This window comes from Coregonus lavaretus (genome assembly GCF_964263955.1).
Source record: "Coregonus lavaretus genome assembly, chromosome: 15".
In the NCBI taxonomy this organism is placed as follows: domain Eukaryota; kingdom Metazoa; phylum Chordata; class Actinopteri; order Salmoniformes; family Salmonidae; genus Coregonus; species Coregonus lavaretus.
Window position 1 is genome coordinate 32177622 of NC_140002.1, and position 144179 is coordinate 32321800.

At 44.0% G+C, this 144179-nt stretch overlaps 7 protein-coding genes and 1 long non-coding RNA gene across 8 annotated transcripts; 1 reads left to right on the plus strand and 7 right to left on the minus strand.

The window, feature by feature from the left end:
* Window positions 1-13929: 13929 nt before the first annotated feature.
* On the minus strand, window positions 13930-32622 carry LOC311142117 (ras-related protein Rab-4B-like). Its single transcript, XM_084177706.1, has 8 exons — window positions 32456-32622; window positions 32030-32110; window positions 31625-31739; window positions 18977-19039; window positions 18704-18858; window positions 18508-18603; window positions 18202-18368; window positions 13930-16559 (listed from the first exon to the last, which is right to left on the minus strand). The coding sequence occupies exons 1-7, from the start codon at window positions 32469-32471 to the stop codon at window positions 18250-18252; spliced, it is 645 nt and encodes a 214-aa protein (XP_084033832.1). The 5' UTR covers window positions 32472-32622; the 3' UTR covers window positions 13930-16559; window positions 18202-18249.
* A 959-nt stretch (window positions 32623-33581) lies between these two features.
* On the minus strand, window positions 33582-44602 carry rtn2b (reticulon 2b; the record flags this gene model as incomplete). The annotated part of the gene is made up of 7 exons (XM_084178913.1): window positions 33582-33690; window positions 33926-33984; window positions 34102-34148; window positions 34389-34458; window positions 34756-34894; window positions 35108-35318; window positions 44590-44602. 7 exons carry the CDS (start codon window positions 44600-44602, stop codon window positions 33582-33584), a joined length of 648 nt encoding a protein of 215 aa, XP_084035039.1.
* A 1467-nt stretch (window positions 44603-46069) lies between these two features.
* LOC311142093 (protein phosphatase 1A-like) lies at window positions 46070-59888 on the plus strand. The gene is made up of 6 exons (XM_084177676.1): window positions 46070-46858; window positions 47279-47850; window positions 53477-53594; window positions 57364-57478; window positions 57610-57673; window positions 59146-59888. Exons 1-6 carry the CDS (start codon window positions 46462-46464, stop codon window positions 59173-59175), a joined length of 1296 nt encoding a protein of 431 aa, XP_084033802.1. The 5' UTR covers window positions 46070-46461; the 3' UTR covers window positions 59176-59888.
* Window positions 59889-61261: 1373 nt separating this feature from the next.
* On the minus strand, window positions 61262-63227 carry LOC311142092 (potassium channel subfamily K member 13-like; the record flags this gene model as incomplete). Its single annotated transcript, XM_084177675.1, has 2 exons — window positions 61262-62277; window positions 62888-63227. 2 exons carry the CDS (start codon window positions 63225-63227, stop codon window positions 61262-61264), a joined length of 1356 nt encoding a protein of 451 aa, XP_084033801.1.
* A 7447-nt stretch (window positions 63228-70674) lies between these two features.
* On the minus strand, window positions 70675-72055 carry LOC311142130. The gene is made up of 2 exons (XR_014614269.1): window positions 71854-72055; window positions 70675-71420 (listed from the first exon to the last, which is right to left on the minus strand). It is a non-coding gene; the product is annotated as an uncharacterized lncRNA (long non-coding RNA).
* A 3729-nt stretch (window positions 72056-75784) lies between these two features.
* On the minus strand, window positions 75785-82202 carry LOC311142097 (glutaminyl-peptide cyclotransferase-like; the record flags this gene model as incomplete). The annotated part of the gene is made up of 7 exons (XM_084177682.1): window positions 75785-75930; window positions 78015-78131; window positions 78575-78674; window positions 78777-78938; window positions 81014-81316; window positions 81489-81635; window positions 81969-82202. The coding sequence occupies 7 exons, from the start codon at window positions 82200-82202 to the stop codon at window positions 75785-75787; spliced, it is 1209 nt and encodes a 402-aa protein (XP_084033808.1).
* A 26989-nt stretch (window positions 82203-109191) lies between these two features.
* On the minus strand, window positions 109192-125155 carry LOC311142094 (inositol-trisphosphate 3-kinase C-like). Its single transcript, XM_084177677.1, has 7 exons — window positions 123943-125155; window positions 121439-121538; window positions 121047-121260; window positions 117666-117870; window positions 110170-110271; window positions 109780-109851; window positions 109192-109695 (listed from the first exon to the last, which is right to left on the minus strand). Exons 1-7 carry the CDS (start codon window positions 124303-124305, stop codon window positions 109489-109491), a joined length of 1263 nt encoding a protein of 420 aa, XP_084033803.1. The 5' UTR covers window positions 124306-125155; the 3' UTR covers window positions 109192-109488.
* A 2038-nt stretch (window positions 125156-127193) lies between these two features.
* Window positions 127194-131429, minus strand: LOC311142089 (centrosomal protein CCDC61-like). Its single transcript, XM_084177671.1, has 13 exons — window positions 131279-131429; window positions 130666-130843; window positions 130492-130574; window positions 130255-130415; window positions 130004-130156; window positions 129699-129906; window positions 129361-129443; window positions 128995-129224; window positions 128665-128743; window positions 128229-128420; window positions 128062-128095; window positions 127905-127974; window positions 127194-127743 (listed from the first exon to the last, which is right to left on the minus strand). Exons 2-13 carry the CDS (start codon window positions 130811-130813, stop codon window positions 127652-127654), a joined length of 1533 nt encoding a protein of 510 aa, XP_084033797.1. The 5' UTR covers window positions 130814-130843; window positions 131279-131429; the 3' UTR covers window positions 127194-127651.
* Between the last annotated feature and the right edge of the window lie 12750 nt (window positions 131430-144179).

Sequence of the window (144179 nt, forward strand, 5' to 3'; positions counted from 1 at the left end):
GCCCCTCCCACCAGCCTCTGTCCTATCAGGAGTGGGTGTGTCACCAGAATGGGGCGGATCGCATCTACATCAACCACCGGGAACACTATGTGTGACGGACACGTCCTAAACCTTCTATGGTCCTGTCAATCAATCACTCACCCCGCCCCACCCATCGCCATGCAGGCTCACAGAGGCCAGCCTTTTCAATGTGAAGAACCCAGGCAACAAAATAGCTTATGACTTGACCAAGCCTTCATAGATGAGTGTACTCCACATTTAACCTCATTTGAGAGCAGCAGTTATTACCTGTAAGAAGCAAGACTGATGAGGCCGAAGCATAAACTGCTGAGTTTCTCTGAGGAACAACAACCCAAACACTCCCTCCACTCCCCTTCTCTGAACCACAGAGGATAACAGCATGGGGAAGAGGAGGAAGACAGATTTGTTACAGTACCACAAAATAACTATTTAAAACGAAACACTAAGCTCTGCTGTGTACTGTATAGGTGTGGAATAATAGGAGAACACCATACTAAGCTCTATTATGTACAGTATAGGAGTGGAATGTGTTACTATGTCATTGTGGCTATGTGATAATCATGTGTACAGTTATGCTCTTTGAATTAGTTAGAACTAATACTTTTTTTATGATTGTGGCAAACACCAGGCATATCTCTGTATGGTTCGCAGCCAATTTAGTAGGATTCTGACTTCATGGTATAAGAATAGAGATGGTAACATTGTCTGAAGGACCATGCACCAGGACATCAGGATCTAGCATTTCATTGAGTATATCAGATAGTAACATATAATGACATTCGCTGTACTCTATCATGTAATTTAAATGTTCAGAAAATATTAATGTAGTTTCATGCTTTGAGAAGTTAACTGAATCAGATAAAAAGGAAACTTTCGCACTTGAAATTGAAACATGAATAATTCATGTCAGTGAAAAAAATCATATTTGTGTTATTTCGCTGCAATTCTGTAGAGGTTTTTCTAGCGCCATTTTAATATTTGAAGGGGGATCCCCTCAACTGTTGATATTATTTTTTATTCTCATTCTTCCATTGTGAGTAGATAATATATGCAGTGTTTTCTAGTTTGTTTTTTTATATTAAACATTATGTTTATTACACATTGGTCAGGGTTCTTTTTAAAAAAACAACATCATATTTATACAGTATAGGTAGTCTGTTTATATGACAACATCGTTATATGGTCAAATGTTCGGAAGGGCAGTCGCAGCCATACAGGCCTCTGCTAAGGACGTTAGCCCCACATAGCAATGTGTTAATGAGTTAGGCCTCCATGCCGCTCCTCTCCTCTCCTCTCCTGGTAGGGACCAATGCTCTAGCTGAGCTCCAACCCACAATAAGGCCATTGTTTGTTTCCCTGTCACTGGTGAATAAGCTCTCAGGAATGCATTAACTATGGAAATATAAAAATGTGTCAGTTCCCGGGCAACCTCCCTCAGTTTTCATCAGCTAACAAACTGCCCTGCTGGAATTAGAGTGTGTAACGGGCTAATTTTACCAGACCATCCTGAGGGGCTGAATATTATGGACTGTATGGACACTGTTTTGGACTGTGGTGTCATATAGCATAATGGTTTGTTAGGGAGGGTGGTTTGGGATTGGACTGCAAAAAAAGGTTGAGGGATGAGAGGAGTACACTTTTCTAGCTCTCCTGTACAACTGAAGTATCGTTATGATAGTAACCTACCTCATCCTCAGCTCATTGATACTTAAATATAATGGTTCACGTCTTAAAGGACAAGACATTTTAGAAATGAAATATGAGTTTATGAATGGAGGCTAAAGAAGAAACCCTTTGTTTTTAAACATGCCTTGTGTACTGTGAGTTTGGGGATGTGAGTGATTGAGAGTTTGAGGATAAATGTGTACTTAGTTAATTCACATGTTCACAGAGAGATATATTTTTCTGGCCAGTAACCGTCCGCCGTCCTGGCCTCTTCCAGACGTCCTGTAAAATGTGGTGATTAGGTCATCCTCACTATGTGTTTTATGAGGAGGGCTCCTGTGTTAATGGTTTGATGTACAGACTGGATAGAGCACTTCTCGCATGCAGATACAGCCAGGAAATATATCTCTAATAACCGTATGTCTGCAGAGACTCCTGAGGGAGCCCTGTGTGGAGAATGCTCTCGTTCCAATGGAAAGAAAACAGCTCTGGTTCAGGTCAGTGAAGGCCCATCATCATCATTTACTTCCAGGACATTTTCTGGCCATGGAGGGACTTCAACTCTGTTAGAGATACAGCAGTAAAACGGTGACAGTGAGAGTGAAATATGTGACCCATAGCAGTGGGGGAAAACCTTTGAGGTGTTGTAAAACTAACACTATCAACATGTTTGTGTGCCAATGGCTGGACTGGAGGTGATGATGGCGTAATTTTGGACAGCCACAGTGACGGCTTCAGGTCATGACGATTCGGTCATACAGCAGTTTTTACAACCCGGTAAAATCTCTCTCTCTCTCTTTCTGCCTCTTGGCTGAGACATTGTCCTCAGAGGCTAGCCTGGCCACCTGCCATCCTTCTCTCCCGTCAGACTATTAGTCTGGGTGCAGGGCAGTGGGCGGAGGTTTAGGGGGAGGGGGGAGCAGAGGGGATGGGGGAGGATGGGGGGGGGGGGGGGAGTGCAGGGGGGTAGGTGGACAGGGGGCCAGACTCTGACAATTTACTGCCCTTAAGAGGAGGGGCTGAGCCTTTTCTTCTTCCCCTGAGCCTTTAGTCACATCATTTATTTTACGCCTGGAAAACGTGGATGAAGAAATACATTGCCATGGAGATGGGTATGGAATAATAGATGGCTGTGTGTCGAAGCAGTGGAGAAAGAAGGGATGAAGGAGGAGGCAGGGGAGATGAGTGTGGCAAGGCTTTACAGCCATTCAGGGGTGATCACGGGCACCGTACTTTGTGATGTGCCATCTGTTGAAATCGGCTGCATGACCGGGTGTCTGCGTGGATGTCTCAATCAGTGGAACTCAGAGCCAGCTCTGTTCTCTATAGCACTGTGAAACGCCTATAAATCAAACTGAGAAGAACACAAAAGTGATATAAATTATGAATGCATCTCAGTATTGATCTGTGTCCGCTTATAGAACAGTGGTTTATCACTTAACAACAGCCAGCAGATTGTTTACAGAGCAGTCCCCAGCAGGGAGACAAACACTATAAGACAAGTCCAGCTCATGACATCTCAATGGGAGAGCAGCCTATTGTTTCTGAAAGCTTATCTATAGAACCCAGACTAACACAGAGGCACAACAAAACCAGAGAAAGTCAATAGTATTTTCGACAAACCCATATATGTGTGTATGTATTTGACACTATGAGAGGAGGATAAATGTGTACCTCATTGTTCGGTAATACACTGTAGTGCTTTTGATGTAGATAAAATGGTATGTTTTGTGTATGATACTCCACCTGTAACCTTATGAAAGGTAATGCTGGTTGTTTAAGGACATACAGCCTTTCTCCCTCTAGAATACTTCCAGTAGGAGTGAAAATGCACAGAGACATGTTTCAGACCCTCCCTGTGTTGGAATGAAACATTTTGCCCAGCCTTTCCTCCATATCATTATTTATGAGTTTCAGCCCAGTCTCATTCTGTACAGTGAGAAAAAAGTGCCTTTTTGCAGGCGTACAAAAATGGCAGCCATTATTCTTTGTTAATGTACGTCTAGACATTTGCATGCTCTAAGTGCACCCTTTTAAGGCCCTGTGATGGTATGTATGTGTGTATGCATGTTTGCGTGTGCGTGTCAGGGTGCGTTATTGTGACAAAATGGCCTCTATGAGGACTGATTCTGTCCACTTCCCCTCCCATCGATCACCCTCATCTGATTACAATCTGTTTCCCTTTAACCCCTTTCTCTCCCAGTTCCCTCTTTTCTCCCCTTCTGTCTTTCTCATACTGCCCTATTCCCCAGTTATCCTTCCCCAGCTCTAACCCACACACCACTGATATTCCAAGTAAACTCACAAACATTGAAAATCTGCCTTAAACAAAGCCCCATTTATTGTTATTTTGTATCCACTATCATTATCAGTTCTTGTAGCCAATGCATTATGGCCATTTCTGTATTTGCCTTGTGCTGCACTGTTCCTATACTCCATGCACTCAGACTCAGTAACTCATCCACAGATTCCAGAGAATATAGAGGAGATATTCAATGTGGATCCTTAACTTCTCAACCCATTTGTTCTTTCTTGAGGGCTTATACACTACCGGTCAAAAGTTTTAGAACACCTACTCATTCAAGGGTTTTTCTTTATTTTTACTATTTTCTACATTGTAGAATAATAGTGAAGACATCAAAACTATGAAATAACACATATGGAATCATGTTGTAACCAAAAACGTGTTGAACAAATCAAAATATATTTCATATTTGAGATTCTTCAAATAGCCACCCTTTACCTTGATGACAGCTTTGCACACTCTTGGCATTCTCTCAACCAGCTTCATGGGGTAGTCACCTGGAATGCATTTAAATTAACTTAAAAGTTAATTTGTGGAATTTCTTTCCTTCTTAATGCAAAGAGAAACAACAGTTCATCATTACGTTAAGACATGAATGTCAGTCAATACGGAATATTTCAAGAACTTTGAAAGTTTCTTCAAGTGCAGTCGCAAAAACCATCAAGTGCTATGATGAAACTGGCTCTCATGAGGACCGCCACAGGAATGGAAGACCCAGAGTTACCTCTGCTGCAGAGGATAAGTTCATTAGCGTTACCAGTCTCAGAAATTGCAGCCCAATGTCACGAACCGGCTCAAAGTTCGTAACAAAAGGGAGACAAAGTGGAGACAAGGAATACCAAAATATATATTTATTAACTAAAGTAAACTAAGTACAATTAACAATGGTGTGTGTAATCAGTAGTGTAAGTGAGTGTTTGCATGCATAAATGTAATAATGCAAGGTGTTGAAAGGTGCCAAAGCAAACAACCAAAAAAACACAAAAATACCACAACAAAAATCAATAAAGGTGTCTGCATGGAGAGAGTCTCCCCAATGAATGTGGAAGAGGTCCATTTATCCTGGGACACACCCAAGCCCAGGTGTTTCCCATGTAGCTGACGACCCTCCCAACTCCACCGACCGGCATCCTAATAAGGATACAAGAGCAAAGAGAGAGAATACGGCAGACAGAGTGGGAGGGTCGTCATTTCACCAGAGGCCTACAAGCGTCTCCGAAAATCACACACATATGATAACAGGGACTGAGGAGGCTCGGAAGACTTCCAGTCATCCTGGAGAACAGATAAAAGCCCACGCACCCTATGTCCAAACACAAGGTCAATTGGACTAAAACCCGTGCTATCCTGTGAAACCTCCCTAGCGGCTAACAGTAACCAAGGCAACTCCTCCTCCAAATCCTTATCCATCTCAGTACAATAAGCTCTCAACAAAGACTTAAGTGTTTGATGGAAACGTTCCAGTGCTCCTTTACTTTGCGCGTGATAGGCGCTAGACAAATTGTGTTTAATATGGAGCTGTTGGAGAACCTGACCAAAGAGATTAGAGGTGAAATTAGATCCTTGATCACTTTGAATGACCTTAGGGATTCCAAACAGTGAGAGAATCTGAGTCAAAGCTTTAAACACAGACTTATTCGTGATAGAACGGAGAGGATAGGCAGCAGGAAACCTAGTGGTCTGACACATCACAGTCAACAAATAATTACTAACCTTTTTAGAACGAGGCAAAGGACCAACACAGTCAATAATCAGATACTCAAAAGGTTTACTGAGTACAGGAATAGGAAACAGTGGTACTGGCTTAATAGCTTGGTTAGGTTTACCAGTTAATTGACAGGTGTGACAAGTTTTGATGAAATCAGAAACATCCCTCTTTAATCTAGGCCAAAATATATGTCTTAATATGCGATTGTAGGTTTTCCTCACACCCATATGTCCAGCAACGTCGTTGTGAGAAGTTGTCAACACCAACTCACGAAGCTTAACTGGTACCACAACCTGACTAATCGCCTCCCCCAGAAAACAACTACCATGAGACATCCACTTTCTCATCAGGACCTCCTCTTGGAGAAAGTAGCCCTGTGCGACATCTCCCAACTGTTCCACAGGCACAATTTGGTCCCACAACTCTTCTAATGTGGGGTCAGTCCGTTGCGCCTTGATTAAATCGGAGCGGGATACAGATAACGGGATAACAGGGAAAACAGTGACAGACTTCTTTGTGGTATTCTCGTTAGCCAGTTCAGTGACCTGGTCGTCATGGATCATAGAACGCGTCACTGCACACACGGAGAACACCTCTGGGAAATTCTGCACACTCTCATCAGGAATCCCTACCATTAACGGCTTAGTGGAAACCACTAAAGATGGAGACACGATAGGCCACACACGCTCCCCAGCCAAGTTATTTCCAAGGATCACGTCGATACCCTCAATAGGCAATGAAGGACGCACCCCCACAACAACCTCACCTTTCACCAGTCCACAATACAACATCAGTTTATGCAATGGAACTGACAGAGTGTTCAAACCTATTCCCCTAATTAGAACACTATTCCCCGAATCAGTCTCCGCAGAGAAGGGTAACACAGATTCCAACACAAACGATTCAGAGGCACCTGTGTCTCTTAGGATCTTCACTGGCACTAGGTTCTTACTTCCTAAAATAGACACAAAACCCTCCGTAATGAAAGGTAAATAGTCTGGATCAATATGGACTTTCACATGCCCCTGGGCATGAGACAATGTGTCAGGAGTGAACTGATGTGGAACAGGCGCAGCTAACGCCATAGGCTTAGATTTAACATAAGCACCTGTACTGAATTTACCCCTAGACCTGAGAACCAGACATTCGTTTTTCCAATGACCTAAGTCTTGACAGTAGTGACACTCTTGACCAAAGTCAGTTTTCCCACGGGAATCGGGCTCAACCCTAGTTGAATGAAACTCTGCCCGTGAACCGAAGTATCTCGGTGAGCGAGGCCCAAATCTCTGCGAACGCCCCCACTCACTCCAAATACGGGGTTCTGCAAAAACGTTTTTGTGAGTCAAAACATATTCATCCGCCAAAACCGCAGCCTCAGCGACAGTCTTTATTTTTCGTTCATTAACTTACGTCGCTATACGATCAGGGATTGTGTCCTTAAATTGCTCTAACATAATCAGATCACACAGCCCTTGGAAAGTCATAACTGCAGAGGCGGAACACCAGCGATTAAACTGTGAAGATAATTATCGCGCAAACTCAACATGAGTCTGCTGATCATCCCTTTTTAAAGTTCTAAATCTTTGGCGGTAAGCCTCAGGGACCAATTCGTAAATCTGTAACACAGCCGTTTTAACCTTATCATAACTGACACTGTCGGCTACACTAAGAGCTGAATATGCTTCCTGCGCTTTACCAGTCAGCACACACTGCAACATCAAAGTGCAGTCAGAATCAGGCCAACTCCTAGCGTCAGCAACACGCTCAAACAACGAAAATAATGTCTCAGGGTCGGCAACAACCGTAAGTTCCCAACAATAGCAAATGTGTCTGGGTCACGACCAAAAGAGGAACGACCCCTAAGTAACTCTGGGTCACCTTCCCAGAGCAAACTCTCCCCTGAGAGCTTTCCTTCCCTAACCAACTCTAGTCGCTCTTGTTGCAGCTTGATTTTAGCACGCTCCATCTCCTGTTTAAATTCCAATTCCCTTTCATATTTTACACGATCATGCCCTAGCTGTAACAGAAGCAGTTCTTTCTGCTGTTCAAAAAGAAGACTACTATGACTAACCGATGGAGCGGTCATTGTAACATATCGGGGAGACAACGAGTCCTCAGCAGAGGCTGCCCCAGTGGTAACTTCAAGAATACCACTCCATCAAATTGGCCTTCAATATTAACCTAATATAATTGTTTTGACGTTTATCACTAATTTCAACCTTGTAGTGTTCAGCAACCTTCAACAGCTGTTCTTTAGTGCATAATTCTAACAGTTCCTCTGATGGAAAGCGAATGAACTCGTCTACATTAGACGCCATAATCAAGAGAGAGAAAAATGTGTTTTATTATAATCTCGCTCAATCCCTCTGCTGAGCACACCAGACACAACACGATAAATTACAATCACACCGAGCACCACAGAAGAGAGATGGGATATGGAGCTTCCCCAAAACCTACAATAACTCAACCCTAGTCTTCGTGCGGATTCGCGGTGGGTAATTACGCACTGTAGCCCGCTGGCAAGGAAATAAACCCCCCAGCACGCTGGTAGATTCCACCAAGCCACGGATGTGCCCCCGAGACAACTGCTCAGTCCACAGACACCACACAATAATAACAAACATTTAACCATGCCCAACGTATTCCAAAACATAACACGTCACTAAGCCTATCAGGGGAAAAGGCTATAGCTCCTGGTAGCAAATGTCACTACCCTATCCAAATCTCCCACTGAGGTACACAGCCGATTGTACTCACCTCCTCAGACCAATGTCCCAACAGCGAATAGAGCAAGAGTTACCAGGCTGGGCAGGCCTGGAAACTAACCAATGTACTCTCTCCAACGCAGTACAAGGCAACCAATACTGGGACTATCAAACTCAAACAAACTAACAAAATATACAACCAAAGCACCTACAGAATTTAACATTAACTCCACGTTTTCTCCCAAACACAACACTTTCAAGATCCCAGACGAGCCCCCACTTGTCACGAACCGGCTCAAAGTTCGTAACAAAAGGGAGACAACGTGGAGACAAGGAATACCAAAATATATATTTATTAACTAAAGTAAACTAAGTACAATTAACAATGGTGTGTGTAATCAGTAATCAGTAGTGTAAGTGAGTGTTTGCATGCATAAATGTAATAATGCAAGGTGTTGAAAGGTGCCAAAGCAAACAACCAAAAAGCCACAAAAATACCACAACAAAAATCAATAAAGGTGTCTGCATGGAGAGAGTCTCCCCAATGAATGTGGAAGAGGTCCATTTATCCTGGGACACACCCAAGCCTAGGTGTTTCCCATGTAGCTGACGACCCTCCCAACTCCGCCCACCGGCATCCTAATAAGGAAACAAGAGCAAAGAGAGAGAATACGGCAGACAGAGTGGGAGGGTCGTCACACCAAATAAATGCTTCACAGAGTTCAAGTAACAGACACATCTCAACATCAACTGTTCAAAGGAGACTGTGTGAATAAGGCCTTCATGGTCGAATTGCTGCAAGGAAACCACTACTAAAGGACACCAAAAAGAAGAAGAGACTTGCTTGGGCCAAGGAACACAAGCAATGGATATTAGACCAGTGGAAATGTGTCCTTTGTTCTGGAGTCCAAATTGGAGATTTTTTGGTTCCAACCGCCGTGTCTTTGTGAGACCCGGTGTGGGTGAACGGATGATCTCCGCATGTGTAGTTCCCACTGTAAAGCATGGAGGAGGAGGTGTTATGGTGTGGGGGTGCTTTGCTGGTGACACTGTCTGTGATTTATTTAGTATTCAAGGCACACTTAACAAGCATGGATACCACAGCATTCTGCAGCGATACGCCATCCCATCTGGTTTGGGCTTAGTGGGACTATCATTTGGTTTTCAACAGGACAATGACCCAACACACCTCCAGGCTGTGTAAGGGCTATTTTACCAAGGAGAGTGATGGTGTGCTGCGTCAGATGACCTGGCCTCCACAATCCCCCGATCTCAACCAAATTGAAATGGTTTGGGATGAGTCGGACCGCATATTGAAGGAAAAGCAGCCAACAAGTGCTCAGCATATGTGGGAACTCCTTCAAGACTGTTGGAAAAGCATTCCAGGTGAAGCTGGTTGAGAGAATGCCAAGAGTGTGCAAAGCTGTCAAGGCAAAGGGTGGCTATTTGAAGAATCTCAAATATAAAATATATTTTGATTTGTTTAACACTTTTTTGGTTACTACATGATTCCATATGTGTTATTTCATAGTGTTGATGTCTTCACTATTATTCTACAATGTAGAAAATAGTAAAAATAAAGAAAAACCTTTGAATGAGTAGGTGTTCCAAAACTTTTGACCGGTAGTGTATGTATTTATGACTGTTGAGCCGATCTCTTCGTCTGGGCCAGGGTGGCTAGCCATACTCCAAGGCCTGCACTGCGCCAGCAAGCATGCTGTAGTTTTTCATCTTCTTTGTTGTGGCTGTGGTGGCGTGGCAAATGAAACAGGATTGGTGGGGCTCTGTTCAGACATCTCCATACATCACAATGAAGGAGTGGAGCTTCCTGCCTTCTGTCTGTCTGTCTGCCAGACCTCCATCTGAGCAATGACACTGGAGTGTCGTGTGTGCGTGTGTGTGTGTGCGCATGTGCATGTGCCTGCGTGCATGTTTCAAGAGGGGTGTGGATGACTTTCTATTGGTTTGCAGGTTTTGTAGTGTGTGAATGTGTCAGTGGATGTAAATGTAGAGAGTGAAGCAGAGTATGGTTTTTTTGTGTATCACTCCATCCGGGATATGCATGTTTGTGGCCAAGACTGATGCACTTCAGACAGTATTTATTTTGTTCTGTGTTTCATAATGCAATCCAACTCATTCACGAAGGCACACTGTCAAAATAAACAGCTTCTTTGATCATTAGTGTTTCTCTATGGGACATTTCTGGGCCGCCAGAGCCTGAGCCAACATTCCTCCAACAGAGGAGACCCAAGGCCTGCATGATGAATGCTGGCTAGATCACCCGAGACAAAACCATGAAAATGAATCAACATTTCCAACACGCAAATCTTCTCAATTTCACTGAAACATTTCTAATGAAAACTGCACTTGAATATCAAGCAACATTTCCCCTGTGAAAAGCTTTGAACTATGAAACAAAAACCAAGGCTGGTTGTCTGTATCCGTATTGCCAGACCTTTAATCTACTGTACACCCAGAAACTAACTAACAGGTCTAGTGTCTCATCCTCTGTTTGTTTAGTAGGTATCCATCCAACCTTAGTACTAATGAGTCTTCATGGTGGCTTCCAGCTGTGTCTGTGTCTGACTGACTGGGGACAGCAGAGTAAAGCCAGGCTCACGGAGAGGAGAGTAGATATCAAGGTCTGAAAAGAGAGGGTGGATGAACCTACTAGTAAAATGATCTGGTCTTGGTTTTCCAATATAGTCAGACAACAACATTTGTTGTTCATGAAAGCTTGAATGCATTTCTGCCTGTGAAGTGTTAGAAATTCGGCCATGCCCTTGACTTTAACGCTGAAATAGTTGTGTTTTTTTTCTGCTTCTATCAAACGTTTTCCCAATTAAGGTTTGCATGTTTCTGATAAACACACTCAGCCTTATTCTGAGAAGCTGTCATTGGTCACGTAAGGAGACACATATACTGTACAAACACAGGGACTTAAGATCTGTGCATTTGCACACAGCTGGTGTATACATTTTCATTTCAACTAGAGAAAGACTTCATTTCAACCAGGAGTGAGCAAGTCATAAAGACAGAAGGCCATCCATGTCGTTTAATATGATGATAATATAAGGCCTTACAGGGGACACGTGTCTTAGTAAATGTTCCCTTTCCATTGGTGTGCTCGCGTGTGTGTCTGTGTAGCAGAGGCTGACTCAGCAGAACAGTGGCCCAGCTGTCGTCTGGTCACACGCCGGGCCCATTCATCTGTAACACCAGAGGTCAGAGGTCATAATATCAGCCCTGGGCTCTCCCATTGTGCCGTACCCTTCAGGGAGACACACTACACAGACACACATAGCAGCCTTTTGTTCATTGTTTGGCTTGACCCTGCATGGGGCCAAAAGCATTAGTAGGTATTATTACTGACTGTTTAATCTACTTATTATATACATTGCAATATGCATTGTTTTGTTTTTGCAATGATTTCTACATCCAATTACATCTGCTAGTGTTCTTTAAAAAATCATTTTAATCTGATAGAAAAAACTTGTTCTGATTTACATCAAAATGTAACCCCAATGTCATCTGAATACTGCTTTGTTTACCTGTTGCTTGCTGACTGAAGTGAGATGAACATTTGTGGTTCCACGACACCACCTTGTGGTGATAGAAGTGTAACAATATGACAAGTGGTTAATTTGGGAATTTGGAGGTGGGGGAGCCCTATTTATGGTGAGGGTTAGGGTTGTGGTTGAGGGTAGGGTATAGGTATAGGGTTGAACCAGGATGTGGACATGAAACTTAGGTTAGGGTTATGGTTGAGGCTAAGGTTGGAATTAAAGGTTCCGTGTAGCTCAGTTGGTAGAACATGGCGCTTGCAACGCCAGGGTTGTGGGTTTGATTCCCACGGGGGGCCAGTATGAAAAATGTTATGCACTCACTAACTGTTTGTCCGAGATGTGGACAATAAGCTTGGGTTAGGGCTACTGCTGTAATTACAATGTGTTACCGGGTTAGGGTAGTCCTAACCCTAGCTTCATGTCCACATCCTGGTTCAACCCTTGCTTCACATCCACATCCCCGTTCAACCCTAACTGTAGCATCAGGTTCAACTGAAGAGTTTAATTCCAAAACGCTATATATCCATTTTCAGAAATGTTGGTAAATTTGCTTTTATTGTTTAAAGACCTTGAAAGAAAGAGATTGGTGTGTTTTTTCACTATCTAATCATGGCATGGGGTTGTTCAATGACAGACATGTATTTGTTTGAAACATATCACTAGATGGTTTTACTTCGAGACAAATAATCACATTTTGTTGCAAAACAACATATACAGTACACGCCTCACTCTCAGTGAAGAAAGTAGCACTGCAAGGTTTTACACAGTCAAATGTGACAAATAATAAAATGTGTAATAAAGAACTGTACAAATTATACATTTGTGACATCAATATTAAAAAATATATATATTAAAATAAACAAACAGTAATATGAGATCTGGTCAAAAGTAGTGCCATTTGGGACAAGGCCTAACTCTAGCTTTTGGCAAACTCCAAGTGGGCTGCCATGTGCCTTTTACTGAGGAGTAGCTTCCGTCTGGGCACTCTACCATAAAGGCCTGATTGGTCGAGTGCTGCAGAGATGGTTGTTCTTCTGGAAGGTTCTCCCATCTCCACAGAGGAACTCTGGAGCTCTGTCAGAGTGACCATCGGGTTCTTGGTCACCTCCCTGACCAAGGCCCTTCTACCCCGATTGCTCAGTTTGGCCGGGCAGACAGCTCTAGGAAGAGTCTTAGTGGTTCCAAACCTCTTCCATTTAAGAATGATGGAGGCCACTGTGTTCATGGGGACCTTCAATGCTGCAGAAATGTTTTGGTACCCTTCCCCAGATCTGTGCCTCGACACAATCCTGTCTCTGAGATCTACGGACAACTCCTTTGACCTCATGGCTTGGTTTTTGCTCTGACATGCACTGTCAACTGTGGGACCTCATATTGACAGGTGTGTGCCTTTCCAAATCTTGTCCAATCAATTGAATTGCCCACAGGTGGACTCCAATCAAGTTGTAGAAACATCAAGGATGATCATTGGAAACAGGATGCACCTGAGCTCAATTTCGACTTGCATAGCAAAGAGTCTGAATACTTATGTAAATAAGGTATTTAAGTGTTTTATTTTTAATACATTTGCAAACATTTCTAAAAACCTGTTTTCGCTTTGTCATTATGGGGCATTGTGTGTAGATTGATGAAGAACTTCTTTAATCAATTTTAGAATAAGGCTGTAACGTAACAAAATGTGGAATTTGGGAAAACTCTTCAACCACAACCCTAACGTTGGTTTATGCTGCTTTTAATCCAACTTTTCTCTTTGAACCTGAAAGGTGCTGGAGCTTGGCTCCGCCTGGCTCTCCCTTTAACCCAAGGTGCAGGAGCAGGCTCCAGGTAGCTCTGGCTCAATTTTACCACAGAATATGACTCATCCTATCCTATGTGTAGGATCTGACTCCGGAACAGAGTTTTCATTCAATTTATGTTTCAGCCACACTCATACAAATAGAAAGTGATAGAAAGAGAAAGTGTAATGAAAATTTTGTTTAATAATTTATTCATTCAAGATCATACAGGAGGGGCAGTTCTTCCGAGTCTAGCACACACAATGATGCATTTTATAGATCAACAAGTCACATGTAAGATCATAGTCCAGATATATGCATCTAATAAAAACAATCACACAAACAACTTTACAAATGTAGATATTCACATTTGTGCTTTACTTCAATCCATCAATGACAATCTGGTTTTAGTGGATTTAGATATGGCCTCAACCCTTTCATAATCATTGCACAACACCTCACACATGTAAAATACATAATATTTGTTTGCCCCCTAACTTGAAGTTTATGATAGTCATCCAGATCCAATGCACACTTTGTCTTGCATACATACATACATACATTGACTGGAGGGCTTGCCTCCAACTCTTTATCATTCAGATACACTACATGACCAAAGGTATGTGGACACCTGCTCGTCGAACATCTCATTCCAAAATCATGGGCATTAATATGGAGTTGGTCCCCCCTTTGCTGCTATAACAGCCTCCACTCTTCTGGGAAGGCTTTTGTAGTGTCGAGATAACGATGCTGAGATGCTGTGATGACAAGAAATCCGCTGACACTGTCCTTGATTATAATAGTTTATTACATCAAAGATTTCAGCGTCAATTTACAGATTTCTGCAGAAAATCCGGAGAACAACTGACCCAATCTCTAATATGTTGTTCCTCTCCGTCCTTTGTTCCAACCATGGTATTTATAATCTGTAACATGATATGGGTGGTTTTCCCACAGACCAATCCCAGGCCTCCACATAACAGACTTCCTCTGTTTTAGGGAGCCCCTATAGTAATGCTTTCCAGATGCTTCCACAAGCTGAGTCAACTTCCTCTAACACACCATTTGCAAACGTCAGCAAAGTCATAAACTGTTTAGACACTACACTTTCCACTAGATGTTGGAACATTGCTGCAAGGACTTGCTTCCATTTAGCCACAAGAGCATTAGTGAGGTCGGGCACTGATGTTGGGCAATTAGGCCTGGCTCGCAGTTGGCGTTCCAATTCATCCCAAAGGTGTTCGATGGGCTTGAGGTCAGGGCTCTGTGCAGGCCAGTCAAGTTCTTCCACACCAATCTCGACAAAACATTTCTGTATGGACCTCGCTTTGTGCACGGGTACCTTGTCATGCTGAAACAGGAAAAGGCCTTTCCTAAACTGTTGCCACAAAGGTGGAAGCACAGAATCGTCTAGAATGTTATTGTATGCTGTAGCGTTAACATTTCCCTTCACTGGAACTAAGGGACCTAGCTCGAACCATGAAAAACAGCCCCAGACCATTATTCCTCCTCCACCAAACTTTACAGTTGGCACTATGCATTCGGGCAGGTAGCGTTCTCCTGGCATTCGCCAAAATCTAGATTTGTCCATCGGACTGCCAGATGGTGAAGCGTGATTCATCACTCCAGAGAACGCGTTTCCACTGCTCCAGACTTCAATGGCGGTGAGCTTTACACCACTCCAGCCGACGCTTGGCATTGCGCATGGTGATCTTAGGCTTGTGTGCAGCTGCTCGGCCATGGGAACCCATTTCATGAAGCTCCCGACTAACAGTTATTGTGCTGACGTTGCTTCCAGAGGCAGTTTGGAACTCGGTAGAGAGTGTTGCAACCGAGGACAAGCGATTTTTACGCGCTACACGCTTCAGTACTCGCCGGTCCCGTTCTGTGAGCTTGTGTGGCGTACCACTTTGCGGCTGAGCCATTGTTCACAATAACAGCACCTACTGTTGACCGGGCAGCTTTAGCAGGGCAGAAATTTGACGAACTGACTTGTTGGAAAGGTGGCATCCTTTGACGGTGCCACGTTGAAAGTCACAGAGCTCTTCAGTAAGGCCATTCTACTGCCAATGTTTGTCTATGGAGATTGTATGGCTGTGTGCTCAATTTACACACCTGTCAGCAACAGGTGTGGCTGAAATTGCTGAATCCACTAATTTGAAGGGGTGTCCACATACTTTTGTATATATAGTGTATTAACGTCAACTATTTTTACACACACATTCACACTGTACTGTATGTGCACACTGTGACTGCCATACACAAGTCCCCTGCTTTTTTACAGTCTCATAAAACATTGTACACCAATATCACAAATGGCTAAAATGTAAATGTTATATGTTATTTAGAATATCTTACAGTTTTCAACACAACCAATAAATAGGCTCAACTTTTATAGAGATTGCACACAAATAAAAGTCTGATGGTGTGTTCTCCTTACACCATGTCAGTCCCATCACTGTCTACTAGCTTTGACTGGACTTTCACCAGCTTTATATCAAGAGACATCAAGAGTTTGAACAGTGAGAGGTGTGTGAGCTGCTGTGGCTGCTGCTTCTGAGTAAAGACATTGTCCATGGGCCTGGCTCTGTGATTGGTCACGCCTCTCTGCTGATGTCACTTGTAGTCTCTGGCGATGCGCAACGGAGCAGTAGTCAGGGAGAGACAGGCTTGGAGGAGACTGGACCCAGATACACACAGCCCACATCACAGTTCCTGATCAAGACGATAAACCAGCCCAAAGTTCCACACAGGGTCTCTCCAGCAGTAGTCCAGGGGCAGGGGTCAAAAGTCACAGGGCAGTCCTCTAAAAGCCTGAGTGTGCAGAGACGGTTAAAGGAAAGATGTACACCGGGCAGAGAGAGATTTAACAAGTTAAGCCCAGTTCACTAAATACCAATAACTTAACTGATCTAGGGCCGTCTCCTATTTAAAAAAAATATTGGTCAAAATTGTCAAATCAACTATATATGCATTGAGCTTGTCTGATGCTTTATGCTCACTGTTTGATTAAATAAAACACGAATTACTCAAGAGGGAGCCAGAGATCAAGATACCCAGAAGAAAAAAAACTTAACCTGTCCCGACCATCCTGTCCTACTGGCTTTCACAGATTCTGCCATTACTCTCCTGAAGTTGCCGGTAATAGGCTAAACGAGGAGTCAGCAAACTTTATCATGTGGAATGCCAATATATCTTAACATTTCTACCAATCTGCATGCCAGTTATGGTTTTCATATGCACATTTTCATTTCATTTATAATAACTTCCTCATATCTCAAAATCATTGTCATATGATTAATCAAAATTCTATCCAAATCTAAATGAAACAAACCTAAAAAGTAACTTCTATTGCCAACTATGTAAAAATAGCCTATAAAGCCAACAAATAAAAACATTTCTGCCTGCAGGTAGAAAATATCCTGATACAAATAAATATCCTATAAATCACATTGGCTAAGCATGGCCTGTCTGCAACGAACTTGAAAAGATTTTTCAAATATATTGAGGAATTATTGTCATTCTCAATGGATGTAAAAACAGACTTTGTTTGCTTGCTGTTTGAGGTGAAGAAAACATTACTTTGAGAAGCTCCACAGGTCATTAGTGGTGGTGCGTTAAGCCAATCAGAAATACTATCAGATCCCCAAATGGGCACATTTATATGCCTACATTTGCGCGCAGGCCAGGTAGCCTATAGGCCTACTTCAATGCGTAATCAGGTGCGCATCCTTACTCAACATTGACAGGAGAGCTCCAAACAAAAGACAATGACTAAATTGACAAAACCCGTAAATGGAATGAAATAAACCAAAACTTGTTTCTCACAAGTGTAGCATAGGTTGTGCGCTCTGCAAACAACGTGTCCACTCAACAATGAGAACGGTAAAAGACTGGAATAATAATATATTGAATGCATTAACAGACATTACCGTAAACAAACAAACATTATAGATTAGAAATTATAGGAATTAACGGTAAATGTACTACTGGTGATATATGTAATGGGGAATTGAGACACTAACAATCAAATGCAAACAATTCACACAATGAAGTTATGAAACAATGAATATGCACAAATTGGCGGGAGAGAGCGCATTCTGGAGAGAGAAGTGCATTATGCAGCCACACTCCCCTTCTTCTTGGACTGTGCCATCCCCGCTGCCTCTGCAGTGGATTAGTCTCTGCCTCCGCAATGGATTAGTTCACTGAGATGGGAGCGAATAAGACGGGTGTCTCGTGTGCCAAAAAAATTAAAATGTGCTACTACTCGACAAAAAAAATCTTGGTCGACCAACAGCCTATCGACCAAACAATTGACCGGTTGACTAATTGTGGTCAGCCCTAAAATTATCACACTAATAGATTATCAATTGAAGGAATACTAAACACTTATAATACACTTGTAATTGCAAGGAGCCACACTGTCAGTATAGGTTTAATACAAACTACTCACCTGGAGATATGGGATCTGTGTGTCTTAGAGCTGGGTTAGCATTAGCCTTTAACAGTTGCACTGATCTCTGCCCTGTTCTGAGCCAGCCTGTGGCGACTGGCGAAGCTGCCTCACCGTCGTGTCACCATACTGGATCCCTGAGCCCATCCGCTCTGGGTCTAGCTCACCTACAGAGGAGACACATCCACATATTAAACACATTAGAAAACTCATCCAAAGATTTACAGTACAGTACACACAGTTAGCACTTCAGCTATTGTGAATGTCTACATATCGCTAGAGCACTACATTGCTCTGCGTTATTACCTGACTCTATCTTGTTGAGGATGGTGCGAGCACATTTGAGGAAGGCCTCCTCCACGTTCTCTCCGGTGAGGGCACTCATCTCCAGGAACATCAGTTCTATTTTTTGAACAACATGGACTAATTAAGTGATCAATCTCCTTTATCTATAGTCACAACCATCACTCTATCATTATGCAGGGTCATTAAGCTACATTACCGTTCTCCTGGGCAAAACGGGATGCCTCAAGGAAAGTGACCTCTCTGTCACCCTCCAGGTCCTTCTTGTTCCCACAGAGAATAATGACGATGTTTGGACTGGCCAGTGTCCGAGCGTCTGTCAACCAGTTGGTCAGTGCATTGTATGTTTCCCGACTTGGATACACAGAGACACACAGAGGTATATTCAAGTAAAATATTCTATGGATCCTCTGACATGGTGATGTAATCTAATATGGGGTTAATTTGGGATTAGTGTAAATCAGGGTCTTACCTGGTGATGTCATAAACCAGGAGAGCCCCTGCTGCCCCTCTGTAATAACTGCGAGTCACTGATCTGAGGTCAGGGGAAAACAAGTGTGTCAGACAGAGGAGCAATCTCTTTCCAACATCGTGATGTAGAAGATAATATAGCATCCACTAACATATTCTATCCACATACTGTCCATAATAGCTATACATACATATACACACACAAACACATTATATATACAGTGGGGGAAAAAAGTATTTAGTCAGCCACCAATTGTGCAAGTTCTCCCACTTAAAAAGATGAGAGAGGCCTGTAATTTTCATCATAGGTACACGTCAACTATGACAGACAAAATGAGAAAAGAAAATCCAGAAAATCACATTGTAGGATTTTTAATAAATGTATTTGCAAATTATGGTGGAAAATAAGTATTTGGTCAATAACAAAAGTTTCTCAATACTTTGTTATATACCCTTTGTTGGCAATGACACAGGTCAAACGTTTTCTGTAAGTCTTCACAAGGTTTTCACACACTGTTGCTGGTATTTTGGCCCATTCCTCCATGCAGATCTCCTCTAGAGCAGTGATGTTTTGGGGCTGTCGCTGGGCAACACAGACTTTCAACTCCCTCCAAAGATTTTCTATGGGGTTGAGATCTGGAGACTGGCTAGGCCACTCCAGGACCTTGAAATGCTTCTTACGAAGCCACTCCTTCGTTGCCCGGGCGGTGTGTTTGGGATCATTGTCATGCTGAAAGACCCAGCCACGTTTCATCTTCAATGCCCTTGCTGATGGAAGGAGGTTTTCACTCAAAATCTCACGATACATGGCCCCATTAATTCTTTCCTTTACACGGATCAGTCGTCCTCGTCCCTTTGCAGAAAAACAGCCCCAAAGCATGATGTTTCCACCCCCATGCTTCACAGTAGGTATGGTGTTCTTTGGATGCAACTCAGCATTCTTTGTCCTCCAAACACGACGAGTTGAGTTTTTACCAAAAAGTTCTATTTTGGATTCATCTGACCATATGACATTCTCCCAATCCTCTTCTGGATCATCCAAATGCACTCTAGCAAACTTCAGACGGGCCTGGACATGTACTGGCTTAAGCAGGGGGACACGTCTGACACTGCAGGATTTGAGTCCCTGGCGGCGTAGTGTGTTACTAATAGTAGGCTTTGTTACTTTGGTCCCAGCTCTCTGCAGGTCATTCACTAGGTCCCCCTGTGTGGTTCTGGGATTTTTGCTCACCGTTCTTGTGATCATTTTGACCCCACGGGGTGAGATCTTGCGTGGAGCTCCAGATCGAGGGAGATTATCAGTGGTCTTGTATGTCTTCCATTTCCTAATAATTGCTCCCACATTTTATTTCTTCAAACCAAGCTGCTTACCTATTGCAGATTCAGTCTTCCCAGCCTGGTGCAGGTCTACAATTTAGTTTCTGGTGTCCTTTGACAGCTCTTTGGTCTTGGCCATAGTGGAGTTTGGAGTGTGACTGTTTGAGGTTGTGGACATGTGTCTTTTATACTGATAACAAGTTCAAACAGGTGCCATTAATACAGGTAATGAGTGGAGGACAGAGGAGCCTCTTAAAGAAGAAGTTACAGGTCTGTGAGAGCCAGAAATCTTGCTTGTTTGTAGGTGGCCAAATACTTATTTTCCACCATAATTTGCAAATAAATTCATAAAAAATCCTACAATGTGATTTTGTGGATTTTTTCCCCTCATTTTGTTTGTCATAGTTGACGTGTACCTATGATGAAAATTACAGGCCTCTCTCATCTTTTTAAGTGGGAGAACTTGCACAATTGGTGGCTGACTAAATACTTTTTTCCCCCCACTGATATATATATATATATACACACATACACATACAGTGAGGGAAAAAAGTATTTGATCCCCTGCTGATTTTGTATGTTTGCCCACTGATAAAGACATGATCCGTCTATAATTTTAATGGTAGGTTTATTTGAACAGTGAGAGACAGAATAACAACAAAAGAATCCAGAAAAATGCATGTCAAAAATGTTATAAATTGATTTACATTTTAATGAGGGAAATAAGTATTTGACCCCTCTGCAAAACATGACTTAGTACTTGGTGGCAAAACCCTTGTTGGCAATCACAGAGGTCAGACGTTTCTTGTACTTGGCCACCAGGTTTGCACACATCTCAGGAGGAATTTTGTCCCAGTTCCTCTTTGCAGATCTTCTCCAAGTCATTAAGGTTTCGAGGCTGACGTTTGGCAACTCGAACCTTCAGCTCCCTCCACAGATTTTCTATGGGATTGAGGTCTGGAGACTGGCTAGGCCACTCCAGGACCTTAATGTGCTTCTTCTTGAGCCACTAATTGTTGCCTTGGCCATGTGTCTTGGGTCATTGTCATGCTGGAATAACCATCCAGGACCCATTTTCAATGCCCTGGCTGAGGGAAGGAGGTTCTCACCCAAGATTTGACGGTACATGGCCCCGTCCATCGTCCCTTTAATGCAGTGAAGTTGTCCTTTCCCCTTAGCAGAAAAACACCCCCAAAGTATAATGTTTCCACCTCCATGTTTGACGGTGGGGATGGTGTTCTTGGGGTCATAGGCAGCATTCCTCCTCCTCCAAACACGGCGAGTTGAGTTGATGCCAAAGAGCTTGATTTTGGTCTCATCTGACTACAACGCTTTCAACCAGTTCTCCTCTGAATCATTCAGATGTTCATTGGCAAACTTCAGATGGGCCTGTATATGTTTTTTCTTGAGCAGGGGGACCTTGCGGGCGCTGCAGGATTTCAGTCCTTCACGGCGTTGTGTGTTACCAATTGTTTTCTTGGTGACTATGGTCACAGCTGCCTTGAGATCATTGACAAAATCCTCCCGTGTAGTTCTGGGCTGATTCCTCAGCGTTCTCATGATCATTGCAACTCCACAAGATGAGATCTTGCATGGAGCCCCAGGCCGAGGGAGATTGACAGTGCTTTCGTGTTTCTTCCATTTGCGAATAATCGAACCAACTGTTGTCACATTCTCACCAAGCTGCTTGCCGATGGTCTTGTAGCCCATTCCAGCCTTGTGTAGGTCTACAATCTTGTCCCTGACATTCTTGGAGAGCTCTTTGGTCTTGGCCATGGTGGAGAGTTTGGAATCTGATTGATTGATTGCTTCTGTGGACAGGTGTCTTTTATATTGATAACAAGCTGAGATTAGGAGCACTCCTTTTAAGAGTGTGCTCCTAATCTCAGCTCGTTACCTGTATAAAAGACACCTGGGAGCCAGAAATCTTTCTGATTGAGAGGGGGTCAAATACTTATTTCCCTCATTAAAATGCAAATCAATTAATAACATTTTTGACATGCGTTTTTCTGGATTTTTTTGTTGTTATTCTGTCTCTCACTGTTCAAATAACTTACCATTAAAATTATAGACTGATCATTTCTTTGTCAGTGGGAAAACTTACAAAATCAGCAGGGAATCAAATACTTTTTTCCCTCACTGTATGTACAGACACACACATATACAGTGTGGAGAACAAGTATTTGAAACACTGCCGATTTTGCAGGTTTTCCTACGTACAAAGCAAGTAGAGGTCTGTAATTTTTATTATAGGTACACTTCAAATGTGAGAGACGGAATCTAAAACAAAAATCCAGAAAATCACATTGTATGATTTTTAAGTAATTTATTTGCATTTTATTGCATGACATAAGTATTTGATACATCAGAAAAGCAGAACTTAATATTTGGTACAGAAACCTTTGTTTGCAATTACAGAGATCATACGTTTCCTGTAGGTCTCGACCAGGTTTGCACACACTGCAGCAGGGATTTTGGCCCACTCCTCCATACAGACCTTCTCCAGATCCTTCAGGTTTCGGGGCTGTCGCTGGGCAATACAGACTTTCAGCTCCCTCCAAAGATTTTCTATTGGGTTCAGGTCTGGAGACTGGCTAGGCCACTCCAGGACCTTGAGATGCTTCTTACGGAGCCACTCCTTAGTTGCCCTGGCTGTGTGTTTCGGGTCGTTGTCATGCTGGAAGACCCAGCCACGACCCATCTTCAATGCTCTTACTGACGGAAGGAGGTTGTTGGCCAAGATCTCGCGATACATGGCCCCATCCATCCTCCCCTCAATACGGTGCAGTCGTCCTGTCCCCTTTGCAGAAAAGCATCCCCAAAGAATGATGTTTCCACCTCCATGCTTCACGGTTGGGATGGTGTTCTTGGGGTTGTACTCATCCTTCTTCTTCCTCCAAACACGGCGAGTGGAGTTTAGACCAAAAAGCTCTATTTTTGTCTCATCAGACCACATGACCTTCTCCCATTCCTCCTCTGGATCATCCAGATGGTCATTGGCAAACTTCAGACGGGCCTGGACATGCGCTGGCTTGAGCAGGGGGACCTTGCGTGCGCTGCAGGATCTTAATCCATGACGGCGTAGTGGTTTTCTTTGAGACTGTGGTCCCAGCTCTCTTCAGGTCATTGACCAGGTCCTGCCATGTAGTTCTGGGCTGATCCCTCACCTTCCTCATGATCATTGATGCCCCACAAGGTGAGATCTTGCATGGAGCCCCAGACCGAGGGTGATTGACCGTCATCTTGAACTTCTTCCATTTTCTAATAATTGCGCCAACAGTTGTTGCCTTCTCACCAAGCTGCTTGCCTATTGTCCTGTAGCCCATCCCAGACTTGTGCAGGTCTACAATTTTATCCCTGATGTCCTTACACAGCTCTCTGGTCTTGGCCATTGTGGAGAGGTTGGAGTCTGTTTGATTGAGTGTGTGGACAGGTGTCTTTTATACAGGTACGAGTTCAAACAGGTGCAGTTAATACAGGTAATGAGTGGAGAACAGAAGAGCTTCTTAAAGAAAAACTAACAGGTCTGTGAGAGCCGGAATTCTTACTGGTTGGTAGGTGATCAAATACTTATGTCATGCAATAAAATGCAAATTAATTACTTAAAAATCATACAATGTGATTTTCTGGATTTTTGTTTTAGATTCCGTCTCTTACAGTTGAAGTGTACCTATGATAAAAATTACAGACTTCTACATGCTTTGTAAGTAGGAAAACCTGCAAAATCGGCAGTGTATCAAATACTTGTTCTCCCCACTGTATACACACAGTGAGGGAAAAAAGTATTTGATCCCCTGCTGATTTTGTAAGTTTGCCCACTGACAAAGAAATGATCAGTCTATAACTTTAAATGGTAGGTTTATTTGAACAGTGAGAGACAGAATAACAACAAATTAATCCATAAAAACGCATGTCAAAAATGTTATAAATTGATTTGCATTTTAATGAGGGAAATAAGTATTTCACCCCCTCTTAATCAGAAAGATTTCTGGCTCCCAGGTGTCTTTTATACAGGTAACGAGCTGAGATTAGGAGCACACTCCTAATCTCAGTTTATTACCTGTATAAAAGACACCTGTCCACAGAAGCAATCAATTAGATTCCAAACTCTCCACCATGGCCAAGACCAAAGAGCTCTCCAAGGATGTCAGGGGCAAGATTCTAGACCTACACAAGGCTGGAATGGGCTACAAGACCATCGCCAAGCAGCTTGGTGAGAAGGTGACAACAGTTGGTGCGATTATTCGCAAATGGAAGAAACACAAAATAACTGTCAATCTCCCTCGGCCTGGGGCTCCATGCAAGATCTCACCTCGTGGAGTTGCAATGATCATGAGAACGGTGAGGAATCAGCCCAGAACTACACGGGAGGATCTTGTCAATGATCTCAAGGCAGCTGTGACCATAGTCACCAAGAAAACAATTGGTAACACACTACGCCGTGAAGGACTGAAATCCTGCAGCGCCCGCAAGGTCACCCTGCTCAAGAAAGCACATATACAGGCCCGTCTGAAGTTTGCCAATGAACATCTGAATGATTCAGAGGAGAACTGGGTGAAAGTGTTGTGGTCAGATGAGACCAAAATCGAGCTCTTTGCCATCAACTAAACTCGCCGTGTTTGGAGGAGGAGGAATGCTGCCTATGACCCCAAGAACACCATCCCCACCGTCAAACATGGAGGTGGAAACATTATGCTTTGGGGGTGTTTTTCTGCTAAGGGGACAGGACAACTTCACCGCATCAAAGGGACGATGGACGGGGCCATGTACAGTCAAATCTTGGGTGAGAACCTCCTTCCCTCAGCCAGGGCATTGAAAATGGGTCGTGGATGGGTATTCCAGCATGACAATGACCCAAAACACACGGCAACAAAGTAGTGGCTCAAGAAGAAGCACATTAAGGTCCTGGAGTGGCCTAGCCAGTCTCCAGACCTTAATCCCATAGAAAATCTGTGGAGGGAGCTGAAGGTTCGAGTTGCCAAACGTCAGCCTCGAAACCTTAATGACTTGGAGAAGATCTGAAAGAGGAGTGGGACAAAATCCCTCCTGAGATGTGTGCAAACCTGGTGGCCAACTACAAGAAACGTCTGACCTCTGTGATTGCCAACAAGGGTTTTGCCACCAAGCACGAAGTCATGTTTTGCAGAGGGGTCAAATACTTATTTCCCTCATTAAAATGCAAATCAATTTATAACATTTTTGACATGCATTTTTCTGGATTTTTTTGTTGTTATTCTGTCTCTCACTGTTCAAGTAAACCTACCATTAAAATTATAGACTGATCATGTCTTTGTCAGTGGGCAAATGTACAAAATCAGCAGGGGATCAAATACTTTTTCCCCTCACTGTATATATATATATATATATATATATATATATATATATATATATATATATATATATATATATATATACACATATACACACACACACACACACACACTACCGTTCAAAAGTTTGGGGTCACTAAGAAATGTCCTTGTTTTCGAAAGAAAAGCAATTTTTTTGGTCCATTAAAATAACATCAAATTGATTAGAAATACAGTGTAGACCAGGGGTGTCAAACGTACGGCCCGCGGGCCGGATCAGGCCCGCAAACGGGTTTAATCCGGCCCGCGAGATGATTTTGGAAAAAAACAAATATATATATACAGTGGGGAGAACAAGTATTTGATACACTGCCGATTTTGCAGGTTTTCCTTCTTACAAAGCATGTAGAGGTCTGTCGTTTTTATCATAGATACACTTCAACTGTGAGAGATGGAATCTAAAACAAAAATCCAGAAAATCACATTGTATGATTTTTAAGTAATTAATTTGCATTTTATTGAATGACATAAGTATTTGATCACCTACCAACCAGTAAGAATTCCGGCTCTCACAGACCTGTTAGTTTTTCTTTAAGAAGCCCTCCTGTTCTCCACTCATTACCTGTATTAACTGCACCTGTTTGAACTCGTTACCTGTATAAAAGACACCTGTCCACACACTCAATCAAACAGACTCCAACCTCTCCACAATGGCCAAGACCAGAGAGCTGTGTAAGGACATCAGGGATAAAATTGTAGACCTGCACAAGGCTGGGATGGGCTACAGGACAATAGGCAAGCAGCTTGGTGAGAAGGCAACAACTGTTGGCGCAATTATTAGAAAATGGAAGAAGTTCAAGATGACGGTCAATCACCCTCGGTCTGGGGCTCCATGCAAGATCTCACCTCATGGGGCATCAATGATCATGAGGAAGGTGAGGGATCAGCCCAGAACTACACGGCAGGACCTGGTCAATGACCTGAAGAGAGCTGGGACCACAGTCTCAAAGAAAACCATTAGTAACACACTACGCCGTCATGGATTAAAATCCTGCAGCGCACGCAAGGTCCCCCTGCTCAAGCCAGGGCATGTCCAGGCCCGTCTGAAGTTTTCCAATGACCATCTGGATGATCCAGAGGAGGAATGGGAGAAGGTCATGTGGTCTGATGAGACAAAAATAGAGCTTTTTGGTCTAAACTCCACTCGCTGTGTTTGGAGGAAGAAGAAGGATGAGTACAACCCCAAGAACACCATCCCAACCGTGAAGCATGGAGGTGGAAACATCATTCTTTGGGGATGCTTTTCTGCAAAGGGGACAGGACGACTGCACCGTATTGAGGGGAGGATGGATGGGGCCATGTATCGCGAGATCTTGGCCAACAACCTCCTTTCCTCAGTAAGAGCATTGAAGATGGGTCGTGGCTGGGTCTTCCAGCATGACAACGACCCGAAACACACAGCCAGGGCAACTAAGGAGTGGCTCCGTAAGAAGCATCTCAAGGTCCTGGAGTGGCCTAGCCAGTCTCCAGACCTGAACCCAATAGATAATCTTTGAAGGGAGCTGAAAGTCCGTATTGCCCAGCGACAGCCCCGAAACCTGAAGGATGTGGAGAAGGTCTGTATGGAGGAGTGGGCCAAAATCCCTGCTGCAGTGTGTGCCAACCTGGTCAAGACCTACAGGAAACTTATGATCTCTGTAATTGCAAACAAACGTTTCTGTACCAAATATTAAGTTCTGCTTTTCTGATGTATCAAATACTTATGTCATGCAATAAAATGCAAATTAATTACTTAAAAATCATACAATGTGATTTTCTGGATTTTTGTTTTAGATTCCGTCTCTCACAGTTGAAGTGTACCTATGATAAAAATTACAGACCTCTACATGCTTTGTAAGTAGGAAAACCTGCAAAATCGGCAGTGTATCAAATACTTGTTCTCCCCACTGTATATATATATATATATATATATATATATTTTTTTTTGTAAAGTATAAAAATGCGCTGCAATTTTTCAATAAAATAAACTGCTGTTCCAATTGCGTCCACTGGATGGCGCAATAGCAATTGTGTTAAGCAAGCAAACTGTTTATACCGGGGCAGAGCAAGTAGGTCAAGCACGTGCAGCCAATGAGCTACTTTGTTTTGCCCGCAATATTTATTACGGCTTCTACTTTTAACATTATGTGCTTTGGCACCCTCATTGCTCCAATATGTCTCTGTCAAAAAAGAGAAAAGTGGACGCAGAGTGCAGAGTGTTCCAAGAAAAATGGTCATCCTATTTATTCACGGAATTGAATGGGAAAGCTGTATGTTTGGTGTGTTCAGAGCATGTTGCAGTGCTGAAATAATATAACCTTCGTCACCACTATGTGAGTCTTCATGCCGACAAATATGACAACTTTCAAGGACAGCGGAGATGAGAGAAGGTGAATGAACTGTTGGCGGGTCTGAAGAAACAGCAGTCTGTGTTTACTCACAGCCGAGACATCAGTGACGCTGCAGTGAAAGCTAGCTACCTCATTGCTAATGAAATCGCAGTGGCTTCAAAACCATTTAGTGAGGGTGAATTTGTAAAAACATGCATGATGAAGGCAGCGGAGATTGTGTGCCCTGAAAAGCGGCAGGCTTTTGCAAATATCAGCCTGACAAGAAACACAGTTGCAGACAGGATTTCCGATCTTTCAGTGGATTTGGACAGCCAGTTGAAGCAAAAAGTAAAGTCATTTATTGCGTTTTCGGTTGCAATTGATGAAAGCACGGACATTACAGATGTTGCACAACTGGCCATTTTCATCCGCGGAGTTGATGACACATTGACCGTCACCGAGGAGTTCGTGGAGTTGGTGCCGATGACAGATACAACGACAGCAGCTGATATTTTTACCGCACTCGTCGGCGCGCTGGACAGGGTCGGAGTGGACTGGTCCCGCGCTGTCAGCCTGGCTACAGATGGTGCGCCCTCAATGATCGGGAAAAAAGCAGGCGTTGTGACAAAGTTCAGAGAGAAAGTGCAATCTGCAAATGGAGGACGTGATTTTTTGACTTTTCACTGTATTTTGCACCAGGAGGCTTTGTGTTGCAAGTCATTAAAGATGGATAACGTCATGAAGGTGGTCATCCAAACTGTTAATTTCATCCGATCCAGAAGCCTGAATCACCGTCAGTTTGACAGCCTTCTCAGAGAGAAAGACCACATCTATGGCCTGCCATACCACACTGAGGTAAGATGGTTAAGCCGAGGTGCTGTGCCGATGCGTTTCTTTGATTTACAAGAAGAAATTGAACAGTTCATGGAAGAAAAGGGCAAACCAGTGTTAGAATTTCATTCCGCAGAATGGATGCAGGACCTTGCATTTATGGTGGATGTTACAGAGCACCTGAATAACTTGAACAAACAGCTGCAAGGGCGCAACAAAGTTGTCACGCAGTATTATGACAGCATACGTTCTTTCAAGTTGAAGCTGTCATTGTGGGAGACGCAACTTGCCGGTGGTGATGCAGCTCACTTCCCCTGTCTGAAAAATGTGTGCGCGACCCAACATGTGGCAGACATGAAGCGGTTCAAAGATAAAATAACGGGACTGTTACGGGAGTTTGAGCAACGCTTTCAGATTTATGTTTATATGTTTTTATGTTGATGTGCTATTGTTTTTAATTGATTTTCTTTTATTTGTATATTTAACCTATTCTTGACTCTGTGGTTCTTGCACTTGTTTGGGGAACAGGATTTCATTATTTTTATCTACATTTCTGCCTGAGAAATGACACCCTGATATAGTTCTGTGAAACAGTTCTGTTAATCACTGAGGCATTGTGTGTTTGTGTGTTCTTTGTCCTCAGAACTTTCAAATAACTTGAGGTGTTTTATGATTAATAGTGATGTTGTGCTTTTGGACACTGTCCTCAGGCTCCAGCTTTATGTTTATATGTTTTTATGTTGATGTGCTATTGTTTTTAATTGATTTTATTTTATTTGTATATTTAACCTATTCTTGACTCTGTGGTTCTTGCACTTGTTTGGGGAACAGGATTTCATTATTTTTATCTAAATTTCTGCCTGAGAAATGACCCCCTGATATAGTTCTGTGATCTGTGAAACAGTTCTGTTAATCACTGAGGCATTGTGTGTATGTGTGTTCTTTTTCTTTAGAATTTTCAAATAAACTTGACGTGTTTTATGATTAATAGTGATGTTGTGCTTGTACTATTTTGGACACACTGTCCTCAGGCTCCAGCTTTATGTTGTATGTTGATCGTATTAAAACAAAGAAAACAATCTGAAGTTGTTGTTTTTAAGTTATATATACCATGATTTTTCCTGTCCGGCCCACTTGGGAATAGATTTTCCTCCATGTGGCCCCTGAGCTAAAATGAGTTTGACACCCCTGGTGTAGACATTGTTAATGTTGTATATGGCTATTGTAGCTGGAAACGGCTGATTTTTAATGAAATATCTACATAGGCGTACAGAGGCCCATTATCAGCAACCATCACTCATGTGTTCCACTGGCACGTTGTGTTTGCTAATCCAAGTTTATCATTTTAAAAGGCTAATTGATCATTAGAAAACCCTTTTGCAATTATGTTAGCACAGCTGAAAACTGTTGTGCTGATTAAAGAAGCAATACAACTGGCCTTCTTGAGACTAGTTGAGTATCTGGCGCATCAGCAATTGTGGGTTCGATTACAGGCTCAAAATGGCCAGAAACAAATAACTTTCTTCTGAAACTCATCAGTCTATTCTTGTTCTGAGAAATGAAGGCTATTCCATGCGAGAAATTGCCAAGAAACTGAAGATCACCAGTCTCAACTTCAACAGTGAAGAGGCGACTCCGGGATGCTGATCTTCTAAGCAGAGTTGCAAAGAAAAAGCCATATCGCAGACTGGCCAATAAAAAGAAAAGATTAAGATGGGCAAAAGAACACAGACACTGGACAGAGGAAGATTGGGAAAAAGTGTTATGGACAGACTAATCGAAGTTTGAGGTGTTCGGATCACAAAGAAGAACATTTGTGAGACGCAGGCCAAATGAAAAGATGCTGGAAGAGTGCTTGATGCCATCTGTCAAGCATGGTGGAGGCAATGTGATGGTCTGGGGGTGCTTTGGTGGTGGTAAAGTGGGAGATTTGTACAGGGTAAAAGGGATCTTGAAGAAGGAAGGCTATCACTCCATTTTGCAACGCCATGCCATACCCTGTGGACGGCGCTTGATTGGAGCCAATTTCCTCCTACAACAGGACAATGACCCAAAGCACAGCTCCAAACTATGCAGGAACTATTTAGGGAAGAAACAGTCAGCTGGTATTCTGTCTATAATGGAGTGGCCAGCACAGTCACCGGATCTCAACCCTATTGAGCTGTTGTGGGAGCAACTTGACCGTAAGAAGTGCCCATCAAGCCAATCCAACTTCTGGGATGAAATCTCTTCAGATTACCTCAACAAATTGACAACTAGAATGCCAAAGGTCTGAAAGGCTGTAATTGCTGCAAATGGAGGATTCTTTGACGAAAGCAAAGTTTGAAGGACACAATTATTATTTCAATTAAAAATCATTATTTCTAACCTTGTCAATGACTACATTTCCTATTAATTTTGCTATATTTCCTATTCAAACTCATTTCATGTATGTTTTCATGGAAAACAAGGAATTTCTACGTGACCCCAAATTTTTGAACGGTAGTATATATTATACTCCGGACTCTGACATTGCTCATCCTAATATTTATATATTTCTTAATTCCATTCTTTACTTTTAGATCTGTGTGTATTGTTGTGAATTGTTAGATATTCCTGCACTGCTGGAGCTAGGAACACAAGCATTTCTCCACACCCGCAATAACATCTGCTAAATATGTGTATGCGACTAATAAAATTTGATTTGATATCTATCTCATTATCTAAGTCCAGTCATTTGAATGTCTCTCAAATGTCCCGCTGCAACTACCTCTCTCCCATCAAATGAACATCCTGCTGAGATAACATCTGATAACAAGCTTCCTGTTAATTAGAGCTACCTACCGGAATCGCTCCTGTCCAGCTGTGTCCCAGATCTGCAGCTTGACCGTCTTGCCAGCGACCATTACCACCCGGGAGCCAAACTCCACCCCAATGGTGTGGCTGGAGTCCTGCTTGACTACATGGGACAGAACATACAACACAAAACATACACCATGGTGGTTATTACACTCTCTGTTATGTGGTGGTAAAGAAGCTTTGCTGGCATCTTTAATGTTGTCTGATACAGCCTAATGTAAATGTAGCGTAAACTTATCCAAAAACTTGGTAGTGATACTAGTGAATATACCAATCAGTACCCTACTATAACATTACCATAATATAACATTACAGTGCCATCTCCATGAGGGCAGTGATCTTTAAGGCGTGCATATGCTTTTTCTGGAAGTTAATAACAATTTCACTTACACTTGTTTTCTATAAATTGATGGAGAAGACAGGATTTCCCTGATCCCGCACTTCCAATCACCAAGAATTTAAAAAGGAAATCTGGAAAAGAATGAAGGAGAATAAATAATGATAACACATTTACTACGTCACACGACTACAAACAGACTGACCACATGGAAGCAGCCAAGAGCAGAGACGTTGAAAGCCGCGATGTCCTTTTCTCAGAAATCAAACAGAAGCAGTGGTTAAGGTTCCTGACAACGAGTGATACAGACCTAGAGCACTAGCTAGCTATCTTATAGACTGACAAGTTGTAAGCAATGTTTGCTAAGTTGCTAGCTATATGCGGCAGTCTAGCCTACAAGCTTCATCTTGTTTCTTGTCCCACTCCCAGACGAAAGAACAACCGTAGCATATAGTGACGCCAGATATTGCTTTGCTTACCATATGTTTCTGTCATTTCCTTTGATGGATTCAAGCTCTTCAAGTGCTGAAATGTCAATAATTAACTATTGGCTTTCATATATGAAAACTGTATTTGGCCAAATTGCCACAAATCCCGTTTAATGAGAAGGATTCATCCACATGTATTGTTTTTACCATACAAGACAGACGCATAGATACGGTAGACAGGACGTGATGACGACATTTGCAACGCTCTAGTTACGTAAGATTATTTGTTAAAGAAGGGTGTTTCATGCACGCGTCATGGACTGTAGGCTCTGTTGCTTGTAGCATGTTGGATCAACCTGTCAGTTGCAATACTTTTGATGATAACATTAATTCAGTTATTATGTGTGTTGGGGATCATTCAGTAATATTTCTGATAATTATTTAAGCATATATAATTGTAGAATTATTTAATTTGATGAATAATTCGTGTAATGGGCCTAAGTATGTAATACGTGTGTTTGTGTGTGTGTTTGTTGTCTTCCTTTGAAAGTGACATACTGAGATGTGAAAAAATATTAATTGATAGGTGCAGTTTAGAAATGTTCAAACATTTATCAACAATTTAAGAAAACATCAAGAAAAAGGTAACAGTGCAGTTTAATGACACTTTTAAGTAAGCACCAATCATTGAATATGCACTCATTCACCCATTCTTACACTTTGAGTGTACTTCCAAAGTCAATTATAAGGCATGTGGTCAGATGGCCAGTGTTCACCCTGTGTGGTCTTAAGATGGCAAGTGTTCTGTGGTATAACCCCCCCCCCCCCCTCAAAGGTGAACTAGTTGTCTTTTAGATTTGACTCAAAATTACCTCCCATATAAACATTGCATTTGTCTGTAAACATCTTTAGTGTACCAACACCAAACACTGGATTTGAAATCTTCTTCCCATTCACAGACACCACAATGGGAAAATGGAAATACAAAACACCAGTAGCCTTCCAAAGAACACTCACACCCCCATGAGGTCCTTCTACCCCCTCCCCTCACACCCCCATGAGGTCCTTGTACCCCCTCCTCCCTTGTCAGAGTTTTCCAGCCCCTAATCCCAGGTGGTTTGATAAGACATATGAATGACCCCCCTCTTTTCCTATAGATCCCCCTTTCTCTTTCTTATCATTTTGACTTTTGTTTGTGCTTTGGGGCCAGCACTGGGGCCAGGGTGGTGGTTGGAGCAGGTTTAGCCGCAGTAGAGGGTCTCAGCTTACTGTACAACCTCTTAAACCTGCAAAGACAAAAGTGAGAGTGTCAAAAGGGGGAAATCAGTTATTTTATATTGTGTAAACAATGATGAAATATTTATAATGTGGTTACCATAGTTGTTGGTTTATTGTGCCCTGAATTTTTTTAAAGAGCAGAATATTAAATGTCCCTGTATGGTTCAATGAGGAAATTAGCCATATGAAAAATTAGAACAGTCAGTCATATCAGTCATTTCAACAGGCTTGTGCAGCACTTACAAGCTTTTGATTTTCCTCAGGAGGCCGTTGACTGCTTTGCCAATCCTCTTCATTCGCCCCTGTCACCCAAACACAAGTGCATATTAGACACAGTCCTTTGGTTGCTGCTGTAATGTGGATTACATTATAATTATCTACAAGTAGAGTATGTGAACAGCAGGAGCTCTCTGCCTCACCTGCATTTGTTTGTAGAATAGTGGAAGAGAGAAAACACAGATGACACCTGCGAAAGAGACGGAGAAGGAAATCCGATCAACAAACTATGTTCACATACATTATTATTTACATATAGCTTTATGACAGATCAGAGGTGATGGGGGAAAGTGAAGTATGAATGAAACAGAGAGAGCAATGTAACATGTTATGGAATTAGAGCATAATCGTGTATGAGGGTAGTGCTGTAGGACAGTGTGGTGTAAGACACTAAGATAGACAGGTATTGCATGGATCAGCATGGTCTCACCAGCTATCACCAGGGTCAGTCCGTTGGTCGTGATGCCCACATAGGCCAAGACGTACAGCAGCACCACAAACTGACAACAGAAGAACATTTGTTTAGATTGTCATCGTTTGGAATCAGTAGAGATAGCATGTGAGTTTATGAAGCAATTAATATGTTTTGTTGATGTATTGTATATATTGCATCTGTCGAATTGCTGATGTAAACCGTCAGGAGGACCAGTTATGTTGTCTGACTCAAGTGCTGGTGATAATGTGACTTCAACCTTTAGCTTCTTCCCCAATCCCCACACATATTTACAGTACATAATTACAGTAATACACTGAGTTTTCTTTGCGTTTTCAGAGGGACATTGACAGTGACCCCTGACCTTGATGGAGTCCATGATGCTGCCGATGAAGAGCAGGTGTTTGATCTCTGTGACGGCGAAGGCAATCATCAGCACCACTTCCTCCACCACCAACACCGTCTCCTCATCTGTCAGAGAGCTGTCATCTACTATATAAGACCTGATACCACACACACACACACACACACACACAAATCCCTAGTTTCAAGAATAATTTTCTACCAACAGATGCACAGAGCCATACACAGATGGCTGTTTGTTGGTGTGTGTGTGTGTGTGCGTGCGTGCGAATACACAGATGGCTGTTAGAGTGATATGATATGTCTCTCTATATATAAACTACAGCATGGTAACTGCTGTAAACTGTACTCACTGGAAGGGGTGCACTCCTTCAGGGTTCTTACGAATCAGCTCTAGGAGTTTGTAGTAGAGGCGTAGGGGGAAGGTGAGACACATGATGGCCATACACAGGTAGGACAGCACGGTGACGGCACTGAGCTGGAACAGGCTGGCCAGGCCTATCACCAGCCCTGTGAACACCAGCCCTGTCTTCCCCACGTCCCGCCAGTAGATCAGATCCACTACTGCAGAGAGACAGAGAGAGGATGGAGTGGGTATAGATCATTCATCCATTCATTTATTCATTCATTCATTCATTCATTCATTCATTCATTCATTCATTCATCCATTAATTAATTAATTAATTAGTAAATGGTGGAGGACAACAAGTGAATGGAAGGGAGAGATAGATGAGTCGTACAGATGAATAAGTGTGGATGTCGGGGCTGGTACTCAGACTGATCTGGATGAGCGATTTACAGATGTAGGAGCTTAATTTGAGCCAGTTTGCAACAGCATGAAAATAATCTTGCAGCAACAGGAAATGTGAATTATTATGTGGATTATAATTAATTTAAAAAATGTGTAGAGGTTGAGACATTTTTTGTTAGGGCAAATCAAGTCTGACATTTTAAAGTGGAAATTACAAACTTTAGAAGCCTTTTTAAACCTTGAATACACTACACGTTTGCATTTCCTGCTGTGTAGGAATATTCTCAGCAACAAAAGAGTGCTCAAATCAAGATCATACATTTGTAGGGAGAGCAGTTGAGCTCATCTGATGTCTGGAAGGAAAAGAGCCAGAGAAGTTCAAACCACGCTTAATATGGAGTTGTGTACAAAGATAGATGGAAAGAGAAGTAGTCTATCTTAGATATTTAATGTGTTTGTTTTTAGCTGGGCTGTTGTAATTTGTTAGATATCTATTCCATATTGGTGGTGATCTACAAATGTAGGATCTTAATTTGACCACCCTATTGCAGGATAACTTTTCTGCAATGCAGGAAATTTAAAACTTGTAGTATATTTGAGGTTTAAAAAGGCTTCTGAAGTTTGTAACTTCCACTTTGAAATTTCAGACTTGATTTTCCCTCACAGAAAATGTATCAACCCCTGCAAAAATGTCCATAATTCACATTTCCTATTACTGCAGGATTATTTTCCTGCTGTAGCAAACTGGTTCAAATTCTACATTTGTAATATTGGAACTGTGGTAAATGCTGTGGTCAAACAGGTGATACATGCAACATGTCTTTGATAATTAAGTAACAAGTTACATCATTTAGCAGTGAAACCATTGCCTCAGCCCTGACTGTTGGCAATAAAAGTTAGAAATATGTCAATTACTTTAGCTGAACACTGACAGTGTGGATTAAAAGAGGACAACAAGGGAGTTACAAGAGAGATATCTTAATTCATTGAGTGCCTTCTTGTATTATATTCTGTATTATAAACCGGATATACAGTGGGGGAAAAAAGTATTTAGTCAGCCACCAATTGTGCAAGTTCTCCCACTTAAAAAGATGAGAGAGGCCTGTAATTTTCATCATAGGTACACGTCAACTATGACAGACAAAATGAGGGAAAAAAATCCAGAAAATCACATTGTAGGATTTTTAATGAATTTATTTGCAAATTATGGTGGAAAATAAGTATTTGGTCAATAACAAAAGTTTCTCAATACTTTGTTATATACCCTTTGTTGGCAATGACACAGGTCAAACGTTTTCTGTAAGTCTTCACAAGGTTTTCACACACTGTTGCTGGTATTTTGGCCCATTCCTCCATGCAGATCTCCTCTAGAGCAGTGATGTTTTGGGGCTGTCGCTGGGCAACACAGACTTTCAACTCCCTCTAAAGATTTTCTATGGGGTTGAGATCTGGAGACTGGCTAGGCCACTCCAGGACCTTGAAATGCTTCTTACGAAGCCACTCCTTTGTTGCCCGGGCGGTGTGTTTGGGATCATTGTCATGCTGAAAGACCCAGCCACGTTTCATCTTCAATGCCCTTGCTGATGGAAGGAGGTTTTCACTCAAAATCTCACGATACATGGCCCCATTAATTCTTTCCTTTACACGGATCAGTCGTCCTGGTCCCTTTGCAGAAAAACAGCCCCAAAGCATGATGTTTCCACCCCCATGCTTCACAGTAGGTATGGTGTTCTTTGGATGCAACTCAGCATTCTTTGTCCTCCAAACACGACGAGTTGAGTTTTTACCAAAAAGTTCTATTTTGGTTTCATCTGACCATATGATATTCTCCCAATCCTCTTCTGGATCATCCAAATGCACTCTAGCAAACTTCAGACGGGCCTGGACATGTACTGGCTTAAGCAGGGGGACACGTCTGGCACTGCAGTATTTGAGTCCCTGGCGGCGTAGTGTGTTACTGATGGTAGGCTTTGTTACTTTGGTCCCAGCTCTCTGCAGGTCATTCACTAGGTCCCCCCGTGTGGTTCTGGGATTTTTGCTCACCGTTCTTGTGATCATTTTGACCCCACGGGGTGAGATCTTGCGTGGAGCCCCAGATCGAGGGAGATTATCAGTGGTCTTGTATGTCTTCCATTTCCTAATAATTGCTCCCACAGTTGATTTCTTCAAACCAAGCTGCTTACCTATTGCAGATTCAGTCTTCCCAGCCTGGTGCAGGTCTACTATTTTGTTTCTGGTGTCCTTTGACAGCTCCTTGGTCTTGGCCATAGTGGAGTTTGGAGTGTGACTGTTTGAGGTTGTGGACAGGTGTCTTTTATACTGATAACAAGTTCAAACAGGTGCCATTAATACAGGTAACGAGTGGAGGACAGAGGAGCCTCTTAAAGAAGAAGTTACAGGTCTGTGAGAGCCAGAAATCTTGCTTGTTTGTAGGTGACCAAATACTTATTTTCCACCATCATTTGCAAATAAATTCATAAAAAATCGTACAATGTGATTTTCTGGATTTTTTCTCCTCAATTTGTCTGTCATAGTTGACGTGTACCTATGATGAAAATTACAGGCCTCTCTCATCTTTTTAAGTGGGAGAACTTGCACAATTGGTGGCTGACTAAATACTTTTTTCCCCCACTGTATTTGGCTCCTGGATGCTGATTGGCTGAAAGCTGTGGAATATCAGACATTATAAACTGGGTGGTTCGAGCCCTGAATGCTGATTGGCTGAACGCCGTGGTATATTGGCCATATACCACATCTCCTCCGGCCTTATTGCTTAAATATACCACGGGTATGACGCAAAACGCTTGTTTACTGTTCTAATTATGTTGGTAACCTGTTTATATGATAAAATAAAAACTCAATGAGATCAAATAGAATAGTAATTTAGCAAGAATATAATTAAGCAATAAGGCACCTCAGGGGTTTGTGGTATACAGTATGGCCAATATAGCATGGCTAAGGGCTGTATCCAAGCATTCCGCGTTGCGTCGTGCATAAGAACAGCCCTTAGCCGTAGTATATAGGCCATATACAGTGAGGGAAAAAAGTATTTGATCCCCTGCTGATTTTGTACGTTTGCCCACTGACAAAGAAATGTTCAGTCTATAATTTTAATGGTAGGTTTATTTGAACAGTGAGAGACAGAATAACAACAACAAAATCCAGAAAAACACATGTCAAAAATGTTATAAATTGATTTGCATTTTAATGAGGGAAATAAGTATTTGACCCCTCTGCAAAACATGACTTAGTACTTGGTGGCAAAACCCTTGCTGGCAATCACAGAGGTCAGACGTTTCTTGTCCACCAGGTTTGCACACATCTCAGGAGGGATTTTGTCCCACTCCTCTTTGCAGATCTTCTCCAAGTCATTAAGGTTTCGAGGCTGACGTTTGGCAACTCAAACCTTAAGCTCCCTCCACAGATTTTCTATGGGATTAAGGTCTGGAGACTGGCTAGGCCACTCCAGGACCTTAATGTACTTCTTCTTGAGCAACTCCTTTGTTGCCTTGGCCGTGTGTTTTGGGTCATTGTCATGCTGGAATACCCATCCACGACCCATTTCCAATGCTCTGGCTGAGGGAAGGAGGTTCTCACCCAAGATTTGACGATACATGGCCCCGTCCATCATCCCTTTGATGCGGTGAAGTTGTCCTGTCCCCTTAGCAGAAAAACACCCCCAAAGCATAATGTTTCCACCTCCATGTTTGACGGTGGGGATGGTGTTCTTGGGGTCATAGGCAGCATTCCTCCTCCTCCGAGTTGAGTTGATGCCAAAGAGCTCCATTTTGGTCTCATCTGACGACAACACTTTCACCCAGTTCTCCTCTGAATCATTCAGATGTTCATTGGCAAACTTCAGACGGGCCTGTATATGTGCTTTCTTGAGCAGGGGGACCTTGCGGGCACTGCAGGATTTCAGTCCTTCACGGCGTAGTGTGTTACCAATTGTTTTCTTGGTGACTATGGTCACAGCTGCCTTGAGATCATTGACAAGATCCTCCCGTGTAGTTCTGGGCTGATTCCTCACCGTTCTCTTGATCATTGCAACTCCACGAGGTGAGATCTTGCATGGAGCCCCAGGCCGAGGGAGATTGACAGTTCTTTTGTGTTTCTTCCATTTGCGAATAATCGCACCAACTGTTGTCACCTTCTCACCAAGCTGCTTGGCAATGGTCTTGTAGCCCATTCCAGCCTTGTGTAGGTCTACAATCTCGTCCCTGACATCCTTGGAGAGCTCTTTGGTCTTGGCCATGGTGGAGAGTTTGGAATCTGATTGATTGATTGTTTCTGTGGAAAGGTGTCTTTTATACAGGTAACAAGCTGAGATTAGGAGCACTCCCTTTAAGAGTGTGCTCCTAATCTCAGCTCGTTACCTGTATAAAAGACACCTGGGAGCCAGAAATCTTTCTGATTGAGAGGGGGTGAAATACTTATTTCCCTCATTAAAATGCAAATCAATTTATAACATTTTTGACATGCGTTTTTATCGATTAATTTGTTGTTATTCTGTCTCTCACTGTTCAAATAAACCTACCATTTAAAGTTATAGACTGATCATTTCTTTGTCAGTGGGCAAACGTACAAAATCAGCAGGGGATCAAAAACCTTTTTCCCCTCACTGTATCCAACCAGAACCCATGGATTACAGGCAACATCAGCACTGAGCTAAAGGCTAGAGTTTCCGCTTTCAAGAACCGGGACACTAATCTGGACGCTTATAAGAAATCCCGCTATGCCCTCCGATGAACCATCAAACAGGCAAAGCGTCAATACAGGACTAAGATCAAATCTTACTACACCGGTTGACGCTCGTCGGACGTGGCAGGGCTTGCAAACTATCACGGATTACAAATGGAAACACAGCCGCGAGCAGCCTAGTGACGCTAGCCTACCAGACAAGCTAAATGCCTTTTATGCTTGCTTCAAGGTAAGCAACATTGAACCATGCATGAGATCCCCAGCTGTTCCGGACGACTGTGTGATCACGCTCTCTGTAGCCGACGTGAGTAAGACTTTTAAACAGGTTAACATTCACAAGGCTGCAGGGCCAGATATATTACCAGGACACATACTCAGAGCATGCGCTGACCAGCTGGGAAGTGTCTTCACTAACATTTTCAACCTCTCCCTGACCCAGTCTGTAATACCTACATGTTTCAAGCAGACCACCATAGTCTCTGTGCCCAAGAACGCCAAGCGTAGCACTCACAGCTGTAGCCATGAAATGCTTTGAAAGGCTGGTCATGGCTCACATCAACACCATCATCCCAGACACCCTGGAGCCACTTCAATTCGCATACCACCCCAACACATCCACACATAACGCAATCTCTATTGCACTCCACACTTCCCTTTCCCACCTGGACAAATGGAACGCCTATGTGAGAATGCTGTTCATTGACTACAGCTCAGCGTTCAACACCATAATGCCCTCCAAACTCATCACTAAGCTAAGGACCCTGGGACTAAACACCTCCCTCTGCAACTGGATCCTGGAGTTCCTGACGGGCCGCCCCCAGGTGGTGAGGGTAGGCAACAACACATCTGCCACACTGACATCCGCCATCTGACATGGGGGCCCCTCAGGGGTGCGTGCTTAGTCCCATCCTGTACTCCCTGTTCACCCACGACTCCAACACCATCATTAAGTTTGCCAACAACACAATGGTGGTAGGCCTGATCGCCGATGACGATAAGACAGCCTCTCCCTCAACGTCAGTAAGAAAAAGGAGCTGAATGTGGACAACAGGAAATGGAGGGCTGAGCATGCCCCCATTCACATCAACGGGGCTGTAGTGGAACGGGTTGAGAGCTTCAAGTTCCTCTGTGTCCACATCACCGCTGCATCCGCTTGATATGGTAATTGCTTGACATCTGACCGCAAGGCGCTACATGCCAGCGCCAGAAAGTAGTGCATACAGCCCAGTACATGGCCTAGCTCCCTGCCATCCAGGACCTTTATACTGGAGTCAAAGACTCCAGCCACACAAGTCATAGACTGTTCTCTCTGCTACAGCACGGCAAGCGGTACCGATGCACCAAGTCTAGAACCAACAGGACCCTGAACAGCTTCTACCCCTGAGTCACAAGACTGCTAAATAGTGAGTTAAATAGTTAACGAAATAGCTATCTGGGCTATCTGCATTGATCCTTTTTGCTCTCACTTTTTTGATTCATCACATACATTTACATTTTAGTCATTTAGCAGACGCTCTTATCCAGAGCGACTTACAGTTAGTGAGTTCATACATTATTTAAATTTTTTCATACTGGCCCCCCGTGGGAATGCTCTACCAACTGAGCTACACCCCTGCCGGCCATTCCCTCCCCTACCCTGGACGACGCTGGGCCAATTGTGCGCCACTCCATGGGTCTCCCGGTCGCGGCCGGCTACGACAGAGCCTGGATTCGAACCACTGCGCCACTCGGGAGCTAACATACACTGCTGCTACTGTTTATTATCTGTCACTTTATTCCTAGTTATACAGTGCCTTCGGAAAGTATTCAGACCCCTTGACTTTTTCCACATTTTGGTACGTTACAGCCTTATTATAAAATAGATTATTTTTTTTTACTACCCTCAGCAATCTACACACAATACCCCATAACGACAAAGCGAAAACAGGTTTTTAGAAATCTTAGCAAATGTATAAAAAAAATAGAAAAATGAAATACCTTATTTACATAAGTATTCAGACCCTTTGCTATAAAACTCGAAATTGAGCTCAGGTGCATCCTGTTTCCATTGATCATGCTTGAAATGTTTCTACAACTTCATTGGAGTCCACCTGTGGTTAATGTAATTGATTGGACATGATTTGGAAAGGCACACACCTGTCATATAAGGTCCCACAGTTAACAGTGCATGTCAGAGCAAAAACCAAGCCATGAGGTCGAAGGAATTGTCCATAGGGCTCCGAGACAGGATTGTGTCGAAGCACAGATCTGGGGAAGGGTACCAAAACGTTTCTGCAGCATTGAAGGTCCCCAAGAACACAGTGGCCTCCATCATTCTTAAATGGAAGTTTGGAACCACCAAGACACTTCCTAGAGCTGGCCGCCCGGCCAAACTGAGCAATCCAAACTGAGCAATCGGGGGAGAAGGGCCTTGGTCAGGGAAGTGACCAAGAACACGATGGTCACTCTGACAGAGCTCTATAGTTCCTCTGTGGCGATGGGAGAAACTTCCAGAAGGACAACAATCTCTGCAGCACTCCACCAATCAGGCCTTTATGGTAGAGTGGCCAGACGGAAGCCACTCCTCAGTAAAAGGCACATTGGAGTTTGCCAAAAGGCACCTAAAGACTCTCAGACCATGAGAAACAAGATTCTCTAGTCTGATGAAACCAAGATTGAACTATTTGGCCTGAATGCCAAGCGTCACGTCTGGAGGAAACCTGGCACCATCCCTATGGTGAAGCATGGTGGTCACAGCATCATGCTGTGGGGATGTTTTCCAGTGGCAGGGACTGAGAGACTAGTCAGGATCGAGGGAAAGATGAACGGAGCAAAGTACAGAGAGATCCTTGATGAAAACCTGCTCCAGAGCTGGGGCGAAGGTTCATCTTCCAACAGGACAATGAACCTAAGCACACAGCCAAGACAATGCAGGAGTGGCTTCAGGACAAGTCTCTGAATGTCCTTGAGTGGCCCAGCCAGATTCCGGACTTGAACCCGATTGAACATCTGTGGAGAGGCCTGAAAATTGCTGTGCAGCGACTCTCCCCATCCAACCTGACAGAGCTTGAGAGGATTTGCAGAGAAGAATGGGAGAAACTCCCCAAATACAGGTGTGCCACGCTTCATACGCAAGAAGACTCGAGGCTGTGATCGCTGCCAAAGGTGCTTCAACAAAGTACTGATTAAAGGGTCTGAATACTTACAGTATGTAAATGTGATATTTCTATATTTTATTTTATTTTTTATAAATTAGCAAAAAAATCTAAAAACCTGTTTTTGCTTTGTCATTATGGGGTATTGTGTGTAGATCGATGAGGGGAAAAAACGATTTAATCAATTTTAGAATAAGGCTGTAATCAAACAAAATGTGGAAAAAGTCAAGGGGTCTGAATACTTTCTGAAGGCACTGTATGTACATATCTACCTCAACTACCTCGTACCCCTGCACATCGACTCGGTACAGGTACCCTGTGTATATAGCCAAGTTATCGTTACTCATTGTGTAAATCATTGCACTGTGTACTCCATGTATATCATGTGTATATGACGAATAAACAAACCTGAACTTATGACTTGTTTATAGTGTGCCTAATGCCTACAGTACCAGTGATGCACTGAGGATCCCATGTGTCTCATTTTCCAGTAACCTATATGCTTCTTGAGTAAAGAAACGTAGACAGGCGAGTTGAAGATATATGGTCTCCACTACGTAAACCGCACATACACAACACATAGCTTACAGAGACATGTCCAGTATTTATGATTTTGTTCACAACACATGACCTCTTAGGGTGGTTAGGAGACACACGCACACACACACACACACACACACACATACACACACATACACACACAATGCATTAAGTAGACTGTGCAAATGCACAGCAGACCTGCAGTGAAGCTGAAGAGTCCTTTCGGCAACAGCTGAAACTTCCAATGAGCTCACTAACACTAACAAGTGTAAATCTAGAGGGGAAATTATCTGATTCAAACTAACATCCAGGAATCTTTCACAGATAGAGCCGAGTTCCCTCCTACACCCCAACCCTTAACCCTAAATACCCAGCAGCTGTGCCCATAATGATTCACCAACATGGCCAAGACAGATCAGGAGAAAGAGGCTTGCTAAGCACCATTCTGTCAGCAACTTATTTTGATTTTGTTGTCTATCTCTCTCTCCACTAACTGTAGCTCTCTATGTCTCTATCAGTGACCTGATTAGAACTAATCTTCCTGCCCCGTCATTCTCCACCTGCCCGTTTGTAGAGCCCCTGAGGTGGGCATGGGCTCACAGAGGAGTCCTTCTCCCCTCTCACTGGTCCCACAGCCAGCTGGTCACATCAGCCCACACACGGAGGCCAAGTCTACCTAAGGCCAAGTCACACATTTACACCGTCTTACCTTTGGTGGCCATTTTGGCAGCTGATCCCTGTGCAAACCACCCAACTAGCTTACTCTTGCTGCTAACTACTCTCCTAGACCCCCTGCACTCCTATGGCCCTCGCTAGGATCTTTTTTTGTCCCTATCAGCCCCGTCAGCAGTATAGGGTCTGGCTGGCCTAATTTTATCCTGCCAATTGGACACCCACTCTTTGAGGGCACACACGCACAGACACACATACACACACAAACACTCACACACACTAACACACAAACACACATTCACGTAACTTGTGGAACCTGAGACATCAGTATGTGTTTTCGTGTAGACAGTTCCTTGGTCTCCAGAGAGACCCTTGGTTCTTTGGCCTGTCTGTTATCCAAAACAAAACCCCTCAGTCAATCAAAGGAACAGGTTTTCAAAGTAGGCCTACCACTCTATTAGATCACACCAGAGGTGAGTATTTATGTATAGGCATTTAATCCTTATAGGACTTACGGGTTGATAAGGATTTAAAGAATACATAGCCCAAATAATACAAATCCCTCGTTACATTCATATAGAAAAGCACTCGCATGAAGACACAAAATAAGGTTCCCCATCATTACTGTGTTCTATTGCAAAATTACAAATGAAATCATAAATGCTATATCATTATGTGTTCTCATATAAATCTCACAAATCACAAAATGTTGTTGTGCTGTAGATTTAGGTCAGTTTAAAACTCCTCTAATTACTGCTTAGTACAGTCTAATCACTTAAAATCACTGTAACTAGTAATTCAAATCTGTTCTGTTTTTATTTGCATATGAATTATGAGTATGAATAGTGTCAGGAAGGTTGTTCTGAATAAAGACTGGCCACGGCCATAGCTAAGTGCGTCATGCACAGATTCAGCTCAAGGCAAAGTGAAACACTACAAATGCACCACTACATGACTCATAGTGGGTTTCAAAGAGAGCATCAGTGTGCATAATATAGATGAGCTGTCTCTCACTCGCTTCCTGTCTCTCTTTCTCTCTCCCTCCCCCCCTGCCTCCCTCCCTTCCTTCCTTCCTTCCTTCCTTCCTTCCTTCCTTCCTTCCTTCCTTCCTTCCTTCCTTCCTTCCTTCCTTCCTTCCTCCTTTACTCCATTACTCCCAGCCCCTCCCTCCCTCTCAGTCCCTCCCTCCCTCTCTGACAGTCCGTCCCTCTCACATGCAGTAGTTTGTGCTGCTGTTATAAAAGGCTGATGCTTCTGGGTCCTCTAATCTGCAGGCGTAGAAACCTGATAATCCAGACTCATCAAAGGTCGAGATTAGCAGAGGGCTGGATGGGGAGGGATGGAAAACCTTGGCACAGATAGGAAGACAGGGAGGGAGGCAGGGAGGGAGGGAGGAAGAAGTGACAGTGCATGCATGACAGGGATAAGCTATGCTGCCCAGGGATTGGTGCACATAAATAGCCAACCAATCACAGATGAGGCAGGGAAAATAACAAGACTAGGGGAGAGCTGGAGAAAGAGGGAAGTGCTATGAAAAAGAGAGGGAGAAGGTGAAATCACAGGACTACAGAGGAGAGGCAAAGCTAACAAACACAGAGCAGGGATGAATACAGGAGATAGTGCAGATCAGTGAGATCTCCAGAGAGAACAGGAAGAGAGGACTGAAAGGAAGGAGATGGGCAGAGAGAGGGGGGTAAACAGCCAGCAGCAGCAGCACAGAGAAAATCAATCAGCCAAACTAACAGCATCAGCCTGGGAAGCCATGCTCTGAGAGGCCTGGCGCAGCGGGGCTACGCAGGCAATATACGGCACGTCACAGGCCTAGCCAACGGCCCACTGGCCCATAGGCCCACAGCAGGGAGGAGAGGCAAAGAGGACACCCAGAACCACACTGTCAGCTGCTGTAGCCATGAGGACAACACGGAAAGGGAGTGTGGAGATGCCTGCATTTGTCCGGCAGCTGGTGAAGGAGACAGAGAAGAGGGTCAGCTCCTTCTTCAAGGGAGGGGGGCGTGGAGGGGCAGAACACGTGCAGGGGGAGGGGGAGGAGGTGATCCCCAGCCCCTACTTGGACCGTCCCATCCTGGACAAGCTGACTGAGGAGGGCTGCTCCCGCTGGGGCCTGACCTATGCCCTGGGCAGCATGCAGGGCTGGAGGGCCAACATGGAGGACTACCACAACTGTGTTCCTCAGCTGGGCGCAGGGCTGGCAGACTGGAGCTTCTTTGCTGTGTTTGATGGGCACGCGGGCAATCAAGTGGCACAGTACGCCTCACAACACCTGCTGGATCAGGTCCTAGCTACAGGTGAAACAAACTTACACAAAATGTTATCTGTATTTGACAGACTTCTCATGTTACTTAACAGCCTGTTTCATCTCGTAGTTTAAATAGATGCATGAACAGATCTTCATATATTGAGTTGATGACTCATTCCAGAGCAGATATTTATATGTAACATTAAGCTCATCGGAGTAAAGCATGTGACTCCTCAGTGATGTGTTGAATGGCGTATGTTAGAGAGGTTTATACCTGGTAATAACTATAAATGATCACTACATTTTAGGAGGTTACTGGAGATTGCTACTTTATCTTGCTAGTGCTAGTGGTAAAATCAATTATGTAGCTGACAGATAACACAAATCATTTTAGCCACTGCTTTTACTGCCTGTGTGCACTGACTTCCTTATGGCCTGTGTGTACTAACCGTATGGGTGTGTCCTGTAGGAGGGATCGGGCCAGAGGACCACCCTGATCGGGTGAGAGGGAGCTTCACAGATGGCTTCCTACACACAGACAAACACCTGCTGACTGCAGCCCGCCGTGAGGGCTGGGAGCGGGGTGGCACCACCGTGACCTCCACTCTCATCTCACCACGATATTTCTACTTCGCCAACTGTGGAGACTCGCGTGCCATGCTGTGCCGGGCAGGACAGGTGTGCTTCTCCACTGAGGACCACAAGCCCTACAGCCCTCTGGAGAGGGAGCGAATCGAGAGCGCCGGCGGCTCAGTGTCCCTACAACGCATCAACGGCTCCCTGGCTGTGTCCCGCGCCCTGGGGGACTTCAGCTACAAGGGGGCAGAGAACCGGCCGCCCACCCAGCAGATGGTGTCTCCGGAGCCAGAGGTGTGTGTGGTGGAGCGGTCACCCGGGGATGAGTTCCTGGTGCTGGCCTGTGACGGGGTGTGGGACACGGTCTCCAATGAGGAGCTGTGTGCCTTCATCCACAGCCGTCTGCGAGTCTGCACTGACCTCAGGGACGTCTGCTCCCAGGTCATTGACCTCTGCCTCTATAAGGTCAGTACCCAAAGTCACCTGTAGATCAGTACATGTGGACCACATCAGTGCTGTTTTAAAACAGTCCCTTCATGTTCATGTACAGCATAAGTGACAGTTCGCTGTCAACATGTGGATGTACTATTCTCAATGTAGACAGGCCAAAATGTTCTGATCTGATGAGCCACACAGACTGAACATTAGTTAATAAAACGTGATATTATTTTGGCAGAGGCTTTATTTTCCATTACATAATAATAATCCCATGAAATAAGATTATTGAGGATATACCAGCACTCAAAGAGTACCTTCTGACCTTCCCAAGGCTTAGACAGACCACTGGGACATGAGAATGTATAGCGCCACAATACCTTTACAAACACATACCCACTAGCACACACCTATTGAACACATACTCTGTGAGCTGAGCTGGGCTGGCTTTGACTACCATATCCTCACCTTAGTATGGCTTGGTGGTTATATAACAGTGTTCCAGCTTAGAGATTCTGCTCAACGACCTGAAAATGTCACAGTTTCTAACTCTCTCACACACTTCATCATCATTGTCAATGGGACAGTCAGTTCAGTTGTGCATGAAGGAGGAAGTAGGCTATTCATGTTCCTGAAGGGAGACAAAGTGCTTTAGCTTTGCTGTGTGGAGGGTCAGTGTTAGACAAAGGATAAGGTTGCCTACAGCATTTGTACATCAGACTCTGCTTTTATTAGCCCACCCAGGTCACATCAGGATTGGACGAGAGGAAGGGGTTCGAGGGGATTATTTAAGATACTCTTTGAAGAGGTAAGGTTTCAGATGTTTTCGGGAAGATGAGCAGGGACTCTGCTGTCCTAGCTTCAGGGGGAAGCTGGTTCTGGGCCAAGAGACCACAGGTGGCAGAACGGAGTACTTGGGTTGGGGTGTAGGGTTTGAGCATAGCCTGAAGGTAGGGAGGGGCAGTTGCTTTTGCTGCTTCGTAGGTAAGCACCATGGTCTTGTAGTGGATGCAAGTTTTGACTGGAAGCCAGTGGAGTGTGCGGAGGAGAGGGGTGACATAGGAGAATTTGGGAAGGTTGAACACCAGGTGGGCTGCAGCATTCTGGATACGTTTCAGGGGTTTGATGGCACAAGCGGGGAGCCCAGCCAACAGCGAGTTGCAGTAGTACAGACAGGAGATGACAACTGCCTGTATTAGGACCTGCGCGGCTTCCTGTGTGAGGTAGGGTCGTACTCTACGGATGTTGTAGAGCAGGAACCTGCAAGCGCGAGTCACTGCTTTGATGTTTACAGAGAACGACAGGGTGTTGTCCTGTGGGAGGGGGACATTCGAGTTCTCAACCGTGATGGAGAGGTCTTGGAGTGGGCAGACTTTCCCTGGGAGGAAAAGCAGCTCCGTCTTGTCCAGGTTGAACTTGAGGTGGTGGGCCGACATCCAAGCTGAGATACACTATATATACAAAAGTATGTGGACACCCCTTCAAATTAGTGGATTCGGCTATTTCAGCCACACCCGTTGCTGACAGGTGTATAAAATCGAGCACACAGCCATGCAACCCCCATAGACAAACATTGGCTGTAGAATGGCCTTACTGAAGAGCTCAGTGACTTTCAACGTGGCACCATCATAGGATGCCACCTTTCCAACAAGTCAGTTCGTCAAATTTCTGCCCTGCTAGAGCTGCTCCGGTCAACTGTAAGTGCCGTTATTGTGAAGTGGAAACGTCTAGGAGCAACAACGGCTCAGCCGCGAAGTGGTAGCTCACAGAACGGGACCGCCGAGTGTTGAAGCACATAGCGCGTAAAAATAATCTGTTCTCGGTTGCAACATTCACTACAGAGTCCAAACCACCTCTGGAAGCAACGTCAGCACAAGAACTGTTAGTCTGGAGCTTCATGAAATGGGTTTCCATGGCCGAGCAGCCGCACACAAGCCTAAGATCACCATGCACAATGCCAAGAATCAGCTGGAGTGGTGTAAAGCTCACCGCCATTGGATTCTGGAGCAGTGGAAACGCGTTCTCTGGAGTGATTAATCACGAATCACCATCTGGCAGTCCTACGGATGAATTTTGGTTTGGCAGATGCCAGTAGAACATTACCTTCCCTAATGCATAGTGCCAACTGTAAAGTTGGTGGAGCAGAAATAATGGTCTGGGGCTGTTTTTAATGGTTCGGGCTAGGCCCCTTAGTTCCAGTGAAGGGAAATCTTAACGCTACAGCATGCAATGACATTCTACACGATTCTGTGCTTCCAACTATGCTTCCAACTATGAGCCAGGCCTAATCGCCCAACATCAGTGCCCGACCTCACTAATGCTCTTGTGGCTGAATGGAAGTCCCCGCAGCAATGTTCCAACATCTAGTGGAAAGCCTTCCCAAAAGAGTGGAGGCAGCAACTCCATATTAATGCCCATGACTTTGGAATGAGATGTTCGATGAGCAGGTGTCCACATACTTTTGGTCATGTAGTGTATCTACCAGGCACGCAGAGATGCATAGCAACGATAGGAGAGACCATGTGAGGCTATGACGGAACCAAGTGACTTGGAGTATAGAGGAGAGGGCCTAGAACTGAGCCCTGGGGGACAACAGTATTGAAAGTACGTGGTGAAGACACAGATCCTCTCCACGTCACCTGATAGGAGCGGCCTGCCAGGTAGGATGCAATCCAAGAGTGTGCAGAGCCTGAGACACCCAGCCCTGAGAGGGTGGAGAGGAGGATCTGATGGTTCACGGTGTCAAAGGCAGCAGATAGATCTAGGAGGATGAAGACAAAGGAGAGAGAGTCAGCTTTGGCAGTGAGGAGAGCCTCCGTGACACAGAGAAGGGCAGTCTCGGTTGAGTGACCCGTCTTGAAGACTGACTGGTTAGGGTCAAGAAGATTGTTCTGAGAGAAATAGCAAGAGGAGTTGGTCAGAGACAGCACGCTCAAGAGTTTTGGAAATAAAAGAAAGGGATACCGGTCTGTAATTTTTGGCGTCAGATGGGTTGAGTGTTGGTTTCATGAGGGGAGCGACTCTGGCCATTTTAAAGTCAGAGGGGACGCAGCCAGTGGTCAGAGATGAGTTGATGAGGGAAGGGAGGAATGGGAGGTCTCCAGAGTTGGTCTGGAGAAGGGGATGGAGTCAAGAGGGCAGGTTGTCAGGCAGCCGGACCACACTAATCGCAGGATTTCATCTGAAGAGAGAGGGGAGAAAGAGGTCAAGGTGTAGGGTATTGCTGTGTGAGTGGGACCTGTGGACTCAATAGGCTGAGTGAATGAGGAGCGGATGTCATCAACCTTCTTTTCAAAGTGTTTGACAAAGTCATCCGCAGAGATGGAGGAGGGGAGGATTAATATTTTACTGAAATCAGGGTCACAGAGAGTGATTCTTGGTAGTCTTTAACACATTTACTTTGAAACAAAAGTATACACCTCACACATATGGTTATGAAAAAATAAATAATAATAAGACATGTACCATGTCAGATAGAGTTGAAATTTATTCCATTTGAGTTTGCATTCCAACATTACACTTGATATACACATCACAGAATATAACAAGACTGTTTGACATAAACACCTGATTTTCTGCAGGTTTTTGAAATAATCTTTATTAAAAATATTAATAACATTCCACCCATGAGGCCAAAGAGGGCAGTTTTGGTCATTGACTGCAGGAAAGGGCTACAGAGGGAGGAGAAGGTCGAAAAGAGTCAGAAGCTTGAAATTTACAGTGATGGAAAGTGGCTTTAGCAGCAGATACAGAGGAAGAGAAGGTAGAGAGGAGGGAGTGAAAGGATGATAGTTTAGTTTTCCTAAATTTTCCCGTCAGCTGCCCGCAGTCCTGTTCTGTATGCTCGCAATGAGTCACAGCCACGGAGCAGGAGGGGAGGGCCAAGCCGGCCGGGAGTAAAGGGGACAGTGCAAGTCATTGGATGCGGAAATGGAGGTGAGTTGGGTTGAAGAGGCAGAATCAGGAGACAGAAGGATTTAGCAGAAGGGAGAGATGAGACGATAGAAGAGAGCAAAGATTGCGACAGCGCATGACCATCTGGGTAAGGGCTGAGTGGCTAGGGTTGAAGGAGGGAGACAGAAAAATAAACAAAGTAGCGATCAGAGACCTGGAGGGGGGTTGCAATGAAATTAGTAGGCGAACAGCCTCTAGTAAAGATGAGGTCAAGCGAATTGCCTGACTTGTGAGTGGGAGGAGGCTGGGAACGGGTGAGGTCAAAAGAGGCAAGGAGGGGAAGAAAGAGTTAGAAAGAAATGAATCGACGTTGGGAGGTTGAAGTCACCAAGTACGAAGAGCGGTGAGCCATCGTCAGGAAATAATCTTATCAAGGTGTCAGGCTCACTGAGGAACTCTAAGGGGACCTGGTGGGTGATGGATGACAACAATGTTAAGCTTGAGTGGACAAGTGACAGTGACAGCATGGAATTCAAATGAGGAGATGGACAGGTGAGTGAGGGAGAAAATAAAAATCTCCATTTAGGAGAAATGTGTAGCCCTGTGCCACCACCGCGACGACCAGATGCTCTCAGACTGTGAGAGAAAACGTAGTCAGATGAAGAGAGAGCAGAAGTGTTCTCTGGGGGGATCCATGTCTCCGTCAGGGCCAAAAAGTCAAGGGACTGAAGGGCAGCATAGGCTGAGATGAACTCAGGGTTCTTGACCGCAGATCGGCAGTTCCAATAGCTGCCAGAGACCAGGAATTCCACATCGGTTGTGCACGCAGGGTACACTAAATTAGAAGGGTTGCAGCCAAGGGGTGGGGAGCGTCTGTAAAGCCTATAGGGAGAGGAGCGAACAGGTATAGAAAACACACACATAGTTGACAAAGCTACAAAAGAGCAACATTAGATAATCTGAAAATAACTAGGTAAGATACTCAAGTAAGAGAGTGGTGTGGAGCCTTCCTCTCTTTCACTGGCTTTGTTTCGGCGGCAGTCTTAGTTTTGCGACGAGAAAACATGGGAGACTGAAGCACTAGCACTAATTGCTAATTGCCTTGCAGAGGTGAAGAGCACACCTCCTGGTACTAATTGCTGATTGCCTATGAGAGGGGAAACCCCTCCCCCTTCAATACAGCCACTGATTACGAAGACAACAACAGTCGCAAATTGCCCTGCCCCTTAATCCTGGTTGATGTGTCAACAATCATCTGCAAATGAATAGCAGTCAGCAGTTCATACACCAAGTAGGACAGTCAGCACTCTATCAGTTGAGAGTGGGGTGACTTCTAGGACAAAGGGGGCCTAATCTTGTAAGGATCAGACAAACACAGAAGAGAAGTGGTCGTAATTGGAGGTCAAAGGTCACTATTTAGCGCCTGACCTCAGGGTAGGCAGCTGTTGTAATCCTGCTAGTAGCCTTCCAGTAAGCCTTGTTTGGCACTCACCTGATTTGGCACTATACAAACAACAATATCTACAGCGCAAGACATTTTCCCCATTATCATAATGGTGGGAAAGATTATCCTATCTCGCACACTGTTCAGAGGGCAGCATACATCACTAAGATTAGCTAACAACAGTCAACCCTCTTTAGAAACGTCAGATGTACTTATGTCAGGTCTGTACTTATGTCAGGTCTGTACTGTATCCTAACATGAGGTAATCTCTGTGTACTGTGACTGTACTAACCTTGGTTGGCTTGTTCTCCTCTGCAGGGCAGTCTGGACAATATCAGCATCATCTTGGTCTGCTTCCCTGGCGCCCCCCAGCTCTCAGCAGAGGCACTACACAAGGAGGCAGCGCTTGAAGACCTGCTGGAGTCTAAAGTGGCAGGTGCAGTATTGTGGGGATACTTATATTCACCCACTTCAGTTTATTCAATTAACCCCAAATCAGTTTACAACTAGATTTACACTACTATAGTTGGGTCATTCCACAAATTAAGTACCTTTTGAGTAGTGTAACTTGGTGAAAAAACACCAACATTCTGTCATAAAGAGCACATGTTCAACTTAATAAAAAATGAGTTTTCCCATCTCAAGAGGTTAAATAAAAATAAATACTATAGTAGGTGCCTATTAAGTGCCAAACAAAGTAACAGGGTTGACCGTAACAGGGTTGACGACTTCTTCTTACAGTGGCTTGCAAAAGTATTCACCCCTCTTGGCATTTTTTCTATTTTGTTGCCTTACAACCTGGAATTAAAATGGATTTTTGGGGGGGTTGTATCATTTGATTTACACAACATGCCAACCACTTTGAAAATGTAAAATATTTTTTATTGTGAAACAAATAAAAAAACTGAAAACTTGAGCGTGCATAACTATTCACCCCCCCAAAGTCAATACTTTGTAGAGCCACCTTTTACAGCAATAACAGCTGCAAGTCTCTTGGGGTTTGTCTCTATAAGCTTGGCACATCTAGCCACTGGGATTTTTTCCCATTCTTCAAGGCAAAACTGCTCCAGCTCCTTCAAGTTGGATGGGTTCCGCTGGTGTACAGCAATCTTTAAGTCATACCAGAGATTCTCAATTGGATTGAGGTCTGGGCTTTGACTAGGCCATTCCAAGACATTTAAATGGTTCCCCTTAAACCACTCAAGTGTTGCTTTAGCAGTATGCTTAGGGTCATTGTCCTGCTGGAAGGTGAACCTCCATCCCAGTCTCAAATCTCTGGAAGACTGAAACAGGCTTCCCTCAAGAATTTCCCTGTATTTAGCGCAATCCATCATTCCTTCAATTCTGACCAGTTTCCCAGTCCCTGCCGATGAAAAACATCCCCACAGCATGATGCTGCCACCACCATGCTTCACTGTGGGGATGGTGTTCTCGGGGTGATGAGAGGCGTTAGGTTTCGGCCAGACATAGAGTTTTCCTTGATGGCCAAAAAGCTCAATTGTAGTCTTATCTGACCAGAGTACCTTCTTCCATATGTTTGGGGAGTCTCCCACATGCCTTTTTGTCGAACACCATACGTGTTTGCTTATTTTTTTCTTTAAGCAATGGCTTTTTTCTGGCCACTCTTCTGTAAAGCCCAGCTCTGTGGAGTGTACGGCTTAAAGTGGTCTTATGGCCAGATACTCCAATCTCTGCTGTGGAGCTTTACAGCTCCTTCAGTGTTATCTTTGGTCTATTTGTTGCCTCTCTGATTAATTCCCTCCTTGCCTGGTCCATGAGTTTTGGTGGGCGGCCCTCTCTTGGTAGGTTTGTTGTGGTGCCATATTCTTTCCATTTTTTTATAATGGATTTAATGGTGCTCCGTGGGCAAAGTTTCAGATATTTTTTTATAACCCAACCCTGATCTGTACTTCTCCACAACTTTGTCCCTGACCTGTTTGGAGAGCTCCTTGGTCTTCATTTACATTTACATTTACATTTACATTTTAGTCATTTAGCAGACGCTCTTAACCAGAGCGACTTACAGGAGCAATTAGGGTTAAGTGCCTTGCTCAAGGGCACATTAACGTCATTTAGCAGACGCTCTTAGCCAGAGCGACTCACAAATTGGTGCGTTCACCCTATAGCCAGTGGGATAACCACTTTACAATTTGGGGGGGGGGGGGGGGGGGGGTTAGAAGGAATACTTTATCCTATCCCAGGTATTCCTTAAAGAGGTGGGGTTTCAAATGTCTCCGGAAGGTGGTGAGTGACTCCGCTGTCCTGGCGTCGTGAGGGAGCTTGTTCCACCATTGGGGTGCCAGAGCAGCGAACAGTTTTGACTGGGCTGAGCGGGAGCTATGCTTCCGCAGAGGAAGGGGAGCCAGCAGGCCAGAGGTGGATGAACGCAATGTCCTCGTTTGGGTGTAGGGACTGATCAGAGCCTGAAGGTACAGAGGTGCCGTTCCCCTCACTGCTCCATAGGCAAGCTCCATGGTCTTGTAGCGGATGCGAGCTTCAACTGGAAGCCAGTGGAGTGTGCGGAGGAGGGGGGTGACGTGAGAGAACTTGGGAAGGTTGAACACCAGACGGGCTGCGGCATTCTGGATGAGTTGTAGGGGTTTAATGGCACAGGCAGGGAGCCCAGCCAACAGCGAGTTGCAGTAGTCCAGACGGGAGATGACAAGTGCCTGGACCAGGACCTGCGCCGCTTCCTGTGTAAGGCAGGGTCGCACTCTCCGAATGTTGTAGAGCATGAACCTGCAGGAGCGGGTCACCGCCTTGATGTTGGCGGAGAACGACAGGGTGTTGTCCAGGGTCACGCCTAGGCTCTTCGCACTCTGGGAGGAGGACACAGCGGAGTTGTCAACCGTGATGGCGAGATCATGGAACGGGCAGTCCTTCCCCGGGAGGAATGGTGCCGCTTGCTTGGTGGTGCCCCTTGCTTAGTGGTGTTGCAGACTCTGGGGCCTTTCAGAACAGGTGTATATAAACTGAGATCATGTGACAAATCATGTGACACTTATATTGCACACAGGTGGACTTTATTTTACTAATTATGTGACTTCTGAAGGTAACTGGTTGCACCAGATCTTATTTAGAGGCTTCATAGCAAAGAGGGTGAATACATGGGGCGGCAGGTAGCTTAGTGGGTAAGAGCGTTGTGCCAGTAACCGAAAGGTCGCTGGTTCTAATCCCCGAGCCGACTAGGTGAAAAATCTGTCGATGTGCCCTTAAGCAAGGCACTTAACCCTAATTGCTCCTGTAAGTCGCTCTGGATAAGAGCGTCTGCTAAATGACTAAAATGTAAATGTACATATGCACGCACCAATTTTCCGTTATTTATTTTTTAAAACAAGTAATTTTTTTCATTTCACTTCACCTATTTTGTATATGTCTATTACATGAAATCCAAATAAAAATCCATTTAAATTACAGGTTGTAATGCAACAAAATAGGAAAAACGCCAAGGGTGTGAATACTTTTGCAAGGCACTGTAAATCAGCCATAAATCCCCTTGTTGTGTGCAACAAGGAGGAGCAATTGAATGCAAGCTTCACCCCAAAACAGTTCTGTAAAAAAATGTCTAGCCTGTCTGTTCATGGTTAATAGGGTTGACGTGTTATGCTGAACCCGCTCAGTTTTCCACCACAAAACACTAGAAAATTGCCAAAAAGAGTAGAACCAGCTCACCTGCTTTTACACTATGATTTGACTATTAGGTGTTCAATACTTTTTTAGAAAAAAATATTGAAAAATGAATAGTTTCACCATATTAAAACGAGAGTTCAGTTCACGTAACAGTGTTGACAAAATGCAACAAAATAACTAGGGCTTTACAATGATGGTGAAAACTTGGAGAAATGTTGGGGTTAAGTGGGTTAAAATAGTCCTATAAGTCACAGAGGATGCTTAAAGGGACATGTAAAAATGCTGAATTTTGGCACTTTAGCAAGTCTTTATTCATGTAAAAAAAAATCTGATTTATTGAATTGTCCATGCGGTATATATTAAAGGGCACTTGATTTAATATAACAGGCCTTTAAAATTCAATATCTGTGCACAATTTCTACTTAAAATATCAAAGGGACGCAAAAGGCACTTACTTTGTGGAATGACCGAGTTCATTGGCACAAGGAGGGCAGGTGCACTATTGTCAAGTACACTAAATGTATCATTTTAATAATTGTTTTTCTTGTAACTACTCCTCTCTTCCCTTTTGATAGAGATTTATGAGGAGCTGAGTTCCCAGGGGGAGGATCCGGATCTGCTGTCTGTCCTCACTGTTCTGGCAAACACTGATGTCCCAGGCTTACCACCTGGAGGCGGTCTGCAGAGCAAGTAAGTGAATCTGAGTGCATTGTGCCAAAAGTTCATTACAGTGCAATAGGTACTAAATAACAAAGTGCAGTAAGGATCATCTGAGTAGAGAGACACTGCTTGTCCTCAAACCTGTTTCCTGTGTGTTGCAGAAGGAACTGTATCATCTCTGCCTATTACGAAAAGAAAGAGGCACACAATCCTACTACACCTAATGTAAGTGTTTGTATTTATATCAAACTGTCTCAGTTACTACAGTACCAGTCCAAAGTTTGGACACACCTACTCATTCAAGTTTTTTTTTATATTTTTACTATGTTCTACATTGTAGAATAATAGTGAAGACATCAAAACTATGAAATAACACATGCAGTAACCAAAAAGTGTTAAACAAATCAAAATATATGTTATATTTGAGATTCTTCAAAGTAGCCACCCTTTGCCTTTATGACAGCTTTTCACACTCTTGGCATTCTCTCAACCAGCTTCATGAGGTAGTCACCTGGAATGCATTTAAATTAACAGGTGTGCCTTGTTAAAAGTTAATTTGTGGAATTTCTTTCCTTCTTATTGCGTTTGAGCCAATCAGTTGTGTTGTGACAAAGTAGGGATGGTATACAGAAGATGGCCCTATTTGGCAAAATACCAAGTCCATATTATGGCAAGAACAACTCAAATAAGCAAAGAGAAACGACAGTCCATCATTACTTTAAGACATAAAGGTCAGTCACTTTCAACGTTTCTTCAAGTGCAGTCGCAAAAACCATCAAGCGCTATGATGAAACTGGCTCTCATGGACCGCCACAGGAAAGGAAGACCCAGAGTTACCTCTGCTGCAGGGGATAAGTTCATTAGAGTTAACTGCACCTCAGATTGCAGCCCAAATAAATGCTTCACAAAGTTCAAGTGACAGACACATCTCAACATCAACTGTTCAGAGGAGACTGCATGAATCAGGCCTTCATGGTCTGATTGAAGCATGGAGGAGGAGGTGTGATGGTGTGGGGGTGCTTTGCTGGTGACACTGTCAGTGATTTATTTAGAATTCAAGGCACACTTAACCAGCATGGCTACCACAGCATTCTGCAGCGATACGCCATCCCATCTGGTTTGCACTTAGTGGGACTGTCATTTGTTTTTCAACAGGACAATGACCCAAAACACACCTCCAGGCTGTGTAAGGGCTATTTGACCAAGCAGTGTGATGGAGTGCTGCATCAGATGACCTGGCCTCCACAATCCCCTGACCTCAACCCAATTGAGATGGTTTGGGATGAGTTGGACCACAGAGTGAAGGAAAAGCAGCCAACAAGTGCTCAGCATATGTGGGAACTCCTTCAAGACTGTTGGAAAAGCATTCCTCGTGAAGCTGGTTGAGAGAATGGCAAGAGTGTGCAAAGTTGTCATCAAGGCAAAGGGTGGCTACTTTGAAGAATCTCAAATATAACATATATTTTTATTTGTTTAACACTTTTTTGCTTACTACATGATTCCATATGTGTTATTTCATAGTTTTGATGTCTTCACTATTATTCTACAATGCAAAAAATAGTCAAAATAAAGAAAAACCCTTGAATGAGTAAGTGTGTCCAAACTTTTGACTGGTACTGTATACCAATACTACATCATCTCTGAGCTGGTCAGTATTTTAGCACAATCACTTAACAGCAGTCCACATTTTTCTCCAGGGGCTTGGTGGTTCTGAGAAGCTTGTCTAGGCTCTGTCGTCTGGGAACGTCTCAGGAAGACAACCAATTACAAAATTAAAAACTGTTTTCATTATGTGGCAATTCAATCAATCACAAAAGGGGAACTGAGGAAGGAATTTTGTCTCATCCGTCCTGCCAAGCAACATCCTGATGTGACAAGTAAAATGCAATTTGTGAACTATAGATTTTATATTTCTACAATATAGGGAACATTTTATTTTATAGGACCTGACACTTTTAAACTCAGAGATTCTGGCTCAGTAATATGATCCAGTAGTTGACAAACCATCTAACATATATTTATCCCATATGGATAACAATGTCAAATTCTAATAGTTTATTCTTTAAAAATGGAATTCAATGAGGTAAAATTAAGACCAGTACTCTTTGCACAACTTCTATAGGTATGGATTTCAGGTTGATGTTTAGTGTTGAGTCATCAAACCTCTCTCTCTCTCTCTCAGTCCTGTGTTTGGTCTGGTTTGCATGACCTGTACTGTGCTGCCTTACTGACCTTGATGACAGTAGATTTAATAACATGTTACAGTGATATGACCAAGACAAACCCAAGAATGGTCAGTAGATTGATGAACGTGTTAATGTATTATCATATGTGATTTAAATTAGTATGTACTTTACTTACATACTGTTTAGTGTGTATAGACACTACATGTTAAAAGTCATGACTGTTTTCAGACTAAATAAAGATTATTTGACTGACTAAGAAATTGCTGAGTGGATATTCAACTACGTAATTATAATGACAAATATTTGTATAGTTAACGTGATTAACTGACATGCAAGACCATTAAAGGTTTTACAGTGTTTTAAATTATTACTGCCGGATGGTAAATCACAGACAACGAAGATACTTAATTTCATTTATGTCCACCAGGAGGAGTTGTCTCTAAATAAAATACTAGTGTTCAGCCCACTTTCTTTTTTAACTTTCCTGTTTAAAATGGTGCTATGAAACACCTTGGTGAGGATAACATTGTACATGACGTTCATGTTGTAAAGAGATAAGTATGGATGATCAAGGTGATGCTTGAGGGAAATGTCTGCATAGGTGTGGGGGTTCCTGACCAGTTAGGTACTGTTAAAATGAATACAGAAAATTGGCAAACTGTAAGTAACTCCAGGCTATTGTGGATGAGATAGTCACACTCTGACACAATTTATTGACATAAATACCTTTCCCAGGGCTATGTTTAAATAAATGTGCTTTATTTAAATATCCTATTTGTCAGAGTTATCTTGATGATTGCATTGTATTTTAATATGACCTCCATCTCAGACATCAGAAGATGAAGAGGTTTTGTCTTCCTTTTACAGCTCTCATACTGTGTGTCTGAGGGCTTTCTATCTAATTAATGCAACACAATTGAACTGTGATACATATTCAACAGGTTCTCTAGCAGAGCCCTAGACATTAGGTGACTGAGGATGCAAATACAGAATATGGGTAAATGTCTATGTTCACTGATGCCACCCCATGCAAATCCATTGTGTTGTGGAGGAGCTCAGGACACATCTGAAAGGCTCTCATAAATCAGTGGGTCTCCTCGAGACCCCCTCCACATCTCCACACTCCACACAAAGCCTGATTGCGTTCAGCATTGCGTTCCAGCCAATCACTTGAGCATCTCAAACCCTCTCCAGACATATGCTGTTTAAATGAAAGGTGTCTGTCCACCGCTTCTCCCCACAGAACCAAACAGGAACATTCTGTCTTAATAGGAGATCAGTGATCGTCATGAATGTCTGGCATTCTGAGAAGCTGTCAGACAGAGCAGAGGTATGTTGTGGGCTATAATCATGTCTAGAACTAGAAACCTAGCTAACCTCAAATGATTTACATTGAAAACTAATTTGGCAAATATGTATGGCCAGCAGTAGCATCCAACTGTTCTGTTTCACAACTGTTTGCTCTACAAGAAATGCTCATTCTGAGGATGAAACGTCGCTAGTTTTGTTAGACATAACAGGAGAAGATCCAGCATCCAGTCTACCTCCAGTAACATTCCAATAACCCCAAAAAAACAGTGCTTTATTTCTGAGTTGGTGTGACGGGTATGGTTGGGGTCAGGTGGGACTATCTGTCCACACTGGTCTCCTGCAGGCGGTTGTTCATGATGGCGAATGCACCCACCCCCCCAGAGAAGCCATTGTGGCGAGGAACGTGGCTCTGCCTGGGGCCCTGCTGGGCCGTCTCACACAGCTGCTTCTGCAGCAGTGCCAGAGAAACCTTATTGGACGCTGTGAAGTCATTCACCGAGATCATCTCCCCAGAGAGACGCCGGCCCCCAGCGACCCCGTCCATCCCCACTCCAGCGTCCGTCTCGCTGTCACACACTGTCTCCACCGAGGCGTCTGTGTAGCGATGTCGCCCTGTGGGGACTTGGGACGGGGTGGGCTGCACGGCGTTGCTTTTGAAGCGCTGCTGGCGGAGTCGTGCGGGTGGAGGCCTCAAGCCGGAGTGTTTGTTATGGAGGCAGGGGCAGCAGACCCGTCTGCGGAGGCCTCTCTTAGGGCACGAGCAGGGACAGCGCCGGCCTGGACAAGCCAGCCGGGCCAGGATCCAGTTGAGAGTCTGTTTGATGATGATGGAGATGACGTTGAAGAGCGAGTAGATGCAGCACACGCCCATGAGGATGAAGAGGCAGTTGCCCAAGCGATAGGCTTCCTGGGCCTCATAGCGCTCCCTCTGGCTGCTCACCAGGTCCCCGAAGCCAATGGTGCTGAAGGCCACGAAGCAGAAGTACAGGGAGTCCATGTAGCTCCAGTCCTCCATGGAGCAGTACAGAGAGGAGGCACTGCAGGCGATCAGCACAGACGACACTCCAAGGATCAGCATCACGTAGTAGACTGAGGGCTTCCAGCCCTCCAGACTGTCCTCCTCACTGCGGGGCTCCTCGGCCCCTGACACAGCCCCCAACCCCGAGCGCCTCATCCTCCGCTCGTGGCACCAGCGCATGATATAGGCCAGCATGGTGATGATCCTCTCCAGGAAGAGGTTGAAGAAGAGGATGGTGGCGGCACAGCCAATGAGGCCGTAGAAGATCAGGAATATCTTACCAGGGATGGTAGCTGGGGTGTTCATACCAAAGCCTGGTGAGAAGGAGTACAAAAGAGAAGGGTCAATGTGCAAATTCTTTGTCAATTAAGTGCCCCTACAGTTGTTCTTAATTAGCACTACATGTCAAGATGACAAAAGACGTGGAGAGGCTTTTGATATTATCATTTTGGCATCATGCCATGAATGTAGTTGATATTAGAGTAAGGGATAATCATTTCACAGTACTGGGTACTTCCAAATTATGTTAACATAAACTAAAAAATAAGGGAGACTGAATGAGTCATGAAGACAGGAGCTGAGGGAGAGAAGGGATGAGATGCAATCCTGCTGCCTGTTAAAAATGGGGGCCTTGTTCAGTCATGAGTAGTCCTTGTAAAGCAAATCGACCTCACATGCCAACATTTAATTGAAATGAAACTAATATGACAATAGTGCCTCGGAGTCTAACTGATCATCCATCTAATCCCCTTAGCTTCCTCTCCTCTCTCTTGACATCCCCATCATCTACTCAATAAATCCTCTACATTATACTGTGCATCTGTTGAGACAGTTGTGTTCAAATGTTTGCATCTACATGACAACAAAGAACTGCATCTAAAATACCTGACTCTGACCCCCAAAGAGAGCAGCTGTCCAACTCACCGATGGTGGACACCACCGTGCCGACAAAGTAGAAGGCTCCAGAGAAGTCCCAGCGGGGCCTAAGAGCATCCACTCTGATCCCGGCCCCGTTGGCCTCTTCATACTGGCGCAGCAGCGCGTGCAGGGCTCCCAGGCTCACCCGGTGGCTCAGGGTGAAGTTGGCCAGCTGCTGGTCCCAGAGGAGTCGGGCGCGGAGCTCGGAGGGGCGCTCTAGGGCGGAGAACACAGCTGCCCCACACAGCAGATAGAGCAGGATAAGCCCTGCCAGCAGGCAGAAGCGGGCGTTGTCCTCGTTGAGGGGCGGCCGGGGGCAGCAGCCACCACCCCGTTTACGAGCCATGAGTGCAGCTGGCCCGGCACAGATACACGCACCACCGCACTAACATACACTGCCTGTCTGAGCCTGCCTTATTAACACCACTCAGATCACTCACTACACATACATTACACACACCAAACTACCACACACACACACACACACACAAATACACACACACAACACGCTTAACAAACCCTAATATGCTAAAGAAAACTGGTTATCCACACAGAGAACCAACACACACAGCTGGCCCCCAAGGCCAGAGAACATTGATGGTTGGTCCATCCAGAGCTCTCTCAATGTGGTGTAATGTCCTGAGTGGTCATTCACATCCCTTATGAGTTCCGAATCTGATTAACAGTTTCACAGATTGCCAGCTGTGTGATGATGTGCCCACTGATAGAAGAGGACTCCTGACTGTTTGGTCACTGTGTGTGACTCTGGAATCCTGCACTGGTCTGTGAACAAGATATCGGTACCAGTCAGCAATTCATTTGGTATTGGCATTGTTTTCAATCAACAAGTAGAAATAGTTTTTCCATCTTTTCTCAAAATGTGTATATTAATTTACTGACATCTGTCGTGTAAAGTAAAACCATCATGAATCACTAGAGCTCTTTACTTTGCCTGAAAATCCAAAACATTGCAAAAGCCTACACTTTTTTTTTAAGAACATGAAATGTTCATAAGGCTTTTCGATAATTCATATGACATATTATCTGAAATATAAAGAGAGACAAAACATACCTGATTTTATATATCTTGATTAATCCAATAATTCCACAATTTATTCAAACAGTTTTTGCCCATTGTCATGGTGAGACTTGATCCGCGGTTTGAGGTAGCCTACCTGCGCTGGGCACACATTTCCGAGGATCTGATGATCTGTGACCATGGAGATGGGGGAGGTGTGGAGAAGCAATCTAATCCGTGAATGTTGCCATCACACACTTAAATATATTCGTCGTTTAAGTGTGTGTGTGAGAGAGAAAAAGCGAGAGAGAGAGGCAGAGCGAGAGAGAGAGAGAGAGAGAGAGAGAGAGAGAGAGAGAGAGAGAGAGAGAGAGAGAGAGAGAGAGAGAGAGAGAGATCAGAGGGATAAAACCCATGTGTGCAAGCATACCTTGATTGGTGTAATAATCATTTCTTGATTTTAGAAGCTTTTCTATTCAGGTCCTCCAACCTGTAATCAACGTTCAATCTAACATTTCCTCCTCACTGGGCAGTGAGACTGATGGTCTTCGATATATTATTGATATGCAAATATCTAAACTGATTAAAACACTGGATCTGGACTGTAAACTGATTAAAACACAACAACTTCTTATTCAACAGCTCAATTCCTTTTTGAGAAAGTTTTGCATGGTATTTATCCATGCAACATCTGATTGCAAATGTGGCATTTGAAGTGGTTCACAGCTCATTGATGATATTCTTATCAGGCTTTACCTAGTGATTAACTAAGTCTATTTTTCAGACAACCAACATACAATTGATTTTCTCCTCTCTCCTTCGTTTCGGTACCAAATGCCTTAGGTACAAGTTGTGCCTCCTCTCTGTTGTAGGTTGTGTGGGAGGGATGGCTTTGTTCTCTTTTGTGTTTGTCCGTCTGCCTTTAATCTTGGATGAGGGCTGAGGGGTACTAGAGGGGCATGGATTCATGCTAGGACACTGGAGCACTGAGTGTCCAGGTGCAGAAGAAAGAGGCCATGCATGAAAGAGTGACACCTGCAAAATACCCTTCAGCTGACACTTATTTTAGTGATTTCAGATCATATATCAATGTGTGTCTAGGCAAGCCTATTTTAAGAGCATATCATGTTTAGTGCTGTAGTCTTGTGTTCATAAGTTGCTCTATTTGCAACTATTCTTTTTCTGTCTTCAATTTTTCAGGCATCACTTACCACACTTATTATGCATTGTGTTATGCACAGAACAAAACATGCCAATGTCCCTAAATCACAACCCACTCCTTTTCTTTTGGCAAAAACCTGATGTATGAAGTCTAGGTCATATAAATGAAGACATGGTTTATCTTGTGTTCAATAATTTGCCTAAAAAGCATCAGAACAGTCTCCCTTTTAATCAGTGGTGTAAAGCGCTTAAAAATACTTTAAAGTACTACTTAAGTAGTTTTTTGGGGTAGCTGTACTTTACTATTTATATTCTTAAGAACTTTTACTCCACAACATTCCTAAAGAAAATAATGTACCTGACACCCAAAAGTACTCATTACATTTTGAATGCTTAGCAGGACAGGAAAATGGTCCAATTCATGCACTTATCAAGAGAACATCCCTGGTCAAATGCTTCGTTTGTAAATGATGTCTGAGTGTTATCCATAAATAAAATATAAATACAATTTAAAAAACAAGAAAATCATGCAGTCTGGTTTGCTTAATACAACGTTTTTAACGTGCACGTTTTGGTTTTTGCCCTATGTCACGATCGTCGTAATGAGTGGACCAAGGCGCAGCGTGAAATGCATACATCTTTTAATGAGTACTTTAACACTACAACAAAACGATACGTGAAGTCCTAAGGTTAACAAAACACAAACCTCTCCGGAACAAGATCCCACAAATGACAAGTGCAAAACAGGCTGCCTAAGTATGGTTCCCAATCAGAGACAACAAGCCACAGCTGCCTCTGATTGGGAACCACCCCGGCCAACATAGAAACACACGATCTAGAAAAGAACACATAGAAAACAAAACATAGACACTACACATATAAACTAACACCCTGGCTCAACATATAAGAGTCCCCAGAGCCAGTGCGTGACACCCTAACACTACACAGATGATTAGAATTATCAAAGCTTAATGATTAGTTGATTATTTGAATCAGCTGTGTAGTGCTAGGGCAAAAACCAAAACGTGCATCCCTTGGGGCCCGAGGACCGAGTTTGGGAAACCTTAAGGAATTTAAAATGATTATACTTTTACTTTTGCTATATTTCAGCATTTACATTTACTTTTGAAACTTAAGTATATTTAAAACCAAATATTTTTCGACTTTTACTCAAGTAGTAATTTACTGAGTGACTTTCACTTTTACTTGAGTCATTTTCTATTAAAGTATCTTTACTTTTACTCAAGTATGACAATTGGGTACTTTTTCCACCACTGCTTTTAATATACATTCATTACAATAATTAAAATAAGGCAATATGTATCATATTAGAAAATAGACAAAGACAACATAGAATGGATTGACAACAATTATATCTGCCTTAAATAAGGCTATATACACTGCGAGTACAAAACATTAGGGACACCTTCCTAATATTGAGTTGCACCCTCTTTTGCAGTCACAACAGCCTCAATTCCTCGCGGCATGGACTCTACAAGGTGTCGAAAGCGTTCCACAGGGATGCTGGCCCATGTTGACCCCAATGCTTCCCACAGTTGTGTCAAGTTGGTTGGATGTATTTTGGGTGGTGGACCATTCTTGATACACACAGGAAACTGTTGAGCGTGAAAAACAAAGCAGCGTTGCAGTTCTTGACACACTCAAACCGGTGTGCCTGGCACATATTATCATACCCTGTTCAAAGGCACTTAAATCTTTTGTCTTGCCCATTCACCCTCTGAATGGGTCACATACACAATCCATGTCTCAATTGTCTCAAGGCTTAAAAATCCTTCTTTAACCTGTCTCCTCCCCTTCTGTGACGAGGTGTGAATGAAGGAGTCAGGCGTAGGAGGTAAAATACCGAAGTCCAGAGTTTATTCCGTTTACATAAATCAAACGCCCAAAGCGTCAAACGAAACTATTACAAGGGAAACATCCACCTTAGCATAAACACAGTGAATAGTAGCTCAACCGAGCTACACGCTCTCACAACAAACAATCACTCACAAAGACAAGGGGAACAGAGGGAACACTTATACACATACTAATTAGGGGAATGAGCACCAGGTGTGTGTGATTGACAAGACATGACAAGTGGAGTGATGAGAATGGATCGGCAGTAGCTAGTACTCCGGTGACGACGAACGCCGAAGCCTGCCCAAACCAGGAGGGGGGGCAGCCTCGGCGGAAGTCGTGACAGTACCCCCCCCCTGACACGCGGCTCCAGCAGTGCGCCGACCCCGGCCTCGGGGACGGCCAGGAGGACGCGGAGCAGGGCGAGTCGGATGGCTTGGTGGAAATCCCTCAACAGGGAGGGATCGAGGATGTCCCGCCTTGGGACCCAGCACCATTCCTCCGGACCGTACCCCTCCCACTCCACGAGATACTGAAGGCCCCGCACCCGACGCCTCGAATCCAGGATGGAACGGACCGAGTACGCCGGGGCCCCTTCAATGTCCAGAGGAGGTGGAGGAACCTCCCGCACCTCAGACTCCTGGAGCGGACCAGCTACCACCGGCCTGAGGAGAGACACATGAAACGAGGGGTTAATACAGTAATCAGGGGGGGAGTAACAACCTGTATGTCACCTCATTTATTCTCCTCAGGACTTTAAATGGCCCCACAAACCACGGGCTCAGCTTCCGGCAGGGCAGGAGGAGGGCAGATTCCGGGTCGAGAGCCAGACCCGATCCCCCGGTACGAACACCGGGGCCTCCCTGCGGTGGCGGTCAGCGTTGGCCTTCTGACGACACACGGCGCGCTGGAGGCGAACGTGGGCAGCGTCCCAAGTCTCCTCCGTGCGCTGAAACCAGTCATCCACCGCAGGAGCCTCGGTCTGGCTTTGGTGCCACGGTGCCAGGACTGGTTGGTAACCTAAAACACATTGGAAGGGTGTTAGGTTAGTGGAGGAGTGGCGGAGAGAGTTCTGAGCATATTCTGCCCATGACAGGAACACCGACCACTCCCCCGGATGGTCCTGACAGTAGGTCCGCAGGAACCTACCCACATCTTGATTCACCCTTTCCACCTGCCCATTTCTCTCGGGGTGAAATCCAGAGGTCAGGCTGACCGAGACCTCCAGACGTTCCATGAACGCCTTCCAGACTCTAGACGTGAACTGGGGACCTCGGTCGGACACTATATCCTCTGGTACCCCGTAGTGCCGGAAGACGTGAGTAAACAGAGCCTCCGCAGTTTGTAGGGCCGTGGGGAGACCGGGCAGAGGAAGGAGGCGGCAGGACTTTGAAAAACGGTCCACAACGACCAGGATAGTGGTGTTACCTTGGGAGATGGGAAGATCAGTGAGAAAATCAATACTCAGGTGAGACCATGGTCGTTGTGGAACTGGTAAAGGTTGTAGCTTACCTGCTGGGAGGTGCCTAGGTGCCTTACTCTGGGCGCACACTGAGCATGAGGAAACATACACCCTCACGTCCTTAGCCAAGGTAGGCCACCAGTACTTCTCGGTCAGGCAACGCATTGTACGACCGATAACAGGATGACCAGAGGAGGGTGACGTGTGTGACCAGTAGATCAGACGATCACGGATAAGCGCAGGCACGTACTGCAACCCAGCTGGACACTGCGGTCTAGATGGATCTGTGCGTAATGCCTGCGCTATATCTGCATCCATCGCCCATACTACCGGCGCCACAATGCATGAGGCCGGGAGTATGGGGGTGTTGTCTCTGGGCCTCTCCTCTGTGTCATACAGCCGAGACAGTGCGTCTGCCTTCACGTTCTTCGTACCCGGAATGTATGAGAGTGTGAAATCAAACCGGGTGAAGAAGAGGGCCCACCTGGTCTGGCGAGGATTCAGCCTCCTCGCTGCCCGAATGTACTCCAGGTTACAGTGGTCTGTCCAGACGAGGAAAGGGTGTTTCGCCCCTTCGAGCCAATGTCTCCACACCGTCAAAGTTCGGACAACAGCCAGCAGCTCCCGATCACCAAATCCGTAGTTCTGCTCCGCCGAGCTGAGCTTCTTAGAAAAGAAGGCACAGGGGCGGAGCTTGGGTGGCGTGCCCGAGCGTTGGGATAAGACAGCTCCTATCCCTAACTCGGACGCATCCACCTCCACTACAAACGGTAGTGATGGATCGGGGTGATCCAGTACCGGGGCTGAGGTGAACAGACCCCGCAATCTACTGAAGGCTAAATCAGCCTTAGCAGACCATCAATAACGGATCATAGGCAACTTTGAACTCATCATGAGGGGCCGTTTTTTGTGGCCCCCCACCCCCATCAAATTTGCCCATCCCTGGCTTAGTTAATTGACTGTATAATACTGTATAGGAACACCTGCTCTTTCCATGACATAGACTGGCCAGGTGTTTTACAGCTAATTTCCTGCAATTCTACACATCTTGCCATAGGGTGGAGAGAAATGTTTGTGGTTTTTAATATGATATCTGAGTGAGGCTGACTAACAAAATCAATGGGGGACCCCAGGCCGGTAATTCGACCATGATAACAAGTTTAGATAGCTGGACTCTTAAACTAATTTAGCAATCTAAAAAACATAAGAGAAAAACTGCTAATGCACAACCAAATTTTTAAATTGCACCTTGTGTATTCTACTATTCTAACTCACAACAGTGAGTTGAGACCCCGACTGAGTCCCCCCCCCCAAATATATCATTATTATATATATATATATATATATATATTATTATTTTTTTTGGGGGGGGGGGGGGGGGATTGATATGGGGGACATTAAAGGGCCCATCCCTGAACTAAGCAGTCCAGACCCAGCTGCTAATGCAGTGGTGCCTAGAGCCACCCCATTAAGCAGACTGGAACTGACAATTTTTTCAATGGTAAACCGCATCTTCATTTATCCACCATCTTTTCTTCTAGTTCATGTGCTGAGATCTGCCCATATTACCGCCACCTAGTGGCTAAAGCGAGTGCCTTACATATTGAGCTGTCAAGATTATGACCCAATCTCAAATGGAGCCCAAAGGGTTTTGAGAATGAGGCGAGGCGAGGCGAGAGGACACGAGGAGTCAAGGAAAAGCAATTTAGATTTTCCCCCTATGCACTTGTTGAGATCTGAGAGGATGACAGGTGCAACCAATATGTTAATAGCTCCACCTTGCCCTCTGATAGGCTAGGTGGAAGTTTCACCATATTGCTTATACCAACCAAATAATTTCAGATTTCCACAAGTGCATAGGGAGTAGGGTCAAGGGTTCCATTTGGGATTGGGCTTAGTTTTTTCTACTTTCTGGTTCTGACAGGCAATGTCTAAATTACTCAGGCATTTCTAATTTGTGTGCTGCGCAGGTAGCCTAGCGGTTAGCGCGTTGGGCCAGTAACTGAAAGGTCGCTGGTTTGAATACCCGAGTTGACAGGGTGAAAAATCTGTCTGTGCCCTTCAGCAAGGCACTTAACCCTAATTTGCTCCAGGGGTGCCGTACTACTATGGCTGACCCTATAAAACAACATATTTCACTGTACCTAGCTGGTATACGTGACAATACATATTTTCTTTAATTTACCGTACATTTCATGAGCATTATATAATGCCATAACTTGACCTCTTGTGACACGTAAGCATACAATAGTATTAGCTAGACCTTTTAAATAATAGTCAAATTCACTTCTCATACTGATGATAACATCTTTAATCCAAAACACTCAACAGGTAAATGTAGCTAGATGAAAGTAAGTATTTTACAACAATGACCAGAGCAACTGGTCTGCTCAACCCAACAAACTCACTGGCCAGAGACTGACTTAAACATTTTCATCACCATCATCAGTGGTGTCCACCTCTCTGACTGAGTACAATAGTGCTGTCATACAGTTCAGATCCATGACCATTGCTTAGGACAATGACTGCACTTACTCAGCTGCAGATTGAAAGGAGTAGTAATCTGACTAGTGAATGATTAATGTAATTGCATAACGGATGCCGATGTATTATCCACATTACTAGAGGTAGCTACAACAGAGGGTGTAGAGAGGGAAATGGTTTTTGTCATCTCTCTGCTTTAGGTTTGGAGAAAGTTCCTAGTTGCTTTGTGTTCACATCTTTTAGCTGGTCTAGCTGTCTCTGTCCGCGCCGGTAAAGGTACTCTATGTGCATGACATCAGTCTTCTTGATGTGGGAGTTCCCTCGGAACTCATCCTGGATCCTGGGTAGAAAGCCTGGCTTGTCCTGGCCAGCACGCAGGAACTGGCGGTACAGAGACAACACCTGTTTCTGCAGCTTACTGTGGCGTGCCATGGTGTGGAACACAGGGCACCAGCAACACAGATGACCAGGGAGGACGACTGACCAGAGAATAGAGGATGAAGCAGTCTGACCGTCACAACACATGCATCAGAGTATAGATGAAGTGTCTCCTACACCTATGGGAGAAAGACATCATTGTGGCTGGTGAAACAATGATCTTATCTGGCCATGTTAGTTGTCATTATACATATTATCTTATGGTTATAGGTGTGTTGCTGAAGATCAACTATACAGTCCTAAATAATTGATTAGCCTCATGATGATAGCCCATGAAACCAATATCCCTGATGACATATAAACTCAGTATGGGCAGTCAGGGATGGAACTCATCCCAGGCAGTGGACAGTAACGTTACAGGAACAGTATCACATCAGTGAGTCACATCAATAAAATAAATAACACTTCTAGCTAGTGGCTAACCTACACAAACCACAAAGATGAACACTTTACAAGACATTCCACATACAGGCTGATACTGAAACACCACAATATGGGTTAAAGTCAAATAGCTAGATACTAGCCAGCTATCTAACTAACTAGCTAACCTACCTTGACAGTCAGTGTCAACTTCGAAAATACAGTAGCTTTGCCTGCCTTTGATAGTGAAATGCGTCTCATATCAAGTGTGATCCTTCCATTAATAACCTATTTACCACTTAAACCGTCTGAGGAACATATTGCTAAAACACTAGCTAGCTAACACAGCACGACCTTTATGATAATCATGTTGGCTATGTAGCAAAGACAGTACAGTATGAAGATAGGTTAACACTGCTTCCCCGCATCACACTTGTAGGCGATGTCACAGATTTCGAGAAGATTAACAACTAAGGAATCATTTTTCACTTCTCTCATTGACTTCTCAAACCACGGCCTGGGCTGGGTTTCCCAAAAGCATCGTAGCACTAAAATGATATTTCGTTCATTTCGTTTCAATTGAAATAAGATTATGTTAGCGCTACGCTGCTTTTGCGAAACCCAGCTCTGGTCTGTTTCGCAAGCGTTTCCGGAAGTCTCGCGATGTTGTGCCTCTGGGTTAAGAAACTCTATGTATGTATGTTTACGTTACGAAAGCCAAAGGCGACGGAGCTGTTGCGTTGGGTGTTAGTTAAACTGCCCTCTATTGGCTTGGATGTCTCACCTCACAATTTTGCTGTCAACTCAGCACAGGCTCAGACGTTGGGGTGAATTTAACATGTTTTAACAAATGTTTCACACATGAAATTAAACAAATCAAACAAGTTTATAATTTTTATTTAGGAAAACATTCTCTGTGGAATTCTATGCAAGCTATCATTCATTTCATATCCATTTTCCATACAGTTCAATAATAATACAAACATAATTAAAGTATGAGGCGATGTCAGACAGTTGTGCAATACAATATGGGGTTGAGGGTTGAGGTACATAATAGCCTCAATCAATCTTTCACATAGGAGATGGCATGACTCCAATGGGAGCCCAGGTGCCTGCCTGTTGTGCATGAACCATTCTGAGTGTTTTGTTTCTTTTGGCAAAACAATAATAAGACATGTTGGCTAGCAGAAACAGACTGGCAGCCAGGCTATGTAACAACACTGTGACAGTTACAGCATCCATTCAAACAGTCTGATTCATACAGTATAATATTGTTGTAACTGAGTTCACTGTAGCAAGTATTGCGCATAGAATAGTTTCTTATTATGCATTATTAGATTCTGCTGGCTGACAACTTATCATGTGAAAGCCATTGTTGTGCTACAATAGTGGATGCATACAGTACACAATAATCATACTTTTCTATTTAGTTATTATCGCTGGTGGATGCGACTCATTCAGTATACTATTAATATGTGACATATTGGCACTGAACCTAGTTTTGCTTTTAGATAAATATCTCTAAATATCGTAATGCTCAATATACAAAGTCATACCAATACATTTGTGGCGCAGTGGTCTAAGACACTGCATCGCAGTGCTAACTGTGCCACTAGAGATCCTGGTTCGAATCCAGGCTCTGTCGTAGCCAGCCGCGACCGGGAGACCCATGGGGCGGCGCACAATTGGCCCAGCGTCGTGCAGGGTAGGGGAGGGAATGGCCGGCAGGGATGTAGCTCAGTTGGTAGAGCATGCCATTTGCAACGCCAGGATTGTGGGTTTGCTTCCCATGGGGGGCCAGTAAAAAAATAATAATGTATGCACTCACTAACTGTAAGTCGCTCTGGATAAGAGCGCCTGCTAAATGAATAAAATGTAATCTTTATCTTCACCCTAATACATAGTACATGTATTTCAACAAACAGAGTTGAAACTGTTCGGTCTATGTAATATCGGAAGCATAACTTCGTATTACTTGCATAAGCTACAGTGCCTTCAGAAAGTATTCATACCCCTTGACTTATTTCATATTTTGTTGTGTTACAGCCTGAATTCAATATGGATTAAATCTTTTTTTTTTCTCACCCATCTACACACAATACCCCATAATGCCAAATCTTTGCAAATGTATTGAAAATAAAATACAGAAATATCTAATTTGAATTCACACCCGAGTCAATACTTTGTAGAAGCACCTTTGGCAGCGATTACAGCAGTGAGTCTTTCTGGGTAAGTCTCTAAGAGCTTTGCACACATGGATTGTACAATATTTTCACATTATTCAAACTCTGTCAAGTTGGTTGTTGATCATTGCTAGACAGCCATTTTCAATTCTTGCCGTAGATTTAAGTCAAAACTGTAACTCGGCCACTCAGGAACATTCACTGTCATCTTGGTAAGCAACTCCAGTGTAGATTTGGCCTTGTGTTTTAGGTCATTGTCCTGCTGAAAGGTGAATTCATCTCCCAGTGTCTGGTGGAAAGCAGACTGAACCAGGTTTCGTCTAGGATTTTGCCTGTGCTTAGCTACGTTCTGTTTATTTGTATCCCGAAAAACTCCCCAGTCCTTAACGATTACAAGCATACCCATAACATGATGCAGCCACCACTATGCTTGAAAATATGGAAAGTGGTATTCAGTAATGTGTTGTATTGGATTTGCCACAAACATAACACTTTTTATTCAGAACAAAGAGTTATTTGCTTTGGCACATTTTTTGCAGTATTACTTTAGTGCCTCGTTGCAAACATAATGCATGTTTTGGAATATTTTTATTCTGTACAGGCTTCTTTCTTTTCACTCTGTCAATTAGGTTAGTATTGAGGAGTAACTACAACGTTGTTGCGCCATCCTCAGTTTTCTCCTATCACAGCCATTCAATTCTGTAACTGTTTTAAAGTCACCATTGGTCTTATGTTGAAATCCCTGAGCAGTTTCCTTCCTCTCCGGCAACTGAGTTAGGAAGGACGCTTGTATCTTTGTAGTGACTGGGTATATTGATACGCCACCCAAAGTGTAATGAATAACTTCACCATGCCAAAGGGATATTCAATGTATGTTTTTTATTTTATTTTTCCCATCTACTAATAGGTGCTCTTCTTTGTGAGGCATTGGAAAACCTCCTGTCTTTGTGGTTGAATCTGTGTTTGAAATTCACTGCTTGACTGAGGGACCTTACAGATAATTGTATGTGTGGGATACAGAGATGAGGTAGTCATTCAAAAATCATTTAAAACTCAAAAATCATTTAAAACACTATTATTGCACACAGAGTGAGTCCATGCAACTTATTATGTCACTAGTTAAGTACATTTTTACTCCTGAACGTATTTATGCTTGCCATAACAAAGGGGTTGAATACTTATTGACTCAAGACATTTCAGCTTTTCATTTGTAATTAATTTGTCAAATTCTCCGAAAACATAATTCCACTTTGACATTATGGGGTATTGTGGGTAGGCTAGTGACAGAAAAATCTCTATTTAATCGATTTTAAATTCAGGCTGTAACACAACAAAATGTGAAAAAAGTCAAGGGGTGTGAATAATTTCTGAAGGCACTGTTAATGCACAATTATATCCCATATAATCTAGCACTTCCCAAAGCACATATTTATTGCTATATTATTACTGGACTGTCTGTCCTAAACATATACTTTTTGGGGAACAAATATGTACAGTAATGGCTATATATCACCTCTTTATTTAGCATTTTAATCTGTTTTTTAGCCACATGATCTAGCTTGAACTTCCCTCATTGGGAAACACTATATACTCTAGTGTTCACAACCTAATTTACTGAATGTATTGAGAAAAGGCACATCATCAAGTTTATCATTCTGATTTTGCATAAATCTGAGTCCCACATGGATTATGGGAATGAGAGGGACAGGGTATGTAAAAGGCCTCTGTAATCACAATCCTAATTTCAACAGTTTTCTAGTATGGCTCCAGAATGGGGGATATAGGTGATGTAGAAAAAAGGCATGGTGTGATAGGACTTTGATGATTGGAAATTGATTATGTGGGAGAGTGACTGGTATTAAAAAATGAGGGTGGGTGATTGTGGCATAAAATCTAAAGGATACATGTCTATGATCAACAATAATGGGAGAAAACGTCAGTCAGAGTCCTATGTATTCAGCCAGGAACACCACTAGCACCTTGGTGAGGTTCTCGATAGTCTGAGAATGGATGTGTTCCACTGTGTCCTCCAGAGTGTGCATAAAGGAAGGGAAGGGCGTTGTGATCATGTGTAGTACTGGAACCCCTGCAGGCATAGAGGGGAGTGGGTAGGAATGGCAGAGAGACAGGGCAGGGGAGAAGACAAATGAGATAGGGTAGAGTGTAGAGGATGACAGAGGTTAATAGAAGGGGAGAGAAAAAAGGCAGATGGTAGATTAAGTTCTACAGGGATAAAACTAAAGCAGAGGGAGGGCACCACTCTCTGTAGATACAGTACAGTCATATAACGTCATAGTCTAATCAGCTGTGTAGATATCAGTGGCGGTCAGTGCCATTTAAGATTAGGGAGGACGTTATTTTTTTTATGAGCATGGCCTTATTTCTATTACAGCATGTTGGATGACTGTCAGTCTTTCATATTCCATTCAACCAGCTCAATGTAACATCGTAACATATGTTTACACTACTACATGATACTAAAATTTTCCCTATACCCCATCATGAGGTTGCCTCAACCTAGCCTATGAATGAACGTTTATAACGTAGGTGCACAGGTCAAAAGACAAATTGGAGTAATCAAGGTCACAGACAGTGACACATTCAATACTGCCTTGCACACTATTGCCTGCATCTAGCTATTCTAGGGTGTAATCATTAGTCCAAACAGTTGCAAAACTAAAACAAGTGTTTCTATTGGACAAATTTAGTTAGGTCCATCCCCGTTTAGTTCTGTCTGCTTCTGTTTAAGAAACGTTATGCAACAGAATTGGCGGAATGAATACACCCCTGATCACCCAAACACACAATCCAATCCATGTGTACAATCACGCAGTAGTGTACAGCAAGCAGTTTAGCAGTTACACCGGCGGGCCCCGGTGGCAATACATTTATAAAACCGAAAGCTCACCTTGAATTGGACGTGTTGGATAGCCTTAGCCAACTAGCTAACATAAATATAATTCCTCTCTGTTTGAGTCAGGTTGTTGAATAGGTTAAATTAGCTGCATTTGCTAGTGTAAGTGAAAAAAAATACAACAAAATATCTCTCTCACTCTGCTGCTTCTCCTTCATTTTGTACAAAATGAAATTGTTCAAAACGGTTCAACTATTGTCTTTCTCTCGCTTTGAGTCAACTACTCACCACATTTTATACACTGCAGTGCTAGCTAGCTGTAGCTTATGGTTTCAGCACTAGATTAATTATCTGATCCTTTGATTGGGTGGACAACATGTCAGTTCATGCTGCAAGAGCTCTGATAGGTCGGAGGACGTCCTCCGGAAGTCGTCATAATTACTGTGTAAGTCTATGGAAGGGGGTGAGAACCATGAGCCTCCTAGGTTTTGTATTGAAGTCAATATACCCAGAGGAGGACGGAAAATAGCTGTCCGGCTACACCATGGTGCTACCCTACAGAGCGCTGTTGAGCCTACTGTAGACATTCATTGCAAAACTGTGTGTTTTAATCAGTTATTTGGTGAAGTGAATATATTTAGTATAGTTTTATCTAAAAAGGAGAACTTGCAATATGTATCTTTTGGGGTGACTTGACAAAATGTTCATAGAAATGTGAGTTATAGATCTGTCATTCTCATTGAAAGTAAGTCTAAGAAGCGGTAGATCTGTTCTATATGCGCTATTTCTATGCTTCCCGTTTTTAAGTTGAGTTTTTATGTCTTTTACTTTCGGTTTTGTATACCAGCTTTAAACAGCTGAAAATACAATATTTTTGGTTATGGAAAATATAATTAACCTCAGTTTAGATGGTACAATGACTCTACACCAGGGATATTCAACTCTTACCCTACGAGGTCCGGAGCCTGCTGGTTTTCTGTTCTACCTGATAATTAAGTGCACATTGCAGTGGAAATGGCTTTGAGGTCCAGAGTTGAGTTTGAAGGCTCTACACTATACTTCACATAACCTGATATTAGGTAAACTATTAGAATTTTAGCAACCAGGAAATGGCGGAGCGATTTCTGCGTAGTGCATCTTTAATGTTTCACTATTTTTATTTTTATGAAATTCACTGAGTAGGATGGTCCTCCCCTTCCTCCTCTGAGGAGCCTCCACTGGTAGATATTCATAGTGTACTGTTAAACATCCATCCTTGTTAGTCAGTAAATGTGCCCTCTAACCATCTGCCTATCTATGTGGGTGTGCTCTCTCACCCTGCTGGAGGAAGGGCACATGGTCATCCTCCACAGGGCCCAGGTTTATGTCCTTCCTGAAGTAGCTCACCTCTCTGGGGTGGGAGGACAGCAGACCCAGCTTATGGAGCCTCCTCTCTAGCAGACGGACATGACAGCCACCGTGGGCCATAGTCAAGGCCAATGATAAAGAGGGGGGGAGGGGGATGGAGGAGGGGTAAGCAGAGAGGAGACAGAAAAAATGAGGGAGGAAGAACAGCTCATTTCAAGTTTCTTATTACTGTGACTGAGTGAAATTATAGTCAGATCAGCACAGGAGAGCCTGGTCCTGTATCAGCATGAGTCAGTCATCCACCTGCCAAACTATCTTTGCCTTGCTCACTGGCTCTTTCTGTCATTAAAGTGTACCTCTGCCTCCTTCCCTCTACCTCATTATCTCCATTACAATATGTTTTTGCCCCATTACGATTACAGTGAGCAATCCGCGTGATAATAATTCATTAATTTACCTGGCAATACAGGCAATTTTTGTGATACAGTATATGGAGTAAACATTTTGAGAAGAGGGGTGGGGGCCTTACCTGCATATATGAGCTCATCAAACCAGCGTACAGTGTCGTCAAAGTGATTGACAAACATAGGGTCAGGGGCACCAATCAGATCCAAAAGAACAAACAGGTCCTGCCAATCAACATACAGAACACTAAGCTAAGCAAAACATACACTGCATATGACATAAGGCTTGGCAATGGAACATTGTAACAAACACTAACAAAGCCTCACCAAAGCGTGTAACAGGGTGGTATGTTTGGCTCCTGGGGGGTGAGGTGTACGGGACATTTGGTCAGCAAGGTAACGTGAGCCGTACAGAGAGTCGGAGGGGCTCGGCTGCTCAAACGCCTCATTACCATCAAAGAAGACCAACTGCAACGTCACCTGTGACTTCTACCACACAGAAAAACAGACAGAAAGAATGATACAGGGGTGGGAGTGATAGATTTTCTTGTAATATAACATACAGTACCAGTCAAAAGTTTGGACACACCTATTCTCATTCAAGGGTTTTTCTTTATTTTGACTATTTTCTACATTGTAGAATAATAGTGAAGATATCAAAACTATGAAATTACACATATGGAATCATGCAGTAACCAAAAAAGTGTTAAACAAATCAAAATATATTTTATATTTGAGATTCTTCAAATAGCCCCCCTTTACCTTGATGACAGCTTTGCACACGCTTGGCATTCTCTCAACCAGCTTCAGCTGGAATGCTTTCCAACAGTCTTGAAGGAGTTCCCACATATGCTGAGCACTTGTTGGCTGCTTTTCCTTCACTCTGCGGTCCGACTCATCCCAAACCATCTCAATTGGGTTAAGGTCGGGGGATTGTGGAGGCCAGGTCATCTGATGCAGCACTCCATCACTCTCCTTCTTTGTAAAATAGCCCTTACACAGCCTGGAGGTGTGTTGGGTCATTGACCTGTTGAAAAACAAATGATAGTCCCACTATGCCCAAACCAGATGGGATGGCGTATCGCTGCAGAATGCTGTGGTAGCCATGCTGGTTAAGTGTGCCTTGAATTCTAAATAAATCACATACAGTCTCACCAGCAAAGCACCCCCACACCATAGCACCTCCTCCTCCATGATTTACGGTGGGAAATACACATGCGGAGATCATCCGTTCACCCACACCGCGTCTCACAAAGACACGGCAGTTGGAACCAAAAATCTCAAACTTGGACTCATCAGACCAAAGGACAAATTTCCACTGGTCTAATGTCTATTGCTCGTGTTTCTTGGCCCAAGCAAGTCTCTTCTTCTTATTGGTGTCTTTTAGTAGCGGCAATTCGACCATGAAGGCCTGATTCACACAGTCTCCTCTGAACAGTTGATGTTGAGGTGTGTCTGTTACTTCAACTCTGTGAAGCATTTATTTGGGCTGCAATTTCTAAGGCTGGTAACTCTAATTAACTTATCCTTTGCAGCAGATGTAACTCTGGGTCTTCCATTCCTGTGACGGTCCTCATGAGAGCCAGTTTCATCATAGCGCTTGATGGTTTTTGCATCTGCACTTGAAGAAACTTTCAAAGTTCTTGACATTTTCCATATTGACTGACCTTCATGTCTTAAAGTAATGATGGACTGTCGTTTCTCTTTGCTGATTTGAGCTGTTCTTGCCATAATATGGACTTGGTCTTTTACCAAATAGGGCTATCTTCTGTATACCCCCCCACCTTGTCACAACTCAACTGATTGGCTCAAACGCATTAAGAAGGAAATAAATTCCACAAATTAACTTTTAAGAAGGCACACCTGTTAATTGAAATGCATTCCAGGTGACTACCTCATGAAGCTAGTTGAGAGAATGCCAAGAGTGTACAAAGCTGTTGTCAAAGCAAAGGGTGGCTATTTGAAGAATCTCAAATATAACATATATTTTGATTTGTTTAACACTTTTTTGGTTACTACATGATTCCATATTTGTTATTTCATAGTTTTGATGTCTTCACTATTATTCTACAATGTAAAAAATAGTCAAAATAAAGAAAAACCCTTGAATGAGTAGGTGTGTCCAAACTTTGGACTGGTAGTGTATATGCTTACAAATTAATATATTGGTCGAATAATATGTGACTATCATACAATATCCTTTAAAATGCATTGCTTCTGATGCCAACATGGGAGATGTCCAGTGAGTGTTAATGATGTCTGGGCCTCGACCCATCAATGTCTGCACAGTTTAATTTGGATATAAATGTATGAATAATTGATATGTGAACATGGGTCAGACTCCAGGTCTATAAATAGTCTGACATCCCAGGAGAGAGGCAAACACGTCAGAGGGTAGCCCAACCACACACTGAAGCCACATCCTGTCATCAGTTTTCTGCAAATCCGACATCTTATATTCCCAGTGCAACCAGGAACTTAAAAGGATCTGTCAAGTCATCACTTTCATCCTTGCCCTCTAAAGTGTACCCTTGTCCTACTGTAGCAAAGCAGACAGTCTTTACCTGTTGTTTTAGCACTTTCAGGTGGACATCCAGAGCAGTGACCAGCTCCAGTATCATGGCACAGGGGACGGCCGCGTCGCTGGCCCCTAGGAACCTCCTGAGAGGCCCGTCAGTGGTTTTGGAAGCTGGGAGCATGTCCTTGGAGTCGTAGTGGCAGGCCAGCAGCAGACGGCGCGGGGCCGCGGGGTCCAGGACTGCCATCAGGTTGGAGAAGGTGATTAGTCCCTTTGGGGTAGCAGAGTTGAAGGAGTCGACCTCCAACGACCAACCCGCTGACAGGAACTCTAGATGGCTGTAGATATGCTGTGGCAGCCACAGAAAAACGGTGTGATTTTAATCTAAGGGCATTATTTCAGGAAACAAAATGTTAATTGATACAATAACATGTAAGACAGAGATAAAGAGACACCAGTTCCACTGTAATTACAGACGTTCTACCCTGATGTCTCTTGATGGAGTCAGTAGAGTTCCTAACCTCACGCACCCTACGGCTGCCCCTGGTACCTGGCAGTCTCTCTACCAGGATGGGCCTCAGGAGAGAATACCACAGTCTACCTGAATTCACCTGGCCCACCAGACGTTTTATCTGGGCCACAGTGGCCCGACGGGGGTTATGGGTCAACTGCAGAAGGGGAGGACAGCAGGAGAGAGAGGAGATAGTTGCAGTAGTTTTTTCACATATGCATTTTGAACACTGTCAGTCACCAGGCACAAAATACTGTTTATTATTGAGCAATCAAAGATCTGACTAGAGGTACATTTTCTGCCATCAGTGAAGTGTATCAATATTGATGCTATATTATAGCATCTATAGTTGAACAGACAGGGTTAAGTGTTCCGGCTGGCTGGGGTATGTAGGCTGTAGCAAGACAGCAGCACCTAAAATGTAGGATACTCCTTAGGCTTAGCGCAATATTGGAAAACCGGAGGATACAGTGCAGGATCCATCACCTACCTTGTCCCTTATTAGGTCTGGCACACGAAATTGTATGTTTTCGTCCATATGAATACTGTCATCATCATCGCTTGTATCATTACTCGAGAAAGAAAATCCAAGTGTCAGAGCCATAGCCAGCATCCCGCATAGGAATACGAGAAGTACCCGAACTCGGGACATCCGGAGCCGGTTGCAGCGTCCCAGTAGCAGCTCCGTGCCCGTAGAAGATCGGTGCCTCCGGATGGTTCTCATTACTTGGAAGAAGCGGTAGATTCACACAACAGTACAGTCTGGTACAGAGCCTTTCTTAACCATGTGCGTTAGAGTGCGTATGATCCATACAGGATAGGCTACAATTCAACAACAAGATACAGGTTATTTTACCTTAATGGAGCACTCACGCTGTCATGTTGGGACATACATTCAGCTGCGGATCTATCCAATTAAATATATCAACCACTGAGGTATAATAAGCTATCAACGTCCACACTAGTCGCATACTGACCCCGCCATATCGTCGTCGTCGTTCGTTATGGCTCCATTTTTAGTTCCGTGTCTGCCGTTGTTGCATGAGAGCATCCCGCCACTACAGTGGTGGCTATCTGGTGTATTCAGGCCTGATTAAGGCAGACAAGTTCGGTGCCTGCCTGCTCAGACCGCCTGCTGCGAAAATTGTACACGAAAATGATTCAGGAGTAGGCTATCAATTGATGGAAAAAAATTGACTGAAAAAATGGACTCGTTTATTTGGAAGAAATTCTAAAAATGACAACAGACTAGAATTGAAAAAAATCACACATTAGCCCAAAAATATGCATTTATATGTGTGTTGTTTTATCTATATCTGTATAATTGTAAATTGTTGAATGAATTAATACATTATTGATTGATTGATTGATTTCTAGTGAACCAAACCGCCGATTGGTTTGTCATGTAGGCAAAATATTTCTGCATGGTAACATTCGAATCCAATACATTTCTTAAAAGTCTTAGAACGTGCAATGTACCCGCTAGGATAGGTCTGTGTCTAGCCAATCACCTGCCTCGTGCGAAGGGATTGGTCTTTTTTTAACCAATGAGGTGACATTACTAGCTGGCTAGAGAAAAATTATTTAAAAAATAGAACATTCTCTTTGCTGCTAAACTTCTGCTAGGTAAGTGACTGGCCATAAATTATCACTAACAATTATGTCCACAGACATTAATACTTTTATAGTGGCTAATAATTAAAATGTATATTTCGCTTGCTTACCTCTGCTCGCCCTTCATATATACAGTCACTGGCTCGCTCTCGCTATCAAAAAACGGGTAGCCATAAAGTTAGCTGGATAGCTCAAACGTAACTACGTTAAGATATTTTAGTTAAAGCAGAGATGAAGAGGCGAAGCATATAGATAGATACTCGTTGGTTAAAGCCGTGAAAACAATTAGCTAGACTGAGAGATGGCAAACTTCAGCTAGCTAAGTTAGCTGGCTAGCAAACTAATGTTACCGCGCAAGGGACTGTGAACGTTAATCGTGCATCTTTGACGCCCCCTGTGGTAGATTTGAGCATGGCACCAGGACCCGCAGGCAGAGACGCGACTCGCAGGAAAAGGTACTTTAAGCTACTTAAATGGCCTGTTGCACGTCACTGTAAAAAAGAATGAGAAAATAGGATTGAATGACATCATGAAAATGATCTACTGTAGCTAAGTAATGGGTACCTTATTTTACAGTAAGGATCAGCTGGACTGGAGCACGTGCTGGAGCAACAGCCTGAAAGAGATTGCAGGCCTCCTACCCATATCTGAGCCTAGGAATGGCCGAGGACTCACCAAGGTTTGTGCACGGACGTTCTTGATTTAATTGTATACATGGATTCTCTGTATGAGTATTTGTGTCCGTATGTATGTGGGTGCATGTCTACTGTACGTCTGAATACAGTACGGTTACATTATGTGGGTGGCTGTTTCTGTGTGTGATGTCTCTCTAATCTATTTTCAGAAGGAGACTCTGGTCCACATGCTGCGCTATTTTGACTTTCTTCAGAGTAAGATCCAGACCCTGCAGAGCCGCTTGCCCCCCCACTGCATCCCCAAGCAGGAACCCGACACAGGTACAACCTCAGCCAAGCATTTTATTTTTATTTTTTTATTTAACCTTTATTTAACTAGGCAAGTCAGTTAAGAACAAATTCTTATTTACAATGACGGCCTACACCGGCCAAACCCGGACAACGCTGGGCCAATTGTGCGCCGCCCTATGGGACTCCCAATCACGGCCGGTTGTGATACAGCCTGGAATCAAACCAGGGGGTCTGTAGTGATGCCTCAAGCACTGAGATGCAGTGCCTTAGACCGCTGCGCCACTCGGGAGCATCAAGACAAGTACAGACTACGTACCTGAGTTTCATTCAATGCATTTACCCTGTGTATGTGTGTGTGTGTGTCTGTGTGCACAGGGTCTGAGAGTGAAGAGAACACCCTCTCTGAGCCCTGTACCCCCCCTCACACTCTAAAGGCCAAGCGCAAATATGCTTGCAGCCGTTCCCGCAAGAGACCTGCCCCCACCTCAGGTACCAGACCCACACCTCCCCCAGCTACCCATGACATTATGTTCAACACTGTCAAAGACTGTTGTAAGGTGATGAGAGTAGTTCTGCTAATTACATCAAGTATGATTACAAACTGTCGTTTTGTGTGTAATAATATCACACTAACCAGAATGTTGCGTTTCTGTTTGGTTAACTCAGAGGTGAAGGCAGAGCTTCAGGTGAAAAGAAGGAGGTTGTACAAAGCTGTAGCTAATGGAAAAAGAGTTTACCCAGAGGAGGAGGGTGTGTCTGTCCCCATGTGGGGCGTGCATTCTGATTGGTCAGAGCTCCAGTCTAGGGATAGCCATGGGGCGTGGCCTGTGTATGACAGCGATTCCCAGCCGAGCTCCCTGGATTCAGGCTTCAGCCTAAATCAGCTGCTCCCCCTGAGTACGCCTCTGGAGGGTGAGTTAGGCTGGAGGGTCCTTCAGTGGTCTCAGGGCTATACAGGACAGGTGTGTTTGGGACAAATGTTACTGAGTTGATGCCTCTCTTTCGGTCTCCCACAGGGAGCAGTGGGACTCTGTGGACTCCATCCCCAACACAGGGAGGCCACTGCTCTGTCTGTGAGGACCGCACAGGCAGCGAGAGCAGCCCATCAGGGAGCGGGGTCCTAGACACTCCAACTACTCCAATTACTGGGTGGGTTTACATCCCTGTAGCCACATGCTTGTCCTTTTTAGTGTAACTTAGTATAGTATTCATGTGTTTGTCAACCCGTATCTATGTGTTTTCAGGCCAGGATCACTTTTCCTGAAGGACCAAATGCTTGGGGTCATCCCACCCATGCGAGGGCAAAGGGAGCCCTTCCTCAGCCCTGCTGCCACGCCCCAACGCCCTATCCTACTCCCCCTGCTGCCTCTGTTTGGGACGGGGGACAGTCTGAACCTCAGCCCCTCCCTCCTCACATCACCTGCCCGGGGCCTCAGCCACTGCCTGCTGCCTGAGGGCCAGGAGGAGCTCCATGGTAACACTCCTTTTAATAACACACGCTCAATATTAAGCTGCTTGAATATTCATCTTAGTGACCAGGGTATTGCTGCTTTATGTTGTTAGGTACAAAAGATACCCTGCCTGCCATTGAAGTATATTTGAAGTGTCTGACTTCAAATAGATTAAGGGAAGTTTGGTGTAGTGTGCAGTCTACCAAGTAGTGCAGTCTGTAAAACCTTGCTGTAACTCGATTGGAAGGATTCCTCCAGCTATTAATCATCTACATTCCTACTTACGTCTTCAGTTCCTGGTGCAAGAGAGAGAGAGAGTGAAACATAGCCAACAGCCAACACACACTCATCTTTTTGCAGTGCTATTCGAGGATGTTTGGGTCACCCCTAAAACGACCCACACCAAAGTGTCCTGCCTGCCCTGCCATGACCCCACTGACTCAGTAAGCCTCATAGAATCATGTTTCCACAACACAAATGTTGAGTGTATAGTATGTTAGGTACTAGTGTTGTGTTCGATACCGATACCAGGTTTAGTATCAAAATACTCAATACCAAAACGATAGAACAGCAAAAAAAGAAAGCATATTATCCAAAGTCACAGAATGGCACCTGATCCAGACAGATAAACTCAGCCACTGCTCTGTTCAATCGTTGGGCATCTTTTGAGTTCAATATCATTACAAAGGATTTTTTAAAAGTCAACATTTTGCAGAGACTACCATGTATACATTCATTAATCAATTATACAATCATACAAACAAATTGACTTTGTTTTTACCAATCTAACTTCATAACATAATAGTAATAATTTATTTGAATGGTAAATCTGTATTGATAAACTGGGTAAATCAAGATGTAGCCTAGCCTATCCACCATACAGGTGAATGCATATCCAAAAGGAGTGTGTGCATGCATTGAGTTATTGAGCTTGTTTTGGCTGATTTCACGGGGCTACAGATGACAAACAATCTGTTTCCCTTCCATTTGGGACATATCTTATTGTACTGATCAACAACATTTGCTTCTTTTATAAAACATTTTTTACCAGTAATGGCGTCATTCACAAGGCAAGAGGTTTGGAGCAGTCAGTTTGCTGAGGCAAAATATCATCTTTGGGAGAGACGAGAGAGAGACCGAATAAGTGAATGGATAAGATTTTTGGTGGCAATCAGCTTCATCACAAACAAAGTACTAGGGTAATGAATTGATGTTAGCTTTAGCTGTCAGCTAGCAAAGAAAGTTAGCCTACAAAGCTGGAAGCTACAGGTGTTTTCTTGCATTGTAAAGTGTTCTTGCTTGTATAGATATTGTTTTGCAAACAGTAATTAGCAGTTACAAAATTTCTACATGCCGTGTCGCATTACTCAAGTGTGTTAACTTCTGTGCAGCATGAATAGGGAGCTAACATGATGCATCCCAGACTCCAAGTGCAGGCTAGCAATGAGTAAGTGGAGCAGGCACGATGCGCGCTATAATAAGGGGTCGGCTGTGCTGATAGACAGGCTTAATCCGTGAGACACATTTGAGTACCGAAAGTAACAGAAATTCTAGTACCGAACCATTTTTCATGTACTGTTGAAAGGGTCAGGAAGTTGCGGTATATCGTGCAACACAATTAAGGAAATGGGTATGTTCAGCGTAATGATAAAGCCACTATTCCCCCTAGCTGTCGGAGGGTGAAGCTGAAGTCAGGCATGGCAGAGGAGGGTGGCTGTCCTCCCTGAGTGAGGGGGAGGAAGGGGACATCACCTGGACCCCCAAGCAACAACAAGTCCCTCTGAAGTCAAAGACCAGTAGAACAGGACGGCACCGCAGAGCCAACGCCTCCACCAAGGGTCCCCCTCGCACCCCTCTTAACCTGAAGAAGAAGTGTGTCAACGGCTTCATCATGTTCTGCCGCATCAACAGGAAGACCTACCTCTGGTGAGTGACTCCTGACCTTTAACCCCATAACCCTGTGTTTCAGCTGGATGTACTGTACCTCTGTGTGTCTGTAACTAAGATGGCTGCCATGTCTTTGAACAGCACCCACCCTGGCACCCCGTCTACTGTGGTCACCAAGGAGCTGGCCAGCCTGTGGCACGTCATGCCCAAGCAGGAGAGGCATGTCTACTGGTCAGTAACTTTCTCATTGTGTCTGTCTCTGTACTTACAATTGGAATTTCTCAGTTTTACAGAGGAGCTTGTGTAATCTCTCTCAGTCTGAAGGCCCGTCGCTTCAGCCGCCAGCAGAACCGTAACGTGAGGAGTGAGTTGGTGGAGGGAGACGGGGAGGAAGAGGACTGTGTACCCAGCCCCCTCCACATGCTGCTGGCCCAGAGAGACCTGTGTGCTGCAGCCAGAGGAGGCCCCTAGAGCAGCTACCTCCACACACACTGACCCTTCACTGACCATATGCATCTAGCATTGGATGTCCATATTTATACTGTATCTGTCCATATTCAAATCAACAATACTGTTTATTTAAGAGTCACTTACTGTATGAGTTAATTATGAAGTTCTTTGGAGATTTAATTATATTCTCAAACGCAGACACTTAATCTCTTTGTCTAGCACAGTGGTTCCCAATTTATATATATTTTTTAAAGGAAGTCAGTCCGACTTTAAACTTACTCTTTAAAGTTGTAATAGTAGAATGCACAAGGTGCAATTTCGAAATGAGGTAGTGCATCATTAGTTCCTCTTGTCATGTTAGTCATTGGATACCTTAGATAGCTATTTATAACTTGTCATAAATATCCAGATCAACTAGCCCACGTCAGCTAATGTTTTTTTATTTAGTTTTTTAGCCCGTAGATATTGTTGTAATTTTGTAGTCACTCCAATATCACATGAATACACATTAGACATGTCAAAATGTAACATTTTCTTTGCACCCCGTGACAAAATGTGTAGAATTGCAGGAAATAAGCTGTTCCCCAATGCTGGAAGGGGGGCCCCGAGTGAAACTGTTTGGGATCCCCTGGTCTAGCACACCACATTTAACTGTTACTTATTGTTTTCTGCTTCATGTTAAAAGTTATTTATACGAAATGTTCAAAAGTGGTTTTACAGATATCATTGAGAACCATTTTAGTAGGAAGTTTTGTATTTACATTAAGTGATGTCTTCCTGTGGGTTATAATGCCAAGACAGTGTTTTACTAGTCATGCCATCCTGAAGTTTATTTCATCAATCAGTCTATATTTATGATCATAAGGACCAAAGAAATTCCAGGTTACACAGTATGCAGCACATAAATCACTTGCCCCATGGACTGACCGTTTTATTTATTACCTATTTATACACACTGCATTTATTAATATGTGTGGAATGTCTATGTGTTTCTATATTACACATTGTGTAAATTACTTTTTTACAAGGCAGGTAAGAACTGAAGTCTTACCATTGTATTGACCTATTCAAATTGTCAATTGGAAGTTTGCTGAAGTGTTTCTATGCGTGGTTTCAAAATATGTTTAGATGTTCTGTAAATAAAAGTTATTAAATTGTTATTAGTACTTTGATTCGTTATTTGAGACAAATGAAACAAGTTAACATTTATTTTAGATACCACACAATATAGTATTTTAGATTATTACAAATATAAATCATTTATTCTTTAAACAAATCAACAGTAAAAGTCACATTGTGATCATTGTTGATCATGATCATCATTCAGTTTTTCATCTAAAGTCAAGACCACTGTGCCCTCAAACTGCATGGTAGTCGTTTAGAAGTTATTATCGCTTGACTTTGGGCACCTCAGGTGGCAGTATATTCACAGTGCTGGTAATACAATCAGGTCGTTTATTTAGCCTTTTTCATACCAGAATTAATTAAATGAGAAGGAATGTGAACAGAACATCTGTGAAGGTACAGCGCAGCAGGTCTCTAGACCAGAGGTTCTTAAGATTTCTAAGCTCGAGACCCAAATGAGAAATGTACGGTCTTCGAACGACCCAAATTAAGAAGAAATTGTGTATGATTCTAAATGTTTACTCATAACTCACGACCCACCTCTCACCTGCTCAGGGCCCACTTTGGGTCCCAAACCATAGTTAAGAAACCCTGTTGCTAGTCAATTGAAGGTGTCCGTATCGATTCCAAAATTAGGAAATTACATCTGTTTTGTGACGTGATTTTGCTAGACAGAGATATGAGTTAAATGAATAAGACTGGTTTGATTCAAAATAGGTGTGGGTTATCATACCCTCAATAGAAATTACATCTATGGGCGCTGTGGTTTAGTTGGTTAAAGCGCCTGTCTAGTAAACCAGAGATCCTGAGTTAAAATCTCAGCAGTGCTTTTTCAAGCATTTCATTGTACCCATTGGTGGAGAAGGTCAGAGGGGATGGACCTCCGGTTTTCTAATCCAATGGGTTTGAGAAGTAGGCGAGAGGAGAGAGGACGTGAGTATGCAATTGAGATATTCCAATGTCATGGAAAGAGGGCACTTTTTGAGTTCAAACGTACCAACTGTGTAAAGCTGAACTGGCTAACAACTCAAGCATTTATCCAGTTTGTACAGGTCACTGTCCCAGCATGAGTAGCCTCTACAAGCAAGCTCTATTAGCTCGCCGTGATCGTATAGTGGTTAGTACTCTGCATTGTTGCCACAGCAACCCCGCTTCGAATCCGGGTCACGGCATTGGAATGTCATGGCGAAAGGGCGTTATTTTGAATGAGTTAAAAATTACTGTGTAAGCTAAAAAAAAAAAAAACTCTGCTATTTGACAAAGTCCCCGAGCTCATGGTAGATTAATGAGTTACATTAACTGATTAATCTGCTATTACAGAGGTTCTTAAGATTTCTAAGCTCGAGACCCAAATGAGAAATGTACTGTCCTCGAACGACCCAAATTAAGAAGAAATTGTGTATGATTCTAAATGTCTACTCATAACTCACGACCCACCTCTCACCTGCTCAGGGCCCACTTTGGGTCCCAAACCATAGTTTAAGAAAACGTGCTCTAGACAATTAGCTTTCTGTTGTGTAGATAAAGGAGGACAGAAGTTGAGTCCCATTCATCACTTCATAGTGGATTTCTACTGGAGGGGAAATATTATAGTTATCTGTCCTCTTTCTCTGATCACATTTTGCAGACAGTACCTTGAAACAACAGAGTTTCAAATGTAAATGATCTTTGTTGAAACCATTTTTTCCTCCACTCTTTTCAACTCATCTCTCTCTCTCCTCTTAGTGTCATTGGTCATTCTCTCTCTCTAGGCATCATTCCTGTTGAACAAAAGGCTGAGTTTACGGAGCTGTTCATTGGATGAAAGAGACTCCTCCCACAGGCGCCGGTTGGTCTCCCTCAGAATCGTCACTTCCTCCATCAGGGCTTCTTTGTCCTGCCTCTCCTGACCGTCACAGAGAGAGAGGTCATGGGGTTATTTAAAAAGAGATGGTGAGGTGGTCTACATGGATTTAATGATGAGAGATGGGGGTTGTGTATCTGAGGTGGAAGTGGCTCACCTTCTCCAGGTTGCTCTCCAAGTGTCTCAGCAGCACCTCCAGGTGGTGAAGTCTAGACAGATCACTGGGCACTTCACTGTAGAGAAGCAACACATCTTGTTAATAAGGAATAACTTCAACACAAACACAAACTTCATGAGGGAAAAAACAAATGTGCTGAAGCTGAATGAAAATGCACAACTCTATAGTGGCATACCCCATACTTATCCATGTCTGTTTGAGAATTAATATCCAGCTCTTACAGGACTCAGGGTCATTAAGTCAGAGTAGAGCCATTATGAGTGTGTGTCCAGTAAAGGGAATGGGACCATAGAGAGAGAGAGAGAGAGAGAGAGAGAGAGAGAGAGAGAGAGAGAGAGTGTGTGTGTGTGTGTTTGTGTACTGTACCTTCTTAATGTGGGCAGGGCATTGTAGCCATGAGGAGGGTAGTGATTGGGTGGGCAAGCAGCAGGTCCACCCTCTGAACCATGCTTCTTGGGCTTGCTGGGATGAATGGGCTCCACTGTCCTCTGTGCTACAAACATAAAAATATAAACATACACTGATATCACAAAATTCATTGCATATTCTCATTTGGTCTAAAATGCCATGCCTCTCACAAACATTCATAGGCAAACTCAGGCACATAGACATGCTTCTTGCACACTGAGTCTCCTACCCTCATAGGCCTTGGCAGCGTTGACCAGTTTGCTCCACTCCAGGCTCCAGGTAGGGTCCAGTAGTGGGATGTGCCCAGGATCCCAGCCCTCTGTCAGGGACAGCTCAGAGGCAGACAGGTCCTCTAGCCCCTCCAGCTCTGGGCAGTCAGACACTGGGGAACATGCCAGACTGGAGTCCAGGGGACCCCTGCCTAGGCTGATCTCTGTAGAGAGGCTATGACGGCAGGACTAGGGGACAGAGCTGTGGTCAGTCAAATGTCTACATGGACATACTCTGTAACTTTAAGGTTCGTACTCATATTGAATTTGAGTAAGTTAGAACTATATTCAACATCTGTGTGTCACAGGTCTGACAAAGAGCCTCTATTTTCTTCTGCATCCTACCTTGCTTTGAGAAAAAAAACTGCTAATTGAATGATTGATCCTGTAATTTAATTGGCTGAATGAGGGCACAGACTCAGGTATTCACCTACAAAAAGCAAGAGAGCCACTAACAGTTTAGTACCATCATCAGTACAGCTCTTAAATTAAAATAGATTTTTGTGACTTACATTTATCTTCTGTATATATATATATATATATATATACAGTGGGGAGAACAAGTATTTGATACACTGCCGATTTTGCAGATTTTCCTACTTACAAAGCATGTAGAGGTCTGTCATTTTTATCATAGGTACACTTCAACTGTGAGAGACGGAATCTAAAACAAAAATCCAGAAAATCACATTGTATGATTTTTAAGTAATTAATTTGCATTTTATTGCATGACATAAGTATTTGATACATCAGAAAAGCAGAACTTAATATTTGGTACAGAAACCTTTGTTTGCAATTACAGAGATCATACGTTTCCTGTAGGTCTTGACCAGGTTTGCACACACTGCAGCAGGGATTTTGGCCCACTCCTCCATACAGACCTTCTCCAGATCCTTCAGGTTTCGGGGCTGTCGCTGGGCAATACGGACTTTCAGCTCCCTCCAAAGATTTTCTATTGGGTTCAGGTCTGGAGACTGGGTAGGCCACTCCAGGACCTTGAGATGCTTCTTACGGAGCCACTCCTTAGTTGCCCTGGCTGTGTGTTTCGGGTCGTTGTCATGCTGGAAGACCCAGCCACGACCCATCTTCAATGCTCTGAGGGAAGGAGGTTGTTGGCCAAGATCTCGCAATACATGGCCCCATCCATCCTCCCCTCAATACGGTGCAGTCGTCCTGTCCCCTTTGCAGAAAAGCATCCCCAAAGAATGATGTTTCTACCTCCATGCTTTACGGTTGGGATGGTGTTCTTGGGGTTATACTCATCCTTCTTCTTCCTCCAAACACGGCGAGTGGAGTTTAGACCAAAAAGCTCTATTTTTGTCTCATCAGAACACATTACCTTCTCCCATTCCTCCTCTGGATCATCCAGATGGTCATTGGCAAACTTCAGACGGGCCTGGACATGCGCTGGCTTGAGCAGGGGGACCTTGCATGCGCTGCAGGATTTTAATCCATGACGGCGTAGTGTGTTACTAATGGTTTTCTTTGAAACTGTGGTCCCAGCTCTCTTCAGGTCATTGACCAGGTCCTGCCGTGTAGTTCTGGGCTGATCCCTCACCTTCCTCATGGTCATTGATGCCCCACGAGGTGAGATCTTGCATGGAGCCCCAGACCGAGGGTGATTGACCGTCATCTTGAACTTCTTCCATTTTCTAATAATTGCGCCAACAGTTGTTGCCTTCTCACCAAGCTGCTTGCCTATTGTCCTGTAGCCCATCCCAGCCTTGTGCAGGTCTACAATTTTATCCCTGATGTCCTTACACAGCTCTCTGGTCTTGGCCATTGTGGAGAGGTTGGAGTCTGTTTGATTGAGTGTGTGGACAGGTGTCTTTTATACAGGTAACGAGTTCAAACAGGTGCAGTTAATACAGGTAATGAGTGGAGAACAGGAGGGCTTCTTAAAGAAAAACTAACAGGTCTGTGAGAGCCGGAATTCTTACTGGTTGGTAGGTGATCAAATACTTATGTCATGCAATAAAATGCAAATTAATTACTTAAAAATCATACAATGTGATTTTCTGGATTTTTGTTTTAGATTCCGTCTCTCACAGTTGAAGTGATAAAAATTACAGACCTCTACATGCTTTGTAAGTAGGAAAACCTGCAAAATCAGCAGTGTATCAAATACTTGTTCTCCCCACTGTATATATACAGCTGCGGAAAAAATTAAGAGACCACTGCAAAATTATCAGTTTTTCTGGTTTTACTATTTATAGGTATGTGTTTGGGTAAAAATAACATTTTTGTTTTATTCTATAAACTACTGACAACATTTCTCCCAAATTCCAAATAAAAATATTGTCATTTAGAGCATTTATTTGCAGAAAATGACAACTGGTCAAAATAACAAAAAAGATACAGTGTTGTCAGACCTCGAATAATGCAAAGAAAATAAGTTCATGTTCATTTTTAAACAACACAATAGTAATGTTTTAACTTAGGAAGAGTTCAGAAATCAATATTTGGTGGAATAACCCTGATTTTCAATCACAGCTTTCATGCGTCTTGGCATGCTCTCCACCAGTCTTTCACATTGATGTTGGGTGACTTTATGCCACTCCTGGCACAAAAATTCAAGCAGCTCGGCTTTGTTTGATGGCTTGTGACCATCCATCTTCCTCTTGATCACATTCCAGAAGTTTTCAATGGGGTTCAGGTCTGGAGATTGGGCTGGCCATGACAAGGTCTTGATCTGGTGGTCCTCCATCCACACCTTGATTGACCTGGCTGTGTGGCATGGCGCATTGTCCTGCTGGAAAAAACAATCCTCAGAGTTGTGGAACAATGTCAGAGCAAAAGGAAGCAAGTTTTCTTCCAGGACAACCTTGTACATGGCTTGATTCATGCGTTCTTTACAAAGACAAATCTGCCCAATTCCAGCCTTGTTGAAGCACCCCCAGATCCACGATCCACCAAATGTCACAGTGGGTGCGAGACACTGTGGCTTGTAGGCCTCTCCAGGTCTCCGTCTAACCATTAGACGACCAGGTGTTGGGCAAAGCTGAAAATTGGACTCATCAGAGAAGATGACCTTACTCCAGTCCTCTATGGTCCAATCCTTATGGTCTTTTGCAAACCTCAGCCTGGCTCTTCTTTGCTTCTCATTGATGAAGGGCTTTTTTCTAGCTTTGCACGACTTCAGCCCAGCCCCTAGGAGCCTGTTTCGAACCGTCCTCGCCGTGCACTTCACCCCAGCTGCCGTTTGCCATTCTTTTTGTAGGTCACTTGATGTCATCCTACGGTTGTTGAGTGCCATTTGAATGAGTTGGCGGTCATCCCGGTCAGTAGAGAGTCGTTTTCACCCTCTGCCGGTCTGTAGCTTTGTTGTCCCCAATGTCTGCTGCTTGACCTTGTTCTTATGAACCGCCGTCTTTGACATTTTAAGGATGGAAGCAACCTGACGCTCACTGTATCCCTCTGCCAGTAAAGCCAGAATTGAACCTTTATTTTCCACACTCAAAACTTTCCTTTTCAACTCTTTTGGCATGGTCAGTAGTTCTTTTTTTATTAATATTACTATTAGCACTGTTTTTGCCATCCAGCTGGTCCTATTGCAAGAGGATAGTGATGACCACAGCAGTGGTTTTTATACTTTTCCCCGTTAAATAAGATTTGGTTCAGGTGATCACCTAATCAGTATCTAATTAGGTAGAATGAGGTGTGCCTGTGTTGGAATTCAACAGACACTGGAATGGAATGGCTGTCATACATGAAGAGATGCTGATTAATTTTTTTTTTGCAGTGGTCTCTTAATTTTTCCAGAGCTGTATATATATATATATATATATATATATATATATATATATATATATATATATATATATATATACATACACACACACAGTGCATTCGGAAAGTATTCAGACCCCTTGACTTTTTCAACATTTTGTTACGTTACAGCCTTATTCTAAAATTGATTAAATTAAATTTTTTCTCATCAATCTACACACAATACCCTATAATGACAAAGTGAAAACAGGTTTATATAAATTATTGCACATTTATAAAAAATAAAAAACAGAAATACCATATTTACATAAGTATTCAGACCCTTTGCTATGTGACTCGAAATTGAGCTCAGGTGCATCCTGTTTTCATTGATCATCCTTCAGATGTTTCTACAACTTGATTGGTGTCCACTTGTGGACATGATTTGGAAAGGCACACACCTGTCTATATAAGGTCCCACAGTTGACAGTGCATGTCAGAGCAAAAACCAAGCCATGAGGTTGAAGGAATTGTCCATAGAGATCCGAGACAAGATTGTGTCGAGGCACAGATCTGGGGAAGGGTACCAAAACATTTCTGCAGCCTTGAAGTTCCCCAAGAACACAGTGGCCTCCATCATTCTTAAATGGAAGAAGTTTGGAACCACCAAGACTCTTCCTAGAGCTGGCCACCCAGCCAAACTGAGCATTCGAGGGAGAAGGGCCTTGGTCAGGGAGGTGACCAAGAACACAATGGTCACTCTGACAGAGCTCCAGAGTTCCTCTGTGGAGATGGGAGAACCTTCCAGAAGGACAACCATCTCTGCAGCACTCCAACAATCAGGCCTTTATGGTAGAGTGGCCAGACGGAAACCACTCCTCAGTAAAAGGCACATGACAGCCCGCTTGGAGTTTGCCAAAAGGCACCTAAAGGACTCTCAGACCATGAGAAACCAGATTCTCTGGTTTGATGAAACCAAGATTGAACTCTTTGGCCTGAATGCCAAGCGTCACGTCTGGAGGAAACCTTGCACCATCCCTACGGTGAAGCATGGTGGTGGCAGCATCCCGCCGTGGGGATGTTTTTTAGCGCCAGGGACTGGGAGACTAGTCAGGATCGAGGGAAAGGTGAACGGAGCAAAGTACAGAGAGATCCTTGATGAAAACCTGCTCCAGAGTGCTCAGGACCTCAGACTGGAGCGAAGTTTCACCTTCCAACAGGACAACGACCTTAAGCACACAGCCAAGACAACGCAGGAGTGGCTTCGGGACAAGTCTCTGAATGTCCTCGAGTGGCTCAGCCAGGGCCCGGACTTGAACAAGATCGAACATCTCTAGAGAGACCTGAAAATAGCTGTGCAGCGATACTCCCCAACCAACCTGAGAGCGCTTGAGAGGATCTGCAAAGAAGAATGGGAGAAACTCCCCAAATACAGGTGAGCCAAGCTTGTAGCGTCATACCCAAGAAGACTTGAGGCTATAATCGCTGCCAAAGGTGCTTCAACAAAGTACTGAGTAAAGGGTCTGAATACTTACAGTACCAGTCAAAAGTTTGGACACACCTACTCATTCAAGAATTTTTCTTTATTTTTACTATTTTCTACATTGTAGAATAATAGTGAAGACATCAAAACGATGAAATAACACACGTGGAATCATGTAGTAACCAAATAAGTGTTAAACGAATCAAAATATATTGTATATTTCAGATTCTTCAAAATAGCCACCCTTTGCCTTGATGACAGCTTTGCACACTCTTGGCATTCTCTCAACCAGCTTCATGAGGTAGTCACCTGGAATGCATTTCAATTAACAGGTGTGCCTTGTTAATTGTTAATTTGTGGAACTTCTTAATGCGTTTGAGCCAAATCGGTTGTGTTGTGACAAGGTAGGGGTGGTATACAGAAGATAGCCCTATTTGATAAAAGACCAAGTCCATATTATGGCAAGAACAGCTCAAATCAGCAAAGAGTAACGACAGTCCATCATTACTTTAAGACATTAAGGTCAGTCAATTTCAAGAACTTTGAACGTTTCTTCAAGTGCAGATGCAAAAACCATCAAGCGCTATGTTGAAACTGGCTCACATGAGGACCGTCACAGGAAAGGAAGACCCAGAGTTACCTCTGCTGCAGAGGATAAGTTTATTAGAGTTAACTGCACCTCAGATTGCAGCCCAAATAAATGCTTCACAGAGTTCAAGTAACAGACACATCTCAACATCAACTGTTCAGAGGAGACTGCGTGAATCAGGCCTTCATGGTCGAATTGCTGCAAAGAAACCACTACTAAAGGACACCAATAAGAAGAAGAGACTTGCTTGGGCCAAGAAACATGAGCAATGGACATTAGACCTGTGGAAATGTGTCCTTTGGTCTGGAGTCCAAATTGGAGATTTTTGGTTCCAACCGCCGTGTCTTTGTGAGACGCGGTGTGGGTGAACGGATGATCTCCGCATGTGTATTTCCCACCGTAAAGCATGGAGGAGGAGGTGTTATGGTGTGGGGGTGCTTTGCTGGTGACACGGTCAGTGATTTATTTAGAATTCAAGGCACACTTAACCAGCATGGCTACCGCAGCATTATGCAGCGATACGCCATCCCATCTGGTTTGGGCTTAGTGGGACTATCATTTGTTTTTCAACAGGACAATGACCCAACACACCTCCAGGCTGTGTAAGGGCTATTTTACCAAGAAGGAGAGTGATGGAGTGCTGCATCAGATGACCTGGACTCCACAATCCCCGACCTCAACCCAATTGACATGGTTTGGGATGAGACCGCAGAGTGAAGGAAAAGCAACCAACAAGTGCTCAGCATATGTGGGAACTCCTTCAAGACTGTTGGAAAAGCATTCCAGGTGAAGCTGGTTGAGAGAATGCCAAGAGTGCAAAGCTGTCATCAAGGCAAAGGGTGGCTATTTGAATAATCTCAAATACAAAATATATTTTGATTTGTTTAACACTTTTTTGGCTACTACATGATTCCATATGTGTTATTTCATAGTGTTGATGTCTTAACTATTATTCTACAATGTAGAAAATAGTAAAAATAAAGAAAAACCCTTGGATGAGTAGGTGTTCTAAAACTTTTGACCGGTAGCGTATATATATATACTTTGTAAGCATTTGTATCGTTCATGTGTGAATGTTGCTGTTATTATGTTTACAGTATATCTTTATGCTATCTTATCCGACTTGCTACGACTAAAGTAATTATATTCTATTTCTTTAAATACTTTCTCTTTTTTGTTTGAGGTGCGTCCGCTGGGGAACTTGCAGGTAAGTGGGAACTTGCCATGTGGCTGGTTGTTAGTTTTTGACTGTCTGACTAAGTTGAGAGAATATATTTGATTAATCTTGATTTGAATATGAATTAATGTTTAGGTAGTTCTTCCCTCGACCCTGCACCAGTCCAGAACCTGTTTTTGTTTGTTTGTATATTTCATTGTGTTCTCCTGTGTGCTCCTTGTCCTTTAACTAGGCTTAAAAGAGAAGTCTGAGGTTTTGACGAATGTTGGAGAAGGAGAAAATAAAACTTGTAAACTTGCAACCTTTTTGTTGACTTCTTTATTGCCACTTAACCCAAACTTTAAGAACGTGTATGCATGTTAGGCAGAGCTCCCAATGCTCTTCTTTAAACCTGGGGTGGTGTAGGATCGGCTACACTTATTTCTCTATCGCCTCGCATGTGCATCTATGATGTGTTTCTAAATGGCTGCCTTTACACAGGCAGCCCAATTCTGATATTTTTTCACTAATTGGTCTTTTGACCAATCAGATCAGCTCTGAAAAAGATCTGCTGTGAAAAGATCTGATGTGATTGGTCAAAAGAACAATTAGTGGAAAAAATATCAGAATTCGTCTGCCTGTGTAAACGCAGCCTAACTCACTGCATCCCTCCCTGAGTCCTCTGATGTGTTGTCCAGTATGATGAGCCTCCTCAGTTCCTCCTCTAGGTTAGATGTCTTGTGGGTCTGTCGTGCAAAGGGCGGGCCCCGCAGCGAGGCCAGGACACGCGGCTGACCAAACACGTTCTGGGACGTCATGTCCACCTGTCTGATTACAGAGTGGTACCGTACAGTTACTCAGTAATCAATCAATCAATCAATCTCAACACGCTGCAAATCCTGTCTGGATCAACTTAATAGAAATCCTCCTCTGTCAACTCAGATCTCAAATACCCTTTTCTCTAAACATTACATAACTATAATCAAATTATAAATCAATTAATTACACATTCATGAAGTACTTGATGCAGGCACTATACAACAACTGCATTAATATAGAATAACTCACCTCTTGATGCTGTTACTGTGAGGGCTGTTGTTGGTCTTGATGGTGTTGCTGTCTGTATTGGTGTTGTCCTTGTGCTGCCAGGTTGTGAGTCTCCTATAGACAGGCATGGGACTGAGGCTTGGTTGGTAGACAGGCTTGGGACTGAGGCTTGGTCGGTAGACAGGCTTGGGACTGAGGCTTGGTCGGTAGACAGGCTTGGGACTGAGGCTTGGTTGGTAGACAGGCTTGAGACTGAGGCTTGGTTGGTAGACAGGCTTGAGACTGAGGCTTGGTTGGTAGACAGGCTTGGGACTGAGGCTTGGTTGGTAGACAGGCTTGGGACTGAGGCTTGGTTGGTAGACAGGCTTGAGACTGAGGCTTGGTTGGTAGACAGGCTTGGGACTGAGGCCTGGTTGGTAGACAGGCATGGGACTGAGGCTTGGTTGGTAGACAGGCTTGGGACTGAGGCTTGGTTGGTAGACAGGCTTGGGACTGAGGCTTGGCTGGTAGACAGGCTTGGGACTGAGGCTTGGCTGGTAGACAGGCTTGGGACTGAGGCTTGGCTGGTAGACAGGCATGGGACTGAGGCTTGGCTGGTAGACAGGCTTGGGACTGAGGCTTGGTTGGTAGACAGGCTTGGGACTGAGGCTTGGCTGGTAGACAGGTTTGGGACTGAGGCTTGGCTGGTAGACAGGCTTGGGACTGAGGCTTGGCTGGTGCTGCTGCTTGATGACCTGCTGCTGGTTTGGTCTGGGCTTCTGGTCTTGGCTCTGGTGCTGGACAGGGTGGTTGGAGTCCGAGGGGCTGGATGTAATAGTGGCTCTAAGCATGCGAGGTTTGTCCACTGTGGTAGTGTTATATCCCTGAGGGCTGCTGTAGACACTGAAGGCAAAACAAACACACACATACCAGAACCACGGGTACAGCACAAACACAGACACACACAGCAGCACATACAAAAACACACCGCAAACAAACACACAGCAGACACGCACCAAATAAATGCACACACAGTGCAGACGTGCAAACTCACAGATGGCATGCATAGAGACATTCAAATCAAATGTTGACATCATTGAGACTTACCCAAGCATTAATCCAATAATTTATTGCTGCCACGATGCCCCACCCAGTGTGTTTTTATAAGTTATGTGTCACACGATGGTGGTGGAGGAGGGGAGGGTGTGTCCCACATTTCCCCTCCCCTCCGTGGGACCCTGCGGCTCTCAGCTGACCCGGAATCCTCACACACATAAATCTATACCCCACCAGGGTCCCTCCCACCAGGGTCTCTGTCCCACTACGCCTGTCTCTCACCAGTGTGTCCCTTTCCTCCATCCCTCCCTTCCCGTCTCTCACTCCCCATGTCTCACCCACCAGGGTGTCCCTCCCTCACTCCCCCTGTATTTTACTCACCAGGGTCTGAAGACAGCTAGGGCTCTGCGGGGCAGGGTGTGGTAGCCCAGGCACTGGTTGAGGGAGGCAGGCCTGGCAGCAGAGGAGGCCCCCCCTCTGCTCTCAGTGCTGGGGCTGGGTTTTTGTGGAGGGGGGCTGTATGTGCCCCAGCCATGCAGGGACCTCTGGGGGGCCCTGGGACAGGCATAATGGGACTTGGCCTCCTGAAGTTGTAGAGTGTCATTTGGAGAGTACAGATTAGGTGTGTTAAAGTCTCTGCCACTGAAGAGGATGTCCAGCCCAATCCCCTGGTGAACCCCCCTCTCACCAAACCAGCCCTCGTTGGCAGGGCTATAGGAGGCCATCATGGAGAGAGTGTCACCTATGGGAGAATGTATGACCAGACTGGTTTGAAAGTGTAAAAATGAGAGTGAGGGAGAGATAAATACATAAGCAAAAGTCAACGGTAAAACTTAAAACATGCATGTACAATATAACCGCTAACAGTGTGTGTGTGGTAGTACTAAGCATCCTTGTTCAGCCCTAACCTTGTACAGTCTTTAGGAGTCTCATATAGCCAAGTCTCATTTGCTATATGAGGGGCTGTCCAGAGCCAGCCTAGAAGAGGCACGGGCTATATGCTCTGGGCCTGAGTAATAAAGGGCTGATTGTTCATGTGAGTGTAGTCAGTGCTCTCTTTGTTCACACCAAGCTGCATTGTGCTGCACTGGGATTCGCAGCTCTGGATTGCAATGAATATCACAGATTGAACAAATCAATTTTTAAGGAATTTGTTCATACAATATCACAAATTGCTTTTTTCTGCAAGACCTTGTATATTGCATCAATTTTCCAGTCCATTTTAACATCCCAACCACAAAGCATGTATCAACCAAATCAATGACCATTCTTCTGGTAATCTTTAGAGAACAGGTTGTAAAACTTTATTGTTGCAAAAGTGTATTGACTAACCCACACAGGTTAGTGCCCACAGGCCTCATGGCAGCACATAACAATTAGCAGGTGGTCAAGACTATCAGCAAAATTCCACTCACAAAACAGCAGGATAGCTTTTGTCAACAAGTACTTAGACTATGTAACCAGTCACCACAGATGATCTGTGGTTGAATGCAAGGCAACAAAATACAACAATTTGTCAGCCCTCACCTGCACATGCTAAAACACATTACAAAGAAATCAGGGTATAACTTGTAGAGGAAAAACTGAATATTTACCTTTCCCCAGTGTCAATGAGCCAGTTCACATATCCTCAATGGACTCACAGTGCTCTCTGCCTCTGTGTGTGTGCGTGTCACACAAGCAGTTATTTTGAATAGCCTATCTTGTCTAGCAACTTACTACTTTTTAATGCATTTTATGGAATTGTCTAACTTTGATGATACTGCAGTCTCTAAGACAAATGCACAACTAATCAATTCACATTTCATGACATGCTATTTTGCCTCTAAATATTTGCTGATTAAACCATGTATTCATATAGTAGCATCAAATTCTATGAAGTCCACTGTTGGCGCAGCACTATTAAACAGATCTGTCTGTTGTTTTCATTTCTTAAATGTGCGATGTCCATACATTTTCTTCCTCTCTTTTAGTTTAATTCACCAATCGAGTTTACTTGACTAATCCACAAAACCAATCCATTGTCTATGCTATCGAACCCACAACAATAGCATTTCAATTACACATTCTTAGTCGCAATGATTCTGTAATTCTCTATGACCATCATAACGCAGTAAAATGTATCAGTTCATGAAAAGGAACGCGGGAAAAGCATAATTCTGTAGCGGAAAGCATGTGACTAGTCGCTTAGGACGTGCGTGGGAGAACTCGAATTACAGTAAATATGGGATCCAGAGGAGGCTGGTGGGATGAGCTATTGAGGACGGGCTCGTTGTAATGGCTGGAATGGAATAAATGGAACGGTATCAAACCTCTAGAAACCACATTTGACTCCGTTCCAATAATTCCATTCCAGCATTACAATGAGCCAGTCCTCCTATAGCTCCTCCCACCAGCATCCTCTGATGGGATAAATTAAAATCATTATACCAGACTGGAAGACCTTTATATCACAACTGAAACAAAAAATACAGGTAAAATGTTTAACGCTTAAAGCTAGAATCCTTAGTTGAAACATTAACAAAGCGGTCACCCGACCTCTGTTTTGGTAAAAAGCTATGGGATGGGCCTGGAGAAATGTGACCTCTCTCAAATTCATAGACAGAGCTATGGATACAAGGACTGGCCATTCATGACATCAACATTATAGTTTTAACAATGTTTTGAGGCTATACAGTGTTTGTTTACATTTACATTGTTTAGAGTAAAACAAGCTTATATTTTGGGTTCTGATGGGGTATGACAGTTTGACTATGCTTTTGAGGCATTTATAAGTGAGATTCTTCAAGAATCAATGAGTACCAGTCAAAAGTTTGGACACACCTACTCATTCCAGGGTTTTTCTTTATTTTTTACTATTTTCTACATTGTGGAATAATAGTGAAGACATCCAAACTATGAAATAACCCATATGGAATCGTGTAATAACCAAAAAAGTGTTAAACAAAACTAAATATATTTGAGATTCTTCAAAGTAGCCACCCTTTGCCTTGATGACAGCTTTGCACACTCTTGGCATTCTCTCAACCAGCTTCATGAGGTAGTCACCTGGAATGCATTTCAATTAAACAGGTGTGCCTTGTTATAAGTTAATTTCTTGAATTTATTTCCTTCTTAATGCGTTTGAGCCAATCAGTTGTGTTGTGACAAGGTAGGGGGGGCATACAGAAGATAGCCCTATTTGATAAAAGACCAAGTCCATATTATTATGGCAAGAACAGCTCAAATAAGCAAAGAGAAATGACAGTCCATCATTTCTTTAAGACATGAAGGTGAGTCAATCCGGAACATTTCAAGAACTTTGAAAGTTTCTTTAAGTGCAGTCGTAAAAACCATCAAGCGCTATGATGAAAATGGCTCTTATGAGGACCGCCACAGGAAAGGAAGACCCAAAGTTACCTCTGCTGCAGAGGATAAGTTCATTAGAGTTAACTGCACCTCAGATTGCAGCCCAAATAAATGCTTCACAGAGTTCAAGTAACAGACACATTTCAACATCAACTGTTCAGAGGAGACTGCGTGAATCAAGCCTTCATGCAAAGAACCCACTACTAAAGGACACCAATAAGAAGAAGAGACATGCTTGGGCCAAGAAACATGAGCAATGGACATTAGACCGGTGGAAATCTGTCTTTTGGTCTGAGGAGTCCAAATTGAGATTTTTGGTTCCAACCGCTGTGTCTTTGTGAGACGCAGAGTAAGTGAACAGATGATCTCTGCATGTGTGGTTCCCACCATGAAGCATGGAGGAGGAGGTGTGATGGTGCTTTGCTGGTGACACCATTTAGAATTGTAGGCACACTTAACTAGCATGGCTACCACAGCATTCTGCAGCGATATACCATTCCATCTGGTTTGCGCTTAGTGGGACTGTCATTTGTTTTTCAACAGGACAATGACCCAAAACACACCTCCAGGCTGTGTAAGGGCTATTTGATCAAGAAGGAGAGTGATGGAGTGCTGCACCAGAAGATCTGGCCTCCACAATCACCCGACCTCAACCCAATTGAGATGGTTTGGGATGAGTTCAGCCGCAGAGTGAAGGAAAAGCAGCCAACAAGTGCTCAGCATATGTAGGAACTCCTTCAAGACTGTTGGAAAAGCATTCCTCATGAAGCTGGTTGAGAGAATGCCAAGAGTGTGCAAAGCTGTCATCAAGGCAAAGGGTGGCTACTTTGAAGAATATAAAATATATTTTGATTAGTTTTAACACTTTTTTGGTTGCTACATGATTCCATGTGTTATTTCATCGTTTTGATGTCTTCACTATTACTCTACAATAAAGAAAATAGTAAAAAGAAAAGAAAAACCCTGGGGAGCCAGGCCCAGCCATTCAGAATGAGTTTTCCCCACAAAAGGGCTTTATTACAGACAGAAATACTCCTCAGTTTCATCAGCTGTCCGGGTGGCTGGTCTCATACGATCCCGCTTGTGAAGAAGCCGGATGTGTAGGTCCTGGGCTGGCGTGGTTACACGTGGTCTGCGGTTGTGAGGCCGGTTGGATGTACTGCAAAAAATTCTCTAAAACAAGAAATTAACATTCAATTCTCTGGTGGACATTCCTGCAGTCAGCATGCCAATTGCACACTCCCTCAAAACTTGATACATCTGTGGCATTGTGCTGTGTGACAAAACTGCACATTTTAGAGTGGCCTTTTATTGCCCCCATCACAAAGTGCACCTGTGTAATGATCATGCTGTTTAATCAGCTTCTTGATATTCCACACCTGTCAGGTGGATGGATTATCTTGGCAAAGGAGAAATGCTCACTAACAGGGATGTAAACACATTTGTGGCAAAAATTTGAGAGAAAAAAGCTTTTTTTATGCGTCTGCACACTGGCCAGCGGGAGCTGCTACAGTTCCGCGGCTCCAGCCGGGCTATGCTGCGCTACACAGGCAATGCCACAGGCTACGTGCAGACATGGAGCCGGGACATAGGAGGCCTGCTAAATAAGTTCCACGCCTATGCCCAGCCAGTGAGCGCCGAGCTGCTGGGCCCCGACACCTGCAGCATGCTGACGGCTTCAGTGGGCGGCTGGGTGAAGGAGTGGAGCCGATGGGGAAACCTGCTGATCAAGGTCTGACCCTGGGAGGAACGTGGATATCTGTGACTGCTGTGACAACATGCGGAGTGAAATTAGGCTGGGCTTGGCCAGGTGTTTTGCTATTGCGCAGGGCGACATCCTGTCCAGCTTCAGCGGCAGCAACGCCCTCATCTCTTACCAAAGTTAACTAGCATTATTTTTCATTTAGCACCAGTTACAAATACAAATATTTTTGTACAGCAACCGCTTCAGTATGCCTTTGTCATAGCGGCTGACTGAAACTGGTGTGAGCCTGACAAATAACACAGGACAACAATTACCCCAAGACAAGAGTTGAGTAGCCTGGTCTAAGAAACCAGTTGCAGACGTTGCTCAAAATATCACAGTTGTTCAACTCAGTTCCAGGCTATCTTTATCTGCCAATTTGATATACTGCTACTCACATAATATTACTAAATCCATCAACAAACTTCTAGTTGTACATTTGGCCTTTGCCTTCATATCTTAGTTGTACTGTATAGCAAAGGTGGGGGGAAACCATAACAGTCTCATCAATATAAAGATATTTGTGCAGTGGCACTCCTTAAATAAAAATGATTTACATTTAGAAATGTTCAGGCACTGAAAGATTGTGCCATATTTCTTGCAAGTGAAGAACTCCTTGTCCGATTATACTGGATATTTAAGATTCACAAATGTTGTTATTGTTCCAGCCTGCAGGATACCCCACTAGGCTCTATCCCTGGAAGCATGATGTTGTTTGCAGTCCTATATTTCCCTCTAAAGTCACACATTCTTACAGGATAACTAGACCGTTTCTCTCCCATATAAGGGGATAAATGTGTGGTGCAAAGACAAGCTCTCTCTCAACGTCAGCAAAACAAAGGAGTTGTTTGCCGACTTCAGGAAGCAGGGAGGACACCCCAATCCACATCAACGGGACTGCAGTGGAGTCAGCAGCTTCAGGTTCCTCTGCATCCACATCACTGAACCTCACAGTGACCGACAACACCACCAGTGTTGCCAACTCCTCAGTAAGGAAAGTAGCTATTGGCTGTCCTAAGAGTCGCTAAATGACATCACCTAATTTGCATAATTGGCCATGTGCATGTAATTGTGATGGACGCTGTAGGAGAGGAATAACGCTGTGGTAGAGACAAAAAGTGAGTAAAAAACACCCTACATTTACATCCTGCCCTGAATGTAAGACAGGGCTGGATCAGCCAGCGGCGGCTTCCCGCATGCGCGATTAATTTGCAGTCTGGACGCGGAGGGGTGAACATCTCCTGCTCTGACTGCAGCTGGGAGGGACTGCTGTGCGAGGACTGGGCTGCCTGCGAGTGCTTTGGGACGGGGGTGGGGCCCACTGGGGTCGGGGTGAGCACCCGCTGCTCGTTGAGAAGAGTAAGAACGATACGTGCCTTCACGTTAGTCTCTAAAAGTCTCCAATAACACCAGAAAAATGTGCTAGATTTATCGCTAGACGCTTTTTAAAAAATTTGTCGCTAGAGGGGTCTGAAAACTTGCTAAATATAGCGACAAAGTCGCTAAGTTGGCAACACTGAACACCACAACCCTGGTCAAGAAGGCGCCTCTACTTACTCAGACGGCTGAAGAAAATTGGCACGCCCCCCGGGTCCTCTCCTAATTCCATCAGCCATGGGCTATTCACTCCGTTAGCGTCTATTCCCGGACCACCGTCTCAGAGACAGTTTTTACCCACAAGCCATCAGACAACTTAACTCTTGAACTGGGACTGACAGTCTCTTGCACTGACTCCCTGCACCCTACCACACATGCACTCACACATAGGCGCACACACACCTATTTATATTACTGCACAATGTCAATTTATTTTTTTTACAATTCCCTGGGATCTGTAAATTCACAATTCGTTTGAGTGCCTTCTAGTATTATATTTTAGCACAAAAAAAAATAGCACTCTTTTTTTCACTTAATTACTTTTCTATTGTTGTTCCATTGTCGTGAGCTGAACCTGCAAGTAAGCATTTCGGCACTATGTACAGTGCATTCAGAAAGTATTCAGACCCCTTCCCTTTTTCCACATGTTGTTACTTTACAGCCTTATCATAAAATTGATTAAATACATTTTTTCCCCTCATTAATCTACACACAATACCCCATAATGACTAAGCGCAAAACATTTTTTTTGCACATTTATTATATATCTTATTTACAAAAGTATTCAGATCCTTTGCTATAAGACTCGAAATTGAGCTCAGGTACATCCTGTTTCCATTGATCATCCTTGAGATGTTTCTACAACTTGATTGGAGTCCACCTGTGGTAAATTCAATTGATTGGACATGATTTGGAAAGGCACACACCTGTCTATATAAGGTCCCACAGTTGACAGTGCATGTCAGAGCAAAAACCAAGCCATGAGGTCGAAGGAATTGTCAGGGAGGTGACCAAGAACATGATGGTCACTCAACCTTCCACAAGGACAACCATCTCTGCAGCACTCCACCAAATCAGGCCTTTATGGTAGAGTGGCCAGACGGAAGCCACTCAGTAAAAAGACACATGACAGCCCGCTTGGAGTTTGCCAAAAGGCACCTAAAGGACTCTCAAACCATGAGAAACAAGATTCTCTGGTCTGATGAAACCAAGATTGAACTCTTTGGCCTGAATGCAAAGTGCCACGTCTGGAAGAAACCTGGCACCATCCCTACGGTGAAGCATGGTGGTGGCAGCATCATGCTGTGGGGATGTTTTTCAGCGGCAGGGACTGGGAGACTAGTCAGGATCGAGGGAATGATGAACGGAGAAAAGTACAGAGAGATCCTTGATGAAAACTTCGGGACAAGTCTCTGAATGTCCTTGGGTGGCCCAGCCAGAGCCCATATTTGAACCCAATCTAACATCTCTGGAGAGACCTGAAAATAGCTGTGCAGCAACGCTGTCCATCCAACCTGACCGAGCTTGAGAGGATCTGCAGAGAAGAATGGGAGAAACTCCCCAAATACAGGTGTGCCAAGCTTGTAGTGTCATACCCAATAAGACTCAAGGCTGTAATCACTGCCAAAGTACTGAGTAAAGGGTCTGAATACTTATGTAAATGTGATATTTCCATTTTTTTATTTTTATAAATTAGCTAAAAATTCTAAAAACCAGTTTTTGCTTTGTCATTAGGGGGTATTGTGAGGGAAAAAAACGATGTAATCAATTTTAGAATATGGCTGTAACGTAACAGAATGTGGAAAAAGTCAAGGGGTCTGAACACTTTCCGAATGCACTGTATATCATGAGTATATGACTAATAAACAAACTTGAAGGCAGTGTTCATTAACACAGGTCGCAGAGGGCTACTAGGTTTTATGAGTCCTCTATTAAGGGAGCATAATGGCTTGTTTAGGTCCTATAGCCCTCAAACGTGGAGTAAGAAACTTAGAACTGATGATTATTAAGTACAATTGTAATAGAACAAAATGGGGGCATTTGTTTGGGGGGAGGGGGGGTGATGTGGAAGAAGATAAAATGGCAGTGTTTAATTTTGCATTGCTGTTGTCTAGTTCTTCTGAGGAATTTGTGCTACTATTTTCCTTTGTCCATCACATACACCTCTGTTCATCTTCCATTGCCTTCATTATAGCCACAGACAGTAGTCCAGTACCCCCAACACAGAATCCAAGTCCAATATGTGAACAGTCTCTCGGTTGTCAACCCTCTCAGGTAAAAGTTGAAATGGCCATTCAGATTTGGTTCAGGTGGGAAAGGGTGTTTTGGTTGGGATGAGGTCCTGTGTCAGTCAGTCAAGAGTGAGGTTCAGTTCAGGTGAGATGCAGCATATCGGTCAGGACGTCAATGAGGTTATCCAGCCCCCACAGGTACCCATCCTCTCGGTTGCCCTCTATCCAGGAGGTGCGGTGGTCTAGGGTGAGAGGTGGCGGCAGGGGAACAGTCCTCCCAAAATCAATCATCCATACTCCTGTCTTCCCTGTACTGTCATGCACGAAAAGTAGGGAGCTGCCCACCACCTGCAGAGAGAAATAGATGTTAGTGTGCACCTCTCCATTCATAGACCAGCATCAATACCATGAAAGCAGTGCTTAATGGCTTACCTCGTGTGTTCTGAAGAAGTTGGATGTCTCCAACACCAGTCGAAGCTCCTTCATTCGTCTCAGATATCCCTTCTGAAATAGAAGAGAGAAAGATAGCTATAATCCTGAGAGAGGATGGGGGATAAAGGGGGATTCATGCTGGAATCCGTACTTGGTCCATTTGCGATATTACAAAAAATAAGTTACTCCAAACAAACACTTTTTTCCCCCGTGGACATTATGGCACATAATTGCACGTGCGATAGACCAGCAGAATATGTACAGCAAATATTGGATGCTCCGCTCTTCCGTTTAATTAACAACAACAAAAAACAAATAAAATGCCCAGGGCGAACAGTGGCTCTGTTTCACCTTATGCACATTTCAGCTTTAAGAGAAAGAGACACTCACCAGAATTAGGGCGTTGCAACCCACAAAGTCCTGCAGTGCCTGCATCACCTCTTCTCTGCTCTTGGTCCTTTTAAAGTTTGTGTTGCACACACCATCAGCCTTCTACACAAGGATTTAACAAACGTTTAGACATGCGTGCCCAAACGGGTCACTTTATATACAAGTCTTTTGGCTACATATCCTCAGGGAATGACAAGTCTGCAGTAATTTTTGGGTTGCCTGAAGATTATAGTCACAAAATGTGAAAATAGTTGTTTACATGCAAAGAATGCCATAACTCGGTCACTTAAAGTTTTACTGGCCACTAACATTGGACCCGCAACTTTTGCAGAGCGTGAGACGATCCTATTCATTTCAACGAAACCTGGGGGTGAGCAGGCCAGCTCCACACAATATTTCCGCTGCACAAACATAAAACTACACTCCATTTTCAAAACTGACGCACAGCTCACGCTCCAGAGCAATAAGATAAAGTGGCTGACGCTCTGCTTGCGCTGAACAAAACGTATGCTTCCAGTGCAGCAGGTAAAATAATTACTGCTTTTGTGATGCCGCAGTCCTACACTCCCCTACATATTTATTTGGAAAGTGCAGCTAAAACTTTTAATTTAGCTCTATACTACAGCATTTTGGATATGAGATCAAATGTTTCATATGAGGCGACAGTACAGAATGTCACCTTTTATTTGACGGTATTTTCATACATATGTTTTACCATTTAGAAATGAAAGCACTTTATGCATTTAGTCCCCCCATTTGAAGGCGTCATAAGTATTTGGACAAATTCACTTACATGCGTATTAAAGTAGTCAAACGTTTAGTATTTGGTCCCATATTCCTAGCACTCAATGACTACATCAAGCTTGTGACTCTACAAAGTTGTTGGATGCATTTGCAGTTTGTTTTGGTTGTGTTTCAGATTATGTTGTGCCCAATATAAATAAATAGTAAATAATGTATTGTGCCATGTTGGAGTCAAAGTATTGTAAATAGAAATAGAATATGTTTCTGAACACCTACATTAATGTGGATGCTACCAGGATTACGGATAATCATGAATGAATCGTGAATAATGAGTGAGAAAGTTACAGAGGCACAAAGATCATATCCCCAAGACATGCTAACCTCTCACCATTACCAACAGCATTGTGGTAACATATAGGAACTGAAGTCCTTTTGTTCTCCCGATCTGGAATACCTCACCATCAAATGCTGACCGCATTACCTCCAGAGATAATTTTGTTCGGTCATCGTCACTGTCGTGTATATTCCCCCCCAAGCAGACACCACGACGGCTCTCAAGGAACTACACTGGACTATGTGCAAACTGGAAACCGCATATCCTGAGGCCGCATTTATTGTAGCTGGGGACTTTAATAAAGGAAATCAGAGGAAAATGCTACCGAAATTCTATCAACACAGCTCCTGTGCTACACTCGCATCACAAACTAGTGATCATTGCTACGCTCTGAGACTGCTACAAGGCCCTACCCCGCCCTCTCTTCGGAAAATCTGATCACACCTATAGTGAGGGAAAAAAGTATTTGATCCCCTGCTGATTTTGTATGTTTGCCCACTGACAAAGACATGATCAGTCTATAATTTTAATGGTAGGTTTATTTGAACATTGAGAGACAGAATAACAACAAAAAAATCCAGAAAAATGCATGTGAAAAATGTTATAAATTGATTTGCATTTTAAATGAGGGAAAAAGTATTTGACCCCTCTGCAAAACATGACTTAGTACTTGGTGGCAAAACCCTTGTTGGCAATCACAGAGGTCAGACGTTCCTTGTAGTTGGCCACTAGGTTTGCACACATCTCAGGAGGGATTTTGTCCAACTCCTCTTTGCAGATCTTCTCCAAGTCATTAAGGTTTCGAGGCTGACGTTTGGCAACTCGAACCTTCAGCTCCCTCCACAGATTTTCTATGGGATTAAGGTCTGGAGACTTGCTAGGCCACTCCAGGACCTTAATGTGCTTCTTCTTGAGCCACTCCTTTGTTGCCTTGGCCGTGTGTTTTGGGTCATTGTCATGCTGGAATACCCATCCACGACCCATTTTCAATGCCCTGGCTGAGGGAAGGAGGTTCTCACCCAAGATTTGACGGTACATGGCCCCGTACATCGTCCCTTTGATGCGGTGAAGTTGTCCTGTCCCCTAAGCAGAAAAACACCCCTAAAGCATGACGGTGGGGATGGTGTTCTTGGGGTCATAGGCAGCATTCCTCCTCCTCCAAACACGGCGAGTTGAGTTGATGCCAAAGACCTCGATTTTGGTCTCATCTGACCACAACACTTTCACCCAGTTCTCCTCTGAATCATTCAGATGTTCATTGGCAAACTTCAGACGGGCCTGTATATGTGCTTTCTTGAGCAGGGGGACCTTGCGGGCGCTGCAGGATTTCAGTCCTTCACGGCGTAGTGTGTTACCAATTGTTTTCTTGGTGACTATGGTCCCAGCTGCCTTGAGATCATTGACAAGATCCTCCCGTGTAGTTCTGGGCCGATTCCTCACCGTTCTCATGATCATTGCAACTCCACGAGGTGAGATCTTGCATGGAGCCCCAGGCCGAGGGAGATTGACAGTTATTTTGTGTTTCTTCCATTTGAGAATAATCGCACAAACTGTTGTCATCACCTCACCAAGCTGCTTGGCGATGGTCTTGTAGCCCATTCCAGCCTTGTGTAGGTCTACAATCTTGTCCCTGACATCCTTGGAGAGCTCTTTGGTCTTGGCCATGGTGGAGAGTTTGGAATCTGATTGATTGATTGCTTCTGTGGACAGGTGTCTTTTATACAGGTAACAAGCTGAGATTAGGAGCACTCCCTTTAAGAGTGTGCTCCTAATCTCAGCTCGTTACCTGTATAAAAGACACCTGGGAGCCAGAAATCTTTCTGATTGAGAGGGGGTCAAATACTTATTTCCCTCATTAAAATGCAAATGAATTAACATTTTTTACATGCGTTTTTCTGGACTTTTTTGTTGTTATTCGGTCTCTCACTGTTCAAATAAACCTACCATTAAAATTATAGACTGATCATTTCTTTGTCAGTGGGCAAACGTACAAAATCAGCAGGGGATCAAATACTTTTGAACCCATCCCTGAGAAACGGCCACACCTTGGCAATGTTCCTCAGGTGGTAAAACGCTATTCTGGTCACATTCCTAATGTGTGATTGAAATAGAGTTCAGAATTTAAAATAACACCTAGATTTTTTTACATGGCGTTTTATCTTTATTGCCTGTGAATTAAAATGTGCAGCCAGATTCTCTCTCTGTGCTTTGGCTCCAACAATACATACCTCGGTCTTGTCTTGATTTAGCTAAAGGAAGTTGTGAGCCATCCAAGTATTTAAATTACTTATAATACAGATTAATAATTTATCCATGGAGCTAAAATCCTCTGGTGACAGAAATGTAAAGCTGTGTATCTGATAACGCTGCCAAGGGGTAACATATAAACTGAACAGTACCGGACCCCAAAACCAGATTGGAATTTTTCAAAAATACAGTTGGCACAATTTAGCTGTTTGAAAAACAATTTCTCCAGAATTTTGCTTAAGAATGAAAGGTTGGAGATTGGCCGACAATTGCTAAGAGCTGAAGAATCTAGATTTTCTTCAGAAGGGATTTCACCATAGCAGTTTTTAGTACAGTGGGGAAATTGCCTGTGAACAGGAAGTGATTAACAATAGCTTGCACTTCAGATATGCAATTAAAAACGGTTTTGAAGAAGGTGGTGGGGATAGGATCGAGAAGGCAGGTAAAAGGCTTAAGTTGTGATATCACTTTCCTGAGCATGTCTGTGTCAACCAGAGAAAATACATTCATAGTGCCTTCGTGTGGTAGAGTAGGGCACAGGTCAAACTCCTCATCAGGTCTTGCTTGACTGATACCCAGCCAAATGTTTGTTATCTTATCTCTGAAATATATCGCAAACTCATCACATTTAGATGTGGAGGAAAGTTCACATAGGTTTGCGGGGGTAGGATGTATCAGACCAATGGTTGAGTAAAGCACTCAAAGTATTCTGATCATTAGTGATCACGTTAGAAAAATGAGCCCATCTGGCATTTCTAATTGCCTTGATATATATGCCAAGTTGCTCTCTCAGAATATCATAATGTACCTGCAACTTTTGCCTTTCTCCACTTCCGCAATTGCTCTTTAATGCATTAGTTTCCTCACTCATCCAAGGGGCTTTCCGTTTGGATGTGGCCTTTTTCAACTTTACTGGAGCTATGGCATCAATGGTTGCCCTTCATTTGCTATTAAAGTTAACTAAATCATCACAAGAGGAAGGCAGAATAGGTGATGGAGTATTGTTCATACACTCAAAATCTGTCACATCATGGTGAAATCCCTGAGCGGTTCCCTTTCTGTCCGGCAACTGAGTTAGGAAGGACGCCTGTATCTTTGTAGTGACTGGGCGTATTGATATACCATCCAAAGTCTAATTAATACATTCACCATGCTCAAAGGGATATTCAATGTCTGCTTTTTTTTTTGAATACCCATCTACCAATAGGTGCCTTTCTTTGCGAGGCATTGGAAAACCTCCCTTGTCTTTGTGGTTGAATTGGTGTTTGAAATTCACTGCTCGACTGAGGGACCTTACAGATAATTGTATGTGTGGTGTACAAAGATGAGGTATTTATTTAAAAAATCATGTTAAACACTATTATTGCACACAGAGTGAGTCTATGCAACGTATTATGTGACTTGTTAAGCACATTTCTACTCCTGAACTTATTTAGGCTTGCCATTACAAAGGGGTTGAATACTTATTGACAAGACATTTCAGCTTTTCACTTTTAATTAATTTCTAAAAACATAATTCCACTTTGACATCATGGGGTATTGTGTGTAAGCCAGTGACAACAAAATGTGGAAAAAGTCAAGGGGTGTGAATACTTTGAAGGCATTTTATATATATCCATCTACAGCGACATCAGAAAGTATTCACACACCTTGACTTTTTCCACATTTTGTTGTGTTACAGACCATTTTTTTAATCGATTTTTTTATGACTACCTCATCTCTGTACCCAAACATTCAGATAATTGTAAGGTCCCTCAGTCGACCAGTGAATTTCAAACACAGATTCAACCAAAGAGACCAGGGAGGTTTCCCAATCCAATCCCTCGCAAAGAAGGGCACCCATTGGTAGATGGGTAAAAATTAAAAACATTATGTCCCGAATACAAAGCGTTATGTTTGGGGCAAATCCAACACGTCACTGAGTACCACTCTTCATATTTTCATACATGGTATTGGCTGCATCATGTTATGGGTATGATCGTCATCGGCAAGGACTAGGGAGTTATTTAGGATAAAAATAAACGGAATATAGCTAAGCAAATTCACCTTCCAGCAGGACAATAACCTAAAACACAAGGCCAAATATACACTGGAGTTGCTTACCAAGACAACATTGAATGCTCCTGTGTGGCCTAGTTACAGTTTACTTAAATCTGCTTGAAAATCTATGGCAAGACTTGAAAATGGCTGTCTAGCAATGATCAACAACCAACTTGACAGAGCTTAAAGAATTTTAAAAAAAGGATAAATGGGCAAATATTGTATAGTCCAGGTATGCAAAGCTCTTAGAGATTTGCCCAGAAAAGACTCACAGCTGTAATCGCTGCCAAAGATTCTAACATGTATTGACTCAGTGGTGTGAATACTTATGTAAATTAGATCTTTCTGTATTTGATTTTATCAAATGTATACTTTCTGAAGGCACTGTAGAGATAGTATGGACAGTACTTGAATAGAAAAAGGTGTGTACAGCAGTAGTTATAAGATGAGCCTTGACTAGAATACAGTATATACACATAAAGTGGGTAAAACGGTATGTAAACAGTATTAAAGTGACCAGTGTTCAATGACTATGTAAATAGGGAAAGCAGTCTCTAAGGTGCAGGGTTGAGTACCGGGAAGTAGCCGGCTAGTAACAGTGACTAAAGTTCAGGGCAGGCTACTGGGCGGAGGCAGTCTGATGGCCTGGTGATAGAAGCTGTTTATCAGTCTCTTGATCCCAACTTTGAAGCACATGTACAGTCTCCTCCTTCTAGATGGTAGCTAGATATATAAAGTCCTTTCATTTCTAAACGGTAAAATGGATATGTATGTAAATACCCTCAAATAAAAGGTGACATTCTGTACTGTCGCCTAATATGAAAAACGTCCTCAAATCCAAAATGCTGGAGTATAGAGCCAAATTAAACATTTTAGCTTCACCGTCCAAATAAATGCGTAGGAGAGTGAGTATGTTAGGCTACTGGAATTATTTGCAGTTTGGTTGTTTTCATTTTTAAAGAAATCCCCTGCCTAATGGGGAAACCACAGAGCAGTCTCAACTTTTACATACTTCACTTAAACCAGGGGCGTCAAACTCAATCACCGCACGGGCCATATTGAAAAAACAATGAATTCGCGGGCCAGACATAGCCTGTTTGTTTTTACATATAAACGTGCATACAACTGCTACCCAAACTGGCCATTGTTTCATTAAAAATAATATGTCCCTTTACAATGTCTTATAAACGTACATAGGATGCTGTATATGGCATTTTAACATAAATAAAACAAAAGAGAAATAGGCTAATATTTGTCCAGCCTTTGCTTCTACCCTAATCAAAATGTATTTAAAGACTCCAATTAAAAACATAGCTAGGTTGCTATAACATTAACTTAAAACATGTTTTAAATTGCACTGCATGGATCATGGGTGTGGTTGTATGCAGCATTGCTGTATGGTGCGCTCAACTTCTTGCAGTTGAGTAGGCAGCCTAGGCTACTGCTCAAATGTTGCTGTAATAGGCCTACATGTTTCTCTTTCGCATTGGTGTTTTGTTGTAGGTTTGGTTTTTTGGTTATTCATTGTCAAGCTTTAAAAACTGAAGCCAGACCCCAACATTTTAGTAGCCTAGGACTGTGGCATGTGTCTGTGCACTTTCGCTCCACTGCGCGTGAAAGACGAGTTGAATTCAGGCTGTAATTTCATAAAGTAGATGACAATTGTCGACTCATTTATACTTGCATGTGTCCTAGTGTCCTTCAGTAGTAATTTATACTAGCGTGTGAATCCTTTATCTAGCCTACTAACTTTTTGACAACCAAGAGGACATTTGTACAGCAATGACCCGTTGGAACCGAAACTTAGCATTGACATTTAGCAGGTAGAAGATTCGGTCAGTGTCATGAGTACTGATATTAAACAGCACACTGGCTGGCTCATGTGTGTGGGTCTGGGAGGAGGGGCATGTGTGGCAATGCACTGCCGTTTGGCACGCAGCACGTTGGCAGTGCTTGCTGCCTGATAGAAATGTGTCCTTGTGTTTGACACATGTGACTTAAACAATGTGGATGAACCAGAAGGTTTTCATGTTTTATTTTATTTTTTTACACCTGGGCAACCTCAGAGCAGGCTCAACTTACTCAGTTCACTTGCCCCAGGCTGTGTGTGTGTGTGTGTGTGTGTCCGTGCCTTGAATCCCTCGATGCGGAAGCCCAGAGTGGTGGTGGAGCTCAGGGTCTCTCTCCACTGCATGTATCTGGTCTTGAGTACTGCCTGTAGGGCTCGCTCCTCTGCAGTGGGGGCCTCTGGGTCCACGTCCACCATCTTCTCATACATGTCCTGACGAGGCTGGGGCCGCTCCCGAGCCTTCGCCAGCTCCTCCTCCAAGTATGTCCTAACAGAGCAGACAGCTCAATATTACATGCATACGGACCACAAGCAGGGATGTAGCGGAGGCTAAACGCACGTAAAGTGTTTACTAACCTTTTTATTTTGTTAATTATAGTGTACCTACTTATTATTACGTTGATCAAAGCTCAGAACGCTAATATTCTAATCGCGCCTGCCTCTGCGAAAGAGTGAAATCATAATTCAGGTATGCTCGCCTGCTACCCCATGATGTGCCTTGTTAGCAGCGCATTCATTCACCACTCTGCCCAACAGCAAACTCCGCACAAGGCACAGGCCTAGATGTGAAACGAACTACCTCTGCCCAGACCAACGCTGGCAAGTGGCAGAGAGAGACGCCGCTGACAATGGTCTTGCAAAATGCCGCACATAAGGGGTGTTTTTTTTTTTTTTTTATACCCCTTTTCCTCCCCAATTTCGTGATATCCAATTGGTAGTTACAGTCTTGTCCCATCGCTGCAACTCCCGTACGGACTCGGGAGAGGCGAAGTTCGAGAGCCATGCGTCCTCAGACACACGACCCTGCCAAGCCGCACTTCTTCTTGACACACTGCTCGCTTAACCCGGAAGCCAGCCGCACCAATGTGTCGGAGGAAACACTATATAACTGGCGACTGAGTCAGCGTGCATGCGCCCGGCCCTCCACAGGAGTCGCAAGAGCGCGATGGGACAAACCCTCCCCTAACCCGGACGATGCTGGGCCAAATGGGTCTCCCGGTCGCGGCCGGCTGCGACATAGCCCGGGATCGAACACACGACGCCTCAAGCACTGCGATGCAGTGCCTTAGACCGCTGCGCCACTCGGGAGGCTTATGCCGATTTTTTTTTAATGTTCCTTTACTCCAGCCGTGTCAAGACAGACAAAAAAAACAGACTCTCAGAGAATGAGTGTACAACTGGTAAATAGTCGCTGATATTTCAGTCAGATGGCTAGCTAACGGGGGGGGCCTGGCTACTGTTAGCCAGATGGCTCACTGTATAACTAGCTGGCTAGAAGGATGACGTTAGATGGAGCCTGACCTCAGCTGGAGCAGTTGAGTGAAATTAAGCTAGCTATAATCTTAAAAAATAGGCTACTATAAATTCTCACAAAATAACTTTGCTTTACAGAGAGTAGTGAGACAGACAATGGCAAGCTGAAATGCAGGAGGCATGCAGAGAGAGAGGTTAGTAGTACAGTGGTTCCCAAAACGTGGGTCCCCTGAAATATATATAATGTCCTTTGAGAGAATCTAATCTTATCAAAACACATTAATAACTTGGTTTCTCTTCAAATGGGTTTAGAGGACTACATTTTAGGCCTTTACACTGGTGCACTTTAGCATTTTACAATACAGAACACTGAATTGCAGTGCAGCTCACATGAGATACTAAGAACATGAACAAAAAGAAAACATCTCCACATCCTATTTTTCTGGAGGAGTTTAGTGTCCAGTCCAAATTAACTATTTTGGGAGGGTGACCTGGTGTGCATTTTGTGTAATTTTTAACTACTGAAAAGTAGTTCTAAAAATATCATATGCTTTGGTTTATTCAGAGCATTCGGAAAGTATTCAGACCCCTTTACTTTTTCCACATTTTGTTACAGCCTTATTCTAAAATGGAATTTTCCCCTCAATCTACAAACAATACCCCATAATGACAAAGTAAAAACTGAAACATCACATTTACATAAGTATTCAGACCCTTTACTCAGTACTTTGTTGAAGCACCTTTGGCAGCGATTACAGCCTTGAGTCTTCTTGGGTATGACGCTACAAGCTTGGCACGTCTGTATTTGGGGAGTTTCTCCCATTCTTCTATGCAGAACATCTCAAGCTCGGTCTGGTTTGATGGAGGGCGTCGCTGTACAGCTTTTTTCAGGTCTCTCCAGAGGTGTTTTTTTTCGGGTTCAAGTCTGGGCTCTGGCTGGGCCACTCAAGGACATTCAGACGCTTGTCCTGAAGCCACTCCTGCATTGTCTTGCCTGTGTGCTTAGGGTCGTTGTCCTGTTGGAAGGTGAACCTTCGCTCCAGTCTGAGGTCCTGAGCGCTCTGGAGCAGGGTTTCATCAAGGATCTCTCTGTACTTCGCTCTGTTCATCTTTCATTTTTCCCCTCGATCCTGACTAGTCTCCCAGTCCCTGCCGCTGAAAAACATTCCCACTGCATGATGCTGCCACCACCATTCTTCACCGTAGGGACGGTGCCAGGTTTCCTCCAGACGTGACGCTTGGCATTCAGGCCAAAGAGTTCAATCTTGGTTTCATCAAACCAGAGAATCTTGTTTCTCATGGTCTGAGTCCTTTAGGTGCCTTTTGGCAAACTCCAAGCGGGCTGTCATGTGCCTTTTACTGAGGAGTGGCTTCCGTCTGGCCACTCTACCATAAAGGCCTAATTGGTGGAGTGCTGCAGAGATGGTTGTCCTTCTGGAAGGTTCTCCCATCTCCACAGAGGAACTCTAGAGCTCTGTCAGAGTGACCATCACCTCCCTGACCAAGGCCCTTCTCCCCCGATTGCTCAGTTTGGCCGGGCAGCCAGCTCTAGGAAAGAGTCTTGGTGGTTCGAAACTTCTTCCATTTAAGAATGATGGCAGCCACTGTGTTCTTGGGGACCTTCAATGCTGCAGAAATGTTTTGGTACCTTTTCCCAGATTTGTGCCTCAACACAATCCTGTCTCGGAGCTCTACAGTCAATTCCTTTGACCTCATGGCTTGGTTTTTGCTCTGACATGCACTGTCAACTGTGGGACCTTATATAGACAGGTGTGTGCCTTTCCAAATCATGTCCAATCAATTGAATTTACCACAGGTGGACTCCAATCAAGTTGTAGAAACATCTCAAGGATGATCAATGGAAACAGGATGCACCTGAGCTCAATTTCGAGTCTCATAGCAACGGGTCTGAATACTTATGTAAATAAGGTATTTCTGGGGTTTTTTGTAAAACTTTCTAAAAACCTGTTTTCGCTTTGTCATTATGGGGTATTGTGTGTAGATTGATGAGGAAAACATTTTTTTAAATACATTTTAGAATAAGGCTATAACGTAACAAAATGTGGAAAAAGTGAAGGGGTCTGAATACTTTCCAGTTTGTCTATTCCTGGACTTTTTAGTCAAGAGGTTGGTTTAATCTGGGTCAGGGTAAACCAGCCCCCAGTGTCTCTAAATTACAGTCTCACTCACCGGGTGCCCATCTTGCAATCCATGATGGCAGGGGAGTTGAAGTGTGTGAGCAGGTCGTCCATCATGTTGTAGTCCTGCCCGGCCCGTTGCACCACTCCGTGGTAGCCTGGCACAAAGGGTCTCAGAGAGTCCTCCATTAGCCTCTGCAGGCACTGCTGCTCCCCCTCAGTGTAGCGCTTCAGCAGCATCCCATAGTCCCCTGCATGGAAGCTCCCTGGACCACCAGCCACGAGAGGGGGCAAGAGACGAGGCATTTTATACCCTCAAAACACATTGGTACTACACAGCCATCTTCTATTAGCAGTAAGACAGCAAGAAAGACTAACTTCACAATACAGAAAGGCAGAAGTTTATCAATTAAAGAAATAAATTCAGACAGAGAAAGAACCAACCTGCATGTCCGACCACTTGCACCCAGGGCTGTGGCTTCTTGGGGGGCACTGAGAGGGGAGACAAGGTCCCTGTGCTTCTGGGTTTCTTCCATGTGACGCTCTGCATGGGGAGACCAATCAATCGTGCAAGTACACGTCACAACCCCATTCCTTAGTGTGCAGTACAACACCTCTAGCTTTCTTTCACTACTGTTTGTCTGTCCTGCTCTCCTGTGAATCCACTGAGAGACACTGTCATGAGAGCGACAACCTCAGACTTCAGACTCAATCACACAACTTTCTGACCTATGGCCGATAGTCTCTATGGAAACTGCCATTGGCCACCAGACTGAGCCAAGACATGTTGTAGGGGTTGGGCTGGGATCTTGTGCAACAGCTGCACACGTTCAAACATTTACAGGCTGCTGGTCTTGTTTTGTTCAAAGCTGTGATGAACTTGAGAAAATTCTGGACCACAACACACGTTAAAGTATTTCTGTCTGAATGTTCAGTGCCACTTTTTCCTCCATAGCCGTTGCTAAGTGATAATTGCCACTGCCGCGCGTTGTGTTGTTTATTTCTCATGGTTTTCAAAACCTATGAAGATGTCCAGTGAAAGCAGACATGCAATTTGTTGACACCACAACACAGTACAGACTTGGATTAACATTTTCATGAATGCTAATCAATAAAAACATCTGTTAAATTCGCTGCTATGTTTTGCTTCTTTACAGCGGGTCATTTCATAGGGAACTGTCGGCAGCACTCTCCTATTGTTACATCGCCAATGTTTTTTTTAAATAAAGGCCCTAACATGTCTCTCTCTCTCTCTCTGTTTCGTTGACTTTCTATTCTTATGCTCTACGTCTCTGTAGTTTGACAATACTCTAAACGTGTCCCCTGACAATATGTACAGATGGGGATCTGTGGAAATACTTGCCCAACCTGTTCTCTATGTATGCAGTGGCCTGCAGCTACACCTGAAACTAAACATTACAAAACCCCCTGGCAAGGAGGCTACACCTCAAGTTGAGTTGACAAAACCTTACTGTACTTCAAACCTTAGTTGCCTAGACTACATGTTTTCCATATAAATACAATGAGATTTCAAAGAATGATTGTCCCATCTTTGTCCAATCTCTAATATTATCCACACAGTCTAATACTCTAATGCCCTAAAGGGTTATGTATCTAGGCCTACTAGCATGACAAAACCAAAGATTTGTATAACTAACCCAAGATAGACCACAGCCTGTCATTTTCAATAGGAACAAATGAGTCAGTGGGCAGAACAAGCAAGTAGGGGGGCAGAGCCAAGCACGAGCTAGCAAGATCCTATTGGCGCCTTCTCTGTGAAGTGCGCGAGTGCAATAACTCAATTCTCCCTTGCACTTCTTCTAAACATTGCAATTTTTTAAAACTTTGCAACGGATAAAATCTACAAACTTACTCTGTTCGTAACAGATTCTAGTTTTGGGAACAGAAAACTGTATTGAGATCAAATGTTTCACCGATGAGAAAATGAGCTAATACATCCGGTGAAATATCTGGCTCATTGTTCTATCATTATTTTAATTTTTTGGGTACTTTTTACCCCTTTTTTGTGATATCCAATTGGTGGTTACAGTCTTGTCCCATTGCTGCAACTACCGTACGGACTCGGGAGAGGCGAAGATCGAGAGCCATGCGTCCTCCGAAATACGACCCTGCCAAGCCGCACTGCTTCTTGACACACTGCTCGCTTAACCCGGAAGCCAGCCACACCAATGTGTAGGAGGAAACACAGTACAACTGGCGACCGAAGTCAGCGTGCATGCCCGGCCCGCCACAAGGAGTCACTAGAGAGCGATGGGCCAACGTCATCCCGGCCGGCCTAACCATCACCTAACTCGGACGACGCTGGGCCAATTGGGCGCTGCCTCATGGGTCTCCCGGTCTGGGATCAAACCTGGGTCTGTAGTGACGCCTCTAGCACTGCCTTAAACCACTGTGCCACTCGGGAGGCCTGTGGCTCATTGTTCTATCTGTGATAAAACTATCCTATCCCCAGCTCAGCCTATACAGTGTCAGGCTTTGAGCCTCTGTCTGTGTACAGAGGGATGAGGAGAGGGGGTAGGGAGAGTGGGCACCTAGGATACAAGTGTTTAGAGTTTCTGTGTGAGTGTTTACAGTGTGGACTTAGTGTGGTTTCTGTGTCAGTGTTTACAGATCCACACAGCACTAGTGCTTCCACAGCAGTAAAAAGACATAAGATTTACAGGCAACATGACAGATTGAGATTTACTGGGACTGCAGAAGTCACACACATTGCCCTCATTTCCAGCAGTTCAGACTAAACTAAGCAGAACTGTTGAACCAAAGCCAGTTCTAATCATACAATCAAAGATGGTTTAGTATGATATAATCTAATGACATGCATCTTCCTGAGCAGAATGTTACATAGACTCATGTTGATTGGTCCAATCATATGGCAGCTGATAAAGCATGATATCATTATCATGACCACCTATCCCACGCACACTCACCCGGGGGACTTCATCAGGACAGCCGCGGTCGTTCTCATTTTCTTCAAAAGACGAGGCTGGTGACAACCCAGACGATGAGGCGTTTGACAGCTTTCTGAGTAGAAGAGACGCGGGGGAGCCTCCGAACCCACTGTCCGAGCAAATCGACTCCTCGTCGGGATGAGATCCAACGGAGAGGCCGCTAACCCTCATGGCCTCCAATTCAATTCGGCATGGGCTCGCATCACATGTGACCACCAGTTGTGTAACATTTTCGTGTACGTTTTCGCAAAGTGAGGGGAAATCAGCAGCATGTTTTGTAGAGTCCGTCTTCCCGTTTGCCGACCACACTGGATCCGACGCGTTTGAGCAACTGTGGTTCATATCCCCCTTACTCCTTGGGCTGGAGCTGTGATCACTGGCGTTTTAGTCATCCTCATCAGAATTTTCGTGGTGAATGAGTGCAGCCTCACCTGATTTAGCTGCGGCCAAGGTTATTTAGCTAGTCCAAAATAAAAGAGGGAGCCACGCCCACGGTACGTTTCATCTCCGATTGAAGCAATATTTGAAGGGACAATACCCTGGTTGATCTTCGCAACTTGTTGCACCTTTGAACCATATTAACCATTCAAACCAGTTTAACCAACGCAGGCCAATACCTAGTTACATTACCTTTTGCACGTGCGATAATGCCGATATGCCAAAGTCTCGGATAAGTTTTAATTTCCAACGCCATTCACTAAACCACGACCAAATATTTTCAACCATGTGCTGACAATAATCCTTCGTCACCACATAGGGGTGCTAGAATTGCATTAGTTACTGTTAACCCCGCCCATAAACGACACTGATTTGTCCGTTAATCAATATGTATATGTCAATCATCGAGGAGTCGCTGTGGCAAAGACAGTACAGTATGAAGATAGGCAGAAACTGCTTCTGCAATAGAAATCCCCGATCACGCCATGGCAACGTTGGCTAGCTAAGCTGAAGCGCAGAAAACGTTATCGGGTCTAACGGTCGTCTTGCGCCGAACTGCGCGGATGTGCACGTTGTCAAATCAAAGGAACTCTTTCGACATAGTTGTTTTTGACGAAAATGAACGTGTCAATTTGTCACTTTCACGAGGTTGGAGTAAGAACATGTTCAACTACTTAAGACATTTGCTCGAATCTAGGTTGTGCCTTAAGATTTCGAGAAGATTAACAACTATGGAAGAATGTTTCACTTCTGTCTGTTTGGCAAGCGTTCCCGGAAGTTTCGCGTTTTCATTTTCGTAAACCAGCAACTATATATATCGAAGGAGTGCCTTTGATTTGACGGCTTGCACATGCGCAGTTCGGCGCGAGATGACCGTTAGACCTCAAGACGTGTTCTACGCATGAGCTAAACTAGCCAACCTTGCCATGACTACGCCTACAAGTGTGATCGGGGATTTCTATTGGAGAAGCAGTTTTAGCACAGACATCAAGGGTAACCCAGAGACAAGTCACAGGCGCTATAAACTGAAGCATCCGTTTAGAACGTTTTCTTACCACCAAATATGGTAGTGAGAGGAAGTCCAGTCGCGGGGTAGTGGGAGAGGATGAAACTGTGAAGACATTCTGCTAATTTTCTCATCGATAAAACATCGGATCTCAATACATTTTTCTGTTCCCAATACTAAAATCTGTTACCAACACAGCTAAGTTTTATAGACTTGACGCTTTGCCAAAACGGAAATATGCTAATAATGCTACAACGCGCAAATAGGATCTCGCGCTTGTTCTGCCCACTATGCTTCATTTTCTCCCATTGCAAACGACACAGATAAACTATCTTGGGTTAGTATATCTTCGGTTATAATATAAAGTATTTAGCAAGTGCTACACAACCACAACATTTTGCCTTCATAACTATGACCCATTGAAAGAGATGGCATGTGATGTTTGAATGTGTAAAGTTGTGATTGATCCTTTTAAGGCCAGGCACGAAACCCTAATAGGGATTTTTTTCTCTCTCAATCATATCACAATAAACTTTTCCCAGTTGAATGTAGACACAAATACAACTTTTTTTTATAATAATATTTCTGAAATGTTTTATTAAAATATTCAAATATGGCGCTCTCATTAAATATGCGCATATTTGCACATAACACAAATGTATTTTTCTGTACACTGGATGAAGTCAGCCTAACTATTTTTGTTTCGACACTCCAGGACAGGATTTGTCCAGAGCAGATTGTGGATAAAAACTTTTTTTCCCCATATACATTTGGTGAATGCAGATGCTTCTGAAGCTGAGAAAAATGTGTTGGCATGTGGGAAGAGTCTGACTTTCGGGAAATGGCAGTTAAAGACAAGTACACTGAATTATGACTACCAAAAGCCTATTTAGACCCAATCACCATTTCTTCAAAGTAAGTTACTAAATGTAGTCCAGTTTGTAACATTCTCTATGAAATGGGCTTTGATGTTTACATTTTGAAAATACTAATATTAATGTAACAAAATACCAACAAATCAAAAAATGTATAGGTACTGTAGATGCAAAAAAGCCTGTGGTGCTTGGCCTTAATTCTGATAGATGGTGTTTTAGTTAAGTGGAAAGCATCTTACATTTTATTAGCAGCGGAGGTAAAATCTAAAAACCAAAACTCCCCTCCAGCACAAAAAGCCTGTCAGCTCCCTCCACTATTCTCATCCTCCTACAGTAGTGCTGATGGAAGCAGCTGTTCCTGCAGCCCAGTTGCTCACCCAGGAGAGGAAGGGTCCAGGCCGGGAAGGTTAGCTATTAATTAATGAGACTCAGCCAGCTGTAGTGGCAGCTGCCCTTTGAGTAAAGCCCTAGGGAGGAACTTTCAGCCCACCCAACCAACACTAACTGTACTGCAGAGGGGGAGGACACAGTGCACTTGGTGCACTCACTCACACCACATTACTGAGAGACAAAGCTGCTGCAGTGATGATTACTAGAGAAGATATGTCTTAGGCTAAACACATATTAGAAAACTAATGGCACAAAAACAAAGCAATAAATCATTATACAGCACTTGGTGAAAATCTAACTCTGATCCAATGGGCCAAAACACTTGAACAGACATGGCATTACCCCCATCATCAAGTCATAACACATGGCTAGACAGGAAGTAATGATAATAGAACATGAGTGGGCATTTGTTCAATAAAATATGTTGAAGACATGAAATGAGAAACAACATTTCATTTATATATATATATATTTTTTTAAATTATACTTCTCACCAAAAGCAACACCCCTAAAATGTTTAAAAGAAAGTTATATTTACAGACTAAAACATCTCAAATCACAACAATCTTTGCATTCATCAATCACTCGTAAAAAAGAAAGAAGGGGAAATGGGGTATTACGGTCAACAGACACAATGCATAAGTTATAAAACCGTAGTATAAAATCAGTCACTCCTCAGTTCTAGTTCAATACACTAACAGTGGCTTAACAGCCTTCACAGTGGTATCTTTATCCACAGATCAGGCACTGTCTCCCAGAGGGCGACAAAATAAGCAGTGTGTGCATCCATCTCTGTTTGCACTTGCATAAGCCTATCGGCTGATAATGTGTGCAAAAATATCACAGTGTAGTGCAGTGGTCTTGTTTAGTCACAGTGTCGACTCCAATAGTAGTAGTCCTTGGTCTAAGTTTGCAGCACAGGACAATCTTTGAACTAATTTCTCCTGCCTAGAGTTTTGAGTGTGCAGAATTAATGGTTTTAGTGTCCCGTATCCAGGTCCCTCATGTAGTCCTGTAGGGCCTGCAGCCGGGCATCGATCTCTGACAAGTCAGCCCCATCTATGGAGCCTTCTGGGTAAAGAACAAGCATGGCACAGACAATGATAAATCATTGGTTTCAGCAAGGTTCTCATGCAGAATGTGTCACCAGGGCTCATATTAAAAGTACATTCATTTCTTTAGCTAACTGACTGATTAAACTTTAGATTGAAGAGTAGGCATTGATTGGTTACCTTTGTCTGATCGTATCCTGTGTGTGGGAGTGCTACAATGGGTCTTCCTGGTCAAATGTCTTCCTCTGGGCTACAAAAAGAAATATCTGTCACTTGCCACTCAACACTAAGATGTCAAGGTCTATCACAAGCTGTAAAAATAACACACTGCACTCACCATGGTTGGACCATTGTAGGTCTGCTTCCTTCCTCTGAAACACAGAACAAAATGAGGAACTGTCTGAGACACGCAGTAAAGCAACAGAACATCTCTCACTTACTTAAACAAACCCAGTTTGGACTGTAATACCATGTGATATAGATGGAAGGTAAAGCATAAATTACCTGATTTTCAACTCATCCAACGCCACCAATGAATTCTCAGAGGACTGTCTGCTCCTCCTACTCTCTATTGATAAGCTCCTCCCTCTGCTCCCACTGCCTGCCCTGGTCATCTGGGAATAAGCCTCCCTGGACCGAGACCGCCCCCTCTCCAGAACAGGCGACGCTAACATTTCCCTTCGGACCATCCTCTGGCTGACGGAGAGAGAGAACACAGGAGGCCAAGTTAAGTCATGATTACAGCAAACGTTTCACTCAGTATTGGTCCTCCTATTAGCATAAGATAAAATGGGTTGCCATTTGAAATCCTTGAGTATTTCAACACATGAAAATCACTATACCAGTGTCTCACATGCAAGAGACACTGGTAAAATTGGCAGAAGCTTGCACTGCAGATAAAGTTATGACAGTTAAATGGATAGAGGGAGATGAGACTGACTTTTTGAGCTCCGCCTCTCTCAGTCGGCGCTGTCTGTCCTGGATATATGCAGTGGGGTCAAAGCGTGGCGTCCGCGAACCTGAAAACAGGAATGACAGGATTGACTGGGAGCTCATACTTCAAGGGAAAATCCACAAAGTTTGAGTGTATTTTTCCTTGAAGATCAAGCAGATAATCAAGCCCTGATAGCTTTACTCAGACTTGGTGGTGTCAACTTGATTGTATCCATTTCATTACCAAATGTACACCAAGTAAAACAATCAAAGCAATGCAATGAAGCTGAATTACCAGTCAACTCTAAACTCCTATAGAGACAGAAAAAAATAATACCTGTGGGAGAAGGTGAGGGTCTGGAGACATGCGAGCGGGGCCCTGAGGAGTCTGCCCTCTGGCCTTCTGACCTTCGACCCCTCTCTTCTGTCCTCTCCCTGGACCCTGAGCGAGCCCTAACCACAACACGTCCTAAACTACGTTCCCGGGACAGTGAACGCCTGATCTCCCCATCACCCCGCAAGGCACTGCGCCCAGAGAGGGCAGGGGTCACCCTACTGGTCACCCTACTAAAAACAGACACACATAGTATACAACATTAGCCACAGGGAGAGTATCATAAGGCGTGAGTAAGTAAGTGGGAGTGAGTGAAAGTTAAAGAGAGACAAAGAAAAAGGAAAGACATACATGCTTAGATTGACTAACCCTCGTCTTAGCAACGCCAGTTCATTGGTCAAACTCTTAACGCGAATCCGTAGAGCTCGCTCCGATGCCCTTAGCTCCTCCAACTTGGAGAGACAGGAAACGTCTGAATTAGCCTACCAGCTTAACAATGGAATCAGCACCAAGCAATCCTACTTATAATGGCACAAAAATGACTACTTCCAAGTGTTGACATGCACACAATACCTTTTTATGGTATGCAGGAATCTATGTTATTACATTATTTGCATCAACTGAAGGCCAGGCATTCTAAATTATTCAAAGTTATACAAGTTCCAGAGTACATGCTTATTTGAAATATGATGCAAACAAGGACCAACCTGCTCCAGTAGGAGGCGCTGCTCCTGGCCCCTCTTGCTGGCTGAGCGCTGACTTTTGGCCCTCTCTCTGAGGAGCTGGTCCTCTAAACTCCTGACCACCTCTCTCAGCCCCCGAGCCCCTCCTCCTGGGGTGGAACCAGCCCCCACTATCTGCAGACGCTCCAGAGCCTTGGCCAGGGCCTCCTTCTCCTCTCTCACCAAGGTGAGTCTAACAACAGACAGAACAGTCAGGGCCCTTAACCTCTGACCTGAAGAGAACAATACAGACTGTCCTGATTAATACAGTGTAATAGATCATAACTTACTCTGCCCGTAGCCGGCGTATCTCTGGCTCTGCTGGTTTGGGACCTGCATGGTTGGCCAGGGCGTTTAGCTCAGTCTTCAGGGCTCTGATCTCCTTCTGCAGGGTGGCAGGGTCAGGCTTGCCATGGTAGGGTAGGGGCAGGGGGTAGTGGATCCTATAGGGAAAGGTTAACATGGCAATTTCGCAGTTGTATATGTCAAGCAGAGTTTGAGTCAAGCTTATGGTAGTGATATCGCTAAAAGAGAGACAAACCTGTCAAATTCTACGGTGTAGATAAGGATGAGGTATCTTTTGGCACTGAGGTTAGGAGATTGCTGTTGGGCTCGGGGACGACCAACAACTCCAGCCTTCCGGTTCCTCAAGAGCTCCAGGTCAGCATAGGTCAAGAGGTCAAGGGTAACAGACTCACTAGTCTGCAGAAAAAGCATGAATCATAATCAGAACACTTATAAACATGTTTTAGCTTCCTTTACTGCCTCGCAGACTCACCTTACTAACAGCAGATTCCAACATGCTGCAGAAGATGGGAAACTGCTTGAAGTTGCCCGTTTTGCGAGTTAGGTCTTCAATGTCTGGGACACAATGAAAACATTATAATAATAAATAGTAATGTCTATAATATCCACGTAAATGAAGTATGTCATTTCACAACGCTTCACTTACAGGCTGGGTCAAACCCTCCCCTCCACTGATCAGCTGTCATTGCATCAGAGATCTCGACTATTAGCAATCCTTCTTCTAGTTCTATCTTCACAGCAAACTCCACTCCTCGGAAAGTAATGTCCTCCTGCACCACTGAGCCCGCCTCCATCTCTCTGCTTTGGTCGCAATGTCCACAGACCTAAGTTACAAGGCAGAGACAGACCATCAATCACAACATCTCACACATGCCCACTACAGCCATCAATGTCGACAAACTAAACGTAGCCCTAGTAAGTATTGAGTAACTAACTTGAACTATAATCAGTGCGCTTCAGCTGCTTCAGGCACTGAAACCACAGATGAAGAGAAGTGTCTCTTTGCATTAACGTTAGCTAGTTTAGCCGGCGAGACCTTAGTTAGCCAACAACATCTGGTTACCTACACACTAGCTAGCGATATGGCTAGCAAATAAACGGATGTTTTCTGCAGTGCTAACTATCATACCGTATGATAGCTTATTTCCACTGCTAGCTAGCAAGCTACTGAACTAGCTGGCACGTTGGCTTTTCTGTGTTGGTAAATACTTGCTAGCTAGCTAGCTAACGTTAGCTTACTCTGCTGGTTAGAGACATACCTGTGGTGATGTCCTCGAAAACGGATCCAAATTCCTACACCTTGGAGAGCATTATATTTCTTAAAATAAAAATAAATAAAAATAATATCCAATGAAGTCAAATCGTGTCTTTGAAATGAAAGAGTAACGTTACACCTCTTCAATACCTGACAGTTTGGAAGCCGCCGCCACTGTTGAATGTAGCGGTTCAATAACCGGGAATGTATAACTACCGCCCCCTACACAATATCAACTGAATGTATTGGTCGAAAATACGATACAAGGAAGTCTGATTGGATGGAGCTACCGTCAATACGTAAAAGCTGTGACCGTATCGCCGGTGCTCAGCATCAGCTCTGAGGCCCTTTAGTGAAAGTGATGCTGAGCCCCATGGTAACGACAAGGCTTTGTAAATGTAAATCCTCAACGAGCTAAACTGTAGTAATATGTTCAACCAGTACAGATGCGGTCAGCGGTTGGGGCACTTTTGGTCAATAGGAATTATTTAATTGCAACAGGCACGCATCTTATTATAACCCTGTAATACCTGCAGCTCATGTCAGGGAAGTGAAGAGTGAATAAATAAGCATGTTAATAATTCACGAGTGTCGTAGTTGTTATTGTGTGTGTGTGTGTGTGTGTGTGTGTGTGCGTGCGTGCGTGTGCAATACTGTGATACAAGCACAGAACTAGAATGAGCCAGTCCTCCAGAGTGAGTGTATCTGAATCACCAGGCTGGCACGCTCTTCTTGAGCTAAAGTAGGCCTAGAGTAGAAAAAATAGGCTTCTGGCAAACAGTTGTGGCAAAACGTTGGCCAATTTGCTGAGAGCTCATATTTTCACATGCAAATTAGTTTTGTGGCAAACTGTTGGGGCAAATTTGCAGCGACTTTTGAACTTCTGGCAAACAATTCTGGGAAACTTGGAGAACATTCCACTGTTTGCTGCAAACTCAGTATGAATATGCAAATTAGATCAGGTTTTTGGTTACTGTGTGTTAACAACATTGTATATACATAAACCAAATCACTTAAAACTTTAATGAACTTGCTTCTCACAGAGAAAACTAAACATACTAAATGTTCTAAATATACTAAACAACATGTATTGAATGTCAACAGATAAAAAAATTAATCCAAATCAACTTGAAATCATCAGCATGCTAAGGAAGTGAACATTATTTATAATATGGGTTACATGGTTCTCTGAAATGAAAATGGATGGCCCTCCATTGAGCAAAATATGTTTTACCATCTGTAGGCTTGAAAAAACAAAACAAGTGACCCTCCCCTATAACCAAAATAATATCTAAAACATAAAGTGGATGGCAGAGAACATGTCTACCATTTACCCTCACTTCTTGGACAGACATGAGCCTTAGCTGTGCAGTTTTACAAACTGTTCTTCATCCTGTTAGCATTACATGGCAACGCAGGAATTTTAATTAGGGCTGCGGGACAGAAGGTTGTGGGTTCGCAGACTAGCGTGGACAAGAGTAGTGGTGGAAATATCTCTTTTATAGTAAAAGCATCAGTGGAAACCCATCATTCAGGGCATGTGGGACAGAGCCAAACCTGTTTTGAGCCCCAATTTTGAGCTAAAAGATTAAATATAATAAAAATGGGAAAAAATTAGTTTTGGGGGGGGGCTAGCCTGTTTTGCATGTTATTTTGGCATTAATACGTGTCACATGCGCCGTGATTGGCTCAGTGTTCTATCACTCATGGGGACACTATGTCACCACCAAGTCTAAGGGAAGAGCTTGAAAATTCAAGCCCCCTGGGCGCTGCCATAGAGTGACATTAGAAGTGCCCATCCAAGAAGGCTCAAGGTCATTGGCCACAGATAAAATGATGTCAAATCACGTTATATCTACAGTAGCTTTGATTGGACTGATCAGGTCAACATCATACTTTCAAAATCTTAGCTGCAGTCATCATCATGAATCAAGTCTACAATCTACTGGCAAATCCTTTTTAATCCTTGTCATATGAAGATAAATTATGAAGATAAATTATAAATAAAACGTATCGGTGCTCATCGGCCATTGGACATAAGCATTACACAACAAGATGGAAATCGCAAATTCAACAACGAGTGGTTTGGAAGGAATCAGTGGCTAACTGCAAGCATTGCAAAGCAATCACTAGCCTGCTATTCAATCAATTTTCAATCAATTTTATTTTATATAGCCCTTCTTACATCAGCTAATATCTCGAAGTGCTGTACAGAAACCCAGCCTAAAACCCCAAACAGCTAGTAATGCAGGTGTAGAAGCACGGTGGCTAGGAAAAACTCCCTAGAAAGGCGAAAACCTAGGAAGAAACCTAGAGAGGAACCAGGCTATGAGGGGTGGCCAGTCCTCTTCTGGCTGTGCCGGGTGAAGATTATAACAGAACCATGCCAAGATGTTCAAAAATGTTCATAAGTGACAAGCATGGTCAAATAATAATCAGGAATAAATCTCAGTTGGCTTTTCATAGCCGATCATTAAGAGTTGAAAACAGCAGGTCTGGGACAGGTAGGGGTTCCATAACCGCAGGCAGAACAGTTGAAACTGGAATAGCAGCAAGGCCAGGCGGACTGGGGACAGCAAGGAGTCACCACGGCCGGTAGTCCCGACGTATGGTCCTAGGGCTCAGGTCTCTCAGTTGGCTTTTCATAGCCGATCATTAAGAGTTGAAAACAGCAGGTCTGGGACAGGTAGGGGTTTCGTAACCGCAGGCAGAACAGTTGAAACTGGAATAGCAGCAAGGCCAGGCGGACTGGGGACAGCAAGGTGTCATCATGCCCGGTAGTCCTGACGTATGGTCCTAGGGCTCAGGTTCTCAGAGAGAAAGAGAGAGGCAAAAGCCAGTGGAGTGGCTGTGTGGTCCCAAGTCTGGGATCGAGGGTCTCTTTTCAAGCTTAAAATTATAAACATTCAACATTGGCCATGCTGTCAATGAAGCATGATTTGTCGCCGTGCTCAAAACAACTGTTAACTCGGAACTGGGAAATCTGACTTCAGTGAGTTCAAGACAACTGGGACCTCGGGAAAAACGATCTCCGACTGGGAAAGTAAGTTTTGAACGGTCATCCAACTCGGAATTGTAAATCCGGAACTCGGGCCTCTTTCTAGAGCTACGACCTGAAGATCACTGACGTCATCATGATTCAACCTTGTTTTTTTCTGTCACGGTTTCGGCCGAGGCTGCTCCTCCTCCTGGTTCGGGCAGGCTTCGGCGTTCGCCGTCCCCGGAGTACTAGCTGCCACCGCTCTATGTTTCTGTATTTGATTGCTTTTGCCTGTCTGTCACACCTGTGTCTGTTTGGGTGTTGATTACGTGTCTTATAAGTTCCTTGTTTTGCTCTAGGGTAATTGTGTGTTGTTATTTTGTTGCCACTTTGTCGATGCTACGTGCTTGTATTCCGTTTTGTTTCATGTTTAGTGTTTTACGCGTGTGCGTAATTTTCCCTCGCCACTTCGTGTGTTTTCGAGGTCGGGGTTTTCCACTCGTGTTATTTAGACTATTAAAGTCTTGTTGGACTAACCTCTGTTTCCTGCGCTTGACTCCTCCACCACATCCACATCGGTTTAGTGACAGAACAACACACCATCATGGAGTCAGCAGGAACAGCGGTGGCACCCGAATCCCTGCTGGACCGGATCAACTACCAGGACGCCATGATCCGGCAACTCGGGACCGCCATGGACGAGGTGTCCAACACTCTGTGCCGATTGGTGAATCAAGAGGTGGCCAAGGACCCTTACAACAACTCATCACCAACGGCCAGTCCTCCTCTCTCAGCACCGGAACCCAGTGGCATTCGGCTCTCGCTCCCGAGGGCATATGACGGTTCTGCAGCCGGGTGTCAGGGATTCCTCCTGCAGGTGGAACTTTACCTTGCCACCATACACCCGGCGCCCTCGGGATACGAGAGCGTCTCCGCCCTCATCTCCTGTCTCTCCGGCAAGGCGTTGGAGTGGGCCAACGCCGAATGGAGGGGAATAGACGCCGCAACCATCACCTACGCGGAGTTCTCCCGCCGCTTCAGGGCTGTCTTCGATCATCCACTTGAAGGGAAAGCGGCGGGAGAGCGTCTATTCCACCTCCGACAGGGGAAGAGGAGCGCACAGGAGTTCGCACTGGAGTTCCGGACACTAGCGGCGGAAGCGGGGTGGAATGAGAGGGCCCTCATCGACCAGTACCGGTGTAGTCTACAAGAGGACGTTCGTCGGGAGCTGGCCTGCAGGGACACCAATCTGTCGTTTGACCAGTTGGTGGACATTTCCATCCGTCTGGACACCCTGCTGGCTACCCGCGGACGTCCCGAGTGGGGGTCGTCCAGTCCACCCTCCAGCACCCCCGAGCTGATTCCCATGGAGCTCGGGGGTGCTGGCGCTAGAGAGAGGAGGAGAGGGAACCCGAGGGGGGCCATCCCCTGCACCACCTGCGGTCGTGGAGGACACACTGCGGCCAGGTGCTGGGGAGGGTCTCCTGGGAGAGGTGACAACAGGCCACGCACTGGGGAGTCATTTCAGGTGAGTAGGCGCCCCACTTACCCAGAGCTCTCTGTTGGTCACATGAGTATTCCTGTGAGGTTTCCACAGGTGGCACCTCATTCCCAGCATAAGGCGCTAGTAGATTCAGGCGCAGCTGGGAACTTTATTGATCGGGCATTTTGTAGTAGGTTAGGAATTCCCCTTCGGCCGGTAGAAGCTCCATTTCCTGTCCACGCTTTAGACAGCCGGCCGTTGGGGTCGGGCCTGATCAGGGAGGTCACAGCACCACTGACAATGACGACGCAGGGGGGTCATGAGGAGATCATTCAGTTTTATCTGATTGACTCTCCTGCGTACCCCGTGGTGTTGGGCCTTCCCTGGTTAGGCACCCATGATCCTACCATAGCGTGGCAACAGAGGGCTTTTATGGAGTGGTCTGCCCAGTGTGTAGGGAGATGTCTAGGTGTTTCCGTAGGGGCGACCTCGGTAGAGAGTCCGAACCAAGTGCCCGCACTGCGCATTCCCCCCGAGTATGAGGATTTAGCACTCGTGTTTAGCAAATCGAGGGCAACACGGCTACCTCCTCATAGACAGGGGGACTGTGCGATAAATCTCCAAACAGGAGCGGCTCTTCCACGGAGTCGTGTGTATCCCCTGTCTCAAGAGGAAACAGCGGCTATGGAGACATACATAGCCGAGTCCTTGGCACAGGGATACATACGGTCCTCTACTTCCCCAGTCTCCTCGAGTTTCTTCTTTGTGAAGAAGAAGGACGGGGGATTGCGCCCGTGTATTGATTATCGTAGTCTCAATCAGATCACAGTTAAATACAGCTACCCACTTCCACTGATTGCGACGATGACGGAATCATTACGCGGAGCGCGGTTCTTCACAAAGTTGGATCTCAGGAGCGCGTACAATCTGGTGCGCATTAGGGAGGGGGATGAATGGAAGACAGCATTTAGCACCACCTCGGGTCATTACGAGTATCTCGTCATGCCATACGGGTTAATGAATGCTCCTTCAGTCTTCCAATCCTTTGTTGACGAGATTTTCCGGGACATGCATGGGCAGGGGGTAGTAGTTTACATCGACGACATCCTAGTGTACTCTGCTACTCGAGCCGAGCATGTAGCCCAGGTGCGCCGAGTGTTGAGAAGACTGTTGGAGCACGACTTGTATGTCAAGGCAGAGAAATGCCTGTTCTTCCAGGAGTCCGTCTCCTTTTTGGGTTATCGGTTGTCCGCGTCTGGCGTGGAGATAGAGGTAGACCGGGTATCGGCCGTGCGTAATTGGCAAACTCCAACCACTGTAAAAGAGGTGCAGCAGTTCTTGGGTTTTGCTAATTACTACCGGAGGTTTATTCGGGGTTTTGGACAGGTTGCAGCTCCCATTACGTCCCTGCTAAAGGGGGGTCCGGTTCGTTTGCAGTGGTCGGCTGAGGCGGACAGGGCATTTGTCAAACTGAAGAACCTGTTCACCTCGGCTCCGGTGCTGGCGCATCCGGATCCCTCTTTACCATTCCAGGTTGAGGTAGACGCGTCCGAGACCGGTATTGGGGCAGTCCTGTCACAACGGTCCGGCGCGCCACCTAAACTCCGCCCCTGTGCTTTCTACTCTAAGAAGCTCAGCTCGGCGGAGCGCAACTATGATGTTGGGGACAGGGAGCTGTTAGCCGTAGTCCAAGCCCTAAAGGTGTGGAGGCATTGGCTTGAGGGGGCTCAACACCCTTTCCTCATTCTGACTGATCACCGTAACCTGGAGTACATCCGGGCAGCTAGGAGATTGAACCCTCGTCAGGCTAGGTGGAATATGTTCCTAACCCGGTTTGTTTTTAAGATCACATACATCCCAGGGTCCCAGAATGGTAAGGCAGACGCCCTGTCCCGGCGGTATGACACGGAGGAGAGGTCCAACGAGCCTACTTCCATATTGCCGGAGTCTTGTTTGGTGGCTCCGGTGGTATGGGAGGTCGATGCGGAAATCGAGCGGGCACTGCGTACCGACCCTACTCCCCCCAAGTGTCCTGTGGGACGGACGTACGTTCCGCTCGAGGTCCGTGATCGTCTTATTTATTGGGCTCATACATCACCCTCCTCTGGACATCCAGGTATTGGCCAGACCGTGCACTGTCTTAGCATGAAATACTGGTGGCCAACGTTAGCTAGGGATGTGAGGGTTTATGTCTCCTCCTGCTCGGTGTGTGCCCAGTGTAAGGCGCCTAGACATTTGCCCAGGGGTAAGCTACATCCCCTGCCCGTTCCACAACGACCATGGTCCCACCTATCGGTGGATTTCGTAACAGACCTACCCCCCTCCCAGGGGAATACCACCATATTGGTCGTTGTGGATCGGTTTTCCAAGGCCTGTCGTCTCCTTCCCATGCCGGGTCTCCCTACTGCCCTACAAACCGCTGAGGCCCTATTTACCCATGTGTTCCGGCACTATGGGGTCCCCGAGGATATTGTGTCTGACCGAGGTCCCCAGTTCACTTCCAGAGTTTGGGGAGCGTTCATGGAACGGTTGGGGGTCTCGGTAAGCCTTACCTCGGGGTACCACCCAGAGAGTAATGGGCAGGTGGAACGTGTCAACCAGGATGTGGGTAGGTTTTTGAGGTCCTATTGCCGGGACCGGCCGGAGGAGTGGTCTAGGTTCATCCCCTGGGCAGAGATGGCCCAGAACTCTCTCCGCCACTCCTCCACCAACTTAACACCTTTCCAGTGTGTTTTAGGTTATCAGCCGGTCCTGGCACCGTGGCACGAGAGCCAGATCGAGGCCTTTGCGGTGGACGAGTGGATTCAGCGCTCGGAGGAGACGTGGGACGCTGCCCATGTCCATCTGCAGCGTGCCATCCGTCAACAAAAGGCGAGCGCTGATCGCCACCGCAGTGAGGGACCGGTGTACGCACCGGGAGATCGAGTCTGGCTCTCGACTCGAAACCTGCCCCTCCGCCTGCCCTGCCGGAAGCTGGGTCGGCGGTTTGTGGGGCCCTTCAAAGTCCTGAGAAGATTGAACGAGGTGTGTTACAGGTTACAACTGCCTATAGAGTATAAAAATATTAACCCCTCGTTCCATGTGTCTCTTCTCAGGCCGGTGGTAGCTGGCCCACTCCAAGAAGATGAGATAGGAGAGACCCATCCGCCCCCTTTGGACATCGAGGGGGCCCCGGCGTACCGGGTCCGGACCATCTTGGACTCGAGGCGCCGGATGAGTGGTCTCCAGTATCTCGTGGAGTGGGAGGGGTACGGTCCGGAGGAACGGTGCTGGGTGCCCAGGAGGGACATACTCGATCCATCCCTCCTGACTGAGTTTCACCGTGGGCATCCCACGCGCCCGGGTCCGCGTCCTCCTGGCCGTCCCCGAGGCAAGGGTCAAGGGGGGGGTACTGTCACGGTTATTTTGTTGCCACTTTGTCGATGCTACGTGCTTGTATTCCGTTTTGTTTCATGTTTAGTGTTTTACGCGTGTGCGTAATTTTCCCTCGCCACTTCGTGTGTTTTCGAGGTCGGGGTTTTCCACTCGTGTTATTTAGACTATTAAAGTCTTGTTGGACTAACCTCTGTTTCCTGCGCTTGACTCCTCCACCACATCCACATCGGTTTAGTGACATTTTCAGAGTTCCCAGCTGTCTTGAAAGCACCATAAATACAGAGAATGGCAGACTTTGATGACAAAGTGTGATAACAGAATTTGCCCAAGAAGGACCGGCGTGCCAACTTCCTGTTCAAGTGAGCACAGCACAACAAGGTGAGCACAAAAATGTATTGTATGCTGCTGCATAAATGATGTAATATGCCAGGGAGATACAGTGCTATGAAAAAGTATTTGCCCCCTTTCTAATTTTCTATACTTTTGCATATTTGTGATACTGAATGGTTTTCGCCAGGCATTACTGGAACCATGTCGTCCAGAAAGTTATGCTTTTGAATCGTCTGTCCATAGAATGTTCTTCCAAGAGTCTTGATGATCATCCAGGTGCTTTTTGGCAAACTTGAGTCAACTTTTTGGACGAGATGGGTCCCATTATGCCTGGCGAAAACCAAACACTGCATTTGCAAACATTTCTAAAAACATGTGTTTGTCATTATGGGGTATTGTGTGTAGATTGATGAAAAAACTAACAATTTAATCAATTTCAGAATAAGGCTGTAACGTAACAAAATGTGGAAAAAGTCAAGGGGTCTGAAAACTTACAGGTGTAGGTCTACAATCTTACCCTGACATCCTTGGAGAGCTCTTTGGTCTTGGCCATGGGGAGAGTTTGGAATCCGATTGATTGATTGCTTCTGTGGACAGGTGTCTTTTATACAGGTAACAAACTGAGATTAGGAGCACTCCCTTTAAGAGTGTGCTCCTAATCTCAGCTCGTTACCTGTATGAAAGACACCTGGGAGCCAGAAATCTTTCTGATTGAGAGGGGGTCAAATATTTATTTCCTTAATTAAAATGCAAATCAATTTATAACATTTTTGACATGCGTTTTTCTGGATTTTTGTTGTTGTTATTCTGTCTCTCACTGTTCAAATAAACCTACCATTAAAATTATAGACTGATCATTTCTTTGTCAGTGGGCAAACGTACAAAATCAGCAGGGGATCAAATACCTTTTTCCCTCACTGTACTCATTAAAGTTTGTCTTTATTTTTACTATTTTCTACATTGTAGAATAATAGTGAAGACATCAAACCTATGAAATAACACATATGGAATCTGTCTAGCAATGATTTCAAATCAAATTTGAAAATATATTTTATATTTGAGATTCTTCAAATAGTCACCCTTTGTCTTGATGACAGCTTTGCACACTCTTGGCATTCTCTCAACCAGCTGCATTTGGTAGTCACCTGGAATTTCAATTAACAGGTGTGCCTTCTTTGTGGGATTTCTTTCCTTCTTTCCTCAATCAGTGCTTATAGAAAGAGAGAAGGAACAACACATGATCAAGATGAGCTAGCTACTAGTTTAAAGAAATGAAATATCTAATTGATATGAAGAATGAACGTATGGGCTACATTTGCTTACCTTATCTAGCTGCAATAGTCTTTGTGCTGGGGGGGTAGGGTCAGTCTGTTATATCTGGTGTTATTCTCCTGTCTTATCCGGTGTCCTGTGTGAATTTAAGTATGCTCCCTCTAATTCTCTCTCTCTACCGCACCTGCTATTTCAACCTCTAAATGCCAGGCTATGAAAAGTCAAGTGACATTTACTCCTGATGTACTGACCTGTTGCAACCTCTACAACCACTGTGATTATTATTTGACCCTGCTGGTCATCTATGAACGTTTGAACATCTTGGAGAAAAATCTGGCCTTAATGGCCATGTACTGTTATAATCTCCACCCGGCACAGCCAGAAGGGGACTGGCCACCCCTCAGAGCCTGGTTCCTCTCTAGGTTTCTGCCTTTCTAAGGAGTTTTTCCTAGCCACCGTGCTTCTACCGTACTGCTTGCTGTTTGGGGTTTTAGGCTGGGTTTCTGTATTGTACTTTGTGATATCTGCTGATGTAAAAAGGGTTTATAAATACAATTTGATTGATGACGATAAACCTATTTATCACTCAAAAAAAGTGTTATGAGTGAGTGCACCACAAATATCTTTCCAGGGTGTTGATGCATCCTCTTCCCTATACAGCCTCTTCCAACACCACGGGTAGGGGAAGGGTATCCATCTGCAAATGTTGCTTTGATGTCAAGTCAGCTCATATTATTGCTACCTTAGCTGTTGTGCTAGCTAACATGCTACTGAACAGTGACACTAGCACATTGACATGCATATTGGTATTAAAAGACAGGAACATATTCATCTAAAAATATAAGTGTTTAGGCAAATCATTAGGCAGCTAGCAAGGTAGCTCAGTTGCCGGAGAGGAAGGAAACCGCTCAGGGATTTCACCATGAGGCCAATGGTGACTTTAAAACAGTTAGAGTTTAATGGCTGGGATAGGAGAAAACTGAGGATGGAACAACAACATTGTAGTTACTACACAATACTAACCTAAATGACAGAGTGAAAAGAAGGAAGCCTGTACATAATACAAATATTACAAAACATGTGTCCTGTTTGCAATAAGGCACTAAAGTAAAACTGCAAAAAATGTGGCAAAGAAATGAACTTTATGTCCTGAATACAAAGCATTATGTTTGGAGCAAATCCAACACGACACATCACTGAGTACCACCACAGACAGAAGGGGTAACTGAGACACGTCATCGGGGCTATAAAGCTGAAGCATCCGTTTAGTCTAGTTGCGGGTAGTGGGAGAGGATGAAACTAGGTGAAACTGGGCCGACATTCCGCTAATTTTCTTATCGATGAAACATCGGATCTCAATACATTTTTCTATTCCCAAAACTGCAATCTGTTCTGAACACAGTGCACTACGTTTGATAAAATACCTGCTACAACTGGCCAATAGGATCTCGCTAACTCGTGCTTGGCTTTGCCCACCTCCTTGCTTGTTCTGCCCACTATGCTTAATTTGCTCCCACTGTAAATAACACAGATTAACTAGTTATAAACATCTTTGGTACCACTTTTCATATTTTCAAGCATGGTAGTGGCTACATCATGCTATGGGTATGCTTGTCATCAGTAAGGACTAGGGAGTTTTTGTAGGATTAAAATAAATGTAATAAAGCTAAGCACAGGGAATATCCCAGAGGAAAACCTGGTTCAGTCTGCTTTCCAACAGACACTGGTAGACAAATTCATCTTTCAGCAGGACAATAACCTAAAACACAAGGCCAAATAAACACTGTGTCACGCCCTGACCTTGAGAACCCTGTTATTCTCTAGTTAGTTTGGTCAGGGTGTGAATGTTGACATATCTATGTTATATATTTCTATGTTGGCCGGGTGTGGTTCCCAATCAGAGGCAGCTGTCGTTTGTTGTTTCTGATTGTGGATCATACTTAGGCAGCCATTTTGCCTACCTATGTTGTGGGATCTTGTTTTGGTTTAGGCTTGTTGCTGTTAGCCTTTAGAACTTCACGTTCTGTTGCTTTTGTTATTTTGTCAAGTGTTTATTTAATAAATTAAACATGTACGCATACCACGCTGCACCTTGGTCCGACCATTTATACAACGAACGTGACACACTGGTGTTGCTTACCAAGATGACATTGAACATATAATCTCCACCCGGCACAGCCAGAAGAGGACTGGCCACCCCTCAGAGCCTGGTTCCTCTCTAGGTTTCTTCCTAGGTTCATGCCTTTCTAGGGAGTTTTTCCTAGCCACCATGCCTCTACATCTGCGTTGCTTGCTCTCTGGGGTTTTAGGTTCGGTTTCTGTATAAGCACTTTGTGTCAACTGCTGTTGTAAAAAGGGCTCTATGAATAAATGTGATTGATTGAATGTTCCTTAGTGGTCTAGTTACAGTTTTGACTTCAATCGGCTTGAAAATCTATGGCAAGACCTGAAAATGGCTGTCTAGCAATGATGAACAACCAACTTGACAAAGCTTGTAAAGAGAATTGTAAAAATAATAATGTGCAGATATTGTACAGTGCCTTCGGAAAGTATTCAGACCCCTTGACTTTTTCCACATTTACAACCTTATTCCAAAATGGATTAAATTGTTTTTTTCCCCCTCATCAATCTACACACAATACCCCATAATGACAACAGGTTTTTAGAAATTTTTGCGAATTTATAAAAAATGAATAACTGAAATATTACATTTACATAAGTATTCAGACCCTTAACTCAGTACTTTGTTGAAGCACCTTCGACAGAGATTACAGCCTCGAGTTTTCTTGGGTATGACGCTACAAGCTTGGCACACCTGTATTTGGGGAGTTTCTCCCATTCTTCTCTGCAGATCCTCTCAAGCGCTCTCAGGTTGGATGGGGAGCGTTGCTGCACAGCTATTTTCAGGTCTCTCCAGAGATGTTCGATCAGGTTTAAGTCCGGGCTCTGGCTGGGCCACTCAAGGACATTCAGAAACTTGTCCTGAAGCCACTCCTGCGTTGCCTTGGCTGTAATAATAATAATAATAATAATAATAATATAATAATAATATGCCATTTAGCAGACGCTTTTATCCAAAGCGACTTTCAGTCATGCGTGCATAAATTTTAATGTATGGGTGGTCCCGGGGATCGAACCCACTACCCTGGCGTTACAAGCGCCGTGCTCTACCAGCTAAGCTACAGAGGACCACGTTGTGTGCTTAGGGTTGTTGTCCTGGCCACTCTACCATAAAGGCCTGATTGTTGGAGTGCTGCAGAGATGGTTGTCCTTCTGGAAGATTCTCCCATCTCCACAGAGGAACTCTAGAGCTCTGTCAGAGTGACCATCACCTCCCTGACCAAGGCCCTTCTCCCCCAATTGCTCAGTTTGGCCGGGTGGCCAGCTCTAGGAAGAGTCTTGGTGGTTCCAAACTTCTTCCATTTAAGAATGATGGAGGCCACTGTGTTCTTGGAGACCTTCAAT

Bases quoted from the DNA above. Each gene is read 5' to 3' on its own strand.
- LOC311142117 (XM_084177706.1), bottom strand. The intron at 19,040-31,624 runs GTAGGTAGCTCT...CCCTGACCTCAG, and splicing joins GCTGGACAGGAGCGATTCCG to ATCAGTGACTCGCAGTTATT. The intron at 18,604-18,703 runs GTAATGTAGCTT...TTCAAAAAATAG, and splicing joins CCGTTTTGCCCAGGAGAACG to AACTGATGTTCCTGGAGATG.
- LOC311142093 (XM_084177676.1), top strand. From the start codon at position 46,462: ATGAGGACAACACGGAAAGGGAGTGTGGAGATGCCTGCATTTGTCCGG. The intron at 46,859-47,278 runs GTGAAACAAACT...TGTGTCCTGTAG, and splicing joins GGATCAGGTCCTAGCTACAG to GAGGGATCGGGCCAGAGGAC. The intron at 57,479-57,609 runs GTAAGTGAATCT...TGTGTGTTGCAG, and splicing joins GGAGGCGGTCTGCAGAGCAA to AAGGAACTGTATCATCTCTG.
- LOC311142094 (XM_084177677.1), bottom strand. From the start codon at position 124,305: ATGAACCACAGTTGCTCAAACGCGTCGGATCCAGTGTGGTCGGCAAAC. The intron at 110,272-117,665 runs GCACGGACACAC...ATCCTTGTGTAG, and splicing joins TCCGCATCGAGGGATTCAAG to AAGGCTGATGGTGTGTGCAA. The intron at 109,852-110,169 runs GTGAGTGTCTCT...CTTCTATTTCAG, and splicing joins GTTGCAACGCCCTAATTCTG to AAGGGATATCTGAGACGAAT.
- LOC311142089 (XM_084177671.1), bottom strand. From the start codon at position 130,813: ATGGAGGCGGGCTCAGTGGTGCAGGAGGACATTACTTTCCGAGGAGTG. The intron at 130,575-130,665 runs GTAAGTGAAGCG...ATTGTGTCCCAG, and splicing joins GGGAGGGTTTGACCCAGCCT to ACATTGAAGACCTAACTCGC. The intron at 128,744-128,994 runs GTATTATTTTTT...TCCTGTTTTCAG, and splicing joins ACCCTCACCTTCTCCCACAG to GTTCGCGGACGCCACGCTTT.